Here is a 144179-nt window from a genome sequence, read left to right as displayed (position 1 = left end):
ACTGGACTACACAGCCTCCAGACACTACAGGATGGGGAGCTGGGAATGAGGCTGGATCCAACATTGCTTCTAAAGTATCTGTGGTAGAGGGGTGATCAATGCCTCAAATTGAAGCTGAAATTAATTTTTGAAATTAAAAAAAAACAAGATTTCAACCCATCCACATTTCCACGTTTTTTGTGTTATCAAATAAAACATTTATTACAACTCCTATCAACCTCTGTGTTATTCGCCTTGTTGGGGATTATAAATACCTCTAAAATTATTTGTATGCGTTAGACTGGAATTTTAAAAGCATTTTCTATACAAATGACCCTTCTACTTTTCATTAGAAAAAAATATATATTCTAAAATATCCATGGCTAAATGGATAACACATGTTTAGGGTATGTATCTAAAACAAAACCTAATCCAGTAGCCACGTAACCGCTGTGGTAAAGTATATGGAAAGGTTATAGAGGGGAAGTACATTGGGCCCCATGGCTTAAATACTGTGATAACACAATTGGGAAATGTAGTCCTACCATTTTAAAGGTCTGTGAAAAGACTTCATTTCCCAGAATGCCTCAACAAATAGGTAAAATGCTGATAGTTTAAATTAGCAGTTTTCAAACGTGTTTTTTTTTTTTAACTGTACCCCTTCTGTCTGGAGGTTTCAGCTCAAGCACCCCTTTATAATTTTCGCTCTACTGAATGGTACCACAGTTCCAATAAAACTAAAGGCAGAATAATCTGATTAACAGATGATCATTTTCCCCATTTATTTAATATACATGTCACAACGGTTTGGGACTGACAAACTGCTAGTTAATGATAGAATATCAAACAGTAATTCCTTACTTTTATTTTGACAGCATTTGAGAATTTGGGAATCTTGTCGGAAACAAGTATTTGCATTCTATCCTTACCTTGAAATAATCCCTGGTTCTGGTTCCTCTGAAAGTCTTGTTCATTGCAGTCGGGGTTCATGTTTCTGAGAGGTTGTTTAATGTCTGCATCTGCAGCGTTCATGCATTCCCGCACTGCTTTCAACTCGCTCTCTGATATTTCCAATCTCAGCTTCAGACTTTCATTCTCTTTCTCCTTTCCAGCCATTTCCATTTGGAATTCAGTGAATTTGCCGCCGACAACTTTTGTGATTTGGCACAAGACGGTGTCTACAGCCGCTTTCACTGCGTGCTCGATGGTAGAGGCGAGCTCGTCTTGAAAGAACGACACGGAGACGCTGACGTCCATCTTCACTGACTGTTAGCTTCAGACTCGAGTAGCAGGAATCCTCTTTGGTTTCTATTTATTTATTTTTTAAATGGAGAATTAACATTCATATAAAATCAGCACATCTCCTGCCACAAGAAAGAAAACAAACAGACTCGTCTTACTTTGCAAGGAGTAACTTTGGTCTTTCAGCATCATGTACAGCTTGAACTTCAAGCGCGTTTGTGTTCAGCTGACACGATCCACTCTGTCTGAGTTATAGAAATAAAACAGAAAGGGAACTCTTTGTTTCACAACTCAATGCAGGTAATAAACGAACAAAAATAATATAAATCACTAAGAAACATTTCACCCAACCTAATACTTTAAACAGCAGGTAATAAAATACTGTAAAACCAACAGCTGCTGCTCTCCTCTCTCTCTCTCTCAACCTCACAAAACAAAACAACGTTTCAATTTCCTGCAACAGAATGAACGCGTCACTAGTAGTAGGCGTGCCTGATTGGAACCGTCGCGTACTATTGGCCGCGGAATCGCTCTAATCCATGTTGCGAGACTGATTGGCTGATCTCCCTGTCCAAGGAGGGGCGGGATCGCGAGGAGAAGACCTGAAACTGGATCCCAGAGATCACCACGTGCTTCCTACTGCGTTATGTTTTCCTATGCAATGTTTTTAATGGGGATCCCAAATGGCGCCAGTTGTTTCGTGTTGCGTTTGCTCAGTGAGCTTTGCAGTCCAAATGCTGCAAGTGTGTGTGTGTGTGTGTGTGTGTGTGTGTGTGTGTGTGAGTGTGTGTGTGTGTGTGTGTATGTGTCTGTGTGTAATCTTTTCTATTTGGTTTGATTTATTAACGGATTGGAATGTTTGTTTTCTTTATTTATTTATTTCTTTTTATCTTACTTAGTTCAAGTGAAAGTCTCTGAGTTTAACAGCATTTTTTGAGATTAAACTATTGAAATCGATGGGCTATTTTCTGCTTACATCCACCAGTCTGGTTTAGTTGGACACTTTACCAGACCTTGCAGAATCGTACCTAAACAAACATCAAATAATAACACATTTAAAGACTTACTTTTCTTAGAGATGCTGTGTTGTTTAACAACAGGCTGGACAACGACATTCATTTTCTATTAATCATTTTTCTTAAAAGATGGGAAGTTGGCAAAGGGATCCAGAAAGAATTACAGCACCCCCCTAATGTAAACTCATTTTATATACTTCACTTGTTCTGGATTTTGGAACATGTGCAGCCAGTTTGCCCACCAAGTATTGACAGGGTCTGACAGGTTTCTGGAATTTTCATAATATAAATGTTGTAATTTGAATGATCAGCGCATGTCCAGATTACGTTTTTAAAACCTTACTATCATTTTTTATTTACCATTCTTTCACCTTGGGTTTCCAGAAGACTTGATTCCTGTTAGAGGAATGCGTCTGTGCTGAACATGTTGATAAACCTCATCAGTTTGTTTTAGCTGCTGTCTGCCCCCTTCTGAAATATTTTATTTGTATTGAGCCAAAGTTAAGAATGTTTGTTTCTGGCATAGATAAAAACACGAATATTACCTGCTGAGAAATCCTGCATGCTTAAAGATGCGTTCCTTGCTCGTGGTGCTAGATTTATCTATTGTTTTTAACATTATTTTTTTATTATTTATTTATTTCTTAGCAGACGCCCTTATGCAGGGCGACTTACAATTGTTACAAGATATCACATTATTTTTCCATACAATTACCCATTTACACAGTTGTGTTTTTACTGGAGCAATCTAGGTAAAGTACCTTGCTCAAGCGTACAGCAGCAGTGTCCCCCACCTGGGATTGAACCCACAACCCCCCGGTCAAGAGTCCAGAGCCCTAACCACTACTCCACACTTAAAGAACATGGCCAGTTCTTTTTCATAAAGCTTCAGTAGCAGGTTTGGAAGCTGTGCATTTATTTTATTTTAGTAATAGTTATGTTTTTTTTTTTTTTACACTCAATGTGTTCAGTGATCTTAAGAAATGTGTTTTAATTCTTTAGAAGACCTGCAATGGACAGAGCTGGATAACTGCAGACACTCCCCCTCTCCAGAACACCCACAGATGTGTGCCAGCTCTCCCCGGTGCCAGGGTCCGCACGAGGGTGCTGGCAGCTCCTCCTCATGGCTGTGTGGAAGACCAACGGCATCCCACAGAGGTAGAGTCATTACAGTGCATCACCACACTACATGTCATGTGGATGTTCTCCCTTTGTTAGATATCTACTGTCCACTGCCATACAGTGTATGAGATTAATAAACCCAGTCCTTTTCTTGCAGCACATTGCAAAGAAGGCTGCTTCTCACGCTGTCCTATAACTCTACATTTATGAACCATAGAGATTTTAACTTGCAATGGCTCTTTGGTTCTGAAGTCAATAGGGAAATATGTAAAACTTATTTTATTAAAACAGGAAGGAAAAGGAAGGCTGTTGTGGAAAGCGAGTTGACCAGCTACCTCCGAGAGACACATGAGAGATATTTCAAATTGCAAGAGGAAGATTTGGAATTAGCAAGGGATCGGCGCAGGAATGCAAGAGAAACACAAAGACAGAGAAGCGAAGCGGCACAACGCCACATTGTTGAGAGGGGTTTTGTCCAGTCTGGCAACATCACTGGGGCAAAACCTGGCTAAGAACTAAAATCCCTCTAACTACAAACACAATGTGGCACTATATTTAAATAGTTAGCTTGATTGTTTGTTAAATGCAACATTGCCAATTTTAAAGTTACTTGTAATAAAAGTGTTTTGTTCTGGCTATTTGTACTTGTTTCTATTTAAATTCCACTACAGTCCACTACTGTATACAAAACAATACACCTTCACACAATGTTGGTAATGTAGTTAACATCACATTGACAACAATAACAATTTTATTATAAAATATTCCCGCCTACTAGTTGACCATTGCAAAATGTGCAGACAGGGCTTGGTGTACAGTGGCTCTCAAAAGCATTCACCCCCCTTGGACTTTTACACATTTTATTGTGTTACAACATGGAATCAAAATGGATTTAATTAGGAGTTTTTGCCACTGATCAACACAAAAAAGTCCATAATGTCAAAGAGAAAAATAAAATCTACAAATTGTTCTAAATTAATTACAAATATAAAACAGAAAATAATTGATTGCATAAGTATTCACCCCCTTGAGTCAATATTTAGTAGAGGCACCTTTGGCAGCAATTACAGCCATGAGTCTATTTGGATAAGTCTCTACCTGCTTTGCACATCAGGACACTGCAATTTTTGCCCATTCTTCTTTGTAAAATGCAATTTACAAAGCAGATGCAATTACAATCTATTTCATAGATTACTAATCTGACGTAACAAAATCAGAATGGTCAACAACATGATGAATGGTCCGTCCAAGACGTTGTAGTTCTCATGTCCCATCCGTGAGTGTAGGTTTTTGATCTGAAGTGATTCGGAATAAACCTATTTATCAAGTAAGTTTATTCTTTTGTTTGCAGTAAATATTTCTGTATTTTATTCACATTTACTCCTGGTGTTTAGGTGTCCTCAAGTGGCTGAAATTCTGTGGATTCTCTTGTATCCTTCAAAACCATTTTATGGTGTCTTAAGGTGTGATAAGTGACTGCGAGTTCGCTGGTGCTCTTTCAAGCTATCTATCCGTCTGAAGCTCTTCCCACACTCAGTACAGTGATAAGGTTTCTCTCCTGTGTGAATGCGCTGGTGTGACTGAAGATTTCCTAAATTTGTGAATCTCTTCCCACACTCAGTGCAGTGATGAGGTTTCTCTCCTGTGTGAATGCGCTGGTGTCTTTTAAGATTTTGTAACTGCGTGAATCTCCTCCCACACTCAGTACACTGATAAGGTTTCTCTCCTGTGTGAATGCGCTGGTGTGACTGAAGATTTCCTAACTTTGTGAAACTCTTCCCACACTCAGAACACTGATGAGGTTTCTCTCCTCTGTGACTGTGCTGGTGTTTTTTAAGGTGTGATAAACGACTGAAACTCTTCCCACACTCAGAACACTGATGAGGTTTCTCTCCTCTGTGACTGTGCTGGTGTTTTTTAAGGTGTGATAAACGACTGAATATCTTCCTACACACTGTGCAGCGATGAGATTTCTCTCCTTTGAGATTTCCTTTAGCTGCATGAGAGAAAAAGAGAGGAGACAAAGTTTATTGTACTACATTCATACATATTCACTTCTGCAGGGCTTCCCGTCATGACCAACTCCTAGAGTGAACTCTGATGAGAATACAGTCAAACCCACTTAATAACACTCTGCAGCTGATGCATTGTTCACACACCCTAGTGTCTGTAAGTCGCCTTGGATAAAGGCGTCTGCAAAGTAAACAAATAATAATAATAATAATAATAATACACCAGTCACTGATTTCCACCCCCACATAATATCACTGAGGAATACACGTATAAGATCAGGTTTACATGTAAGTGCTGTATTGAAATGTTTCTTCTGGGTACACTTAGCAACCTGACTGGATTTGACATCACCCATTGATGAGACATGTGATCCCAGCACCACTATAAAGCTGAGGGAGCAGCACAGCTGCAAACAGTCTACCAGAAACAGGGAAAGGCAAAGATCTAACGGCATTCAAAACAGGCATGATAGTGGGTGCACATCTAGCAGGGTCACAGCAGCAAGGATAGTTATGTTGCAACTTGCAAGCCATTGACATAGTGGTCAGGTTAAATTGAGCTGGAATTACAAACAATGTAAATCTTCAGCACACTCCTACAGCTTAGTAACTCATTTCTGCACGGTTAACAGGCAGCTCAATGTTTCTTGTTTTGTATAATTACCTCTAAATCCCAGTTCACATTCAGGTGGACAATCATCACACAGGCTGGATCCCAGCTTGTTGTTCTCCTCAAGTGTACAGACATTATTTTCAGCAGGAACGTCCTCTGCGATGGGGACACATTCCTGTTCTATGAATTCCTCTTTAATAGGAACACATTCCAGTCGAGGGACCTCTTCATCTTTAACACATGTCAGCTCTGTAACCTGCTTTAGACTTGCACACCACTCCTGATCAAAGGACGCCTCTAGTGTGTAAACTGCTTCTATCCTTGGACCCTCCTGTGCTTTAGATATAGCACGGCTCTCTTTGGGATCTGCGTGAAAGAAAATTGCACAAAATTATAACTCTTACTTACTAGCCAGGTTCCTCTACAAAGCCAGCCTCTTGTCAGAATTCTACTGAGAGATGTGATTGGATCATTCTGGTGGAACAATTTATGAGGGTGTGTTTTTTTTTCATTTTAATTGTATTTCTTTTAAATGGATATAATGCACTGTGATGGGGTGCACACCCCTTGTGGATATTAATTTATTCATGTGTGTATTTCTATTTGTATTGTAGTATGATGATGATGATGATGATGATGATGATGTTGATGATGATGATGATGTTGATGTTTGTGTGCGGACGGATGAAAGCCGTCCGACATTATTGTTTATTATTTGAGACCGTCGAAAAAACAGTCTTATAAAATGTAGTGCTTGACAGTGGAAGTGGACAGCGAGCTACCAGGAAGACAAAGGCCAGCCCGGCAGGTGTCTGCTTGAGTTCACTGGGCTCCTGGCCAATTGAGAAACATCATGAATTATGACCTATAGAGACTTCTAGTTTTCCAGACACTACAGGATGGGGAGCTGGGAATGAGGCTGGATCCAACATTGCTTCTAAAGTATCTGTGGTAGCGGGGTGATCAATGCCTCAAATTGAAGCTGAAATTAATTTCTGAAATTTAAAAAAAAAACAACAAGATTTCACCCCACCCACATTTCCACATTTTATGTTTTTTGTGTTATCAAATAAAACATTTATTACAACTCCTATCAACCTCTGTGTTATTCGCCTTGTTGGGGATTATAAATACCTCTAAAATTATGCATTAGACTGGAATTTTAAAAGCATTTTTCTGTACAAATGACCCTTCTACTTTTCATTAGAAAAAAATACATATTCTAAAATATCCATGGCTAAATGGATAACACATGTTTAGGGTATGTATCTAAAACAAAACCTAATCCAGTAGCCACGTAACCGGTGTGGTAAAGTATATGGAAAGGTTATAGAGGGGAAGTACATTGGGCCCCATGGCTTAAATACTGTGATAACATAGTAGGAACGAAATGTAGTCCTACCATTTTAAAGGTCTGTGAAAAGACTTCATTTCCCAGAATGCCTCAACAAACAGGTAAAACGCTGATAGTTTAAGGTAGCAGTTTTCAAACGTGTTTTTTTTTTTTTTTACTGTACCCCTTCTGTCTGGAGGTTTCAGCTCAAGCACCCCTTTATAATTTTCGCTCTACTGAATGGTACCACAGTTCCAATAAAACTAAAGGCAGAATAATCTGATTAACAAATGATCATTTTTTCCCATTTATTTAATATACATGTCACAACGGTTTGGGACTGACAAACCGCTAGTTAATGATAGAATATCAAACAGTAATTCCTTACTTTTATTTTGACAGCATTTGAGAATTTGGTAATCTTGTCGGAAACAAGTATTTATTTTCTATTCTTACCTTGAAATAATCCCTGGTTCTCGTTCCTCTGAAAGTCTTGTTCATTGCAGTCGGGGTTCATGTTTCTGAGAGGTTGTTTAATGTCTGCATCTGCAGCGTTCATGCATTCCCGCACTGCTTTCAACTCGCTCTCTGATATTTCCAATCTCAGCTTCAGACTTTCATTCTCTTTCTCCTTTCCAGCCATTTCCATTCGGAATTCAGTGAATTTGCCGCCGACAACTTTTGTGATTTGGCACAAGACGGTGTCTACAGCCGCTTTCACTGCGTGCTCGATGGTAGAGGCGAGCTCGTCTTGAAAGAACGACACGGAGACGCTGACGTCCATCTTCACTGACTGTTAGCTTGAGACTCGAGTAGCGGGATCCTCTTTGACTTTAATTAAATATTTATTCACTATCATTAACAGATATAAAATCAGCACTTCAGGTGTGATAAAGAAAAACAACTGACTCGTTTAACTTTTCCAAGGAGTAACTTTCGCGCTCCACTATGTCTGAGTTCTTAAATAAAAAAAGAAAAAAAAAGAAAATTGACTCTTTGTTTCAGAACTCAATGCAGGTAATAAAGGAACACAACTATATAAATCATTAGGAACTATTTTAACCCAACCTAATAATTTAAAACAGCCCAGGTGATAAAATGCAATTCTCACGTGCGCCTCCTCCTCACCCCGCCAGCATAAACAAAGCAACGTTTCAATTTCCCGCAACGAAATGATGACGTCACTAGCAGTGGGCGTGCCTGGTTGGAATCGTCGCGTTCTATTGGCTGCAGAAACACTCCAAAAATCGTGCGAGACTGCATGGCTGGCTTCTATGGCGAAGCGAGGCGGGATCGCGATTGGAGGAGCATGTAATGTAACTGGATGACAGAGTCTGCCATGTCGGCTCCAGTACGTTGAGTTTCCTACGCAATGTCCAGTTTGCAATCGAAATGGCGCCAGTTTCTTCCCACTGCTTTGTACTCTGCGCTTGCTCAATGTGCTTTGTATTTCAAAGATGCTGCGAGTCCTTGGGTGCGTTCACCAGAGGCAGAGTTTGCTAAATCTGCGCAGATTCTGCAAAGGTTCTGAAAATTCATTGGCTACTTGCTCCGATTCTGTGCAGAATGACGAAAGTCTACGTGTCGTGAACGCACTCACTGTGTTTCGTTTGATTTGTTAACGGATTGGAGTGTTTGTGAAAGAGATGGGATGAGAAATATGTCAGCCACCGGCAAAACTGTAAACCTCAGCTAATCCAACACCCACTCGCCATATCACAGGTGTCGGGGTCCAGTATAAATCTGATATATATCGAGGGCCGCGAGAGGCGCATAGAAAAACAAATACTGTACGAGCACTCCCTCGTTTTATCGGGGGCGTCAGTGTCCAATATAAATCTTCCACACAACCCACTTTTTCTCATTTTTCGTATAAAAAGCAGCTCACTGTCTTAATTCGTACAGAGGAGGGTATTTGGTTCGCATCAGCTGAATTCTCCAATTCATTTCCTTTCTCCAAATGCACAAACCCGCTGCATTGAAAGAATCCATTCCCAACGTAGGAGGCTTGCTGCTAGGGAGCTGACGTCACTGCCCTGTGACTTTTGCTTGTGCGTTGCTGCCAACTTTGTCGGCTAAAATAAAACCCGCTTCAGCCAGTAGATATTTAATTTGCTTTGTGTTTTTGTGCAATACGTGTGTATATGAGAACAGTATGATATTTTGTTTTTGAATTGTGTTGTATATTTGTTTGTGATGTGCAGTACAAAATAAAACGAACAGTAATTACAAGTGAAATTGCCTATATATGCCTTTGTGTTTTGCAGTTAAGGCATGCACAGTTAGACTGTAAAAATGGGGTGCCAACTCCAGGACTGCGATATATCTGAACCCGCAGTATAGCGAGGGGCGATATAATGAGGGGTGGGTGTACTAGCATTACAAAAGAAAATAACGACACAATCCATGATTTTTTTCATTGTTCAACTGCTTTAAACCCGTGGTTTTCAGCCTTTTCATCTCAAGTACCAGGGACCACCAGGTGTACCTTTGTATCTTGAACAAAGAAGACTACGCGGTGATCAGATTCAAGCATTCAAAATCCTAAAAGGTATAGACAATGTCGACCCAGGGGACTTTTTTTGACCTGAAAAAAGAAACAAGGACCAGGGGTCACAAATGGAGATTAGATAAAGGGGCATTCAGAACAGAAAATATTAGGCACTTTTTTGCACAGAGAATTGTGAGGGTCTGGAACCAACTCCCCAGTAATGTTGTTGAAGCTGACACCCTGGGATCCTTCAAGAAGCTGCTTGATGAGATTCTGGGATCAATAAGCCACTAACAACCAAACAAGCAAGATGGGCTGAATGGCCTCCTCTCGTTTGTAAACTTTCTTATGTTCTAATGTTGTTATATAAAAAAAAAAAACAGTCGACTCTATTAACAAATCAAGCGCAATGCAATGACTCACACACTCGAAGCAGTTTTGGAGTACAAAGCAGGGAAACTAAACTGGCGCCATTTCGGATCCTCCACAGGACATTGCATTGGAAAACACAACGCCAGTAAGAGCCCACATGGAGAACCCCGGGATCCAGCTTCAAAACCTCCCTTGGGTTCGACAGGGAGGCCAGCAGCCAATCAGGCTGGGATTAGAGTTTCTACAGCCAATGGTTCCAACCAGACACGCCCACTGCTTGTGACGCTCCATTTCAGTACAGGAGATAGAAAAGGTTGTTTTGCTTATGCAGAAGAGAGGGCTGCAGCCCTACAGGTTTCACAGAATTGTATTATCTGCTGTTTAAAGTATTTTAGGTTGGGTACAAATGTTTCGCTGATTGATATTATTTGTTTTGTTCGTTTACTGCCTGCATTGAGTTCTGAAACAGAGTCCCCTTTGTGTTTTTATTTAAGCACTCAGACAGAGTGGAGCGTGTCAGCTGTACACACAGATGTTTAACTTGTCAATGTGATTTTTTACTGAGAAAACAAACGCGCTTTAAGTTCAAGCTATACATGATGGTAAAAGTTACTCCTTGCAAAGTAAGACGAGTCTCTTGTTTGTTTGTTTTCTTCATCACACTAGAAGTGATGATTTTATATGACTGTTAATTCTATTTAAATAAATATTAAATTAAACTCAAGGAGGATTCTGCTACGCGAGTCTCACACTGAAACCAGTGAAGATGGACGTCAGCGTCTCCGTGTCGTTCTTTCAAGACGAGCTCGCCTCTACCATCGAGCACGCAGTGAAAGCGGCTGTAGACACCGTCTTGTGCCAAATCACAAAAGTTGTCGGCGGCAAATTCACTGAATTCCAAATGGAAATGGCTGGAAAGGAGAAAGAGAATGAAAGTCTGAAGCTGAGATTGGAAATATCAGAGAGCGAGTTGAAAGCAGTGCGGGAATGCATGAACGCTGCAGATGCAGACATTAAACAACCTCTCAGAAACATGAACCCCGACTGCAATGAACAAGACTTTCAGAGGAACGAGAACCAGGGATTATTTCAAGGTAAGATAGTTTTGATGGTAATGCTTGGTCAATTTTATTGATGAGGTCTTAGTTAGAATTTCTCGATCTTTCTAAACAAGGGGTTTAGGGGAGCTTCCTAATAAAAGCTGAATCTCAAAACGATAATTGTGTGAATATAGTAATTGTTACAGCTGTGTATAATGGTATTTAAAACAGGATTCATTCATCCTCCTTTTTACATATCCGCCCGCACTCTGATTCCACCGCAGTCGGATATGCGATGGATTTCTGGATTACAGCATATTATGTTGATTCAATTTTAATTCAAACAAACACAAATCAATGTTTTCTGAGTGATTCACACACTAATTGGTACAAAAATAAAATGGTATAAAAAAAATCAAATTTAAAAACAACAAACTTTCATTATAAAAAAAATACAAAGGGTCATTTGGCAAAAAAAATAACTATTCATAGTATTTTTACTAAACTCGGTCACACACCACAGCCTAATACATGGATTAGATACAGCCTTCGTGATACAACAGCAAAAATAAGTGACGTCAGTGAAAGGAAAGTTTAAAAAAAGAGATTTTCAGGCAAACGGGCTGAAGATTTACTCATGGCTGGAGTTTAATAATGATAGTGGTCCCATGAGTTGTTTGCGCAATTGTAGTTTAACCGCTGTTACAAAACCTGTACAACCTCATACCTGCCGTGAGACACTCCCGATTTCGAGCACATTTCTCCCGACTCCCTGCGAGACTCGAGAACTATAATTAGGGCTGTAAATCTACGTTTAATTTATAACAAGCAGCAGCAAAAGCACGGCTTGAGAGGAATGAAGACTTCAATAGCAGAGCTGGAAACATGCAAAGTAATACCAGCTCTGTTGTGGTTTTGTGTTTGTTATCCACAGTTATAAAACACATCCACACCCTCCTGTGTACCCTTTTCCGTGTGTCCTACTGCTGTTTCTAACCGTATTCCCCTCTGCCTGGTTACTCCATTACCAGAAACTATATCCTGTTTCTAAAAATGCTTGCGTCGCATTAAAAACCAAGACCGTCTTTCTTAAAGGGATACACATCTGAAAGCAAATAGAAAGACAGACACATAAACTTTTTAAAAAATATACTTTAACAAATATTCCATTGAATACAATACACATAAAAATTACATAATATTCTGCATTGTTTATTTCACTGTAATTACATGTGATTTTATTTATATAATATAATATATATATATATATATATATATATATATATATATATATATATATATATATATACACACACACTTAAATAATCAATGAGAGCCTAACCAGTGTAAAATAATTCAACAGGTCAATTTAATCATACGTTTAAATGTAATTATAACAATATATTTTTTAATAGAAAATTACGAAATTCTATAATAAAATCTATACATTTCACATTATTTATATTTACATGACATCATGATTTTTCTTAAGTCCCAGTGAAGAAGCTAAATTATCAATCTGTCCCTCAAGTAACGGCTTTCTCTTGAGTGGAAGACGTCACGCGAGGACAGAAACGCTGGTCTAAGTTAAGACCCCCCAGAAAATCATTTTGTGAAACGGACTTGAGACTCGGTCATAACAAATTCAGCAAAAGCGACTTAAGCCCGTTTTTTGGTCTTAGACTTGTCAGCTTTGTGAATACGGCCCAAGGTCTTTTGTATTGTGGCTGAGGGGTCAACTAGCTATCAATTACCTAATTTACCCCTCAACCACATTCGGCACGGGTTTTATCATGTGCGTGGTCAACAGCCAGTTTATCAATAATCACTCGCTGTTGACCTCGCATTCTCACGATTTTATCTGGATGGGGCATTTTAACCCCATCCAGGCTGTCAACAATAATAACAAAATGGCGTGTTTTTACAAAATTTGAACTATGCATCACAACTGCTGCTGCACAGTCACTTACAATAGGACCTCGGTTGTACAGCTAATTAATCACCCTTCTCCCACAAATACTTTAGAAGCAATGTTGGATCCAACCTCATTCCCAGCTCTCCATCCTGTGGTGTCTGGAAAAGTCGAAGTCTCTAGAGGTCATCATTCATGATTTGTATCTATTGGCCAGGAGCCCAGTGAGCTCAAGCAGACACCTGCAGGGCTGGCCTTTGTCTTCCTGGTAGCTCGCTGTCCACTTCCACTGTCAAGCTCCTGGGTGTAAAGAGTGTATTCACTTAGTTGTGTTAGTAGAGGACACTCACTGTTGTCCTTAGCTTTAAGTAAAATAAAAAATAAAAACACCTCCTCATGTTTCAGTTTAATGACCCAATGACATCTCTCAGTAGAATTCTGACAAGGGGCTAGCTTTGTAGAGGAACCTGGCTAATTTGTAAGAGTTATAATTGTGTATAATTTTCTTTCACACAGATCCCAAAGAGCGCCATGCTATGTCTAAATCTGAAGCACAGGAGGGGCCAAGGATAGAAGCAGTTTACACACAAGAGGAGTCCTTTGACCAGGAGTGGTGTTCAAGTCTAAAGCAGGTTACAGAGCTGACATGTGTTAAAGATGAAGAGGTCCCTCGACTGGAATGTGTTCCTATTAAAGAGGAATTCATAGAACAGGAATGTGTCCCCATCGCAGAGGAAGTTCCTGCTGAAAATAATGTCTGTACACTTGAGGAGAACAACAAGTTGGGATCCAGCCTGTGTGATGATTGTCCACCTGAATGTGAACTGGGATTTAGAGGTAATTATACAAAACAAGACACATTAAGCTGACTATTAATCTTGCAAAAACTGGTTACTAAACTCTAGAAGTGTGCTGAAGATTCACCTTAATATAAGCTAGAGTGGCTGCCCAAACACTATGTCAATGGCTTTCAACATAACTATCCTTGCTGCTGTGACCCTGCTAGATGTGCACCCACTATCATGCCTGTTTTGAATGCTGTTAGGTCTTTGCCTTTCCCTGTTTCTGGTAGACTGTTTGCAGTTGTGCTGCTCCCACATCTTTATAGTGGTGCTGGGATCACATGTCTCATCAGTGGGTGATGCCAGATCCAGTCGGGTTGCTAAGTGTCACCAGAAGAAACATTTCAATACAGCACTTGCATGTAAACCTGATCTTATGCTATTATTCCTCAAATTGATATTAAGTGGGGTGGAAATCAATGACTGGCAAATGTGAGTGATATTAACTGCGAGTGTTGATAATCACTGATATTCTCAAGCATTTGTACTTATTGACACCCATTATATCCAATGTGATGATGATAAAAGGAGGCTGGTATTAACAGGAGTGATATTAAGCGGGTTTGAATGTATTCTCATCAGAGTTCACTCTAGGAGTTGGTCATGGTTATGAGGGGAAGCCCTGCAGAAGAGTGAATGTGTAAGAATGCTGTACAATAACCTTTGTCTTGTCTTTTTTTCTCTAGCTGCTAAAGGGAATCACAGAAGAGGGACACCATTTTCCTGTGCTGATTGTGGGAAAAGTTTCAATCATTTATCACGGCTTAAAATCCACCAGCGTGTTCACACAGGAGAGAAACCTTATCGCTGCACTGAGTGTGGGAGGAGTTTCACGCGATTAGAAAGTCTTAAATCACACCAGCGCATTCACACAGGAGAGAAACCTTATCACTGTACTGAGTGTGGGAAGAGTTTCACGCTGTTACAAAATCTTAAATCGCACCAGCGCATTCACACAGGAGAGAAACCTCATCACTGCACAGAGTGCGAGAAGAGTTTCACGCTGTTACAAAATCTTAAAACACACCAGCGTGTTCACACAGGAGAGAAACCTTATCACTGCACTGAGTGTGGGAAGAGATTCACATATTTAAGTTCCTTGAAAGTCCACCAGCGCTCTCACAAATAGATCTTATCAATGTTGTGAATGTCTGAAATGTTTCAGTCACTTATCAAACCTTAAACACCAGAAAATTCACACGAGTGACGCCCTGTCCCTTCTCTGAATGTCAGTTACTGGGTCTTGAAGTACACAAGATAATTAATAGAATCTTAGACACTTGGACACCTGAACACCAGGAGTAAATTTGACTAAAATACAAAGATATTTACTGTAAGCAAAATAATAAAGTTGCTTGATAAATAGAGTTACTGCTAATCCCTTCAGATCAACACTCTTGGATGGAAAATATGAGCGACCCCATCTTGCTGACCATTCTGGTTTTGTCACGTCACTTTAGTAATCTATGAAATGGATTGTAATTCCGTCTGCAAGTCACCAGCCGTCAAGTCAATGATAAGCTTTGGTCAATTCTGAATTTCTTACCTCAAACATAGTTTTGTTGTTGACAGACTGATAGCAATATAATGCCACCCCCCTCCCCCATAAACAGTTTCACAATGGAAATGGAAAAATTGATTTTTCTCAGTAACCTGAGAATGAATGCCAAAGGTGCTTACCTTAAAAATAGCCACTTTTGGAATTTCTATTCAAATAATTAATTTTGTTTTAATTGTTTTATTTTAGATTACATCTAGGGGACACACAACGGGACATCGTCTTAAATTGTAGTGTACAACTCACTGGAGAAGTCATCTCCATATTCTGCTTTACAAGGACAATTTTAAAGAATTACTCCAAAAACTGAAATATTCCTTTTATAATATGTTGTTTTCCTTGTGTGAAATGAATCCGAAATAAACAAAGAAAATAACTTATTGAAAAGCCTTGCACACAGTATACCAGGGGTACTCAATGACAGTCTAAACCTTGGGCGGGGGCCACAGGGCGCTCAAGATGTGAGTACTGGTGAGGGGGGGGGGGTGTTTAAATGCTCATGATAATCTGACTATCCAATCACACTTTACATACAGTAACAGAACCTTGCAACACTACAATCGCAACCAATCAACGAATACATGTCAGAAATAACTACTAACAATGATACAATGTCTGATCGCCATTAATACTGTAAAGCCATAAATATTTGCGACCAAAATATTTGACGAATCACACCCATAAAAACTATTTTGCTCCAGAAATGTTGGCTACCTGTTGCAATATACGAAGTATGTGTTGTTTTCCAATCTTGTATTTCTAAACACTACATTCGCAGATTCTCATAAGTTCAGTGTTCAGCACTGTATTTAAAGTTTCCAATTCCAATTTGAAATGTTATTATTTACAGTTGCATATGATTGGAATTGTGTGCCAATTACAAAAAAAGTAAATTGGTGATTAATTGCCTAATTGATGAAAATTTAATGCAGGTTATAGTAATACAAATATATGTTCTAAGATATGGATTTGAGTCAAGACTCTGGCAAAGTATACAGAACCTACACCAGACATTCAGGAGAGAGCCAGGGCACTGCCACAGGACACAAGACTCAGCAGAGTCAGGACAGCACAGGACACAAGACTCAGCAGAGTCAGGACAGCACAGGACACAAGACTCACTGACCTGTACTGTCCTCGGGACAGCGCACTGCATGCCTCGGGCCACAGAACACAGCAAATTGTGAAGAAGAAATGTGACTCATAATTCAGTCAGTTGAACCCTGAAGACCTATTCAAATAGCATACATTTAACAATGAAAACATGGTCTGAATTTCAGGGTATTTACATGTACATTTGGTCCTGCAAACGTTAAAGAATAAGCAGGGTTGCTAGAACGGTTTAAATAATGTATCTGTCATTTTCCTTTTCATTGTTAACATCCTGACAACTTTTTACACTGACAACTTTAAAGTCTGTTTCAAAGCTCTTTTCAAAATGTCTGCTCTAGTGCACTGATAGGGGAAGGATTATTGCCCACATTATCAAACAGGTAACACAGCAATAACAATCCATGATGTGGTACAGAACAGAAAAGCCACAGCACGTTTTGTTATGTTCTTTTCCTGCAGTAATTTAGAGGAGAGATCTCAAACCCCAGGGCACTAGAGCAGACATTTCTTGCTTCGTCGTTTAATGTTCCCGATGCATTTTTTCCTTGTACTGTGTCTCTGGCTAAACAGTAGCCTGCTGAATCTGACAAGCGGCATCGAGGACTGAAATTGACGTGGCGACTCGTTTTTAAAAGGTGATTGCATTTTAGTTTTTTTGAAAGAATGTTCTCACATAACGTGTTGATTCAGTTATGACATTTCTAAAATAAACGAAGTAAAAATGAGTACTATAGCTTACTTTGTTATTTTTCCTTCCAAAACTCACCAACTACACTGTCCGACAACTCGATAAAAAAACAGCACCTAGCAGACACTGCCTCTCTCATCGATCCTGAGTTCCTAGCAAGATCTCTCGATTTCCTGAAAATAATTGTGAAAGCTTATACAAAGCGAAAGTTGTTTAACGTAATATCAGCGTTTACAAAGACACCACACACCTGTTTTTAATAGGCTATAATATAAAGCCTATTCTTTATTGTATTGCATACATTTTGTCTTATTAATTGTATGCATTGTATTGCTTGTTTCTAATTTCTGTGATGTCTGTATGGTCTTTATAATTTTTTTGGAAACTAATTTTGGGGTACTATATTGCATGTAAAAAGGGCACAAGTGTTAGGCTAATATTGTCCATTTGTTACACTCTCGTTTTTATTTGCACCCTGCAGTTTCATGGTATTTTTTTACAGCTCAGCATGCCTCAATCATATTTATTCGATTGCACATATGCTATCAGTGTGTAGGCTATAGTGTGATCATTTTGAGAACCTGTCTTATTTGAAAGAACTGAAAGAGTTCCTTTGCTATACTGTACTGTACTGACTGTGCTGTGTGAAAGGACAGTGTGTCGTTCTGAGAGATGTCCTGCAGTGTTGATACCAAGCTTTTTGTATTTTGTGGACGGAATACCCTCCAGTTTTAAATAAGCATGGTCTAATCCGAAACATTTTAAAACAATATACCAGACATTTAATGTATGTAAATAGTATGTAAAATGTATTGCTTAAACATTTTTTTCTGGGACCAGTGAGGAGTGAATAGTCAGGTTGTTTTCCAAATGGTTTCATGTGGGTACATCTGGCATTAACATTTTCAAAAATCCAGTATTTCACAGAACATAGCTTGCAGCCACATAATATTTCTCAAGAACAGGCAAGGATAGCTCTCCTAGTTTAGAGAGTGAGAGTCTCCTTTTCTTTATTCTGAGCTGGGAACCTTCCAGAGAAAATCTACCCAACAGAGAGATTGGCAGCATTCTCCAGTTCAGCGTCTTCTACTATCAATTCTAATTATTATGCTGATTATTGGTAGCCTAAAACTTCGCTCCAATCTTCACATAATATAATGATTTACATGCAAATAAATATGTTCTCATCCAACTAACAGTATGATGTTCCAAGCAGGTAGGTCATTTATTTGCAAGTTCCCTCACAATCCAATTATTATATCACGATTTTAACGTCCATGTAACTGCTGTCAGCTACTTTTGTACACGTCCAACTACTGAAACTTACAGAAACACCATTACAATAGCACTTTCACCCCTTGCAGGAAATTAAAGGGCACATGAGGACCTTTTTATTTTATTGTGTTACGTGTTCCCACGTGTTGCTACAACTGTTTACGTAAGGTGTGTGTATTGTTTTAATTTTTTACATTTTGACCACTTTTTTAACTTTTAAATTGCATTCCCTGCCTCAAGATGGCTTCCCATGTACCCGCATGGACCTCTCAGAACTACATTTCCCATCATCCTCCTGCTCACATATGTAACGGAGATGGATTTACCAGTGGGCATTTTGATTTCAGATATGTTTTTAGTTAGGTAAACCCTAAATTGAATAATCGACTCTGGATTTTGTTTGTTGAAATCTAAAATTGCATTTGAACACCGTCCTACACACGGGACACCTCTGGTACACCTGCATCAAAGTGACCAGTCTGAAGACGTACCTTGATAAACAAAAGAAACTAAAACATGCCAGGGTACAATTAACCCTTTAGCCTCTGGGTGGTACAGAATTATACCTCACCATGTTTCATTTACAATGCCAGCTTGCTAAACAAAAGTAACTGATAACCGTACCTCTTTTGTTTAGCAAAATACAAAGAGTATACCTTGTAAATTATTATCAATTCCTGTATTTAGTTTTTTTGTAGCACGGGTTGAAGCGGGTGCTATAACTCTATTGTTCCCTAATGCCTGGCAGTTGAGAATCACAGAGAAAGTCCATTATCAAAAAAACTTCATTCAGACTGGTATCAAAGCGCTCTCCTGCAGATTTAAATGCAATCACACCTGTCAACTCTCCCGTATTCACCGGGAGTCTCCCGTATTTTGGTCAAAACTCTACTGTTTAACCCCGTCATGTCAGCAAACCTCCAATGTCTACAAGAGTCGTGTCCGGTGTGTGTTTACTGCAATCCCCGCCTGTACCGAGCAGGGTTTAGGACCCAGCGGAGCCCTGTGCAGGCATGCATTCAGCGCGAGTTAAATTCACATAGTTAGCCGCGCACCTGCAACCCCGCAACTCTACTGGGAAACAGTAATATATATATATATATATATATATATATATATATATATATATATATATATATATATATATATATATATATATATATATCACGGACTGCACCACACACCCCCGATTTTGTATTTTGAAAAGTTGACAGGTGTGTGTAATTGAAATTAAAACTTCATGTTTGTGCAGTTCAGTTTTCAAATTCCATTTTGAAGTTGTGGACCAGTGTGGAGTAGTGGTTAGGGCTCTGGACTCTTGACCGGAGAGTCATGGGTTTAATCCCAGGTGGGGGACACTGCTGCTGTACCCTTGAGCAAGGTACTTTACCTATATTGCTCCAGTATAAAAACAACTATGAATGGGTAATTGTATATAACAAATAATGTGATAACTTGTAATAATTGTAAGTCACCCTGGATAAGGGCGTCTGCTAAGAAATTAATAATAATGTGTCTAATAATGTGAATTAAATTCAGTTGTTTACGCTCTCTCTCTCTTCCATCGGCGCATAAATTATTGTTGTTGTTTTGTTAATCTGTCTCAAGTTTCCCCCTTCACCTCTAAACCGCCACTATAACTAAAACCATTCATATAAACAAACAGTCGACTCTATTAACAAATCAAGCGCAATGCAATGACTCACACAGTCGAAGCAGTTTTGGAGTACAAAGCAGAGAAACTAAACTGGCGCCATTTCGGATCCTCCACAGGACATTGCATTGGAAAACACAACGCCAGTAAGAGCCCACATGGAGAACCCCGGGATCCAGCTTCAAAACCTCCCTTGGGTTCGACAGGGAGGCCAGCAGCCAATCAGGCTGGGATTAGAGTTTCTACAGCCAATGGTTCCAACCAGACACGCCCACTGCTTGTGACGCTCCATTTCAGTACAGGAGATAGAAAAGGTTGTTTTGCTTATGCAGAAGAGAGGGCTGCAGCCCTACAGGTTTTACAGAATTGTATTATCTGCTGTTTAAAGTATTTTAGGTTGGGTACAAATGTTTCGCTGATTGATATTATTTGTTTTGTTCGTTTACTGCCTGCATTGAGTTCTGAAACAGAGTCCCCTTTCTTTTTTTATTTAAGCACTCAGACAGAGTGGAGCGTGTCAGCTGTACACACAGATGTTTAACTTGTCAATGTGATTTTTTTACTGAGAAAACAAACGCGCTTTAAGTTCAAGCTATACATGATGGTAAAAGTTACTCCTTGCAAAGTAAGACGAGTCTCTTGTTTGTTTGTTTTCTTTATCACACTAGAAGTGATGATTTTATATGACTGTTAATTCTATTTAAATAAATATTAAATTAAACTCAAGGAGGATTCTGCTACGCGAGTCTCAAACTGAAACCAGTGAAGATGGACGTCAGTGTCTCCGTGTCGTTCTTTCAAGACGAGCTCGCCTCTACCATCGAGCACGCAGTGAAAGCGGCTGTAGACACCGTCTTGTGCCAAATCACAAAAGTTGTCGGCAGAAAATTCACTGAATTCCAAATGGAAATGGCTGGAAAGGAGAAAGAGAATGAAAGTCTGAAGCTGAGATTGGAAATATCAGAGAGCGAGTTGAAAGCGGTGTGGGAATGCATCAACGCTGCAGATGCAGACATTAAACAACCTCTCAGAAACATGAACCCCGACTGCAATGAACAAGACTTTCAGAGGAATGAGAACCAGGGATTATTTCAAGGTAAGACTGTTTTGATGGTAATGCTTGGTCAATTCTATTGATAAGGTCTTAGTTAGAATTTCTCGATCTTTCTAAACAAGGGGTTTAGGGGAGCTTCCTAATAAAAGCTGAATCTCAAAACGATAATTGTGTGAATATAGTAATTGTTACAGCTGTGTATAATGGTATTTAAAACAGGATTCATTCATCCGACTTTTTACATATCCGCCCGCACTCTGATTCCACCGCAGTCGGATATGCGATGGATCTCTAGATTACAGCATATTATGTTGATTCAATTTTAATTCAAATCAATGTTTTCTGAGTGATTCACACACTAATTGGTACAAAAATAAAATGGTATACAAAAAATCAAATTTAAAAACAACAAACTTTCATTATAAAAAAAATACAAAGGGTCATTTGGCAAAAAAAATAACTATTCATAGTATTTTTACTAAACTCGGTCACACACCACAGCCTAATACATGGATTAGATACAGCCTTCGTGATACAACAGCAAAAATAAGTGACGTCAGTGAAAGGAAAGTTTAAAAAAAGAGATTTTCAGGCAAGCGGGCTGAAGATTTACTCATGGCTGGAGTTTAATAATGATAGTTGTCCCATGAGTTGTTTGCGCAATTGTAGTTTAACCGCTGTTACAAAACCTGTACAACCTCATACCTGCCGTGAGACACTCCCGATTTCGAGCATATTTCTCCCGACTCCCTGCGAGACTCGAGAACTATAATTAGGGCTGTAAATCTACGTTTAATTTATAACAAGCAGCAGCAAAAGCACGGCTTGAGAGGAATGAAGACTTCAATAGCAGAGCTGGAAACATGCAAAGTAATACCAGCTCTGTTGTGGTTTTGTGTTTGTTATCCACAGTTATAAAACACATCCACACCCTCCTGTGTACCCTTTTCCGTGTGTCCTACTGCTGTTTCTAACCGTTTTCCCCTCTGCCTGGTTACTCCATTACCAGAAACTATATCCTGTTTCTAAAAATGCTTGCGTCGCATTAAAAACCAAGACCGTCTTTCTTAAAGGGATACACATCTGAAAGCAAATAGAAAGACAGACACATAAACTTTTTAAAAAATATACTTTAACAAATATTCCATTGAATACAATACACATAAAAATTACATAATATTCTGCATTGTTTATTTCACTGTAATTACATGTGATTTTATTTATATAATATATATATATATATATATATATATATATATATATATATATATATATATATATATACACACACACTTAAATAATCAATGAGAGCCTAACCAGTGTAAAATAATTCAACAGGTCAATTTAATCATACGTTTAAATGTAATTATAACAATATATTTTTTAATATATACATTTCACATTATTTATATTTACATGACATCATGATTTTTCTTAAGTCCCAGTGAAGAAGCTAAATTATCAATCTGTCCCTCAGGTAACGGCTTTCTCTTGAGTGGAAGACGTCACGCGAGGACAGAAACGCTGGTCTAAGTTAAGACCCCCCAGAAAATCATTTTGTGAAACGGACTTGAGACTCGGTTATAACAAATTCAGCAAAAGCGACTTAAGCCCGTTTTTTGGTCTTAGACTTGTCAGCTTTGTGACTACGGCCCCAGGTCTTTTGTATTGTGGCTGAGGGGTCAACTAGCTATCAATTACCTAATTTACCCCTCAACCACATTCGGCACGGGTTTTATCATGTGCGTGGTCAACAGCCAGTTTATCAATAATCACTCGCTGTTGACCTCGCATTCTCACGATTTTATCTGGATGGGGCATTTTAACCCCATCCAGGCTGTCAACAATAATAACAAAATGACGTGTTTCTACAAAATTTGAACTATGCATCACAACTGCTGCTGCACAGTCACTTACAATAGGACCTCGGTTGTACGTCTAATTGATCACCCTTCTCCCACAAATACTTTAGAAGCAATGTTGGATCCAGCCTCATTCCCAGCTCTCCATCCTGTGGTGTCTGGAAAAGTAGAAGTCTCTAGAGGTCATCATTCATGATTTGTATCTATTGGCCAGGTGCCCAGTGAGCTCAAGCAGACACCTGCAGGGCTGGCCTTTGTCTTCCTGGTAGCTCGCTGTCCACTTCCACTGTCAAGCTCCTGGGTGTAAAGAGTGTATTCACTTGGTTGTGTTAGTAGAGGACGCTCACTGTTGTCCTTAGCTTTAAGTAAAATAAAAAATAAAAACACCTCCTCATGTTTCAGTTTAATGACCCAATGACATCTCTCAGTAGAATTCTGACAAGGGGCTGGCTTTGTAGAGGAACCTGGCTAATAAGTAAGAGTTATAATTGTGTATAATTTTCTTTCACACAGATCCCAAAGAGCGCCATGCTATGTCTAAATCTGAAGCACAGGAGGGGCCAAGGATAGAAGCAGTTTATACACTAGAGGAGTCATTTAACCAGGAGTGGTGTTCAAGTCTAAAGCAGGTTACAGAGCTGACATGTGTTAAAGATGAAGAGGTCCCTCGACTGGAATGTGTTCCTATTAAAGAGGAAATCATAGAACAGGAATGTGTCCCCATCGCAGAGGACGTTCCTGCTGAAAATAATGTCTGTACACTTGAGGAGAACAACAAGTTGGGATCCAGCCTGTGTGATGATTGTCCACCTGAATGTGAACTGGGATTTAGAGGTAATTATACAAAACAAGACACATTAAGCTGACTATTAATCTTGCAAAAACTGGTTACTAAACTCTAGAAGTGTGCTGAAGATTCACCTTAATATAAGCTAGAGTGGCTGTCCAAACACTATGTGAATGGCTTTCAACATAACTATCCTTGCTGCTGTGACCCTGCTAGATGTGCACCCACTATCATGTATGTTTTGAATGCTGTTAGATCTTTGCCTTTCCCTGTTTCTGGTAGACTGTTTGCAGTTGTGCTGCTCCAACATCTTTATAGTGGTGCTGGGATCACATGTCTCATCAGTGGGTGATGCCAGATCCAGTCGGGTTGCTAAGTGTCACCAGAAGAAACATTTCAATACAGCACTTGCATGTAAACCTGATCTTATGCTATTATTCCTCAAATTGATATTAAGTGGGGTGGAAATCCATGACTGGCAAATGTGAGTGATATTAACTGCGAGTGTTGATAATCACTGATATTCTCAAGCATTTGTACTTATTGACACCCATTATATCCAATGTGATGATGATAAAAGGAGGCTGGTATTAACAGGAGTGATATTAAGCGGGTTTGAATGTATTCTCATCAGAGTTCACTCTAGGAGTTGGTCATGGTTATGAGGGGAAGCCCTGCAGAAGAGTGAATGTGTAAGAATGCTGTACAATAACCTTTGTCTCGTCTCTTTTTCTCTAGCTGCTAAAGGGAATCACAGAAGAGGGACACCATTTTCCTGTGCTGATTGTGGGAAAAGTTTCAACCATTTATCACGGCTTAAAATCCACCAGCGTGTTCACACAGGAGAGAAACCTTATCGCTGCACTGAGTGTGGGAGGAGTTTCACGCGATTAGAAAGTCTTAAATCACACCAGCGCATTCACACAGGAGAGAAACCTCATCACTGCACTGAGTGTGGGAAGAGTTTCACGCTGTTACAAAATCTTAAATCACACCAGCGCATTCACACAGGAGAGAAACCTCATCACTGCACAGAGTGCGGGAAGAGTTTCATGCTGTTACAAAATCTTAAATCGCACCAGCGCATTCACACAGGAGAGAAACCTTATCACTGCACAGAGTGCGGGAAGAATTTCACACAGTTAGGAAGTCTTCAATTACATCAGCACCGTCACACAGGAGAGAAACCTTATCACTGTACTGAGTGTGGGAAGAGTTTCACGCTGTTACAAAATCTTAACAGACACCAGCGCATTCACACAGGAGAGAAACCTTATCACTGCACAGAGTGCGGGAAGAATTTCACACAGTTAGGAAGTCTTCAATTACATCAGCACCGTCACACAGGAGAGAAACCTTATCACTGTACTGAGTGTGGGAAGAGTTTCACGCTGTTACAAAATCTTAACAGACACCAGCGCATTCACACAGGAGAGAAACCTTATCACTGCACTGAGTGTGGGAGGAGTTTCACATATTCAAGTTCCTTGAAAGTCCACCAGCGCTCTCACAAATAGATCTTATCAATGTAGTGAATGTCTGAAATGTTTCAGTCACTTATCAAACCTTAAAAAACACCAGAAAATGCACACGAGTGACGCTCTGTCCCTTCTCTGAATGTCAGTTACTGTGTCTTGAAGGACACAAGATAATTAATAGAATCTTAGACACTTGGACACCTGAACACCAGGAGTAAATTTGACTAAAATACAAAGATATTTACTGTAAGCAAAATAATAAAGTTGCTTGATAAATAGAGTTACTGCTAATCCCTTCAGATCAACACTCTTGGATGGAAAATATGAGCGACCCCATCTTGCTGACCATTCTGGTTTTGTCACGTCACTTTAGTAATCTATGAAATGGATTGTAATTCCGTCTGCAAGTCACCAGCTGTCAAGTCAATCATAAGCTTTGGTCAATTCTGAATTTCTTACCTCAAACATAGTTTTGTTGTTGACAGACTGATAGCAATATAATGCCACCCCCCTCCCCCATATACAGTTTCACAATGGAAATGGAAAAATTGATTTTTCTTAGTAACCTGAGAATGAATGCCAAAGGTGCTTACCTTAAAAATAGCCACTTTTGGAATTTCTATTCAAATAATTAATTTTATTTTTATAATTATTATTATTATTTATTTCTTAGCAGACGCCCTTATCCAGGGCGACTTACAATCGCAAGCAAATACAAATACATTCAAGTGTTACAATATAAGTCATACAATAAGAACAAGAAATACAATAATTCTCAAGTGTGACAAACCACAATTCAATAATACAGCAGATAATAGTGAAAGTTACATCAGGATATGATTAAATAGTGATAGTTACATCAGGATATGATTAAGTACAAAATACTACAGGTTAAACACTTGGCAGATTACAATATTCTGAGGTACAGGATTAAATGCAGTAAAATAGGGGGCAGATAAGAGCAAAATAAAGCATATTTAAATGAAGGGTGATAGTGTCCCAGGATACAACAGAGGAGTTCTACAGGTGCTGTTTGAAGAGGTGAGTCTTAAGGAGGCGCCGGAATGTGGTCAGGGACTGGGCAGTCCTGACATCTGTAGGAAGGTCGTTCCACCACTGCGGAGCAAGGGTGGAGAAGGAGCGGGCTCGGGAGGCAGGGGAGCGTAGCGGAGGTAGAGCCAGTCTTCTAGTGCAGGCGGAGCGGAGAGGTCGAGTGGGGGTGTAGGGAGAGATGAGGGTCTGGAGGTAGCTGGGTGCAGTCTGATCAAGGCATCTGTAGGCTAGTACAAGGGTCTTGAACTGGATGCGAGCGGTGATCGGGAGCCAGTGGAGCGAGCGGAGTAGTGGAGTAGCGTGGGCGAAGCGAGGTAGAGAGAACACCAGGCGAGCAGCAGAGTTCTGGATGAGCTGGAGCGGACGGGTGGCGGACGCAGGGAGGCCAGCCAGGAGGGAGTTGCAGTAGTCTAGGCGGGAGAGTACCAGGGCCTGGACCAGGAGCTGGGTAGCATAGTTGGTGAGGAAGGGTCGGATTCTTCGGATGTTGCTCAGGAAGAATCTGCAAGTGCGTGCCAGAGTGGGGATGTGCTGGGAATAAGAGAGGCAGGGGTCCAGGGTGACTCCAAGGTTCTTAGCTGAGGAAGAGGGAGAGAGTGTGGTAGATTCCAGAGGAACAGAGATAGAGAGATCAGAGGAGGGGGAGGAGGAGGGAAAGAAAAGGAGGTCAGATTTAGAGAGGTTGAGTTTGAGGTGATGCGAGTGCATCCAGGAGGAAATAGCAGACAGACAGGTAGAGATACGGGAGGAGATGGTGGAGTCAGAGGTGGGGAAGGAGAGGAAAATCTGAGCATCATCAGCATAGAAATGGTATGAGAAACCATAGGATGCGATGAGGGGGCCCAGGGAGCGGGTGTAGAGAGAGAACAGGAGAGGACCCAAGACTGACCCTTGGGGGACTCCAGTTAAGAGAGGGTGAGGTGTGGAGGTTGCTCCACGCCAGGTTACCTGGTAAGTGCGGTTGGAGAGGTAGGAGGAGAACCAGGCCAGAGCAGTGCCAGAGATCCCCAGGTCAGCAAGAGATGATAGTAGAATAGAGTGATCAACAGTGTCAAAGGCAGCAGAGAGGTCGAGGAGAATTAGGACAGAGGAGAGAGAGGCAGCTCGGGCACACTTAAGTGAGTTGGTGACAGACAGAAGGGCGGTTTCAGTGGAGTGAGCAGAGCGGAAGCCAGATTGGAGAGGGTCAAGCAGAGAGTGGTTGGACAGGAAAGCAGAGAGCTGGCGGTGTACAGTCCGCTCGAGGGTTTTGGAGAGGAAGGGTAGGAGGGAGACAGGACGGTAGCTCTGGAGGGAGGTGGGGTCGAGGGTAGGTTTTTTGAGGAGGGGAGTGATAGAGGCTTTTTTGAAGGCAGAGGGGAAGATGCCAGAAAGTAGAGAGGTGTTGAGGAGGGAGGAGATGAAGGGGAGTAGAGCAGGAGCAGCAGCAGCTTGAAAGAGGTGAGTGGGGAGGGGGTCCAAGGCACACGTGGTGGGTTTGTGACCCTGGAGCAGGGAGGAGAGGTCAGAGTCTGAGAGGGGCAAGAAGGTGGAGAGGGAGGGCGAGTTAGTAGGGGATGTAGTGGGTGTAGGGGTTGGAGCAGGAGGGGGTGCGGGGGAGGGAGAGGTGTTAAAGAGTTTGCGGATATCTGAGATTTTAGAAGAGAAGGAGGAGGCAAAGTCGTCAGGGGAGATAGAGGAGGGAGGAGGAGGGGGGGAGGGTTTAGGAGGGAGGAGAAGGTAGAGAATAGTTTACGTGGGTTGTTAGTGGAGGCTTGGATTACAGATTGGAAATAAGCATATTTAGCAGAGGAGAGAGTAGAGGAGAAGGAGGAGAGAAGAGTGCGGTAAAGGTCTAGGGCAGCAGGGAGTTTGGTTCTCTTCCATTTCTTTTCAGCAGATCGCAGTGTGATTCTTGCTGTTTTATTTTAGATTACATCTAGGGGACACACAACGGGACATCGTCTTAAATTGTAGTGTACAACTCACTGGAGAAGTCATCTCCATATTCTGCTTTACAAGGACAATTTTAAAGAATTACTCCAAAAACTGAAATATTCCAAAGATACAAGTGTATTTGCTACAGGTGTGTACATTTCATTGTGTATTATTATTGATTGTAGAGAGCTGTATCTTGCTGCTTACACACATTGTGGATTGTGGTTATATGCACCCCCCCCCCCCCCTCCTTTGTGATGCTCCCCACAGGACTCACTGTATTGAACAATCCCCAGCATCTTCTCCCACACTTTGTACTTCAGAGAGCCCAGGTGCTCGGCTACATCTATCAGCGCTCCTGAAACACACTGTGGATCCTGCAGTGTGCACTCGGCTCTGCAATCATATTCAGGAGTTAGTGCTGCTCTGTGTTTGCATTCAATACAATACAAGAGAGGAAGACAAGCCACATCTTACATACCTTCTCTGTGTGTCTTTGTACTTCTGAAACAAACAAGGACATGAATTGAGACATTATTAAAACACAAATACCACTTTGATAGAAAACAGCAGCACCGCTGTCCAGCTTTACATTTTGAACTCAGTGTTTATCCATGAACATATTCTCTGGAGCACCAAACCAATGAGACCACTCTGCTGGTTTGTGGGGCTGGAGGAGGGGCATTTGCTGCCTGTTTTACCCATTTGTGGGGTAAACTTAAGAACAAACAGCAATACAAACCATGCTTGAAAAATGAATGTTAAAAATGAAGTTCAAATATGTGCTAACATAAATGCTTGTAAAGTCCCATTCATAGTGTAGTAGTGAGTGTGCATTCACAATAAGAACATGTCACACACAGTTAAACAATCACTACCTGCAGGAAGAAGATGTCTTCAGCTTTCATCTCCTCTTCTATCACTCTGATTGTGTCTGAAAGGGATGAGATTTCTCTTGTAAGTTTTTCAATCTTCTCTTTCATGATTCTTCCCTTTTGTATCCTTTCCCTCCTCAGTGCAGCTATCCTGGCCTTTTCTTCATCTCGTAGAAACTGGTGAAGTTTCTCAAACTCCTCCTTTATCTGCCTCTCTGTTTGCTGGGCTTGTTTCTATACAAGAAAAGGATCACTTTAGAGTTAGTTTGGGTGTCCAGTGAAAATGTATGTTGTGTATTGTTTCAATCACTAATCTAGTTCTCTTACCTTGATGTGCTCTGCTGTTTTATCACACTCGTTTTTAACTTTATTAAAAGGATCCCAGCTTGTCCCTCAAGGGCTTCAGCGCAGTCTTGAGTTCTCCCTGAAATGCAGTGAAACCCAGAGCTTGCACATCACTGTTAACACATGCCTGGCTAGTAGCAATATGAATGCAGTGTGTGAGAAATCCCCTCAGCACTGGGGTTGCCACTGGGGGCTCTCATAGCAATAAACCCCCCGCTCTGGAGATTTGTGACACATCAATAAAGATTGTGAATGACTGGCACATTCAAACGTGCTTCCGATATTGAATCCCAATCACAGACATATCAGCCTGAGTTCCAAAACATTTCAAATCCTGGAAGCAGTCAGAAGAGCTCCATTGGAAATGGGAGTTTTTGTGACACAAGCAGAGCCTCAATATGACAGCCTTATTAGGTCAGAGGTCAATGGCAGGGTCACTAAAACATTAGCATGTAGGATTTATACAACTGTAAACATTACGTCACTGTCTCTAATGGGTCCTGAGATATGAGGCTTACACAGTGGGGCTGAAACTTCACTATAATATAACTGACACGAAAGGGTTAATTTGACTCTGCACTCTCTCCCATTCCCTGCTCTTCTCAATTCCCTCAATTGTCACGCCCCTTGCCCTTTTATGGACGCTGACTCCACCAACCGATCACCCATTGGCTCATCGATATCTACTCCCTTTAACACACACACGCAAAACTGACATGCATCTCACATCAGCGGACAGCACAGGAAACATTGTGTAGAGTTTACAGATCGTTGTGTTTGCCCTGCCGCTATATAAAGGCGATCTAGGGAATCCCCCACGACTTGCGACAATATTACAACGAAGTAACAACCCTGCCAAGGAGGCTTCCATTTGCCGACCAACTCTGTATTAAAAAAGCGAAAAGCGAATACTGGGTTTACATTTTCACATGAATATTGTTTCCATACCTTATAATCCTGTGCAGCCTCCTGAACAGGACGGAGCTTGTGATTCTCATGTTTCTCTGCAGTTTGACACACAACCTCTTCATCATCCAAACAGAACAGCTTCAGTTTCTCATCATGCAGACTGCAGAGTATTCCAGTAGGTGCTGGAGGATTCTGACTGCGTTCCTTTAAGAAGGACTCCACAATATTCCTGAGCTTGAAATCCACAGGAAGCTCCTCCACTGAACTCCTCGTCCTGCACACGGGACACTCCCGAGCTCTCTTCTCTTTCCACCACTGATCCAGACATGCTTTACAGAAGCTGTGGTTACAATGAAGAGTTACAGGATCCTTGAGAATCTCACAGCACAGGAAAGATCTGCCTCCAGAGGAGAAGTGTTTGCTGCCATTTCTGCACAAAGCCGGTCCTGCCTTGCTCTCTGTCAGGACTCCTTTCAGAATATTACAATAGGATTGCTTCTCCAGCCCTTCCTGCTCATACCTCTATTTCAAGCTGCAGGTTCCTCAAGTGGGCGAGGTTGCACTGAGCTTGAATCAAGCTTCTTAACTCCTGCAGCTTTGCTTATGAGTTGATGAAGCAGACGCATTAATGCCTGAAAGTAGATTTCTGCAATTACAAACTCGATGTGATTATTATTATTGTGACAGACAGTACACTGCAATTACAAACTCGATGTGATTATTATTGTGACAGAGTACTGTAATGAACCTGCTCGTTCACGGATACTGGGTTAAATATGCCATAGCGAGCCTCTGCCTCCACCTTTGTTTAACCGGAGAGTCCGGTAGTTGGTATATTTATAGAATAAGGGAGAGTGTGTGAAGTGACGTCACAAAGACACCAGGAACAGCAACTCAGAGCAAACAATTTATTAAGATAGTTAATTAAAACAGGGCAGTTAACGATCTTAAACCATACCAATAAATTAGAACAACTGAGCTCGATTAATTATTCACTGCGGAATAGAAAACGCAGGGGGGCAGACACGCCCACTGCAACCCCCGTGGAGTAAGAAAATAACTCAAACACAATAATTCATTAGTGAACATGAATCACACTACAATACAAAAACAGCGATAAAATACATCAACTACAACAAGATAGCTCGAAGACAACTATAAACAGATCAATCAAACCATTAATAGTGACCCGATATAGACAATAACCATATAACACAGCAAACTGAAATACACAAAATAAACCTCCAGCAAGGATTGCAGTGAGCGTGTCTGCCCCCTGCAGATCCACACAGTGTTTAAATACAGGGTAACACTTTGGAATTTAAGAGTGGTTAAGATCAATAAAACACCCAGATCACAAAGTAGAAATACAACAATAGTATAGCCATTTAAAAGAGTCCTCCCCTGGTTTCTCATCAGAGTCAGTCCCCTTACAGACTCGTCACCCCAGTGCTCACACAGAGCACTCTGTCCCGGTCAGGCGGGCGGTGTTGCGCGCTAGTCCCCTTTTTAAAGTTCAGGCAATCCAATCGTGATCGCCCGCACCTGCCGACCGACTGCTTTACCTGAACAAAACTCGGGCGTGAGTTTGTGGAACCTATTTAATGTAAATGCACGCTATGCCTTTAAGAACACAAGTGACAATTGAGAACAGACCGGCAGCTTGTTAAGTGTTAATTGTCTCGCCTTCGTACTAAATATATTTAAACCAAATCGACCATTATGTTGGGAGAGGGGGTTTTGTGTGAACGGAGTGTGGAGGCAACAGGAGACGTTCGGATTATTGGGTGGTTTTGCCATGAGTGTTTGAAAACTCGCTTCCATGAGATTGCTTTGAGACGTTCTCTCTGTTTTTGCCTGTTGTGTTATTGGTGATCTTGAGAGCTACAGCTGAAGCATTCTGTAGCGATATTAGGGTTACCATATAACTCCAGATTAACCGGACGCGTTGAGACAGACCGGGATTTCAAAATTAACCCTAAATTGAAAGTAATTCACGTATAAATGAGCTCCACCTTTGCTGAGATTAATCCTGCTGTGGTGGAATTGCTTGGGCGCAGCAAACAATTCACACTGATCAGCTGCTTCTGATCAGATCTTAATGAACGAACAGCTAATCTATCGATAGAGCAACGAGATGATGATGCGATTGTATTTGCAGAATAATATGGGCGATTGAATTTTAACAAACAGGAAAAAATAGCGACTGGCTGCAATTCATTCTTAGTATAATACAATTATTTGACGCGCATGCGGGTATTTAAGCACCCTTATTAATTGTAGCTAAGGATGGTTCATTTACACCTTCATTTATTTCAATTTAGGGGCAAGTTTGAAATCCCGTTCTGTCTCACAGCGTCCGGTTAATCTGGAGCCACATGGTAACCCCAGATAAGTACCAAATTCAAATTATTACTAACAACTCTAGCCTCCACGCTCCGTATTAGGGAAGGTGTATTGCGTTTGTGCTTTCGTTTATCTGTTATCTATTGTTACAACCACGATGACGTGTGTGTTTTAAACTAGTAATTCGAAGGTGAGTGTTGTTTGATTGTGTATTTGATTAACAGATCACGGGCAGTCGTGATAGTCTATAGTTTAAAGTACCAGAGCTTGATCGCAGTTAATCACTTTACTAGAAGTGCACTTCATGTATTTTGCTTCGTGTTCTTTCTCTGTTGGGACAGGTTGTATTTGAGATTCGTTTTGTTCTTTCTTTATTTTATTTTCACTTGAATGTTTGGATTGTGTTAAGCACCTCTTTCGGTATTGATTTTTGTGTTGCCGTGTTATCACACCGCTACTAAGGGCCGGCCCTTTTAATTGTAATTTGACTATTGTTGCTGCTATGTAGCTATTGCTGTGACATTGTGATTACTGCTGTTTGAAATCATTTTTATACATTAATATCATTGCTGCTGTATTAAAACCATATTCTATTATTGCTGCTAACTCTAGACAATTGCTGTTACATTTTAAACTGTTTTAACTGGAATTGCCTTTGTTAATAAACTCTGTATACATTTATTTGGCTTCTAGGTTCTGTGTTTGGGAAGTGTTGCTGCTATTAAACTAAGTCCTTGCCTAATAGAAAAGAACCTTAATTAAGATTTTCCTTTTCTCCCTGTTAATATCGGGGAGTGGCGTAGCGGCTCCAATTTAAATGTATTCCTTCAGTGACAGATGTTAATATCGGTTACACGTTGATAGTGCTAATGGGCGATCAGCGAGGTCCATTACAGTACACTGCAATTACAAACTCGATGTGATGATTATTATTATTGTGACAGACAGTACACTGCAATTACAAACTCGATGTGGTGATTATTATTGTGACAGACAGTACACTGCAATTACAAACTCGATGTGATTATTATTATTGTGACCGACAGTACACTGCAATTACAAACTCGATGTGGTGATTATTATTGTGACAGACAGTACACTGCAATTACAGACTCGATGTGGTGATTATTATTGTGACAGACTGTACACTGCAAATACAAACTCGATGTGGTGATTATTATTGTGACAGACAGTACACTGCAATTACAAACTCGATGTGATGATTATTATTGTGACAGACAGTACACTGCAATTACAGACTCGATGTGATGATTATTATTGTGACAGACAGGACACTGCAATTACAAACTCGATGTGATTATTATTATTGTGACAGACAGTACACTGCAATTACAAACTCGATGTGATGATTATTATTGTGACAGACAGTACACTGCAATTACAGACTCGATGTGATGATTATTATTGTGACAGACAGGACACTGCAATTACAAACTCGATGTGATGATTATTATTGTGACAGACAGGACACTGCAATTACAAACTCGATGTGATGATTATTATTTTGACAGTACACTGCAATTGTAATAAGTGTGTTTTTTTAATATACAGGATTGGATGTCATTAGCGGCACGTTAATGGGTTTGTCTTCACGGTTTGGTTTGTTCTCCACTAGGATTATTTTTGCTCTGCTTGTCGCTGAATTGATCGGATGTGTAGCGGGGTGCCACGTTACGCACGCAGGCAGCAGGTCACTATAAACCAGCTCCACACGGCAGTGAATGCTGGCTCAGAAATGATCTCGACTGCGCCGCCCCTTCGGTTTGCAGGAGGAGCCCCAAAGCAGCAGATTCAGAATGATATCGACACGGTTAAACACTGAAGCTCCTTATGCAAACACGTTCAATACCTCGAGAATATAAAGGAAGGCTCCCCACACAGAGCCTGATCAATTCAATGAACACCCCGCAGCCAGGCATTACAATACAAAAACACACACGTGTTTATGAAGATCCGCAGCGTCAATACTGAGAACCCGAACACGAATAAAAGCGGACACGATCACAAATCAAAACAAGAGAACACGACGCTGCGTTAGATCAGGCAGCTGTAGTACAGCTGTGCTCCTCTAGGTGGAGTAGCTTCGCTCACCGATAGGAACACGGTGTATTTTTTTGTCATTTGGCGTGTGTTTGCTCCCCCCCTTCCCCGCCCCTTATTAAACACACCTGCTGTCTTTGTTAATCACGTGGCCAGGTGTTGCTCATCAGGACACGCCCTTCGCTTCAGATGAAAGGACTCTGCACGTGATATGGAGAAGGGGCAGTAAAGTGAAAGCACGAGCGAGCACGGAGCCCTTTCCAACTACAGCAGCGGTAGAGGAGAGTTTGAGAGGTCGAGAAAGGGAAGTGGGGTCGCTCCTTTTTTTCCTTTACCAAAGCAATGTGTTTTTCTTGAACTGTTTTACTGGAGTCCAGAGCAACAGTGAATGCAGCGGACAGAGATAAATTGAAAGACGGAGTTTTTGGGGGTGGATAAGAACATAATAAAGTTTACAAACGAGAGGAGGCCATTCAGCCCATCAACCAAACGAGCCATCTTCAGCACTGCCCGTACCACGAGCAGGTGAGAACGAGGTTACAACATTACTTGTATTCCTTCAACAAGTTTACTGTTAGTTACAGTTTATACTATAAATTACTTTATAACATGTCGTTTTAAGTCAGATACTTCAATATAGCAATCACTAATAAACTGCAATTCTGTTTTACTTCATTGATATACACAGAAGGCAAGAGGTTAATTTTTAATTAGCAGAAAATGTAATCTTGAATATTTAAACTTAGGACTGTTCATACATCTACTTAATGTTTTTATATTAGGTTTCTTATTTATTTAAATACTTTAGTTTTTTCTTACTATATTCAAATCTAGTTTGATTGCTTCTTGTATATTAATTGTGCTCCATAGATTCTGCTATTCTGCTCTCGCTGGATCAGAATGTTTTGAGACTCCGAGTCTAATTTTGCCTGATAAGGGAGGTTTGGAACTTTAATCAGGTCAGCCTGACCTTCAATGCAATGAACTCCTTCACACAGGCCTTACACAGATCTGCTAATAATATTTTCTACTGGTTTTATATTCTTTAAAACACTTTACAGTCATTACAATTTTTGTTGCAGTTTCACAAATGTTCAATTAGTTTCCCAAAGATCAGCTTGCTTCCAGTAGCTGTGACAGTCTTGGGTCAGTTTCTGCTCTCAGGTGTGGGTGATAGTCTTTACAAGCCTGATACCTGCAGAAACTTCAATCTTGTGAGCTGGGCTCCCATCTCTGCGTTCTCATTCCCATCGTCAGTGAGCAAACACATTTTAACTGAATCTGGGTCCATCAAAGAACCGCACACCCTTGACTTATAGCACAAAAAGGACGTGCCAGAACCATCTGTGACAGAAATCTTGCACCCTAACCTTAACCCTAACCCTTAACAATCTCACACCTTAACCCTTCACAATCTCACACCCGACTCGCTGTCTGTTCAGATTTCCCATTATTCATACCCGGATACATTTCAAACAGACTTTGAAAGATAGTTTATTTTTCTTCTCCTTTTTAGTCTGTGATAAGTTTCCCAAAGCCGTGTTATAATAATGATTAACTTCTCAACGTTTCCAGTAAACCTTATCTTGTTTATTTAGCATTTTATTACCTAGCCTAGCCTGTGATATCCCAGAACATGAACAATGCACTGCGAAATCTGGAGCCATTATCTTACACAGATAACATCATACGAGCACCTGCACTGTGCCTTGAGAAGGGTGCTGGGCATGACTTCTGATTAATGGATTCCCTTGAAAATGACTTGGAGCTGATTTTGATTCCAAATTTGTCCTAAGAGCTACATTTCAGCTGATCCTGAAATGAAAGTTGAGCTGTTGGATTCTGTTGTGCTTTCAGCAGCGATCTCACACCTCTGGGTCGTCCCTCACAAGCACAATCTGGACTATTTTTTTGTTTGCAAGGGCAGCAGTACAGTAGATTTCTGATTCAGGTTGATTCAGTTAAGACGCTGAACCGTGCTGTCACTGTGTCAACATGAAGACCCTGTAAATGAGCAGCTGCTTCTCAGAACAGTGAAGGGTTGTATTTCGAATCGTTCCAGCTAAAACACATTATTATTATTATTATTATTATTATTATTATTATTATTTATTTCTTAGCTGACGCCCTTATCCAGGGCGACTTACAATTGTTACAAGATACCACATTATTTTTACATACAATTACCCATTTATACAGTTGGGTTTTTTTACTGGAGCAATCTAGGTAAAGTACCTTGCTCAAGGGTACAGCAGCAGTGTACCCACCGGGGATTGAACCCACGACCCTCCGGTCAAGAGTCCAGAGCCCTAACCACTACTCCACACTGCTGCCCTAGTGACACCCAATCACAAAACTGATACAAACCAAGCGACAATAAGATTAGCTAAACAAGCTCTTCAATATACTAATCTCTGATCACTGTTAAATGCACAATTTGAAACTAGCATGTATGTATTTATTTTGTTAACTATACTAATCAATCATTTGTGCTTTTCTTGTACGATGTGAAAGTCTTTATGTCCTGGAAGATTCCTTCACATAAATATTGAAGTTTTCCTCACTGTTGTGAAAACCTGTTCACACCATTGCCTGATGTATGCTGTGTAACATTTTATGAGGTGAGTGTGAGAGTATGAGTCCAGGTCCGATGCGTGTCACAATGAAGGCATCTGAATAAGACTCCCTGTTCTCATGAGAGCCCCTAATAAAATGAATTGCTGTGCTGAAGCTGAACTCGTCATGGGTACGTGTTCCAGTGCTGCTCTCTTGTGAAAAGCTCTTTGCTTGGTCTTGTAACTCAGATCAAGGTGTCGTTAAGGAGAGGCTGCATAATAATTAACTCCACAGCGTTTCCAGGATCTCTTCTCCTGTTTGTCGCTTCTCATAAGGACACATGGATGGGATGCTCAACCAAAGAACACAGCCCATCCGTGTGCAACACAGAGCTGGTTATTAGGTAGACACTGGATAATATTATCACAGCATATGAGAGAGCGGCTAAACTGAGCTAATCAAATCCTAACGTTCCGCCTCCCCAAACAATTGGGCGTTCGTTAAGAATGTTTAGATTTGTTGTTAATTAGTTTGGATTAGTTGATCAAATGCTTACAGTACTAAAACACATGTTTTGTAAATTTTATATAATAGATTGCTCTGGATGTTTCAGCCAATCAGAGCACGTAATTCACCATCTGTATACGACAGTGAGCGAGTACCTCAGCCACTTAACAGTGTTCTCTTCATCAACCTTTCTCTCTTTTTCAGTGAAATTCACAACAGATTAAATAAAGACTGGTAATGATTAGAAAACAAATCTACAGGTATATTACAAGCATATTGAATAGCACTGTGAGTGAAACATCTTGAAGTGTGTGTGTTCTGTGTTCTGCGTTCTGTGTTCTTTTATCTGCCCCTTGGGAAGACTATTGTTACCTCCAGGTAACTTCCCTCGGGGCAATCAGTTTCCACTATGACCCTCCTTGAGACATGCCCGTTCATTTCATACTTGCATTGAGATCAAAGTGCAAATCTGGTTGTGTTTGTGTAACGTTGATGTGGTTCAGCAGTGTGAAGTGGCTGTGTCTGTGTTGAAGTGTACGTGTAGATCCATGGCTACAGCACCCGTGGACCATGATCATGGAGTTAGGGTTAGAAACCCCAACGCCACATTTCCTTGCTTCTGTGGTGATGAGTCCAACCGTAACTTCTGCATTAATGTAGTTTTTTGCTTTTTGAGGATTTTTTATTTTCATTATAAACTACAGTTCTTGTGTGGAGGTGTTCCATACATGACCGCTGCATTTCACCACATTGTATTAGACATGTTAATGAAAAGAGTGCAGACTCAGGAATCTCAGTAATCAGTTATCTGCAGGTTAAAGTCAGTGGTGAGGTAGTGCTGCTAATGGAGCCTCATGACTGCTGACTCGTGATTCTAATCTGCAGGTCCTTACAGAGAACAAGACAGGAGCGGCTTTGTGCAGAAATGGCAGCAAACACTTCTCCTCTGGAAGCAGATCTTTCCTGTGCTGTGTGCTGTGAGATTTTCAAGGATCCTGTAACTCTTCATTGTAACCACAGCTTCTGTAAAGCATGTCTGGACCAGTGCTGGAAAGAGAAGACAGCTCTGGAGTGTCCCGTGTGCAGGAGGAGGAGTTCAAAGGAGGATCTTCCACTCAATTTTGCTCTCGGGAATATTGTGGAGTCCTTCTTAAAGGAACGCAGTCAGAAACCTCCAGCATCTACTGGAGTACTCTGCAGTCTGCATGATGAAAAACTGAAACTGTTCTGTCTGGATGATAAAGAGACTGTCTGTCTTGTGTGTCAAACTTCAAAGAAACATGAGAATCACAAGCTCCGTGCTGTTCAGGAGGCTGCACAGGATTATAAGGTATGGAAACAATATTCATGTGAAAATGTAAACACAGTATTCTCTTTTCACAGCATATTATACAGAGTTATTATAAAGAGGCAGTTTAAACAACAAGATCCAACAAGTCTGAGCGAAAAACAAATCCTATTACAATATCATTGAGAGAGAGAGATCCTACATGCAGAGTGGGGAAAGTGCTGTACAGGAATGGGGAGGGGAGTGTGTCTGTGTGCAATAATTAATTCACACCTGAACCCTTATAAACCCTCACACAGCCCCTATCAGAGAATCTCCAGAGGGGGGGGGGGTTGTTGCTATGAGAGCCCCCATTGGCAACCCCAGTGCTGAGGGGATTTCTCACACACTGCAATCATATTGCTACAAGCCAGCCATGTGTTAACAGTGATGTGCAAGCTCTGGGTTTCATTGCATTTCAGGGAGAACTCAAGACTGCGCTGAAGCCCTTGCAGGACAAGCTGGAATCCTTTAATAAAGTTAAAAACGAGTGTGATAAAACAGCAAAGCACATCAAGGTAAGAGAACTAGATTAGTGATTGAAACAATACACAACATACATTTTCACTGGACACCCAAACTAACTCTAAAGTGATCCTTTTCTTTTATAGAAACAAGCCGAGCAAACAGAGAGGCTGATAAAGGAGGAGTTTGAGAAACTTCACCAGTTTCTACAAGATGAAGAAAAGGCCAGGATAGCTGCACTGAGGAGGGAAGAGGAACAAAAGGGAAGAATCATGAAAGAGAAGATTGAAAAACTTACAAGAGAAATCTCATCCCTTTCAGACACAATCAGAGTGATAGAAGAGGAGATGAAAGCTGAAGACATCTTCTTCCTGCAGGTAGTGATTGTTTAACTGTGTGTGACATGTTCTTATTGTGAATGCACACTCACTACTACACTATGAATGGGACTTTACAAGCATTTATGTTAGCACACATTTGAACTTCATTTTTAACATTCATTTTACAAGCATGGTTTGTATTGCTGTTTGTTCTTAAGTTTACCCCACAAATGGGTAAAACAGGCAGCAAATGCCCCTCCTCCAGCCCCACAAACCAGCAGGGGGGTCTCATTGGTTTGGTGCTCCAGAGAATATGTTCATGGATAAACACTGAGTTCAAAATGTAAAGCTGGACAGCGGTGCTGCTGTTTTCTATCAAAGTGGTATTTGTGTTTTAATAATGTCTCAATTCATGTCCTTGTTTGTTTCAGAAGTACAAAGACACACAGAGAAGGTATGTAAGATGTGGCCTGTCTTCCTCTCTTATATTGTATTGAATGCAAACACAGAGCAGCACTAACTCCTGAATATGATTGCAGAGCCGAGTGCACACTGCAGGATCCACAGTGTGTTTCAGGAGCGCTGATAGATGTAGCCGAGCACCTGGGCTCTCTGAAGTACAAAGTGTGGGAGAAGATGCTGGGGATTGTTCAATACAGTGAGTCCTGTGGGGCAGCATCACAAAGGGGGGGGGGGGGGGGGGGGGGGGGGGGGTGCATATAACCACAATCCACAATGTGTGTAAGCAGCAAGATACAGCTTGCTACAATCAATAATAATACACAATGAAATGTACACACCTGTAGCAAATACACTTGTATCCATCAGAGAGATCATCTCTCAGTTCAATATTAAACACTGTGAGCTGCTCATAGTATTGAGGTGAGCTGGAAGAGCATTCCAAGAGAGCAAAAGGCTTTCTGATCCCATGTTGGTCTGCATTGAAACTCCTTGTAAAGAAACCACTGCAGTAGAACACAGACTTCTCTGAGTTCAGCCCATTGTCTTGGAATGCTCCCAGAGCTCTAAGAATGTTAGTGCTGAGCAGTGTCCCAGTGTTCTGTTCTAGAGCTCTGTGATTTAGATTTAAATGGATCTCATTTAACACTAGAACCGCCAGCAGTAGTCATTTCGACAGGTACATTTTAAACAGCTGCTTTTAAAAGTCATGTTTGATATTGAATAATAATATTCCAGATGGTGTATTATAAAGAAAACTATGCAATTCTTAGCATGTAATTTATTAAAATGCTTGCAGGTAGATGTTCTCATTTCTATCCCTGTCTCTCGTTTCCTCTCTCAGCTCCAGTGACTCTGGATCCCAACACAGCACACCCTGTTCTGCTACTGACTGAGGATCTAACAAGTGTGAGAGACAGCGATGAGTGGCAGCAGCTTCCTGACAACCCAGAGCGGTTTGATTTCTGGCCTTGTGTGCTGGGCTCTGAGGGGTTCACTTCAGGGAAACACTGCTGGGACGTGGAACTGGGGGGCAATACTAACTGGGCTCTGGGTGTGACTAAAGAGTCCAGCCAGAGGAAAGGGAAATTCACCTGGAACCCAGAAGCAGGATACTGGGTTATATACCTGAAGGAGGGGGATCAGTACAGGGCATGTACCTCACCACGGACACGAGTCACTGTGGAGAAGAAACCCCAGAAGATCAGAGTTCAGCTGGACTGTGACGGGGGGGAGGTGGCATTCTTTGACTCCAGTGATATGAGAAAACCTCTCTACACTTTTAAACACAGATTTACTGAGAGAATGTTTCCATGGTTCTGTCCTGGCTCTGCCACCCTCAGAATGCCTCCTGTGAAGACAGTTATAAAAGTGGACTAGCCCAATGTGTTCAGCATAAACAATAGGGATGAATAATAATAATCTATTAATATTGAAAAGGAACGGAAACATTTTAAATAGAAAATGATGATCAAAGTGACAAATGTAGAGATGTTTAGAAAACTATTTAATATATTCTGACAGAACATGTTCACCCTCCTCCACCCCTCTCCCTCGTCACGTGACGCGGGTGTTTGGTTTGAGCTCCTCGAATCCATGTAGAAATACAATTACAAAAACTAGAACATGAACTGGTTAAAGAACAACACTGAATAAAGAATATGCATTCTGGAATAATATTCAATTAAACACAATGCTCTATTGATGTGTTATACCATCTACAGCTTTGCAAGCTCTGTAAATAATAACTCCCTCAATGCTGAATGAATGAATGAATAATGATTGCTGGGCTGGTCCGCGGCGTTGCTGAATCGATCAGGATATTGTATCATTTAATTGGTAAATGTATCGCTGTAATAACTTGGAAGCTGCACATTGTGATCGTGTGGATGTGTGTCTTTTGTGGCCGCTGTGAAACGGTCCCGCAAATCACTGCTCCAGGATCACAAAGGATCGGTTCACTGCCCTCCCTTTGATTTAATGAATGATTTTTTTTTTAATAATAAAAAGTATATATTTTAATTTGGACCTCGTGTGGGGTGTCTGTCCATCTCCGTGTGGATCTCGCTCACAGCAGCTGTGTGAAGGAATCCGAAAGCATTCGCATACGAAGTTAAGGGAGTACTGACAGGTCGCTGCCACCAGGGGGCGCAGTGCGGTTAGGAAAGTTAGTGAGGCTGCGCTTGGCGGTGACGCGCGTCTCCAGGTGTAGAGAAGCCACTCCGTGGCTCATCAGTGAATGTCTCACGGCTGTGTTGAAGGGTGAAGACAGCGACATTAAGAAGCAGAACAAGACATTGAGGGCCTGTACCCCACTTTGTGCGGCACGCATGAAATCCATTGGAATCGCTGTGAGAAGCGGACCAGGGTGAAGAGCGAGCATTTAAACAAGCCTTAAGGAAAGACAGAAGTCACAGGAGAAGAGTCATTATCTGAAGAAGCTCAATAATACAGTAAACTGTAACAGAATATTCCCTGTTAGGTAACGCAGTGTACCGACGCGAACGAGAAGGAATGAGCATCGCGAGGGTGTGACTGAACTCGAGTGTATCGATTGAGCGCAGCTTACATACAGAGCGATTGCAAAGCAGGAAGCGGAAGGGTTATTGCAGATACACGGCGCTGAACACGTGGTCTCGTGTTATGACGTGTTGTCAGTAAGTATCGCTTGTTAAGGACACGCATACCCTGTAGATAGCGACGCCCTTTCAGCCGTGCGGGTCTGCAGCTAGCATGTGCAATGAAGGACAAATACTTAAACAAAAACCTGCCTGCTTCTGCCTGAAAGAAACCAGAAAGACAATGAAAAATGAAAAAGCCTGGCCCCAGAACCACGAGGTTAATATTGGGTTTTTATTTGATATGTTATTTTAAAGCAATTTAGGTTTGTTTTTACAAGTAGCGCGAAATAATAACAACAGATCCACAAAATAGCATTAAAGAAAAAACTAATAGAAAAATAAAGACCAAAAAATATAACTGATCAAAAACAACTTGCAAAATTTAGACCGTGCAAAAATAATATTTAAAAAGAAAATGACTCAAATACCCCGAGGTGAAAATCCACAACAACACAAACACTACTTGGAATCCTCTTTCTTCTAAAAAGTCACTTACAAAATATCCCGTTAAAAACACAGTTTAGATTAAAAAAACAAACTGTTTAAAACTTGAGAAAAGATATTTTTTAAAAAAATAACTTAAAAGCAGCGCAGCAGTCCCGAATTGAGGCTGAATCAGCCCCTAGACCAGTCCCAAAACAAACCAGAAAAACGTCTTTCAATTTCTCTCTGTCCGCTGCATTCACTGTTGCACTGGACTCCAGTAAAAACAGTTCAAGAAAAACACATTGCTTTAGTAAAGGAAAAAAAGGAGCGACCCCACTTCCCTTTCTCGCCCTCTCAAACTCTCCTCTGCCGCTGCTGTAGTTGGAAAGGGCTCCGTGCTCGCTCGTGCTTTCACTTTAGTGCCCCTTCTCCATATCACGTGCAGAGTCCTTTCATCTGAACCGAAGCTCCTGATGAGCAACACCTGGCCACGTGATTAACAGACAGCAGGTGTGTTTAATAAGGGGCGGGGGGAGGGGGGAGCAAACACACGCTAAATGACAAAAAAATACACCGTGTTCCTATCGGTGAGCCAAGCTACTCCACCTAGTGGAGCACAGCGGTACTACAGCTGCCTGATCTAACGCAGCGTCGTGTTCTCTTGTTTTGATTTGTGATCGTGTCCGCTTTTATTCGTGTTCGGGTTCTCAGTATTGACGCTGCGGATCTTCATAAACACGTGTGTGTTTTTGTATTGTAATGCCTGGCTGCGGGGTGTTCATTGAATTGATCAGGCTCTGTGTGGGGAGCCTTCCTTTATATTCTCGAGGTATTGAACGTGTTTGCATAAGGAGCTTCAGTGTTTAACCGTGTCGATATCATTCTGAATCTGCTGCTTCGGGGCTCCTCCTGCAAACCGAAGGGGCGGCGCAGTCGAGATCATTTCTGAGCCAGCATTCACTGGCGTGTGGAGCTGGTTTATAGTGACCTGCTGCCTGCGTGCGTAACGTGGCATCCCGCTACACATCCGATCAATTCAGCGACAAGCAGAGCAAAAATAATCCTAGTGGAGAACAAATCAAACCGTGAAGACAAACCCATTAACGTGCCGCTAATGACATCCAATCCTGTATATTAAAAATACACACTTATTACAATTGCAGTGTACTGTCAAAATAATAATCATCACATCGAGTTTGTAATTGCAGTGTACTGTCTGTCACAATAATAATCATCACATCGAGTTTGTAATTGCAGTGTACTGTCTGTCACAATAATAATCATCACATCGAGTTTGTAAGTGTACTGTAATGGACCTCGCTGATTGCCCATTAGCATTATCAACGCACACCTGAGTTTTGTTCAGGTAAAGCAGTCGGTCGGCAGGTGCCGGCGATCACGATTGGATTGCCTGAACTTTAAAAAGGGGACTAGCGCGCAACACCGCCCGCCTGACCGGGACAGAGTGCTCTGTGTGAGCACTGGGGTGACGAGTCTGTAAGGGGACTGACTCTGATGAGAAACCAGGGGAGGACTCTTTTAAATGGCTATACTATTGTTGGATTTCTACTTTGTGATCTGGGTGTTTTATTGATCTTAACCACACTTAAATTCCAAAGTGTTACCCTGTATTTAAACACTGTGTGGATCTGCAGGGGGCAGACACGCTCACTGCAATCCTTGCTGGAGGTTTATTTTGTGTATTTCAGTTTGCTGTGTTATATGGTTATTGTCTATATCGGGTCACTATTAATGGTTTGATTGATCTGTTTATAGTTGTCTTCGAGCTATCTTGTTGTAGTTGATGTATTTTATCGCTGTTTTTGTATTGTAGTGTGATTCATGTTCACTAATGAATTATTGTGTTTGAGTTATTTTCTTACTCCACGGGGGTTGCAGTGGGCGTGTCTGCCCCCCTGCGTTTTCTATTCCGCAGTGAATAATTAATCGAGCTCAGTTGGGTCTAATTTATTGGTATGGTTTAAGATCGTTAACTGCTCTGTTTTAATTAACTATCTTAATAAATTGTTTGCTCTGAGTTGCTGTTCCTGGTGTCTTTGTGACGTCACTTCACACACTCTCCCTTATTCTATAAATATACCAACTACCGGACTCTCCGGTTAAACAAAGGTGGAGGCAGAGGCTCGCTATGGCATATTTAACCCAGTATCCGTGAACGAGCAGGTTCATTACAGTACTCTCTGTCACAATAATAATCACATCGAGTTTGTAATTGCAGTGTACTGTCTGTCAGAATAATAATCATCACATCGAGTTTGTATTGTAGAAATCTACTTTGAGGCATTAATGCGTCTGCTTCATCAACTCATAAGCAAAGCTGCAGGAGTTAAAAAGCTTGACTCAAGCTCAGTGCAACCTCGCCCACTTGAGGAACCTGCAGCTTGAAATACAGGTATGAGCAGGAAGTACAGGAGAAGCAATCCTATTTTAATACACTGAAAGGAGTCCTTACAGAGAGCAAGGCAGGAGCGGCTTTGTGTAGAAAGGGCAGCAAAGATTTCTGCTCTGGAGGCAGATCTTTCCTGTGCTGTGTGCTGTGAGATTTTCAAGGATCCTGTATCTCTTCATTGTAACCACAGCTTCTGTAAAGGATGTCTGGATCTGTGCTGGAAAGAGAAGAGAGTTCGGGAGTGTCCTGTGTGCAGGGGGAGGAGTTCAAAGGAGAATATTCAACCTAATTTCGCTCTCAGGAATATTGTGGAGTCCTTCTTAAAGGAACGCAGTCAGAATCCTCCAGCACCTGCTGGAATACTCTGCAGTCTGCATGATGAGAAACTGAAGCTGTTCTGTGTGGATGATAAAGAGGCTGTCTGTCTTGTGTGTCAAACTTCAAAGAAACATGAGAATCACAAGCTCCGTGCTGTTCAGGAGGCTGCACGGGATTGTAAGGTATGGAAACAATATTCATGTGAAAATGTAAACACAGTATTCTCTTTTCACAGCATATTATACAGAGTTATTATAATGAGGCAGTTTAAACAACAAGATCCAACAAGTCTGAGCGAAGAACAAATCCTATTACAATATCATTGAAACTGAGAGAGAGCGAGAGATCCTGGGTGCAGAGTGGGGGTGGTGCTGTACAGGAATGGGGAGGGGAGCGTGTCTGTGTGCAATAATGAATTCACACCTGAACCCTTATAAACCCTCACACAGCCCCTATCAGAGACAGGCAGGACAGGAATGGGGAGGGGAATCACTCAGTCAATGTGAACACTTTATTCCTTGACTTTCACTCTCCACTGCTGACTATATAAGCAAGCATTGTGTTTCCTATTGAATTGCCTCCTCACACTGTCTGCTTATAGACAGTGATGATTCTATTACAGCACCAAGGTCTTTCTACTGGCACGCCTGTTAAGATCCAAGCCCTTCTGAAAGATATATTACATCACACACTCTTTCAGAGTCCATCCTTGCACTGACTTCTTCAGAGAAGTCTAAGGGCGTTGTCAGTTAAGCATTCTCTACTGTGACATAACTGGGGTCATGTGACTTTTGATTTCCACATGATAAATAACTGATTCTTCAAGATATTAGATTCATGCACGATACACTGTCTCTCCTCTTTTACCCCTGTGTAGGGACCTTAGAATAGACACCCCCCCTAAAGTATTTTTGCTTAGGTTATTATACTGAGTAGTCCTGTGGAGGAAAGTAACCTGAAACTCTTATCTTATAATATAAGGTAGTTATGACGGCCTCCAGCCACTAGGGAGCAACAGCAGGTGCACTGGAGGTTGGGTTAGTACATTAAACCTGATAGTGCAGTGTAGCTGAGTGAATAAGTGTGATACTGCCTGTAAAACAAATATCATTGTTATCTGTTTCAGAAATTAAAGCTGGATAATTGAACAGCAGTGGTACTCTGCTTTGTGTCTTAGTTTTAAGCATTGGGAAGAAACTCACAGCAGAGTGTCATTCAAGTAAACATCCAGATCAGCTATATATAACAAACTTGCCCCGCCCATCAAGTGTGTTACACCTGTCTCTCCTCTCTTACCCATGTCTCCCCTCTCTTACACCCTCTCTCTCCTCTGAGGCTGATAGGTCTGTGGCTGCCCGCTTCTCCCTCATCTCTATTCTTAAATATCGGAAGCACGTTTGAATTTGCCAGTCAGTCACAATCTATATTGATGTGTCACAAATCTCCAGAGCGGGGGGTTTGTTGCTATGAGAGCCCACAGTGGCAACCCCAGTGCTGAGGAGATTTCTCACACACTGCATTCATATTGCTACTAGCCAGGCATGTGTTAACAGTGATGTGCAAGCTCTGGGTTTCATTGCATTTCAGGGAGAACTCAAGACTGCGCTGAAGCCCTTGCAGGACAAGCTGAAAACCTTTAATAAAGTTAAAAACGAATGTGATGAAACAGCAGAGCACATCAAGGTAAGAGAACTAGATTAGTGATTGAAACAATACACAACATACATTTTCACTGGACACCCACACTAACTCTAAAGTGATCCTTTTCTTGTATAGAAACAAGCCCAGCAAACAGAGAGGCAGATAAAGGAGGAGTTTGAGAGACTTCACCAGTTTCTACGAGATGAAGAAAAGGCCAGGATAGCTGCACTGAGGAGGGAAAGGATACAAAAGGGAAGAATCATGAAAGAGAAGATTGAAAAACTTACAAGAGAAATCTCATCCCTTTCAGACATAATCAGAGTGATAGAAGAGGAGATGGAAGCTGAAGACATCTTCTTCCTGCAGGTAGTGATTGTTTAACTGTGTGTGACATGTTCTTATTGTGAATGCACACTCACTACTACACTATGAATGGGACTTTACAAGCATTTATGTTAGCACACATTTGAACTTCATTTTTAACATTCATTTTTCAAGCATGGTTTGTATTGCTGTTTGTTCTTAAGTTTACCCCACAAATGGGTAAAACAGGCAGCAAATGCCCCTCCTCCAGCCCCACAAACCAGCAGAGGGGTCTCATTGGTTTGGTGCTCCAGAGAATATGTTCATGGATAAACACTGAGTTCAAAATGTAAAGCTGGACAGCGGTGCTGCTGTTTTCTATCAAAGTGGTATTTGTGTTTTAATAATGTCTCAATTCATGTCCTTGTTTGTTTCAGAAGTACAAAGACACACAGAGAAGGTATGTAAGATGTGGCCTGTCTTCCTCTCTTGTATTGTATTGAATGCAAACACAGAGCAGCACTAACTCCTGAATATGATTGCAGAGCCGAGTGCACACTGCAGGATCCACAGTGTGTTTCAGGAGCGCTGATAGATGTAGCCGAGCACCTGGGCTCTCTGAAGTACAAAGTGTGGGAGAAGATGCTGGGGATTGTTCAATACAGTGAGTCCTGTGGGGCAGCATCACAAAGGACGGGGGGGGGGGGGGGGGTGCATATAACCACAATCCACAATGTGTGTAAGCAGCAAGATACAGCTCTCTACAATCAATAATACACAATGAAATGCACACACCTGTAGCAAATACACTTGTATCCATCAGAGAGATCATCTCTCAGTTCAATATTAAACACTGTGAGCTGCTCATAGTATTGAGGTGGCCTGGAAGAGCATTCCAAGAGAGCAAAAGGCTTTCTGATCCCATGTTGGTCTGCATTGAAACTCCTTGTAAAGAAACCACTGCAGTAGAACACAGACTTCTCCGAATTCAGCCCATTGTCTTGGAATGCTCCCAGAGCTCTAAGAATGTTAGTGCTGAGCAGTGTTCTGTTCTAGAGCTCTGTAATAGAACTCTGTGAGCAGCTACAATTCTCACTGACCAGAGTTCCGGAGCCAGAGTTCTACTCAAATCACCCAGCCTGACATCAGCTCAGCATTTATATACTGTAAACTCTCTCAGCCAATCAGGGCTGGGTTTGCACACGGATGGGCTGTGTTCTTTGGTTGAGCATTCCATCCATGTGTCCTTATGTGAAGCTACATAAACAGGAGAAGAGTTCCTGGAAACGCTGTGAAGTTAATCATTATGCAGCCTCTCCTTCCTGCCACGTTGATCTGAGTTACAATGCAGACACATGGCAAATGAAATCCTGAGCTGGGAATGAGGCTGGATCCAACACTGCTTGTAAAGTATTTGCGGTAGAGGGGTGATCGACGCCTCAAATTGAAACTGAAATACATTTTTTTAATTTAAAAACATAAAAGAACATTTCGCCCCCATCCACATTTCCATGTTTTATAGGTTTGTGTTGTTTAATAAAACACACAACTCCTCTCAACTCCTGTGGTATTTGCCTCGAATCAGGGATTGTATCAAAGTATTCTCTGTATGTGTTAGACTGGAATTAGTGTTAGCAACAACACTCATAATAAACACTTTAAAGGTGTATTAAGATACATTCTAGTCAATACCTCACCAATACAATTGACTAAAAAGATATTGAAAGAGTTGCAATGACCAAACAATACCATCAAAAAGATCAACCTTACCTTGAAATAATCCCTGGTTCTCGTTCCTCTGAAAGTCTTGTTCATTGCAGTCGGGGTTCATGTTTCTGAGAGGTTGTTTAATGTCTGCATCTGCAGCGTGTTGCCTTTAGTTAAATAACTAACCAATCATACCAAGTTTTAATAACATGTTCTAAATACTCCATGTATAATGACTTGGTTATTTTGATTGGGTGTTTGATTTTAAATGTCATTTGAATTTTCATTTGTAAAATGATTTAAAAACTCCCTTAAACAGTAACTTTGAAAGATAGGCCGGTAGCTTTGGAGCCATTCCTACATTCTTCTCATTCAAACAGTTTTTAACCAATCACACCTTACCGTGTTATAAGAACATGTTCCTAATACTTTATACACAATGATATTTTAATTGGGAGATATACAATCTATATGGATTTACTAGACTCTTGTCTCGTAGATATTCTACCAGCCAAACTCAAGAGTTTTACAATCTTAAGATATTTCAAGGTTCTTGTGATTTGCATTTTTATTTGTAAAATCATTTTTAAAAAGGTAACAACTCACTTAAAAACAGTAACTTTGAAATCCAATAGGTATCTTTGCAGACATTCATGCATTATTCACACATACTAAGTCAGAACATTTTCAGCCTATCACAGCATTAATAAAATGATCTAAATACAGTATGCAACATAACTTGGGATACATACATTTTTACAAGTTTGCAATACAACAAATTGCTAAAGCAAATGATAATGTTTCAACAATATCTGCATTTTAAAATGCTGCAGTTGCTCAGGAATAACACACACAACACAGCCGTGCGTATCGCTCCGTGCAAAACAAGTCAATCAATGATAAGACTTCATAACTACACTAAACACAGACACGATCACTTCCAGACAGCGAGTGCTAACAAAACACAAAACACTCATCATAATCAGGGCAGCAGTGTGGAGTAGTGGTCAGGGCTCTGGACTCTTGACCGGAGGGTTGTGGGTTCAATCCCAGGTGAGGGACACTGCTGCTGTACCCTTGAGCAAGGTACTTTACCTAGATTGCTCCAGTAAAAACCCGAATGTATAAATGGGTAATTGTACGTATAAAATAACGTGATATCTTGTAACTATTGAAAGTTGCCCTGGATAAGGGCGTCTGCTAAGAAATAAATAATAATAAATAATAATTAATTACGTCTGCTTCCTAAATGGGTCCTTTCTGTAACCACGTCAAAGGAACAGATTACATCATCACATCCCCAGTTATACCTCGAGTCACGCCCCCTGCGATAGCTAGTCCAGTCACGTCTCCTCCAATCCACGACTGACACATCACGTACCACTTTAGGGCGAGGACTTTGGGCATTGTGGCTCCGCCCCCTTCCTGGCGGGCTGGCTTCCGACTGACCCTGGAATGAACTGCCAGACCAACCAGTACGAGGCGCTCTGTTCCTGTTACACAGCGCCCTCACAGGTCGGGAGGGAGATTGTCAACTAGGATTCATTCGCTCTCTGTCACAGATGGAAATGTTTTAATTATGTTGCATGTCTAGGGTTTAATTGGTCCACCACAGACGCACATATTCCAAGTTAAAATAAAGTTCTTATTTCAGCAGGATCGGAGGTTCTTACTTGGGTGTGAATGTATATTTTTTACTTCAAACACGTGAGACATTGTATTTATCTTGCTCTTAATTGTATTATTACTTGTACTGTGATACTTAATGTATTTGCTTTCGATTGTAAGTCGCCCTGGATAAGGGCGTCTGCTAAGAAATAAATAATAATAATAATAATAATAATATTAGAATGGCTCAGTTTAACAATATCTTTTATGTCTTGGGTTCCACTAAATGCTTGATAGTGCTGATTAACAAACCTACTTGAGAAAATAAAGTTATTCAGAAGCTAAATACCTTGAAGAAAAACTACTAGATATAAGCAATACTTCAGAAACACCTACATCAAGCATCACCTACACATACTTATTTTAAAACCATCTTTAATAAAACATATTAACAACATTCAACAGCAAACGATCATACAAATTCAATATATCATATAGTTGCAGTTACCCGTGCAAGACTTTTGAAGAAATAAAGCAGTCCTATGAATAAGAAGAATACCAATCCTGCGATGGTCGTTGCTCCGCGGTCCAGCCTGGAGGGATGCAGAGAGAAGCCCAGCGTTTACACCTTGCTTCCAGAGAAAATCTACCCAACAGAGAGATTGGCAGCATTCTCCAGTTCAGCGTCTTCTACTATCAATTCTAATTATTATGCTGATTATTGGTAGCCTAAAACTTCGCTCCAATCTTCACATAATATAATGATTTACATGCAAATAAATATGTTCCCATCCAACTAACAGTATGATGTTCCAAGCAGGTAGGTAATTTATTTGCAAGTTCCCTCACAATCCAATTATTATATCACGATTTTAACGTCCATGTATCTGCTGTCAGCTACTTTTGTACACGTCCAACTACTGAAACTTACAGAAACACCATTACAATAGCACTTTCACCCCTTGCAGGAAATTAAAGGGCACATGAGGACCTTTTTATTTTATTGTGTTACGTGTTCCCACGTGTTGCTACAACTGTTTACGTAAGGTGTGTGTATTGTTTTAATTTTTTACATTTTGACCACTTTTTTAACTTTTAAATTGCATTCCCTGCCTCAAGATGGCTTCCCATGTACCCGCATGGACTTCTCAGAACTACATTTCCCATCATCCTCCTGCTCACATATGTAACGGAGATGGATTTACCAGTGGGCATTTTGATTTCAGATATGTTTTTAGTTAGGTAAACCCTAAATTGAATAATCGACTCTGGATTTTGTTTGTTGAAATCTAAAATTACATTTGAACACCGTCCTACACACGGGACACCTCTGGTACACCTGCATCAAAGTGACCAGTCTGAAGACGTACCTTGATAAACAAAAGAAACTAAAACATGCCAGGGTACAATTAACCCTTTAGCCTCTGGGTGGTACAGAATTATACCTCACCATGTTTCATTTACAATGCCAGCTTGCTAAACAAAAGTAACTGATAACCGTACCTCTTTTGTTTAGCAAAATACAAAGAGTATACCTTGTAAATTATTATCAATTCCTGTATTTAGTTTTTTTGTAGCACGGGTTGAAGCGGGTGCTATAACTCTATTGTTCCCTAATGCCTGGCAGTTGAGAATCACAGCGAAAGTCCATTATCAAAAAAACTTCATTCAGACTGGTATCAAAGCGCTCTCCTGCAGATTTAAATGCAATCACACCTGTCAACTCTCCCGTATTCACCGGGAGTCTCCCGTATTTTGGTCAAAACTCTACTGTTTAACCCCGTCATGTCAGCAAACCTCCAATGTCTACAAGAGTCGTGTCCGGTGTGTGTTTACTGCAATCCCCGCCTGTACCGAGCAGGGTTTAGGACCCAGCGATGCCCTGTGCAGGCATTCAGCGCGAGTTACATTCACATAGTTAGCCGCGCACCTGCAACCCCGCAACTCTACTGGGAAACAGTAATATATATATATATATATATATATATATATATATATATATATATATATATATATATATATATATATATATATATATATCACGGACTGCACCACACACCCCCGATTTTGTATTTTGAAAAGTTGACAGGTGTGTGTAATTGAAATTAAAACTTCATTTGTGTGCAGTTCAGTTTTCAAATTCCATTTTGAAGTTGTGGACCAGTGTGGAGTAGTGGTTAGGGCTCTGGACTCTTGACCGGAGAGTCATGGGTTCAATCCCAGGTGGGGGACACTGCTGCTGTACCCTTGAGCAAGGTACTTTACCTATATTGCTCCAGTATAAAAACAACTATGAATGGGTAATTGTATATAACAAATAATATGATATCTTGTAATAATTGTAAGTCACCCTGGATAAGGGCGTCTGCTAAGAAATTAATAATGATGTGTCTAATAATGTGAATTAAATTCAGTTGTTTACGCTCTCTCTCTCTTCCATCGGCGCATAAATTATTGTTGTTTTGTTAATCTGTCTCAAGTCTCCCCCTTCACCTCTAAACCGCCACTATAACTAAAACCATTCATATGAAAAAACAGTCGACTCTATTAACAAATCAAGCGCAATGCAATGACTCACACACTCGAAGCGGTTTTGGAGTACAAAGCAGAGAAACTAAACTGGCGCCATTTCGGATCCTCCACAGGACATTGCATTGGAAAACACAACGCCAGTAAGAGCCCACATGGAGAACCCCGGGATCCAGCTTCAAAACCTCCCTTGGGTTCGACAGGGAGGCCAGCAGCCAATCAGGCTGGGATTAGAGTTTCTACAGCCAATGGTTCCAACCAGACACGCCCACTGCTTGTGACGCTCCATTTCAGTACAGGAGATAGAAAAGGTTGTTTTGCTTATGCAGAAGAGAGGGCTGCAGCCCTACAGGTTTCACAGAATTGTATTATCTGCTGTTTAAAGTATTTTAGGTTGGGTACAAATGAAGATGGACGTCAGCGTCTCCGTGTCGTTCTTTCAAGACGAGCTCGCCTCTACCATCGAGCACGCAGTGAAAGCGGCTGTAGACACCGTCTTGTGCCAAATCACAAAAGTTGTCGGCGGCAAATTCACTGAATTCCGAATGGAAATGGCTGGAAAGGAGAAAGAGAATGAAAGTCTGAAGCTGAGATTGGAAATATCAGAGAGCGAGTTGAAAGCAGTGCGGGAATGCATGAACGCTGCAGATGCAGACATTAAACAACCTCTCAGAAACATGAACCCCGACTGCAATGAACAAGACTTTCAGAGGAACGAGAACCAGGGATTATTTCACGGTAAGGTTGATCTTTTTGATGATGTTGCTTGGTCAATTTTATTGATGAGGTCTTAGTTAGAATTTCTCGCCAGACATTTTAAAGTGCTTATTATGAGTGCTGTTAATAACTCGACTCCACTGTCCTAATATTAGGTACTCTAATTAATTATAAGAGTATAGAAAATTACTAGGCTATGTTTGTATATCTCACCTAGCCTAATTAAGATTTAAATGGGTATTCTGTGAACTGCAAGAAAGGATTAGTCTATAAATCTTAACCAGTTTAATTAGGAGTCTTAAATGGCTCTCCTGGTGGTTAAATGATATCTTCTATAGAGTAAACTGTGGCTAGTAAATTAAACAAACCTATAGTCCCTCTGAGACTTTACCAAACCATATTGCAGAGGTTTAGGATAGTGATTTGTGAGCTTTGATATCAATATAAAGCAGCACATTGGGTTTTCATGTTTGATTTGACTGCTGCCTGCAGATATATTTTTAGACACAACACACTGCCACAATAAAACAGGGCAATACCCAGGGCAAGAAGTTAAGGTCTTGAAGGGCAAGGCAACGTTGCCTTCATTGGGCATTCAGGGGGCAAAAAAGACCAAATATAAATCCAACCCAAGGGCACTAAGGCGATTTCATACTCATTCATAAAACAACAAAAAAGAAATACTGTAATCTGTCACGTGTCCGCCCATCACATATCCTCCATGATCAAGCTCTTCAGCAACGTTAGTTTATTATTGAGCAGAGAAGATAAGTTCAGAGATTGGAGATCCTACCAAAGTGCTCCGTGTGCTGCCATTGCTGGTAGTGTCAGGTGAGCTGTTGAGTGTGTTGACGATATGTAAATAAATCCTGTTTGCCTGCGGGGGGGGGGGGGGGCGTATCAACTTCAACCTCCGTCTCGCTCTCCTGCCTCTCACTCAGCAGTGAATGCACGCACCCACACGGCAGACGGCTACTCTTTCACAAGCATTAATACCCTGCATCTTTCTAAACAAGGGATTTAGGGGAGCTCCCTAATAAAAATAGAAATTTTAATTCAAACAAACACAAATCAATGTTTTCTGAGTGATTCACACACTAAATGGGCAGCAGTGTGGAGTAGTGGTTAGGGCTCTGGACTCTTGACCGGAGGGTCGTGGGTTCAATCCCCGGTGGGGGACACTGCTGCTGTACCCTTGAGCAAGGTACTTTACCTAGATTGCTCCAGTAAAAACCCAACTGTATCAATGGGTAATTGTATGTAAAAATAATGTGATATCTTGTAACAATTGTAAGTCGCCCTGGATAAGGGCGTCTGCTAAGAAATAATAATAATAATAATAATTGTTACAAAAATAAAATATAGGTAATTGTAAAAATAAAATGGTATACAAAAAAATTTAATTTAAAAACACCATCAACTTTCATTATGAAAAAACACAAAGGGTAATTTGGGAAAAAATAAATATTCAGGGTATTTTTACTAAACTCGGTCACACACCACTGACTAAAACAAGTATCATGCTGGTGTTGAACCAGCACACGTAGCAATTGTTTCTTTAATTTCTTCTTTTACCTCCTCTCTGTGCTCCCGTTCTCCTCTCCTGCACACCCCAACCCCCGTTCAGCCAACTGGCTATCAGTTACCTAATTTACCCCTCGACCACATTCTGCACAGGCTTTCTCATACGCGTGGTCGACACCAAGTCTGTCAATAATCACTCGCTGTCGACCACACATTCTCACGATTTTATCTGGATGGGGCATTTTAACCCCATCCAGGCTGTCAACAATAATAACAAAATGGCGTGTTTTTACAAAATTTGAACTATGCATCACAACTGCTGCTGCACAGTCACTTACAATAGGACCTCGGTTGTACAGCTAATCGATCACCCTTCTCCCACAAATACTTTAGAAGCAATGTTGGATCCAACCTCATTCCCAGCTCCCCATCCTGTGGTGTCTGGAAAAGTAGAAGTCTCTAGAGGTCATCATTCATGTTTTGTATCTATTGGCCAGGAGCCCAGTGAGCTCAAGCAGACACCTGCAGGGCTGGTCTTTGTCTTCCTGGTAGCTCGCTGTCCACTTCCACTGTCAAGCTCCTGGGTGTAAAGAGTGTATTCACTTGGTTGTGTTAGTAGAGGATACTCACTGTTGTCCTTAGCTTTAAGTAAAATAAAAAATAAAAACACCTCCTCATGTTTCAGTTTAATGACCCAATGACATCTCTCAGTAGAATTCTGACAAGGGGCTGGCTTTGTAGAGGAACCTGGCTAATAAGTAAGAGTTATAATTGTGTACAATTTTCTTTCACACAGATCCCACAGAGAGCCATGCTGTGCCTAAATCTGAAGCACAGGAGGGTCAAGGATAGAAGTAGTTCACACACAAGAGTCCTTTGACCAGGTGTGGTATGCAAGTCTAAAGCAGGTTACAGAGCTGACATGTGTTAAAGATGAAGAGGTCCCTCGACTGGAATGTGTTCCTATTAAAGAGGAATTCATAGAACAGGAATGTATCCCCATCACAGAGGAAGTTCCTACTGAAAATAATGTCTGTACACTTGAGGAGAACAACCAGCTGGGATCCAGCCTGTGTGATGATTGTCCACCTGAATGTGAACTGGGATTTAGAGGTAATTATACAAAACAAGCAACATTGAGCTGATTATAATCTTGCAAAAACTGGTTACTAAACTCTAGAAGCGTGCTGAAGATTCACCTCCATTTAAGCTAGGGAGGCTGCCCAGTCACTATGTCAGTGGCTTGCAACATAACTGTCCTTGCTGCTGTGACCCTGCTAGATGTGCACCCACTATCATGTCTGTTTTGAATGCTGTTAGATCTTTGCCTTTCCCTGTTTCTGGTAGACTGTTTGCAGTTGTGCTGCTCCCACAGCTTTATAGTGGTGCTGGGATCACATGTCTCATCAGTGGGTGATGCCAAATCCAGTCAGGTTGCTAAGTGTCACCAGAAGAAACATTTCAATACAGCACTTGCATGTAAACCTGATCTTAACTTGTATTCCTCATTGATATTAAGTGGGGTGTAAATCAGTGACTCGTACATGTGAGTGATAATAACTGGAGTGTGTTAATAATCAAAGTGATATTCTCAAGCATTTGTATTTAATGACACCCACTGTATTCAGCCTCGCTGGTATTAACAGGAGTGATATTAAGTGGGTTTGACTGTATTCTCATCAGAGTTCACCCTAGGAGTTGGTCATGAGGGGAAGCCCTGCAGAAGAGTGAATGTGTAAGAATGCTGTACAATAACCTTTCTCTTTTTTTTTCTCTAGCTGCTGAAGGAAATCACGCAGGAGGGACTCAATTTCCCTGTGCTGATTGTGGGAGGAGATTCAGTTGTTTTTCACATCTAAAAATCCACCAGCGTGTTCACACAGGAGAGAAACCTTATCACTGTACTGAGTGTGGGAGGAGTTTCACGCTGTTACAAAATCTTAAAAGACACCATCGCAGTCACACAGGAGAGAAACCTTATCACTGCACTGAGTGTGGGAGGAGTTTCACGTTGTTACAAAATCTTAAAATACATCATCGCAGTCACACAGGAGAGAAACCTTATCACTGCAGTGAGTGTGGGAAGAGATTCACACAGTTAGGACATCTTCAATCACACCAGCGCATTCACACAGGAGAGAAACCTTATCACTGTGTTGAGTGTGGGAGGAGATTCACACATTTAAGTTCCTTGAAAATCCACCAGCAGACTCACAAAAAAATAATCTTATCTATGTAGTGAATGTCTGAAGAGTTTCAGTCACTTATCAAACCTTAACCCTTTGCGGTCCTCTGTCGGACCTGGTCCGACATTGCAATTTTCCGTTCCCGGTCCAATGACATCATCAAAATGACGCCAAAAACAGGTCTCTAATCGTTTTTTCTCCGGAAAAAGCCGAGAAAACCATTCAATGGCCGAGTGAGATCGATAGGAGCCAAGAGAAGCCGAAAAAAATTGGCGTATCTCAGAATACAGGCACCACATAGATAACAAGGACATAAACAAACAAGATAGCTGCTTCTGCATCCAGCGCTCAGAGAATATCACAGACATTTGCATGGCTTTATTTAGGTGTTATAGTAATAAAATAATGACTTGGATTGCATTATTGAGGAGTTTGGTGATAAAACGAGTGATCAGGAGATGATTTATCGGTATGCACTACTATGAAGAGGTATGTGAAAAATACAGTGAACAAGGGGTGGGGCGGGGCTGGAGATGCAGTACTGAGTGTCCTGTTGATATGCAGTGCCTTTTAAACCTGTTTTACTGTGAAAAAAATACTTTTAAACAGAGCATCTAAAATAAACTGCGCGTGTAAAAATAATTTGGACCTGATGCTCCTGAGACGCACTGAATAAATGGACCACAAAGGGTTAAGAGACGCCAGAAAATTCACACGAGAGTGAAGCCCTATCCCTGCTCTGAATGTGGGAGGAAGTTCAATCAGTTACAGGCTCTTGAGGGACACAAGAGAATCCACAGAATTTCAGACACTTCAGGACACCTAAACACAAGGAGTAAATCTGACTAAAATACAGAAATAATTACTGAAAACAAAAGAATAAACTTGCTCCTAATCATTTCAGATCAAAAACGTACTCTCACGGATGAAAACTACGACATCTTGTTTGGACCATTCAACATCGTGTTGACTTTTCTGATATCGTTACGTCACTTTAGTAATCTGAAATAGATTGTAATTGCGTCTGCAGGATTCCACTTTTGTCTCCTGCATTGCTGACTCTTAGTTTGAACGTTAGGATTATTGTATGCAACTCTCCACTAGTGACCAATTCTCCAGCTCTTTCAAGTCCACGCTAAGCTTTGATCACCTCAAACATAGTTTTGTTGTTGTCAGGCTCTGTCTGCATTATAGCACCCCCTGTGGCAGGGCAGAAGAGCCCTGAGTGTGATTAGTGGGGCGGGGCAAAACTATGCTGATGAAATGAATTATTATTTAAAAGAAACGTATTTGTTTGGTGTTTATTTAAATGGGTGATGTTATTGGTGCTGTATGTAAACGTGTTTTGTGTTTATTTAACCCTTTACGGTCCATTGTCGGACCTGGTCCGACATCATTATAGAAATGCAAAAAACAGGTTTCTAGTCGTTTTTTCTCCGGAAAAAAGCCGAGAAAACCATTCAATGGCCTAGTGGGAGCGACAGGAGCCGAGACAAGACGAAAAAAAAGGCATATCTCATGAATAGTCATACATGGCCCTGGTATCAGATAATGGGGCGGTCATAAGTAAACAAGCTGGCTGTTTACTGCGCACAGAGAACACGGACATTTGCAGAGCTTTTTTGAGATGTTATAGTTATAAAATAATGACTTGGATCGCATTATTGAGGAGTTTGGTGATAAAATGAGTGATCCAGAGATGATCGATCGGTATGTACGACTATTATTATTATTATTATTTATTTCTTACATAGGTGAACGCTATAGCGAACGAAAGGGTGGGGCGGGGCTGGAGATGCCTAGTGAGTGCTTTGTTGATATGCAGGGCCTTTTAAACCCGTTTGACTGTGAAAAAAAATACTTTTAAACAGCGTGTCTAAAATTAACTGTGCGTGTGAAAATAAATTGCACCTGACACGCCTGACGCGCGCTTAATAAATGGACTGCAAAGGGTTAAAAACGTGAGGTTTGTGTTTTTTTTGTTTGGCAGCGTGGATGGGGTTATCGACCCGTCCCTCTAATCTCGTGCAGAATGCGACCATCTCCAAATGGATTCCAAAGTATTAATTTGGAGATGGTCACGCAGATAGAAACCTGCAGCATTTGCTGAACGAGATGGGTGTGCAAAGAGAGAGAGAGAGAAAGAGCGAGCGAAACAGAAAGTAAAAGTAATCCTTGCTGATCGTGCTGGAAGGACCGGCACGGTGCTTGTTTGGTGGAGGGATCTTTGGTTTGTTTTGTGAGATTTGCTTTGTTACACCTGTTTATTTTGCTCTGTGTTTGTTGTTTTTGTATAACCTTTTGACTTATTCTTGTGTTAATAAATACATCAACCCGCAGTCCTGTCTCTGTCAGCTTCCTCGTCTGGGTACGTCTCCACTCTGATGTCCTGTCACACCCCTCCCCCAATATACGGTTTTACAATGGAAATCAAAAAACTGATTTTCATCGGGAACCTCAGACTGCATGCCAAAGGTGCATACCTTGAAAACGGCCCCTCTTGGAATTTGTATTCAAATAATTAGTTTTGTTTTATTTTAGATCGCATCTAAGGGACACCATCTTAACGTGTAGTGTACAATGCACTGGACAATTCATCCCCATATTGTGCTTTACAAAAATAATTTTAAGGAATTTCTCCAAAAACTGAAGTGTGCCCTTCGTACCCTAGTAAAACATACCAAAGCATAGTGGAAGCATGGTAAAGTATAGGAAAGCAATGTAAAGAATAATGAGGTATAGTAAAGCATATTAATAAACATGGTAAGCCATGGTAAATGATGGCTGATGCATGGTATTACCATGGGGAAGGCATGGGAAAAGTGCAAAATCACCATGGTAAACTTGAATAAGGGTATGTTGTTTTCTTTGTATGAAATAAATCCAAATTAAGAGAGAAAAAAACTTCTTGAAAAAGCTTGCACACAATATACCCTCCTTTTTAAATGTTGTGAGATAAACTATATAACCAGATTAATAAATATAACAAGGAGCTGAACTGAGTGTGGTGGTGTTGCTGAAATACATTTTAGATTGAAATCCTGTTATCTCAGCGTGCGGTTTGGAAGATACAGGGTAGGTAACTCCTGCAAATAACTAGGTGCTAATCCATTCAGGGCCTTGTAAGTTAACAGCAAAGTCTTAAAATCAATTCTGCACGGAGCCAGTGTGAAGTGGTCAGAAAAGGGGTAATCTGTTCACTCTTTTTCTGGTTTTAGTCAGAATTCTAGCGACGGTGTTCTGAACAAGTTGCAAGCAGGATACCACGCGTTTTGCGACACCTGAAAAAAGTGCATTACATTTATTTAGCCTACATATCTGGCAGCTTTCTAACCTGTACAGTCCTCACACAATACACGCTTCTCCACTTTCCCTGAGCATTTACCACACACTGCACACTGAATGCTGTTTTGACCTTGACAGATCTGATGGAAGACAACGTGTGGAGACGTCGTGGTGAGCGTTATGCTGCCTGTTGCGTTGGTCAAGCCAACCAGTGGGGTGGTGGAAGTGTGGGGAGGAATCTCCTTGAACCGCGATACATTGACAAAGTCCTTGAGGCAACAGTTTTTCCGTTCCTGTAAGCCAATCTGGAAGTGTTGATTTTCCAGCAGGACAATGCAAGGCCACACAGTGCTAGGATTACAATTGCACGACTTCAAGAAAGGTCTTGCCATGGCCAGCTTTTTCTCCTGACCTGGGTCCAATAGAAGATCTGTGGGACCAAATCGCCAGCGCCATCCACAGGAGACGACCGCAACCAACCAACCTTCACCAGCTGGCTGCAGCTGCACAGGAAGAGTGTCAGAACATCCCACAGCAGTCTATCCAGAGGCTGATCAGGTCTATGCGTCAACGCTGCCAGGATTGAGTTAATGCTCAGGGAGGTCATACCCGATGCTAACTTTGTAATGTTTTCATTTTGACAGTGTGTCACGTTTCATACTGAAAACTTATCATGATTCTTTGATCTGTGATTTTGTTCAAATTTTCTGTGATTTTGTTTGATATCTATGTTTAAAATATTTTGTTGCGTTTTCATTGTGCATTAGTATATATTCTATGCAAAAAAAACTTTGCATCAGTTAGGGTTGATATTAAAATGGCAGAAGTAGGGAAATGCAATGTTCAGGTTTTTAACCCTAAATGCATTCCCTCCCACCCCCTTACAAGCAACCACAGACAGCCATCATCAGTTTAAACAAACAACACAACTCTCTGCAGATAACACAAGAGACGTCCATCTGCACTGCATAAGGATGGATATTTACAGAACACGTGTGTGCTATCTGCCAACACTGTCCTAAAACACTGGAGAATACAGAACATGCTGGTATTACAGCACAACGTATTCTGACTAACTGTGACGACTGTATGCGTTAAACTGTATTCTGTTGCTCATCCAGTATGACATTGAAAAGCTCTTGGTTGATCCATTCCATTCCATTCGCCCATGTAAACGCAGTTTCATAGCAGTGTAACTCATACACTTTCATTTTTGAATTGACAATATCATTGTGTTATACATCTGTCACATGGGTGTCCTGTTCTTAAAGTGCTCCCATTCCCCCTATACATGTTACTATGAATGCTAATGCCAGCCCGTCACCCCTTCCTCCATTGCAAAAGACTGTATTATGCAATTGAATATCTGTAATTCCATACAACAGAAAGGTATGCTAGGACATTGATTCATATTACAGCACTACTGGTAGTCCTTCTACCTGCTATGGGGTGCCATGTGTAAAAAAAAAAAAAAGCATTTATGTTTTAACATGTCTTTTTTTCCAGATTTAACTTAAATCTTGTATTTTTTTCCCCAGATTTATAAATGTTGTGAATATATATATTTTATTTAAATGTGTACATTCAGATATAATTTATAAATCTAGCTACAACATTTAACAGCCGTGTGGAGTAGTGGTCAGGGCTATGGACTCATGACCGGAGGGTTGTGGGTTCAATCCCCAGTGGGGGACACTGCTGCTGTACCCTTGAGCAAGGTACTTTACCTAAAATTGCTCCAGTAAAAACCCAACTGTATAAATGGGTAATTGTATGTCAAAATAATATGTAAAAAAAATAATGTAATTGTATGTAAAAATAATGTGATATCTTGTAACAATTGTAAGTCGCCCTGGATAAGGACGTCTGTTAAGAAATAAATAATAATAATAAGAGATTTTTACCTGAGAACACGACACAATTCCTTTCTAAAAAGAAACTTTCGTCTGGCTATTTGTGTTTAATTTTCTTCACCCTATCCCAATTTAAAAACCACAATCCTAAACCTAGAACCTTTTTTAAATAAACATAACTGTATGTGTAACAATAAATGTGAATGCTTAAGACATGCAGACAAATAAAAAAAAAAAAATAATAATAACGTGAAATCTTGTAACAATTATGTCGTCCTGGATAAGGGTGTCTGCTAAGAAATAAATAAATAAATAAATAAATAAATAAATAATATTCATGTTTTTAACTCTCAGTGTAGGCCTACGTTTTGCCACCTCTAAACTGTAGTAAAGTTACAGCTATACTCATATTAAAATGTAAAAATACGACCTTGTCATACTAATATGATGGATGCAGCATGTCATCAGATTATATTACTGAAACATTTTAATTTCGATTAAAGACTGACAACATTTTGACGTGTAAAATCATTTAATAGCCTATTATAAATAAATCCCCGCGATCACACATAAACTACATCAGATTGACAACAATGTTATAGAAACATAAAGACAGGGATTTAAAATATTTTACCATAGAAACAGTCGTCGATCACACATTTTAAAGTTCATACGAAATGACAGTGGCACGAACACGCACCAACTTACAGTCTAGTAGTAAATAAAACGGCCAGATATAAATTTTAAAAAGCCATGCAGTGAGCCTCCCCTTTAATCAAACTGTAGCCCCCGCATTACTTTTTGTCTACTTTTGTCTTACTGCGCTTGCGCGATCAACTTATTTCCCCGTCAATTTATTTCCCACGACACCTGTACCGAAGTTCCTTATCTAGGCAATACAATTCTGCAGCTTGCAGAGTTTCCACGGGCGTGTCCGATCTGATCCTTCCATACCTGCGGTTCCGTGCTCTTCACTGTCATGACGAGGCGGGGCTTATGGAACGAATGAGAAACGGATTCTGAATCAGCGGTTTTATTTGAGCCGTTGCTAGGAAACGGGATAATTGGTCTGTCTGTGTTTTTAATTTACAATAGTCACTTGCCATTTATTATTATTATTATTATTATTATTATTATTATTATTATTATTATTATTATTATTATTATTATTATATTCGTGTTTTAATTTACAGTAGCCTGCCTTACTATTATTATTATTATTATTATTATTATTATTATTATTATTATTATTATTTTCAGTCATGTGGTTTCTCTCGCTCACTCTCGTGCTCTGCACCAGCATTGCCGGTAAGAAACCCCTTATGTTTGAACTCTATGGGTGATAAAATGTATATGTATATATATATATATATATATATATATATATATATATATATATATATATATATATATATTGATGTAGTGCTTTATATGTAAGTTAGAAAATAAACCCTTTTTATGATTAATTGTTTATTTAAGTACTGCGTTTCGGCTGTGCAGATGTTTGATATGATGTGCTTGAATAAAACGTTTGAGTTGTATCCGATAGTTTGTCTTTCATTTTAATATTGATGTTGTTTAAAATGTAACCGTCATAATGACTGCCGGCGGCGGTTTTAGTGTTAATTTGTTAATTTGTTATTTTTTGTGGCACATATGTAGAAATAATATTGTCTGGCATTAGGTTCATGTACTCGAGTACGCTTAACGCTCAACTACCCGAGCACTAAATTACTTGAAATTCCCACCCCTAATATCGATAGATAGATAGATACGTATTATATATATATATATATATATATATATATATATATATATATATATATATATATATATATATATATATATATATATTCATGTATTTATAATATATTTTGATGTTTGTTTTTAGGCACAGAGGCCCAGGGCTTTTTCGCCCCTCTAAGTAAGTATCTAACAAAAAAAAGCGTTTTGTGAATCTCTTTGCACGATAAAGTTTCCCCCCCATGTTTTCCTGATGGTTATACTCTGGATTAGAGTGCCATATGCTTAACCAGATCACTGTGCTTTACAATGCTGCCCTATGCTTTACCAGACCTCTCTGTGCTTTACAATGCTTCCCTATGCTTTACCAGACCTCTCTGTGCTTCACAATGCTTCCCTATGCTTTACCAGACCTCTCTGTGCTTTACAATGCTTCCCTATGCTTTACCAGACCTCTCTGTGCTTTACAATGCTTCCCTATGCTTTACCACACCTCTCTGTGCTTTACAATGCTTCCCTATGCTTTACCAGACCTCTCTGTGCTTTACAATGCTTCCCTATGCTTTACCAGACCTCTCTGTGCTTTACAATGCTTCCCTATGCTTTACCACACCTCTCTGTGCTTTACAATGCTTCCCTATGCTTTACCACACCTCTCTGTGCTTTACAATGCTTCCCTATGCTTTACCAGACCTCTCTGTGCTTTACAATGCTTCCCTATGCTTTACCACACCTCTCTGTGCTTTACAATGCTTCCCTATGCTTTACCAGACCTCTCTGTTCTTTACAATGCTTCCCTATGCTTTACCACACCTCTCTGTGCTTTACAATGCTTCCCTATGCTTTACCAGACCTCTCTGTGCTTTACAATGCTTCCCTATGCTTTACCATGCCTCTCTGTGCTTTACAATGCTTCCCTATGCTTTACCAGACCTCTCTGTACTTTACAATGCTTCCCTATGCTTTACCAGACCTCTCTGTACTTTACAATGCTTCCCTATGCTTTACCAGACCTCTCTGTGCTTTACAATGCTTCCCTATGCTTTACCAGACCTCTCTGTGCTTTACAATGCTTCCCTATGCTTTACCAGACCTCTCTGTGCTTTACAATGCTTCCCTATGCTTTACCAGACCTCTCTGTGCTTTACAATGCTTCCCTATGCTTTACCAGACCTCTGTGTGCTTTACAATGCTTCCCTATGCTTCACCATACCTCTCTGTGCTTTACAATGCTTCCCTATGCTTTACCAGACCTCTCTGTGCTTTACAATGCTTCCCTATGCTTTACCAGACCTCTCTGTGCTTTACAATTTGTGAAGAAACAATGTATACAATTAGTTTAAATTAATGTTTAAAAACTCTTTCAGCAGCATTTATCTTGTACTGAGGCGATGCTATTGATATGTGGGCAAACAGTGGGTATTTTTAGGTATTGCAGCGGCTTTAATGAAAACTAACATCTCCTTCTCTCTGCTCTCCTCTCCTTCTCCCCCTCTCCTCTCTCTCCTCTCTCAGAGTGTGTCAATCAAGATTCAGCAGTGTCCTGTGGAATAGATTTTAAAGATGAGGCGGACTGTTTAAAAAGGGGGTGCTGCCATGGAACCCCAAAATGCACCACGAGCCGGAAAGGAGGTAAGGAAATAGAGGAGAGAAGAGAGGACTATTAAAAAAAATACAATGACAGGGAGAGTATGTGTTCACACCAGCTATAAAATACACTTCACTTGGTGAACTACAATGAGCTATGACTACATCTCCAAGCTTGCCTCATCACCTGTGGCAATGGTGAGGGATGCTGGGAGCTGTAGTTCTTTATGCTGTGGGCTTGTATCACAAACAATACAGACCTCTGTAACGATATATCTGTGAGGTGCCTGCCTTCCTGCATGCTGTATGTAACATTGCTGCTAGGTAATTCACTTCCATTGGCTGTAGTGTATAGTAAACAGCGCAGGAGTTTAAGGTGCTTTGTTTTGCATTGTTGGGATGATGATAAAAGGCAGGCGGATTTTCTAGAAGTTTTACTAAGTAATTCTCCAGTGAAGCTGCTGGGCACAGGCGGTTTCCAGGGGGATGGGGTAAAAGCTGGAACGAGACGGAACGGCACGGAATGGCATTACAACATAAGAAAGTTTACAAACGAGAGGAGGCCATTCAGCCCATCTTGCTCGTTTGGTTGTTAGTAGCTTATTGATCCCAGAATCTCATCAAGCAGCTTCTTGAAGGATCCCAGGGTGTCAGCTTCAATAACATTACTGGGGAGTTGGTTCCAGACCCTCACAATTCTCTGTGTAAAAAAAATGCCTCCTATTGTAATGAATTGCATTAAAAAGCAGCGTAGAAAGTTACACACACACGAGGAGAATATTCTAGCAATCAGAAGTTGTTATTAAGCCGTTCCAGCCCAGAACCGTTTTTTTATCACTAAAGAGCTCCTGGAACAGTCAGTTCTGAAGCTGTAAAGACGATGAAAATTATACACATAATACAAATAGGTGAAAGTAACATAACACTGTTGGAAAAACCCACCGAACTCACCTTTATATTCCCATTCCATGCAATAAACAGCTGTACAAATAAACCTGCCTGGAACAATGCAAATTATACATATAATATAACTAAGTGCAAACACTGTTGAAAAAATCGACCAAATCACTCTTCCCCCAGAGCACTAGAGCGGACATTTTGAAAAGAGCTTTGACACAGGCTTTAAAGTTAGAAGTCTAACATTGTCAGGATGTTAACAATGAAAATAAAAATTACAGGTACGTTATTTAAACAGGTGTAGCAACACGTGGGGATGTGTGAAGCTATTTTTTCAGAACCCCGCTATTTAAGATTGAGAAGCATCAGACATAGTGATGCATGGAAGAACTCTACAAAGGCACCTGATCACAGAAGAGCTGTTTGCAAGAAAACTGCAAACTGCTTTTAAAGTAAATTCATTCATGCAAACCGTCTAAAATGTGCCACGAAATATGAACAGGAATCCAAAGCATTCTTCAACAAAATTCTCTGGTCCAATAAGACTAAAATATAACTTTTGCCCAAAGTATTTTGGAAAAAAAAGGGAAGTCTTCAATGAAGAAAACCTTGTATCTACAGTTAAACATGGAGGTGGTTTGATCATGGGTGTTTTAGCAGTTCAGGGACTGGAGACATTCATGTGATTGATGATGAGAAAGTTTACAAACGAGAGGAGGCCCCATTCGGCCCATCTTGCTCGTTTGGTTGTTAGTAGCTTATTGATCCCAGAATCTCATCAAGCAGCTTCTTGAAGGATCCCAGGGTGTCAGCTTCAACAACATGATCAAACAAATGTAGCCATTATTATTTGTTTATTTAGCAGATGCCTTTATCCAAGGCGACTTACAAAGACGAGGGTGTGAACTATGCATCAGCTGCAGAGTCACTTACAACAATGTCTCACCTGAAAGACAGAGCTTAAGGAGGTTAGGTGACTTGCTAAGGGTCACACAAGTCAGTGAGTGAGCTAGGATTTGAACTGGGGACCTACTGGTTACAAGCCAGAAATGTCTTCATCTAGACAATGTGGGGAAGCTATAAAAAAGGCCAACAAGATGCTCGGATATATTGTGAGAAGTGTTGAATTTAAATCAAGGGAAGTAATGTTAAAACTTTACAATGCATTAGTAAGACCTCACCTAGAATATTGTTTTCAGTTCTGGTCACCTCATTACAAAAAGGATATTGCTGCTCTAGAAAGAGTGCAAAGAAGAGCAACCAGAATTATCCCGGGTTTAAAAGGCATGTCGTATGCAGACAGGCTAAAAGAATTGAATCTATTCAGTCTTGAACAAAGAAGACTACGCAGTGATCTGATTCAAGCATTCAAAATCCTAAAAGGTATAGACAATGTCGACCCAGCGGACTTTTTGGATCTGAAAAAAGAAACAAGGACCAGGGGTCACAAATGGAGATTAGTTAAAGGGGCATTCAGAACAGAAAATAGGAGGCACTTTTTTACACAGAGAATTGTGAGGGTCTGGAACCAACTCCCCAGTAATGTTGTTGAAGCTGACACCCTGGGATCCTTCAAGAAGCTGCTTGATGAGATTCTGGGATGAATAAGCTACTAACAACCAAGCGAGCAAAATGGGCTGAATGACCTCCTCTCGTTTGTAAACTTTCTTATGTTCTTATGTTCTTAAGCCCTTTTCTTTAACCACTGGACCACACAGCCTCCAGCCATGTACAGTAAGAACCCCGCCCCGTTTCCAGGCTCAATGTTACTTTTTTTTTTACCTCAGCGCGATGAGTCAACTTTTTCTTCAGTTTCGGGACAGTTGCTTTTATGAATTGATGCGGCTTCGTTTTGTAACCATTCATCAGTTGTCATGGGCGCAAAGAGTTCAGAAGCGATGTCTTCAGTGTCTTCCATGACAGCAGGTATTCTGACAGATATTTCGTGCCCCCCCCCCCCCCCTCTTTCAGAGTGTTGGTATCCTCTTCGCTCCACTTCGGTGCCCTGCACTGGTCCGGGGGTGAAGGTGGACAAGGATCAGTGCAAAGCCCTGCATTGCTGCTTTTCTGATGCCCCCTGCTTCAGAGGAGAGCCTGACTGTGAGTACACTACCCCCTCCCCCTCTCCCTGCATCACTGAGGCTCCCTGCTTCAGAGGAGAGCCTGACTGTGAGTACACTACCCCCTCCCCCTCCCCTCCCCCTGCATCAGAGGAGAGCCTGACTGTGAGTCCACTACCCCCTCCCCCTCCCCCTCCAGCTGCATCACTGAGGCCCCCTGCTTCAGAGGAGAGCCTGACTGTGAGTACACTACCCCTCCCCCTCTCCCTGCATCACTGATGCCCCCTGCTTCAGAGGAGAGCCTGACTGTGAGTACACTACCCCCTCCCCCCCTCCCCCTGCATCACTGAGGCCCCCTGCTTCAGAGGAGAGCCTAACTGTGAGTACACTACCCCCTCCCCTCCCCCTGCATCACTGAGGCCCCCTGCTTCAGAGGAGAGCCTGACTGTGAGTACACTACCCCCTCCCCCTCCCCCTCCCCCTGCATCACTGAGGCCCCCTGCTTCAGAGGAGAGCCTGACTGTGAGTACACTACCCCCTCCCCTCCCCCTGCATCACTGAGGCCCCCTGCTTCAGAGGAGAGCCTGACTGTGAGTACACTACCCCCTCCCCCCCTCCCCCTCCAGCTGCATCACTGAGGCTCCCTGCTTCAGAGGAGAGCCTGACTGTGAGTACACTACCCCCTCCTAATCACGCCCCCATCACACCCCTCCCCTTGCATCACTGATGCCCCCTACTTCAGAGGAGAGCCTGACTGTGAGTCCACTACCCCCCCCCTCCCCCTCCAGCTGCATCACTGAGGCCCCCTGCTTCAGAGGAGAGCCTGACTGTGAGTACACTACCCCCTCCCCCTCCCCCTCTCCCTGCATCACTGAGGCCCCCTGCTTCAGAGGAGAGCCTAACTGTGAGTACACTACCCCCTCCCCCTCTCCCTGCATCACTGAGGCCCCCTGCTTCAGAGGAGAGCCTGACTGTGAGTACACTACCCCCTCCCCCTCCCCCTCCAGCTGCATCACTGAGGCCCCCTGCTTCAGAGGAGAGCCTGACTGTGAGTACACTACCCCCTCCCCCTCCCCCTCTCCCTGCATCACTGAGGCCCCCTGCTTCAGAGGAGAGCCTGACTGTGAGTACACTACCCCCTCCCCCCCTCCCCCTGCATCACTGAGGCCCCCTGCTTCAGAGGAGAGCCTAACTGTGAGTACACTACCCCCTCCCCTCCCCCTGCATCACTGAGGCCCCCTGCTTCAGAGGAGAGCCTAACTGTGAGTACACTACCCCCTCCCCTCCCCCTGCATCACTGAGGCCGCCTGATTCAAAGGAGAGCCTGACTGTGAGTACACTACCCCCTCCTCCTGCATCACTGAGGCTCCCTGCTTTAGAGGGGAGACCAAGAGTGAATACACCCCCCTCCCCCCTCCTCCTCCTCTCTCCTCTCTCCTCTCACAGTCTCTCTTTTCAGCCACTCAGCAGATTATTAACTGCTCCATCGTGGGCGGCTCTGTCCTGCTGCTCCTGCTGGTCATCTTCATACTGATCAAGATCAGGTGAGAGGGGAAAGGGGAGAGAGAGAGGGAGAGAAAGAGGGAGAGAGGGGGGAGAGAGAGAGAGAGAGAGAGTGTGGTTTATCTGTGACAGGTGGATATGTTGAGGGATGGATGGATAGATAGAGAGACGGATGGAGAGGTTGCTGTTCTCTCTGCAGGAGGGGAAGAGCGAAGCAGCTTGCTGATCAGGAGAAAAAACAGAACACTCAGGAGAAGGAAGTGAGCGATTACATCATGAATCTACTGAACGAGGAGAGTGAGCCAGGTACAGAGAGCGAGAGAGGAGAGGAGAGAGGGGGAGAGGGGAGAAGAGGAGAGGGAAGAACTTTAGAGCAATGTTGAGATCTTTGTTGATGTTGTTGTTCATTATCATGTTTCAGTGAGTGAGAGTGAGGGTCGATTGCAGAGTACCAGTGACTTAGTCCAGATCAAGTGGACTAAAATGCGGTTTAGCAAATCCTGCAGATCTGTATTAAGTTAGTCCTGATTGCAGCGTACCAAACAGCTAATCCTGAAAACTGGTTTAGATGACCTGAACAAGTTAGACCGATAAGGAGGACTAACCCATACAAATGCAGATGGAAATTCACAATTTAAAGTGTAAAGACAAACATTTTGCTGTACATCGTCACTGTGATTAAAAAAACGACACTGAAGATATTGAACCGGCAAACAAGTCAGAAATATGAAAAGGTATGAAAAAAACAAACAATAAATATATTAATGATAAAATGATAAAAGCTTTTTTTTATTACATTAGGCGTGATTCGGGCAAACACATTTAAGTAAAAGTACACCTATATTCATAATATAATTGTAGCCATGTGTTGTTTATATTTAATGCACATTTTCAGGTTAAATTGAATACATCAAACTTGCATGCTTTTTTATTGTTTAAATACAGAGTCTCTTATTGTGCAGCACTTTATTCAAATTTTTAATGAAAAAAATGAAACCACTCTCTTCAGAACACTTTGTTCCTCAACCATAATGAATTAGACAAATAGGAAAAGGGTGCCTCATTGCTCTAGTAGTTTAATCTACTGTATACATTCGCTGTCTATCTCAGAAAATGAATAATTGCTTAATGTAGTGTAGCAACAATATATTAAGGTATGTTATATCATTACATCGTGCAGTTGTCAGTTTTATTAAGGAGAGTTCTGTGACTTGGCTAGCAAACCTTACTGAACCAAATGTTCAAAAGGCTTCACTTTTCACTTCACTAGTTTTAAGAGAATAATGGCTGCGTCTTTGTGTTAAAATGTGCTGTACAAACGTAGGATGAGCAAGCGTACTAAGTTCGTCTTATAAGAACAAAAGAAAGTTTACAAACGAGAGGAGGCCATTCGGCCCATCTTGCTCGTTTGGTTGTTAGTAGCTTATTGATCCCAGAATCTCATCAAGCAGCTTCTTGAAGGATCCCAGGGTGTCAGCTTCAACAACATTACTGGGGAGTTGGTTCCAGACCCTCACAATTCTCTGTGTAAAAAAGTGCCTCCTATTTTCTGTTCTGAATGCATCTTTATCTAATCTCCACTTGTGACCCCTGGTCCTTGTTTCTTTTTTCAGGTCGAAGAAGTCCCCTGGGTCGATATTTTGTCTATACATTTTAGGATTTTGAATGTTTTAATCAGATCACTGTGTAGTCTTCTTTGTTCGAGACTGAATAGATTCAATTATTTTAGCCTGTCTGCATACGACATAACTTATAAACCCGGGATAATTCTGGTCGCTCTTCTTTGTCCTCTTTCTAGAACAGCAATATCCTTTTTGTAACGAGGTGACCAGAACTGAACACAATATTCTAGATGAGGTCTTACTAGTGCATTGTAAAGTTTTAACATTACTTCCCTTGATTTAAATTCAACACTTCTCACAATATATCCGAGCATCTTCTTAGCCTTTTTTCATAGCTTCCCCACATTGTCTAAATGAGGACATTTCTGAGTCAACATAAACTCCTAATCATAGATTCCTTCTTCAGTTTCAGTATCTCCCATATGATATTTATAATGCACATTTTTATTGCCTGCGTGCAGTACCTTACACTTTTCTCTATTAAATGTCATTTGCCATGTGTCTGCCCTGTTCTGAATGCTGTCTAGATCATTTTGAATGACCTTTGCTGCTGCATCAGTGTTTGCCAGTTCATCTGAACAGGATAATCTCCTGTCCGAGTTGGTACACTGCAATCAGGATCTCGTTTAGTCTGATTTAGCGGATGATCCACCTGTGGTGATTATCTTCTGGTACGCTGCAATTGGGATTAACAAGTGTACTAACCTTAGTCTAAGCAAGTGGACTAAACCTGCTTAATCTGCTACTTAGACGTAGCAAGTGGACTAACTTTGGCATGCTGCAATCGACCCTGTGTGTGTGTGTGTCTGTGTCACCCTCTCTCATTTGTTTTTCAGAAGAAGAAGAAGTATATTGAAGGTGTGCATTGTTTGGGATCAGCCAATCACAGCGCAAGAGCGCCCTCTACCAGACAGATCTACACACAGCCTCAACCCACCCCCAGATTATGAGATTATTAATAATAAACTGTGCCAAACAAGATCCTTCTGGAGTCTCATCCCAATGGGACATGCTCTTCTCTTATTTATCATGTTGAAATGTAGATATTGAAGCAGGATAGCATCAGAAATGAGACTCAGAGGCTGGAAAGCTGCAGGGAAGTGTTAATGTACAGGTTTATTAACAGAACAAAACCAGGCACAAACACTGCACAGGGGCCAACATAACATAAAATAAAACATCCACTGTCAGACTGCTGCACAGTGCCTTCATGTGCATGCCTTCCAAGCTGCTCCAAACAAAGGGATTTTCTCTCCCTTTATGTACATGTGGCCATTCCCCAGTTGGCACTCAGTTACTTAATCAGGGAATGGCCACACCTGTGATAGTTGGCAGGGATAGATTCACACCCCACTCTTTCAAGGGAATTTAACAATGGCCAACAAACCACTCAAGAGATGTTCAAAATGTCTTATATATATGTAGAAAGAAGAACAATCAGAATTATCCCGGGTTTAAAAGGCATGTCGTATGCAGACAGGCTAAAATAATTTAATCTATTCAGTCTTGAACAAAGAAGACTACGCTGCGATCTGATTCAAACATTCAAAATACTAAAAGGTATGGACAAGGACCAGGGGTCACAAATGGAGATTAGATAAAGGGGCATTCAGAACACAAAATAGGAGGCACTTTTTTTACACAGAGAATTGTGAGGGTCTGGAACCAACTCCCCAGTCATGTTGTTGAAGCTGACACCCTGGGATCCTTCAAGAAGCTGCTTGATGAGATTCTGGGATCAATAAGCTACTAACAACCAAACGAGCAAGATGGGCTGAATGGGGCCTCCTCTCGTTTGTAAACTTTCTCATGGTCTTCTTATATTCTTATTTATGAGTTAAACAAGATCAGGTAAACAAAAAATAAGCACAGAAACAGCAGAAAATGAAGACCTACCACAACTGATTTCCTGTGACACAACGTTCAGTCTTGGAGAGTTCTGTGTTTCACTTTTCGTAATGAGGAATACATTTTTGGAAGATGATACAATTTTTCCAGTTGCTTTCATGGTTCATGCAAGAAATCGAAAAGCCCAGTGATGGATTTTATCAAAGAGGTTACACCACTTTAACCCTCGACGCTGCCAAAAACATACCAGTGGTGACTGGCCAGGAGCGAGGTCTAACGAGCGCTTTTAGAAAATGTGATTTAACCCCTGAAATACGCCGGTTACTTATTCCGTTTGCATTGATTAGATAACACGCCAACTCGCTATCTGTGCCATTTTTGACATGTTTTTTTGCACCTTGAAATCAGTGCTGGGCTGAGTAAAAAACAAAGGAATATTGTTTAGAAACTGCCCCTCTAGAGATATCTAAAGAGAAATTAGCAGCCCAGTGTGATTTAACCCCTTAAATACACTGTTACTTATTCAACTATAATACATACATTGGCAATGCGAATGTTCAATATCAAAACAACGTCTGACTGGTATCAACGTGCTCTCCTAGGCTGTAGATTCAAATCGAAACCTCGTTTTGAGCGGGTCAGTTAAATTCAGTTTTGAAATCGATATGTCGCGATGTAGTGTGACTGAAAAAGCCAATGGAATTAAATTACGATAAACTGTGTTCACCTCTCTCTCTCTCTCTCTCTCTCTCTCTCTCTCTCTCTCTCTCTCTCTCCCCCTCTCAATTCAATTCAATTCAATGGTGCTTTATTGGCATGACATACAGTAGCAGGTGTTGCCAAAGCAATTATACAATACAGACATGTATATATACAATGCATCATGAATACATATATATAAACAAACTGATTTATAAAGTACAGTAAAAAAAAACAAAAAACAAAAAAAAAACATATCACTACTAACAATAAACATGTATCAGGACAATAAGCATTTACATAATACATACATGCCTACATACACAACAACATACATACTGTATATACATAAGTGTGTGTGTGTCTCTGTGCAGAGCTCTCATTGTGTGTCCCTCAGTCTGTGACACGCACACACATACTGGGCTGCTAGTTGGGCTGTGCTTCTCTCCTCTCCCAGGAGGATTGGGACTTTTTCAGGGTTGGTCATGTTTGGGAAGTTTGGGAGGGAATTTGCAAATTTTTTAAAATAAGTTTGTCTATTTTCCGAGTATTTTTTACATTGAAGAAGGAAGTCTCTCTCTCTCTCTCTCTCTCTCTCTCTCTCTCTCTCTCTCTCTCTCTCTCTCTCTCTCTCTCTGACTAAAACATACATACATACATACATAAACAAACAGTCCAACGCATTATAATAAATAAAACAAAATATTCGCAGCAGCTTTGAAATACAAAACTCTTGAGCAAAAGCAGACAGACGAAACTAGCGCCATTTCAGATCAACCTAGGACACTGCATGCAAAATCACAACGCATTCGACAGGGAGGCCAGCCAATCAGCCTCGCAAGCTGGGTTTAGGGCGTCTCTGCAGCCAATAATACGCGACGGTTCCAACCAGCCACGCCCACTATTAGTGACGCTTCCATTTCATTACAGGAAGTAGCAGCGCTTGCTTTGTTTATGCTTGGAGAGATGGTTGGGAGTCGCTGCAGATTTTACAGCATTTAGGGTTGGGTTAAATGATTTTGTTTTTGTTGTTCATTTATTATCTGCTTTGAGTTCTGAAACAAAGAGGCTCTTTCTGCTGTATTTAAGAACTAAGAGAGATGTTTAACTTGTCATGGAAAACAAACGCGCTGTAAGTTTTATTAAGGACACGATTTTGTCACAGAGGTCACGGAAATCGTGAAAATAGTTTAATTAATATAAAAACACATTTTGGTATGTGGTACTGTAAACTCTCGGTTGTGATCTTCACATACATACAGCACTTGTTATGTATTATTTTTTTTAACAAAAACAGTGGGCTTGCATCTTTAGAAAATATGAATTAATAATTGTATTTCTTGAAACTTTTTTTTTTTCATACAGTGTAGTGCACCCAAGTAGTCCGTTGAATATAAATACTCAACTAAATATTGCTAAACAAAACACAACATTTTGCGTGCTATTTAAAAGCTCTTGTGTGTTTATGTACCTAAACCTACATTATTTGGTGGCCCTTTCGTGACCTTTCCTTGAATTCTTGTTGTTTTTCGCACGTGAAATGTACAAAAAATCACTGCCAAAATTGTATCCTTATTGATGATAAAAGACAAAAATTACTCCTTGCAAAGTCAAACGGGTCAGTTTGTTTTCTTTCTTTATCACATCAGAAGTGCTGATTTTATATGAATGAAAATTCTCCGGTAATAAAAATAAATTAAAAGCAAAAGAGGAGTCTCAATCTGAAACCAGTGAAGATGGACGTCAGTGTCTCCGTGTCGTTCTTTCAAGACGAGCTCGCCTCTACCATCGAGCACGCAGTGAAAGCGGCTGTAGACACCGTCTTGTGCCAAATCACAAAAGTTGTCGGCGGCAAATTCACTGAATTCCGAATGGAAATGGCTGGAAAGGAGAAAGAGAATGAAAGTCTGAAGCTGAGATTGGAAATATCAGAGAGCGAGTTGAAAGCAGTGCGGGAATGCATGAACGCTGCAGATGCAGACATTAAACAACCTCTCAGAAACATGAACCCCGACTGCAATGAACAAGACTTTCAGAGGAACGAGAACCAGGGGTTATTTCAAGGTAAGATTGTTTTATTTTATTTTTTATGGTATTGTATGATCATTCCAAGTCTTTAAATAACTTCTTAGTTAGTTTTTTTGGCGAGGTCTTGGTTAGAATGTTCTCTTCACACACTTTTAAAGCGCTTATTATGAGTCCCGTTAATAACTCAACTCCATGTCCTAATAGCACACCAGTCTATTGATTCTCCACAGTTTAAAGTACTGGTCTGTGTTTGTAAAACCCACCTAGCCTAATTAAGTTTTAAATGGATATTCTACAAACTATAAGAAAGTACTAGGGTCTTTCCATGACAAATCACACCCCAAAAGTTGGATTTTAAACCCCACCGTCTCTGATTTACACCAAACTTGGTTCTTAGGGTTGTTTCAGGCAAACAAGCTCAAAATGAAATTTTTAGACTGATCAGGTCAAGGGGTCAAAATGTGCTTAGTGTTAACCAACCTATTGCTCAAAAACAGTTTGTGGGAGGAGTCATTTTATTGGAAATTGCATGGCAAATTCAAAAAATACATTTGAAAGGAAACAAAAGGAAGTTACGCTATAGCAAAGTTTTGACCTTTGACCTTGGGTGACCCCCCCCCCAAAAATATATATATAAAAAATATATATTTTTACCAAGAGAAGTTCAAGGTCTGTGCTTCATCTGTGCAACATTTCAGGAAGGTAATATTTTTGGTTTGCTTTGAAAATGTCAAAGCCTGCCCTCTCCCCATTTCTAAAAAGCATGAATAATCTTCAGGTAACAAACATTGAATCTGAATCAGATAACACAAGTCAATGAATAACACATCATCAGTGAGGTGAAAAAAAATCAACACCTTTTTATTCCAGGTGGACAATCATTTCAATTAGACCATGTATACCAAAGGACTGCCTCAGCTTCTCAATGGTTGCAGATGATGTAGGTGTCATCACTTCGTAGACGTCAATCCATTTTGAATGAGCGTCAGTGATGAGCAAAAACATGGTACCGAAGAGAGGTCCACGTAGTTAATGTGTTGACCATGGCCATGCCTCTGGGTGATAGTTGAGTCATTTCGGCTGTCTGTATGTATTCCACACGTCATTTTCTGGGGTAAATTACACTACTAATGCTAATTAAGATTAAAATAAAAGCACTTCTCTCTAAATTACTAAAAATATTTATTGAAAGAACAAAACATCACCAGGGTTTTCAATTAGTTTTGAGGTATGCAGCTTACAAGGTGGTAGGGATTAAGTGGTGCATTTGGCACAATTTTGGATGGTTTAAGAACATAAGAATATAAGAAAGTTTACAAACGAGAGGAGGCCATTCGACCCATCTTGCTCGTTTGGTTGTTAGTAGCTTATTGATCCCGGAATCTCATCAAGCAGTTTCTTGACGGATCCCAGGGTGTCGGCTTCAACAACATTACTGGGGAGTTGGTTCCAGACCCTCACAATTCTCTGTGTAAAAAAGTGCCTCCTATTTTCTGTTCTGAATGCCCCTTTATCTAATCTCCATTCGAGACCCCTGGTCCTTGTTTCTTTTTTCAGGTCGAAAAAGTCCCCTGGGTCGACATTGTCTTTTAGGATTTTGAATGTTTGAATCAGATCGCCACGTAGTCTTCTTTGTTCATTTATTTCAGCCTTTCTGCATACTACATGCCTTTTAGCATGTGCTAAAGTAGTAGTGGTCTGCTTGTAGTGTCTGATAAAGTACTCCATTAGTGCAATGAAGGAGTTTTATTTCAGCACTGCTCACAGCAACAAGATCAACAAGACAAGCAATGAACTTTTGGAGCATCAGGGCCCCTACAAGACAAGACTGGAATGTTCAGCAGGTCACCTGACCTTCAATGCAATGAACTTCATCACACAGATCTGCTAATAATATTTTCTACTGGTTTTATATTCTTTAAAACACATTACAGTCATTACAATATTTGTTGCAGTTTCACAAATGTTCAATTTGTATCCCAAAGATCAGCCTGCTTCCAGTAGCTGTGACAGTCTTGGGTCAGTTTCTGCTCTCAGTGAGTCTGTCAAAGCCACCACAGGTGTGGGTGACAGTCTTTCAAAGCCTGATACCTGAAAAACACTTCAATCTTGTTAGCTGGGCTCCCATCTCTGCATTCTCATTCCCATCATCAGTGGGAAGACTTCAGATAAATGAAGCTGTTTCTAGCAAAGAGCCATCCATCTCTCCCGCAGATACCTTTCACTCAAAAAAAGGTGCTCGTACCTTGTGCAAGGGAAGACGGGTTTTAGGGTCACACTGTGACATCAGACTAATTAATGACTCCCTAATGCAGTGTATTCCACAGGCTTTCTTCCCCTCTTTCAATAAAGACCCCCTCTATAGATCTGCATTCCAGTTTCACTCACCTCTCTCAGTGATACTAGAAGGTGGGGTTTCCTCCTGCAGGATCCGCTCATTGGCCTGGTCACACCCCAGCTCAGTCACTTCCTCCTTGATCTCAACAGTCCTGTCTGCAGAAACAACCCATCGAACAGGAAGCTCTGGGCTGATATGAGCTGCTTCCATCTCAGAAACTTCCTTTGAGTGAGGCTGATCTGTTCTCACTGAAGAAAATGAGACAAGACTTTCAGTCTGTCATTGTCACTGTAAGTGTTATAATTTTGTACAATTCTTTCACACAGATCCCAAAGAGAACCGTGCTATACCTAAATCTGAAGCACAGGAGGGTCCAAGGATAGAATCAGTTTACACACAAGAGGAGTCCTTTGACCAGGAGTGGTGTGCAAGTCTAAAGCAGGTTACAGAGCTGACATGTGTTAAAGATGAAGAGGTCCCTCGACTGGAATGTGTTCCTATTAAAGAGGAATTCTTAGAACAGGAATGTGTCCCCATCGCAGAGGAAGTTCCTACTGAAAATAATGTCTGTACACTTGAGGAGAACAACACGGTGGGATCCAGTCTGTGTGATGATTGTCCTCCTGAATGTGAACTGGGATTTAGAGGTAATCGCAATGTGATGGTAATAAAAGGAGGCTGGTATTAACAGGAGTGATATTAAGCAGGTTTGACTGTATTCTCATCAGAGTTCACTCTAGGAGTTGGTCATGGTTGAGCCCCGTGTTTTTTATATGTAACATATAAAATGAAATGCAAATATAAAAAGAAATAACATTCATTATAAAACAAATATAGAGTGACATTTTTAAATTGAGAGGCAAATACTTGCAATCGTAGTTGTCAAGGCTCAGCCGTCACCATAACAGTTAAACAACACTGCAAGGAATTTGAGCGTGAGGGGATGTATGCCGTGGACGGTGACAAAATGTGCAACTATTGGCTGGAATAGGAGTCCAAAGATACCACTGTTAAGCATCATTAGCTGTTTGTTGCTTTGGGGGAAAATATGACTTGTTTGCTTGTGCAGTATTTTGTATTAATATGCTAATTCTTTGTTTTATTTCAAATCGTGCAAGCTTTGCACTGGAGCAAATGCTGTTTTGGTTTTGAATGGATTTGAATGAATGACTCTGCGTTGCTGAGTGTTTAAATACTGAGAAACCCCAAGCTTGTATACTGGAGCCCTGCTTCAGTGCAATGGGATTGAAATACAGTTCCTATAGTTTTTTGTATTATTATTATTATTATTTATTTCTTAGCAGACGCCCTTATCCAGGGCGACTTACAATCGCAAGCAAATACAAATACTGTAATGGGTAGATTGCTGTATGTGCAATTATTATGACAGCCCCACAATAGTAGGGCAGTGTTTGTGTGTGTATATATATGTACTGGGGCAGTAGTGTGGAGTAGTGGTTAGAGCTCTGGACTCTTGCCCGGAGGGTCGTGGGTTCAATCCCCACCAGGGGACACTGCTGTTGTACCCTTGAGCAAGGTACTTTACCTAGATTGCTCCAGTAAAAAAACCCAACTGTATAAATGGGTAATTGTATGTAAAAGTAATGTGATATTTTGTAACAATTGTAAGTCGCCCCTTGGTAAGGGCGTCTGCTAATAAATAAATTATTATTATTATTATTTTATCTTATTGTATTTTTATATAGTGCATGGGCAGTATTTACTGTAAGTAGGCAGTTGATTAAAACATGATGTATACTAGACTATTATTGATATACATCCATTTGAGTTGTTTTATTAATGTGTATCTGTAATAAAATGACATTTGTAAAAAATAAAATGAAAAATTATAAAAAATAAAAATTTCACGGGGCTCTAGTCATGGTTATGAGGTGAAGCCCTGCAGAAGAGTGAATGTGTAAGAATGCTGTACAATAACCTTGGTCTCATATCTTTTTTTTTCTCTAGCTGCTAAAGGGAATCTCACAAGAGGGACTCCATTTCCCTGTGCTGATTGTGGGAAGAGATTCAGTCGTTTATCACAGCTTAAAATCCACCAGCGTGTTCACACAGGAGAGAAACCTCATCACTGTACTGAGTGTGGGAGGAGTTTCACGCAGTTACAAAATCTTAAAATCCACCAGCGTGTTCACACAGGAGAGAAACCTCATCACTGCATTGATTGTGGGAAGAGTTTCACGCGATTAGAAAGTCTTCAATCACACCAGCGCAGTCACACAGGAGAGAAACCTTATCACTGTACTGAGTGTGGGAAGAGATTCAGCCGTTTATCAAACGTTAAAAGACACCAGAGCAGTCATACAAGAGAAAAACCTTATCACTGTGCTGAATGTTGGAAGAGTTTTACATATTCAGGTTCCTTGAAAATCCACCAGCGGACTCACAAAAAAGAAAAATCTTATCAATGTAGTGAATGACTGAAGAGTTTCCATCAGTTATCAAACCTTAAAAGACACCATGCAGTTCACACGAGAGTGAAGCCCTATCCCTCCACTGAATGAGGGAGGAAGTTGAGTCAGTTACTGGGTCTTGAAGAACACAAGAGAATTCACAGAATTTCAGCCACTTGAGGACACCTAAACACCAGGAGTAAATGTGAATAAAATATAGAAATATTTACTGCAAACAAAAGAATAAACTTGCTTGATAAATAGGTATTCCTAATCACTTCAGATCAAAAACGTTTACTCACAGATGGAAAGTATGAACTACTCCCTCTTGTTTGGACCATCTGAATCATTCTGATTTTGTTACGTCACATTAGTAATCTATGAAATAGATTGTATTTGCATCTACAAGAGTCCACTTTCGTCTCCTGCATTGCTGAGTCTCTCAGTTTGAACATTAGGATTATTATATGTAACTCACCACTAATGACCAAGTCTCCAGCTCTTTCAAGTCCATGCTAAGCTTTGGTCAATACTGATTTTCATACCTCAAACACAGTTGTGTTGTTGACAGCCTCTGATTGCAATAAAATGCCCCCAATATGCAGTTTCACAATCACAATCGAAAAACTGACTTATCAGTAACCTGAGAATGAATGACGCAGGTGCATACCCTGTTCAGAATTGTTATCCAAGTAGTTAATTGTGTTTTAAGTGTTTTATTTTAGGTCACACCTGGGGGACTCACAAAGGGACACCTGAAGTAGTAGTGTAACTCTCACTGGACAAATCATCTCCATATTGTGCCTTACAAAAATAATTTTAAAGAATTCCTCAAAAAACTGAAATATTCCCTTCATATGTTGTGTTTTCCTTGTAAGTCACAAATCGAAAATAAACAGAGAAAAAACTTATTGGAATAAACCTTGCGCACAATATACCCTCCTTTTTAAATGTAGGAAAGGCTGTGTTGCACTATTCCCTTCCTGCAGTCTTCTAATTAAAATGCTGCAAGAGAAACTCTAATTATCCAGATTAATAAATATAACAAGGAGCTGAATCGAGTGTGGTGTTGAAATGTATTTTTATATTTAAATCAATGTTGATTGCATGCATTCAGATGAAAAATTATATTTATTTGGGGGGGGGGGGGGGGCTTAAAATGGTTGATGATTGCACTGTGGAAGCCTGACACACATGAAGTCTGGCAACAGGGAGAGAGCTTCTGAAGATAGGTTAGGATGGAGGAGGATGTGTTTCATTGCCTTGCTGTCTGAACTGATATAAGTTACAAATAGAAACAATCCCAGTGGTGTATATACAGTTATGGGTAATGGAGATTCTCCAGGTGTACATGTTTGCCAGTCCATGTTGGAGCCTGGCAGGTTCCATATGCGTGCTTCTGTTTGTCTCGTTGCTCTACAGTAATACATGAATGATAAGTTAGGCTACAGCGGTTTATTTGTTCTTTTTAAACTCCTTTCCATTTCACACCTGCTGCGTTCTGCTGTACCACACTTGATTTAGTCTCTTTGCTCATGTTTGCTTCGCATTCGTGTTGTTTTCTGGGCACATTTCTGGAACATTAGATGAGTGCAAAAGGTTGACTGAATTAGTTTACATAAAATAAAATGCTAATATTTAAGAAATTGTCTGTTTTTTTTCATTAAAGCACCGTTTTCATGCAATTTTTTATTGTAATCAACACTTGTACTGCATTCAATATCAATATAAGTGTGACAGGTTTGTGTTGACGTCAGACCCGGAAGAGAATAGACACAGACAGACAGACAGATGCACGCAGAAAGAACTGGGGTATGAAAGCGCTGCGGCGTGTTTTAATGATAAATAAACAAAAGGTTTTAACAAAACAAAACACTCAAAATAAACGGCACGATGGCCAAATCAGACAAAGACAAAATCAAACACAGACCTGCAACAAGTATCGCGCTGAACTATTTCAGCACAAGTAGCAACTGTTTGCTTTAGTTTTTGATTCTCAGCTCCGTCTCGTCCCAGTTCTTTCTCCCTGAACACTCTTTCCTAGATCAGACAAAGCTGCTGGTTTTTATATTGATGTGGCCGTCCTCAAACTGGCAATCAGTCAGCCAGTGTGAAGACAGCCACATTCTACAGGAGTATTTTCTAGTAGGGAAGGTTTTTAACTCCTTCCTTGTCAAACAATCCATCAATAAATAATAACTACTCACAATAAGTAACACATTTGTATATGTTTATAAGGGTGATTACCTCTGCTTTATTTATTTATCTGTAACTTGGAAGTGCAAAATGAATTTAGTGTCTGCAACATATTGTATTTTGAAATACAGAATAATGTTATCCCATTGATAATGTTCTACCTGCTGCATGTTATAATTATGCTTAAAGCACGTCTGTGTTTTGAAGTTAGGGGTACCTTATTTAAAACTGACATAGCCTTTGCTTTGGCATTCTTTGAACACCAGGTGCTATCAATTATCATGTAAATGAGGAGGCTGTGTGGTCCAGTGGTTAAAGAAAAGGGCTTGTAACTGGGGTTCAAATCCCACCTCAGCCACTGGCTCATTGTGTGACCCTGAGCAAGTCACTTAACCTCCTTGTGCTCCGTCTTTCGGGTGAGACGTAGTTGTAAGTGACTCTGCAGCTGATGCATAGTTCACACACCCTAGTCTCTGTAAGTCGCCTTGGATAAAGGTGTCTGCTAAATAGACTACTACTACTATGACTACTACTACGACTACTACTACTACTACTACTAATAATAATAATAATAAATAAATATAAATGATTTTGTGTCACTGTTACCTTGTAACACAGTCAATTATTGGGGTGCCAGGTAGAGTCAGAATAGACTGCATTACCAACACCATCTAAACTCTGTATAGAGTCAGCCAAGGTATGTGGGGACAAACAAACAGCAGAGTGATATACTGCCCAGTAATGTTTAATTCCAATACCAATTCTGAAGTAGACGGCTCAATGATTAATGCTCCCCCCAAATCAAATAGAAAACAAAACCATAATAATAAATCCAAGAAAACAAACAGACATCAAGTAGGTCTGGGCTGCTAATTAGGGCAATTAACCAGCAGCAATTAAGCAATCAAGGTAAACAATGCAGTATTATAAACACCGTGGTTGTGCATGTAACATGTACCGTTTCATACAATTCAACTATTTACACGTTCGAAACCTGGGTGAAAGGAAGATTTCTCTTTCTGCAGAATAGAGTTAAGATTCTTCCCCATCAATCAACACCCCTGCCGATGAGATCAGATCTAGCCCCAAAATAAGAGCAAAAGTCAGCTTGTTTCTAGATCATACAGTGCGGTATTGTTTGTATTTACATGCTGTGTGTGTGACAGGTGGACCAGTTTAACACTGCAGCCTGTAAGGTTTGTGGATTAAGGTAACCATGCAATTAACTACTTTGTTACAGTATAAGGATTATTATTTATTTCTTAGCAGTTACCCTCATCCAACTAGACCATTATCCAAGGCAACTTACAATTGTTACAAGATATCACATTATTTTTACATACAATTCCCCATTTATACAGTTCAGTTTTTACTGGAGCAATCTAGGTAAAGTACCTTGCTCAAGGGTACAGCAGCAGTGTCCCCCACCTGGGATTGAACCCACGACCCTCCAGTCAAGAGTCGAGCCCTAACCACTACTCCACACTGCTGCGCTCACACATAAGTGGTTTCTTATCAGCAATGCTAGTGCAGAGCACGAGAGTGAGCGAGAGAAACCACATGACTGAAAATAATAATAATAATAATAATAATAATAATAATAATAATAATAATAATAATAATGTGACCATATGGTTCCGTGTTCACCGAGACAGTTCAGGCTTTTCAACTCGCAACCCAATGCATTCTGGTAAGCGCAGCCCTGCTTCCCTTAAAAGGTAAGAATGGTACCTGAGACAGGTAAAAACGGACCAGAATGCACTGGGTTGCGAGTTGAAAAGCCTAAACTACCCCCAAACTGTCCAGATGAACACGGAGCCATATGGTTACCTTATTAATAAATCAAACTAAATACAACGACCCGCACACTCGCAGCAGCTTTGGAATACAAAGCTCATTGAGCTCACGCAGCACAAAACAGAGAGACGAAACTGGCGCCATTTCGGATTCACAGCATGACATTGCACTGGAAAACACAACACAGGAGGATCCCACATGGCGATCTCCGGGATCCAGTTTCATAACCTCCCTCTTCTCAACGCGATCCCGCCCCCTTGGGAAGCCAGCCAATCAATCTCGCAAGATGGGATCTAAGAGAGTTTCTGCAGCCAATAATACGCGACGATTCGAACCAGGCACGCCTACTACTAGTGACGCAATCGTTTCGTTGCAGGAAATTGAAACGTTTGCTTTGTTTGTGTTGTGGAGAGAGGCGAGTGCAGCTGCTGTTGATTTTACAGCATTTTAACCACTTGCTGTTTAAAGTATTGCTTTGGGTTAAAATGTTTCCTAATGTTTTGTGTTCGTTTATTACCTGCGTTGAGTTCTGAAACAGAGTCAATTTTCTGTGTTATTTAAGAACTCAGACAGAGTCGAGCGTGAAACTTACTCCTTGCAAAAGTCAGACGAGTCTCTTGTTTGTTTGTTTTCATTCTTTATCACACTAGAAGTGCTGATTTTATATTAATGGGAATTCCCCAGTAAATAAATATTAAATTAAAGTCAAAGTGGATTCTGCTACTCGAGTCTCAAGCTAACAGTCAGTGAAGATGGTCGTCAGCGTCTCCGTGTCGTTCTTTCAAGACGAGCTCGCCTCTACCATCGAGCACGCAGTGAAAGCGGCTGTAGACACCGTCTTGTGCCAAATCACAAAAGTTGTCGGCGGCAAATTCACTGAATTCCGAATGGAAATGGCTGGAAAGGAGAAAGAGAATGAAAGTCTGAAGCTGAGATTGGAAATATCAGAGAGCGAGTTGAAAGCAGTGCGGGAATGCATGAACGCTGCAGATGCAGACATTAAACAACCTCTCAGAAACATGAACCCCGACTGCAATGAACAAGACTTTCAGAGGAACGAGAACCAGGGGTCATTTCAAGGTAAGATTGATCTTCTTGATGGTATTGTTTGGTCATTCCAACTCTTTAAATAACTTTTTAGTCAATTTTAAAATGTTCTCTTAAGACACGTTTAAAGCGCTTATTATGAGTCCTGTTAATAACTCAACTCCACTGTCCTAATAGGACACCAATCTAATTAAAGTCTGTAAGAAAGCACTGGTTATGTTTGTATATCTCACCTAGACTAATTAAGATCGAAATGGGTATTCTACGAATTGTAAGGAAGTACTAGTCTATATTGGTAAAACTTGACCAGTCTCATTAGGAGACTTCAATGGCTGTCCTTCTGGTATAGTGATATTTTGTAAAGAGTAAACTGTGGCTAGTAAAATAAACAAACATATAGTCCCATTGAAACTTTAACAAACCGTATTACAGAGGGCTAGGATAATGATTTGTGACTGTTGATATCAATGTACAACAGCAGCTTGGGGTTTCATGTTTGGTTAGAATGCTTGCCTGCAAATATATTTTTAGATATATGGTTGATTTTTAAGTCTGGGCGACTTTGTCATATATTTGTGGGTTTCTAATGCTGATGGACACAACACTGTGAGCTGAGCCTAAAAATAATTGGATATAAATAACTGGGGCAGCAGTGTGGAGTAGTGGTTAGGGCTCTGGACTCTTGACCGGAGGGTCGTGGGTTCAATCCCTGGTGGGTGACACTGCTGCTGTACCCTTGAGCAAGGTACTTTACCTAGATTGCTCCAGTAAAAACCCAACTGTATAAATGGGGAATTGTATGTAAAAATAATGTGATATCTTGTAACAATTGTAAGTCGCCCTGGATAAGGGCGTCAGCTAAGAAATAAATAATAATAATAAAAATAATAATAATATACCAAATTGGGAGAAAATAATGAAATAATCGTGTTAATTGAATCTACACGCCTGCGTGTTCTGTGTCTGCCTCATCATTATCCAGTGATGGCCCACACATGTAACACATCACCCTGTTACAAGGTGTGGTACTTAAGTTAAAGCATACAAAACCAAACTCCTTGGGGGGGGGGCTAATTAAGATCTATAGAGTCCTGTTCTAACTGTCAGTTGGCGAACTGCTTGCTGACAAAATCCAAACAATAAAGTTGCAAAAACACAGATTGAAGTTCACTGATTCAGTAATACAGTCTCTTTGTCAGGACTCGCCTCTAAATAGGTCCTCACCCTCGCACAGCCACACAGGCTTGTTTACTCAGGACTTTTATACCGACCATCTCACAGTAAATCACACACAGCTGTCTCAGGTTAGCTGATCACTTAAACTATCAGCTCTGTACCTGTTTAAGGCATTCTGGGAAATTGTGCATTTTCAAAGACTTTAAAAATGGTATGACTGCGTTTTTCCCCAACCATTTTATCACAGCATTTAAGCCCCGGTGTGCAGACCTTGAGGTTTTCAACCAGGGGTACTTCTAAGGGTCATAGGTGATACGCAGGATGACTCGGAAATGCAAAAATGAAAATAATTCTTTAATTGATTTTTTAAATTGAATTATACATTATCACTAAAACACTGTGCATAAATATTTCAATTTTATTTAGCATTCAAAGGTCACAGGCTGACTATTTCAAGTGTATCATCCACCTACACACAAGCGTGATTTGATCGTGTGGATTTCTTCTCTGATTAGGCGTGGCTGCATTTTAGTGACAGAAATAGTGGCTGGTGGAATTTGTTTTCAGAGTACATATAGATTAAAAATGGATACATTTCTTACTTGCAAAAGAAAAATGAAGGAAGAAAACACAAGAGTACAGAAAGTGCAAAGCGACAGGAAGTTATAGAGTCCCTTTGGATCATTTTTATGTTATCTTTATTAAAAAAAAAAGTTTATCATTGTTATTATATTTTCATCTTTATTGATGTTGTAAACATTTTAAATGGCACACATGCTGAGATGGGAAGTACATGGTAAAAAGAAACATTTACAGTGGATTATTTATAATAACTTTGCTGAATCCAAAGGCTTCTTATTAAAAGTGTTAAGAATTACTGTTTTGATATCCAATCCTTAACCAGCAGCTTGTCAGTTCCGAACTGTTGTATATTAAATAATTAAATATGTTATATATTAAATAAATGGGGGGAAAAAATTGTAACGTGTTAATCAGATTATTCTGCCTTTAGTTCTGTTGCAGCTGTGGTACCATTAAGTAGAGTGACAATTATAAAGGGGTTCTTGAGCTGAAACCTCCAGACAAAACCACTGACTTAAACTGTCAGCTCTTTACCTGTTGTTGAGGCATTCTGGGATGTGAAGTCTTTCCACAGGCATTTAAATGATAGGACTGCATTTTTCTTCCATCCATTTTATTACAGTGTTTAAGTCCCAAACATGTAGCTTATATCGCACACCGACTTTTATAAAATTACCAGTATTTCCATTTTTGGGTGCTACCTCTGGGATCAGACTCCCACATATCCCAATGTTGATCACGATTGATGCGAGTAGAGGTGCAAAACCATAATAACAGATCGTAGATCAAATTTCTATTCTTTATTATTTATTATTTTCAAAGAACAAAGTTAAAAACACAGTGTTGTTTCAACCAAATGGATTTCATCATTCAGCCATGGGGAACAGACTTTGAGTTATGTGGAGCCCAATATACTTCCCCTCTATATACACCCCAGGGAATTATGCACAGGAAAAATACAAAATTATGCACAGGAAAAATACAAAATTATGCAACATTAAATCCTTTGTATTATTTGTTTACAAATTGATTACATATAACACTATTTTAACCTTCTTTAAAAATATGTACAGGTATTTTGTATTTATATAGCACACAGCACATTTGTATCACAGAATCAACTGCTTTATCATTCCTTGAACAAAAAAAGTGACCCATCAGGTGTAAATTTTAAAACTAAATGCAGTTGTTAAATAAGGAAAATAAGGACTTTTAAGCAAAATTACCCTGCTGTGAATTAGATGCTCACAAGTGCAAAAAAAAAACTATTAAATAAAAGTACTGTGCAATGTAACAAAAAAATATGTGCGGTTATATTGGGTACTTCTCATACTACCATAGCACAGCAGGTAAAGATTAAATAAAGCATCAAAGACTAATCAAAATGATGTTATGTTGACGTGAAGTCTTTTTACATTGCAAGATTGAAGTAACGGAAAACCGGCTCTTTTAGTTTGTCGTCCGAAAGAGAACGCCTTCGATCAGAGAGAACAAGGTTGTACAGCGAGTTGCTGCGCTCAGCATCAGCTGTGTTTGTTACAGCATGCATGTATCTAAAAGCTAATGTTTTTATATTCGGGAGTCGGTCGGATGTTGCTGATCAAAACATGGCGATGTCAGTTCCCCCTGACTGTTCAGTGCGATGGATCGCGTTGAGCTCCACTTACCCGGTATACAAAGCAAACTCCTCTTGTGGAATGTCACTGAAGCCAGGAATTGAAGCGTAATCCTCATTGACATGAGACATTACAGGAACTCTTCTGGGGTTGAAAATCCGTACGCATTTCAAGAACTTAATTGCGGGCTGCCCACTCACTCTCAGTATCACTGATGGACCATTTAACGGTTTTAAGGGTTATTATGAGGCAATGCTTAATCATACGTTTTATGCGTAAAATTACGCGGGCGTGTAATTGCGTGATTCCCCGTGGTCTATCTATAGCTTTTCCATATACTTCACAACACCAGTTATACACCGCCTAGTGGAGGCATTGAGGCATTGATCACCCCTCTACCACAAATAATTTAGTAGCAATGTTGGATCCAGCCTCATTCCAGCTCTGGCTATATCCATTTAAAAATAAATAACTAAAAAATAAAAAAAAACACCAGAATGACCCAATGACATCTCTCAATATAATTCTTACAAGGGGCTGGCTTTGAAGAGGAGCCTGGCTGGTAAGTAAGAATTACAATTTTGTACAATTTCTTTCACACAGATCCCACAGGGAGCCATGCTGTCCCTAAATCTGAAGCACAGGAGGGGCCAAGGATAGAAGCAGTTTACACACAAGAGGAGTCCTTTGATCGGGGGTGGTGTGCAAGTCTAAAGCAGGTTACAGAGCTGACATGTGTTAAAGATGAAGAGGTCCCTCGACTGGAATGTGTTCCTATTAAAGAGGAATTCATAGAACAGGAATGTGTCCCCATCGCAGAGGAAGTTCCTACTGAAAATAATGTCTGTACATTTGAGGAGAACAACCAGCTGGGATCCAGCCTGTGTGATGATTGTCCACCTGAACGTGAACTGGGATTTAGAGGTAATTATACTTTAGTCATGCTAGCTCAATTTAACCTAACCACTAAATCAGTGGCTTCCAAGTTGCAACATAACTGTTCTTGCTACTGTGGCATCTGCTAGATGTGCACCCACTAATATTCCACTTCCAAATGTTTTTAGATCTTTGCCTTTCCCTGGTTCTGGTAGACTGTTTGCAGTTGTGCTGCTCCCACGGCTTTATCGTAGAAACATTTCAATACAGCACTTGCATATAAACCTGATCTTATACTATTATTATTCAAAGCGATATTAAGTGTGGTGGAAATCAGTGACTGGTACATGTGAGTGATATTAACCGGAGTGTGTTAATAATCAAAGGGATATTCTCAGGCACTCATTGATACCCATTATATTCTGCCTGGCACATTTCAATGTGGTGGTAATAAAAGGAGGCTACCATTAACAGGAGTGATTAAGGGGATTTTGACTCTATTCTCTAAATATGCAGTTCACTCTAGGAGTTGTTCATGATTATGAGGGGAAGCCCTGCATAAGAATGAATGTGTAAGAATGCTGTACAGTAACCTTGGTCTCTTTCTATCTTTAGCTTCCACAGTAGATGAAGGAGAACACGACTCCACTTCATCACCCCACAGCAAAAATTCTTCCAGCGGCAAACTGCAGAGCAGGAAAGACAGAGAGATGACCCAAGAAGAACACATAAAGAAATTGAGAACTTGCTCAGTTAAAATTCATTATTTACAAGACAGACCACCACTTACTCTGCATAATACAGAGACTGCACATTCTGTGTGTGTGAACAACTCTGAAACCCGGGGCAACTTGAAGACCTTGCCTTTTTCTGCTAAAGCTGGGAAGAGTTCCCGTCAATTAGGCTCTCCTAAAACTCCCAAGGGAAGTCACACAGAAGAGACTTCATTTCCCTGTGCTGATTGTGGGAAGAGATTCAATTGTTTATCACATCTGAAAACACACCAGCGTGTTCACACAGGAGAGAAACCTCATCACTGCACTCAGTGTGGGAAGAGATTCACACAGTTAGGACATCTTCAATCACACCAGCGCATTCACACAGGAGAGAAACCTTATAACTGCAATTACTGTGAGAAGAGCTTCAGTGAATTAGGAAGTCTTAAAAAACACCAACGAATTCACACAGGAGAGAAGCCATATCACTGTTATGACTGTGAGAAAAGTTTCACTCAGTTACAACATTTAAAAGCACACCAACGAATTCACACTGGAGAGAAACCCTACCACTGTAATGAATGTGAGAAGAGTTTCAGTCTGTTAGAAAATTTAAAAAAACACCAACGAATTCACACAGGAGAGAAACCATACCACTGTAATGAATGCGAGAAGAGTTTCAGTCAGTTACAAAATCTTAAAAAACACCAACGAATTCACACAGGAGAGAAGCCATATCACTGTAATGACTGTGAGAAGAGTTTCAATCAGTTACAACATTTAAAAACACACAAGCTGATTCACACAGGAGAGAAACCACACCACTGTAATGAATGTGAGAAGAGTTTCAGTCAGTTACAAAATCTCAAAAAACACCAACGAATTCACGCAGCAGTGAAACCCTGAATGCTGGGAAAGGTTTAATCTGGTGGAACACATTAAAAACCAGAACACATTAGCAAGACAAAAAACCCTGTCACTGAAGAGATTAATGTGATTAATATATATATATAATATGTGTAATGCATTTAAAGTTAAAAATCCTTTAACAAACAAGCCTCTCTTATAAAAAAAAAAAACACATTCCTTCACAAAGACACCACAGAAGTGTTTATTGCACAGTCTGCGTTTACACTTTGAAACAGACAAGAGGATAACATCCCGGTCAGACATCAGAGCTTAAAAACCAACGCAGTGTGAGATACTGTTTCACACCCTCGCTGGTAAGAGAGAGAGGCATGCTGAGATGTTTAACTCGTGGGAGGTGTTGCTTTCAGATATCCCACTGACTGAGACTGCAATCATTAATTCAGCAATAAACATCTATTGATGGGGACCGTGCCAGGACTTGCATGTCTTTGTTTCATATGATTGTCTGTCACGTGTCCTCCCATCTGCTGGTAATAAAAGCCATGCACCTTCCACAGAGGAGGGTGAATCTTGGGGTTCCAGACGCATACAAAACACAGCATGGCAAAACATTACCAATAGAAACAAAATGAATAGACTTGAATAAAATGTATTTAAACAAATACAATTACACACTGGAGCATACCAGTACTTTACATAAAAGTTTATGGAACCCAAACCAAAAAGAAAAAACAATATCGTAGGTACACGATAGAGAGTTAGGGGTGTAGTGTTTTGGATTGTCAAGCAGAAACTAGTGTAGCTCTTGCTGTAGCTTTGCCGTTTTGGGGATAGCCATGGGATCAACTCATCTTCCTCACCGAAGCCCTGCCTGGATCAGATGACCGCGAGTGTTTAGTTGTCTTGCTGATTGAAGAGAAAGAGATGCATAATTAAGAAATTAATATATACATTATACATCATTGCAAAAAACTACGTTAACACAGTAGTTTGGGTTGATTTCATCACCACAAAAGCAAGGAAATGTGGCGTTAGGGTTTTTAACCCTACATAGTAAATCAAGCAAAATAGCAAAACACTGCTGATGGTTTGTATTTACATAGTTTTTTAAATCTGTGATGCAGGTAAACAAAAAAAATGAAGTGTCTCTTAAGGTGGGTTCACACTAGACAACATAAGTGACTTCATGTGATGCAGTAGCCCTTTATTTCAGTTTAAACAGGTTTTAACAGACTAGACAAAATTATGCGTATAACCCCGCCCCCCGCGACGAGCATTCCGCTGAACAGTTTCCAAATGTTGGCAAGTATGAATGAGCAATATGTTAAATCCTTGCTCTCCCTTCGTGCGGCTGACACATCTGAAGATCACTATCTTATACAAAGATAAGAACGCTTCTATGTCTGTTTTTACTGTCATGATGGTCGTGTATGTGTTGAGTTGGGGGGGATACGTCTATTATATGATACTGGTTTTTTTTTTGTTTATGACTCCTCTCATCTGTATGATGCATGAGAGGAGTCACACACCTCGGAGACGAGTGTCCAGTGAACAGTTTCCAAATGTTGGCAAGTATGTGTTTTGTATTTTAGTTGTTTTCACAGACTAGTAAAATTGGATGCTCTGCTGCGCTTCTGAAAATATTGTCAAACAACACTTATCAAGCCATTAAAATGTACATTGTTAAAACTGCAAATACATCAACAAAAACAAAACACGCATCAAAGCCATTTGATATGCATTCTGGGAGCTGTAGTTCAAACTGGAGAGCGTGTCTATGTGATTGCATTGTTTCAAGGATCCCTGGAACTACAGATTCCACAGTGGCCTGACGACCCTTGAGCAACTTTGCTGACCCAATCAGCAAACAGTTTGTGTAACAAGGGGCGGGATTCCATGCGGAGAGGATTTCAAAAAGTCCCGGATGCTAGCCTGCAACAACAATAATGAGAAGAAAGGAAAACAAATAAAATTGCAGGTAACAGGCAAGAATAAAGCTGGTACAGACGAGTAGGAAAGGTGGACAAAACAGGCAAGTATACAGATAGTACAGGTAAGCTGGTAAATGGAAAACAGAAGGCCAACAAGTAACACAAAGGAGAAATGGGTGGAGTGTCCGGTGAGCCTCAAATAAACCCACACGACACTGAAAAAGGAAAATTAAATGATCACAGATGGTAACAATAAAACAACAGTTTGGATGACAATGGATGGTTCCTGAAAGTTAGGTCAGCAGAGCAGCGATGGAACTGAAAACCAGTGGATATTTGAATGTGCCAATGGGGACAGAGGATGAACATAGGGTGGTTGCAAGGAACTGTGGGAAATGAAGTTTTCACCTGGCCAGGCTACTGACCTAAGGGACAGGTGGGTGAGACTTACACCTACATTATGTACTATGGGAATTGCTAAAAACTTACCAAGAAAATGTTATAGATGTGACATTTAGTTTTATAAACACAATTTTGAATCACTGTAAAGTAGTTTACATTATCCAAAGACAATGTAATATTAGTAACGTGGTATTACATACTCAAAATGTGACATATTAACACATGTGTAACTAAAACATGTATCCTACCATTGATACCTACAATGTACAGAAATCAGACTACTGAAAATAGTTTTTTTAACAGTAATTTTAAATGGCTGTAAAGAAAAGGCAGAAATTGAACAAAAATAATAGAACATGCATAAACATATACACCCTTTTAGTGGAAGATATATTTTGATCTACTTTCTTTCATGACCATAGTCACTTTATCATGGAATTGTCCTAAAGCAGAATATGGGGATGATTTGTTCAGTGAGTTGCACACTACAATTTAAGACAGTGTCCCTTTGTGTGTCCCCTAGATGTGACCTGAAATAAAACACTTAAAACAAAATTCATTATTTGAATTAAAACTCCAAAAGGGGCATTTTCAAGATATGCACCTTTGGCATTCATTCTCAGGTTAGTGAGGAAAATCAGTTTTTCGATTTCCATTGATAAACTGTATATTGGGAGGTTTTATCTCGCAGTCAGTGCCTATCAACAACAAAACTATGTTTGAGGTATGAATTTCAGAATTGACCAAAGCTTAGCATTGACTTGAAGGAGATGGAGACGTTGGGGGTCATTTCCGTTCAGGGCTAGTTTTATTATAAATGCAGATGCAACCCAGACTGGCTTATGACCAGTTCTGCAAACTCAGTTCAGTTCTAGAAAAGCAATTTTCAACAGGACGATTTGAAGTCGTAAGCCTGCGACTCTGCATAGTAAATCGGCATTTGAATGACCTCAGCAAGTAAAACACGCCCACTCGCCGAGGGATGCGCTGGAGAAGTTTGAAACACAAACAATGGCTCAGACGGGTTGTTCTAATAAAAGAGAACTTCAGAGGAAGAGACACACTCATTGCAAAGCAGAAAAAAAGAAGGCATGACAAACAATAGTTAATAAAGTTAATGCTGTGACAAAGGCTTCAAAAAACACTGCAGACATCACAAAAGGGTATGTTAAAGCCTGTGCTAAAGACAAATGATCAAACAAAAAAAATAACTATGAGGGGCACTGGAGGGGGGGGCCTCCCACACACACTGAAGAACGGGGGTCTGTAATTATTAATCCACTTCTGATCGGGGAAGTCGGTGGCCATGATAGTTTGGGACTCAATGAAGTGGAGTCTAATGTTCCTCAGCCAGTAACATTTGCAGGTTACATTAGCACTTCAGCCGAAACCCAGCTGGCAGTGTTGCTTGCAGGGGACATAGGAAAAACGATATTTACTTGCCCTCTTAACCAAAGTAGCCATTACCAGGCTGATGCAGTTATACATTGAAGACTAGCAGATACCAATATTGCTGCAACGATTATTCAAATTCAGCAATTAAATCGTGAATTTTGCCATCAATCGATGAATACTTTGATCATCGATTCATCTACCCCCCGTCCCTCATCGCAGATAGAGCGTGCTTAAGCCTTGTTTGCTCAGCCGCTGTGTGGGTGATTATTTAACAGTGAGCAAGCAGAAGCAAGCAGCGATGCGAGCCCCTCTCTCCAATACACACACCCCGACAGTTTTTAAGCAAGAGAGTAAATGCTGAAAAGCTGATTACTGAAGTGTCTAGATATTCCCAGAGCTAAAAGTTCTTGAAAAAAAAAGACAAAATATAAAATAGTGAATGCAGAGACAGTAGGATTAGTATTCGTTTATTTATTTATGGCAAGTGCTTCCCGTAAATTACAGTATAAACAGATATACAGACTCTCAACTCGGGCTAGACTCCCCGTGTCGTCTGTTTTCTTGGTTTTATTTAATCTGCCACTTTCTGTTATTTTTTTACACTAGGATCTCTTCCTCCTCCATCATGTTATTTTACTCCCCCACACCAAACATGCATAAGAAAATTGCATTCTGTGTGTGCTGCCTGCGTTCAGTTTGTAAAAAAAAAAGTCAGTCTGCCCCGCCCCACCCCACCCAGCCCAAAGTATACTGACAAATGTTATTAATACACGTCAAAACAACCAGCACTATTGGTGTGTCAGTACGAGACAAAATGAGTTAAAATGTATTCAAATTAGGGGGGGCTCCCGAGTGGCGCATCCAGTAAAAGCACTCGCTAGCGTGCAGGATGCGCTCTATAGCCTGGACGTCGCTGGTTCGAGTCCAGGCTATTCCACAGCCGACCGTGGACGGGAGCTCCCAGGGGGCGGCGCTCAATTGGCCGAGCGTCGCCCGTGGGGAGGGAGGGTTAGGTCGGCCAGGGTGTTCTCGGCTCACCGTGCAGCAGCGACCCCTGTAGTCTGGCCGGGCACCTGCGGGCTTGCCTGTAAGCTGCCCAGAGCTGCGTTGTCCTCCAACGCTGTAGCTCTGAGGCTGCTGCACGGCGAGTTCGCAGTGTGTAAAGAAGCGGGCGGCTGACGGCACACGCTTCGGAGGACAGCGTGTGTTCATCTTCGCCCCTCCCGAGTCAGCGCTTGGTAGCGGTGAGCTGAGCCTAAAAAATAATTGGGCATTTCAAATTGGGGAGAAAATAATAAAAACTAATTGGCAACGACTAAATTTATATATAAAAAAATATGTATTCAAATTAGGTTGGGGTTTTTCAAAATACAATAACAGTTACAGTGTATATATGTAAAGATAGAGAGATAGAGAGATAGAGAAATAGATAGAACCATGTTTGATGCTTTTTTTTTACTGTAAAGGTTATGTATTTAATCACACACTGATCAACGTAACATATGATCCATATATATCCAGAGATGATAAATAACAAAAGCAATTTAAGTATAAACATTACGATTAAATACCAATAAAAAACGCACAAATATTTTTTTTTGTTTTTACTCTGAATAGTGAAATGAAACCGTCACCTGACTCGTTTAAGACTACGTGGTGGGTTGGTGGGTGGGTGGGGGGTGGTCTTTGTCCGAGAGCGTTTGTTTTCAGTAGCAGGCTCTATAACCTCAAGGAAGAGGGCAAGCCTAACCCCAGAACATGTTGCTATGCTGGTGTTCTTGCATTCAAATACAGTGGACTTTGTATTGCCACGTGACTGACTTCAAGAGACCAAATATAATTCATAAAAAGTCTAAGATTTGAAAACAAAACAGGTCATTTGTTTTCTATTCTGATTCAAACATTCAGAATCCTAAAAGGTATAGACAATGTCAACCCAAGGGACTTCTTTGACCTGAAAAAAGAAACAAGGACCAGGGGTCACAAATGGAGATTAGATAAAGGGGCATTCAGAACAGAAAATAGGAGGCACTTTTTTTACACAGAGAACTGTGAGGGTCTGGAACCAACTCCCCAGTAATGTTGTTGAAGCCGACACCCTGGGATCCTTCAAGAAGCTGCTTGATGAGATTCTGGGATCAATAAGCTGAATGGCCTCCTCTCGTTTGTAAACTTTGTTATGTTCTTATTTGTTTAAAGTACATCCTGCTGTGAAATGTAATACTGTATAGAGAAGTTAGACAATTTGTGTTTTGTTTTACAAGTAAAGAAAATGCCCCTCCCCTCCCCTCCCATGTCATTCCATTGTTAGAAAAAAACGTATCGAAAAGCAATAATTGACATAGTTTTTTGTCTTATGAAGTGGTCAACAATAAATAGTTTCTGCTTGTAAAGTTACAGTTAATTTGTGGTATGTTTAATAGTCTCAGTGCATTATTTAGCTGCCATCATTTGGCAATTTTTTTTTTTAGAAGGATACTATGCTGAGTATTCTTTATTTAATACTTTATTTCAGATACTTTAGAAATTGTAGAGTATTTTTTGCTCCTGAAATAGTAAAGCAAAGCAGGTGCAATCATCTCCAGACATGTATTGTACTGGGTACATAAAAACATCTGTTAAAAGTGGTTAAACTTGCTAGCTATTGAGTGATGTGTTTGTATTGATCAGATTAATCGAAGCAACAGTCGACAGATTAATCGATTACATTAATAACCGTTTCATACAGCACTAGATACAAGAAACATCTCCAGGTGGTATTTGGAATGAGCTGGTTTAGTAAAAGGTCAAGGCAGCAGTACCTTGATATGCACTGGTATGACACAGCTCCTGGCAGTCGCACTGAGTAGACCATTAACTCTGAACACAGAACTCTGATCGTTAACTCTAAGACATGTTCATCTGACTGGTCAAGAAAAGTCACTCTGGTCCTACATACTCTCTTGCAGGGTACCCCCTTCTCCTTCTTTCCTCAAGCATTCTAAACTGTAGAAGATGTCATGTCATGTTTGTTTCACAATTCCAAACAGCTCTATACATGCTTAAGTTTGTGTTTAAGTACAGATTGGGTCAAAATCACAAATGCTGTCATTAATTACAAACTTAACACAATAGTGTTACCCTCATTAATGTATTTCACACAAACCTGGCCATTCATAATTAAAAAAAAAAAAAAAACGGCTCACTGCAACAACTGCTACTCATTTAGAACAACTCAAAGCACACCTGAATACACGGTGAGATGCGATCATTCTACGGATTGAAAATTGCAGGTAAACTGGTAGGTGGGTCAAAAAGAGCAGGGAACGCTCTGAAACCTCCACAACGTTCTGACAAAACCTTGCTGACGCAAGGCTAGTTTTTCAGTGCAACTCCGATATTGAAAACCGGACACAGCTGGGACTCTGTCCTTGCACCCAATAAAAATTGTGCAAGCCCTGTTAGCTGGGGAATTCCTTATAATAATCCTAATGTTCAAACTAAGAGAAAAGTGGAATATTGCATACGCAATATCTGCTCCTACAGCAGGTCCCCCAGTTCTCAATACTAGTGATTCATGCAATCCTTCTACAATAAATACAGTACCAGTGTTGTTCAAACTGTAAACAACTTCTCAGGCTCTCCCTTTTGATACAGTATCTGAACTGAAGAAAAGCTGCGTTGGCACTTTATAACACAGACGTCTTATTCAACATTCATTTCATAACTAAATAAATATTAGGCCTATTACGTGGTTATCTTTCCTAATGTATTTACTTTTTTGCTGCGAGAGGAGCTGCAGCTTTTTCTGGGAGATGAGACACTTCAGCCCCGCTCCTGCAGCCGAGCTTGGGGCGAGCCCGTCCCCTCTTCCCCCTCGCCCGACCCGCTCTCTCCTTCTCGCAGTTGGTTTGCTTGTCTGTCGCTTCGAACTGAACTCCTTACCACCGTTTAGCCAGGCTATTTATAGTTTAAAAAACGCCAATTGAGTGGGAATGTTACCTTTTCTTTTTGTAAAAAATAGTGTTGATTACATGCTGCTTTATTCACTATATGTGCATTATAGAGAGGGAGTTATTTTATTTTGTATTTTAGTCAGATGTGTGTTGTGTCCCGCAGCGCCCTCCTCCCCCTCCCCCTCGTTTATAACGCTTATATTGTGTGTCCCCCGAGACCTGCGTTATAGCGAGGGAGCACTGTATTACATATACTAATGTGACAACAAAATTTGAATGGTCAACAAGATGATGAACGGTCCAAACAAGATGCAGTAGTTCATATGTCCCATCCATGAATGTAGGTTTTTGATCTGAAATGTACTCCTGGTGTTTAGGTCTCTTCAAGAGTCTAAAACTCTAAATTATCTTGTGTCCTTCAAGACCCAGTCATTTTTTCCCCTCATTCAGTACAGGGATAGGGCTTCACTCTCGTGTGAATTTTTTTGGTGTCTTTTAAGGTTTGATAACTGACAGAATCTCTTCAAACATTCACTACATTGATAAGATTTCTCTTTGTGAGTCCGCTGGTGCATTTTCAAGGAACTTAAATATGTGAAACTCTTCTCGCATTGAGTACAGTGATAAGGCTTCTCTCCTGTGTGACTGCACTGGTGTCTTTTAAGATTCTGTAACAGCGTGAAACTCCTCGCACACTCTGTGCAGTGATAAGGTTTCTCTCCTGTGTGAATGCGCTGGTGTGATTGAAGATGTCCTAACTGTGTGAATCTCTTCCCACACACAGAGCAGTGATAAGGTTTCTCTCCTGTGTGAACGCGCTGGTGTCTTTTAAGATTTTGTAACAGCGTGAAACTCCTCCCACACTCAGAGCAGCGATAAGGTTTCTCTCCTGTGTGAACATGCTGGTGTCTTTTAAGATACTGTAACTGCGTGAAACTCTTCCCACACTCAGAGCAGTGATAAGGTTTCTCTCCTTTGTGATTTCCTTTAGCAGCCAGAGAAAAAACTAAAAAAAGAGAAGAGACAAAGGTTATTGTACAGCATTCTTACACATTCACTCTTCTGCAGGGCTTCCCCTCATAACCATGACCAACTCCTAGAGTGAACTCTGAGGAGAATACAGTCAAACCCGCTTAATATCACTCCTGTTCATACCAGCCTCCTTTTATTACCATCACATTGAGATTTGCCAGGCAGAATATAATGGGTGCCAATAAGGACAAATGCTTGAGAATATCACTTTGATTATTAACCCTCTAAACCCCAGAACGCCCGTCCTGTAGATTACTGGAACGCCCGTGTTTTTGTTCAGGCGCTGCAATAATCATTATCGCATCAACACGCTCAGATCAGTCTTCCGTATACACAGAAGGGATTCACTTATGACCTGGAAGTGACGTGTGTTCACGTTTGAACTTTTGAAGCTGTCCATGTTTGAAGCACACCAAAACAAAGATGGATGCGCCCGAGATGAGATGGTTTCAGAAATTCATTCTGATGAAGAAAGTGATCCGAAATCATTCTCGTCTGCCTCAGACATGGATATAGATGAGATACAAGCTTAAAAAAAAAAAAAAAAAGTGAAATATCGCTGGTATACCAAACTTTTAATAAAACTGTACGATGCAATGTTTATAAGCAATTGAATCATATGCTAGAAACAATGCAAAAATAAATAGCAAGGCAGTTAGTATTGGGTATTGAATATCTGTAATCTGTTTGATTTGATTGTGGCTGGATTGATTTACCAGAAGTAGGGGGTTGTGTTGGTTGTAAATAACGCTGTTACATACAAGCTTTGCCTTTTTTCATTATACTGTATGCATTTGTTTTATACTGACTTGTTGGAGCCTTGGTATGTTTGTATTTGCTGAAGTAAATATAATATGCAGGTGTTTTGTTGTACTTTGTTGGATAGAAAAATATTTTTATGTTTTGTATGTATATTTCTGTTTGTTTCAGGGAAATTCAATTTCAATAATATTACAAAGCTGTGGGAGCAGCACAACTGCAAACAGTCTACCAGAAACAGGGAAAGGCAAAGATCTAACAGCATTCAAAACAGACATGATAGTGGGTACACATCTAGCAGATGCCACAGTAGCAAGGACAGTTATGTTGCAACTTGCAAGCCACTGACATAGTGGTTAGGTTCAATTAAGCTGGAATTACCAAAAGAAATCTTCACCACACTTCTACAGTCTAGTAACTAACAGGCAGCTCAATGTTTCTTGTTTTGTATAATTACCTCTAAATCCCAGTTCACATTCAGGTGGACAATCATCACACAGGCTGGATCCCAGCTGGTTGTTCTCCTCAAGTGTACAGACATTATTTTCAGCAGGAACTTCCTCTGCGATGGGGACACATTCCTGTTCAAAGAATTCCTCTTTAATAGTAACACACTCCAGTTGAGGAACCTCTTCATCTTTAAAAGATGTCGGCTCTGTAACCTGCTTTAGACTTGCACACCACTCCTGGTCAAAGGGCTCCTCTTGTGTGTAAACTGCTTCTATTCTTGGCGCTTCAGGTTTAGGTAAAGCACAACTCTCTTTGGGATCTGTGAGAAAGAAAATTGTACAACATTATAAAACTCTTACTTACTAGCCAGGTTCCTCTACAAAGCCAGCCCCTTGTCAGAATTTGCCCTCACTGCAGCAAACCCCACAATAGCTAGGGACAATATGTCTTCTAATAACACAACCAAATGAATTCACACCCAGGAGCTTGACAGTGGAAGTGGACAGCGAGCTACCAGGAAGACAAAGGCCAGCCCTGCAGGTGTCTGCTTGAGCTCACTGGGCTCCTGGCCAATAGAAATGATGGCCTCTAGACACTACAGGATGGGGAGCTGGGAATGAGGCTGGATCCAACATTGCTTCTGAAGTATCTGTGGTAGAGGGGTGATCAATGCCTCAAATTGAAGCTGAAATTATTTTTGGAAATTAAAAAAAATAAAGAACATTTCATCCCATTATTTCCATGTTTTATATTTTGTGTTATTAAATACAATATTTATTACAACTCCTATCAACCTGCTGTGTTATTTGCCTTGACTTAGGGATTGTATCAAAGTAAACCTCTCATTTATTTGTATGTGTTAGACTGGAATTTTAAAAGCATTTTCTGTACAACTGACCCTTACACTTTTCATTACAAAAAATATTCTAAAATCTAAATGGATGACGCTTTTTCAGGGTATGCATCTAAAATTCAAATTAAAGTCTCTTTTAAAATACCGTAACAAAACTAAAGATGGTGGGCAATATACCTCAAAAAATATATCATGATATTTTAGATGTTCAGGACGATATCCGATATATATCACAATATATTTAATATTCTGATCAAGGTTGTTTTTTTTTTTTTTGCAATAGTACGTTACAATATATTAGAAATGCTTTTAAAATCTGCTTTTATCGAATACTACAGGCCCACAACGCTGTTAATACTGCACGTTTAAATCATTTCCAAAACATAACATGCTTTCCTTTCCAAGATTTTGATGTATTAAGGCCATGGATTGTACGTACATACACTAGGTACGTTTATTAACATGCAACAGAAACGTTGAGCAAGTCAATAAAATTGCCGGCTTGCATTATGAGTGCAGTGCCTGAAAATTGATTTTTTTTCAAAAATGGATTTGCACGACCAACACATGTGTGATAAGTAATATTTTTGTTGTCATTTTTGGCTTTTTAAAACTGATTATGGTATTTTATGGCATACGATTGTATTTATAAAAGGAAACATGGACTCTTTAACTTGATAAATATGACTCTCACCTCAAGATGCTAAACCACAAAAAAAGGTGTCAGTAACTGTCATTACAAAAATAAAGTAGTAGTAATTATATTTAAAACTAATTATATTTAATTAAATACAGTAGTAGTAATTTATATTATATATATATATATATATATATATATATATATATATATATATATATATATACACAGCTCTGGAAAAAGTTAAGAGACCACTGCAAAATTATCAGTTTCTCTGGTTTTACTATTTATAGGTATGTGTTTGGGTAAAATGAACATTTTTGTTTTATTCTATAAACTACTGACAACATTTCTCCCAAATTCCAAATAAAAATATTGTCATTTAGAGCATTTATTTGCAGAAAATGACAACTGGTCAAAATAACAAAAAAGATGCAGTGTTGTCAGACCTCGAATAATGCAAAGAAAATAAGTTCATATTCATTTTTAAACAACACAATACTAATGTTTTAACTTGGGAAGAGTTCAGAAATCAATATTTGGTGGAATAACCCTGATTTTCAAGCACAGCTTTCATGCGTCTTGGCATGCTCTCCACCAGTCTTTCACATTGATGTTGGGTGACTTTATGCCACTCTTGGCGCAAAAATTCAAGGAGCTCGACTTTGTTTGATGGCTTGTGACCATCCATCTTCCTCTTGATCACATTCCAGAGGTTTTCAATGGGGTTCAGGTCTGGAGATTGGGCTGGCCATGACAGGGTCTTGATCTGGTGGTCCTCCATCCACACCTTGATTGACCTGGCTGTGTGGCATGGAGCATTGTCCTGCTGGAAAAACCAATCCTCAGAGTTGAGGAACATTGTCAGAGCAGAAGGAAGCAAGTTTTCTTCCAGGACAACCTTGTACTTGGCTTGATTCATGCGTCCTCCACAAAGACAAATCTGCCCGATTCCAGCCTTGCTGAAGCACCCCCAGATGAGTCCAATTTTCAGCTTTGCCCAACACCTGGTCGTCTAATGGTTAGACGGAGACCTGGAGAGGCCTACAAGCCACAGTGTCTCGCACCCACTGTGAAATGTGGTGGAGGATCGGTGATGATCTGGGGGTGCTTCAGCAAGGCTGGAATCGGGCAGCTTTGGCATGAATCAAGCCAAGTACAAGGTTGTCCTGGAAAAAAACTTGCTTCCTTCTGCTCTGACAATGTTCCCCAACTCTGAGGATTGGTTTTTCCAGCAGGACAATGCTCCATGCCACACAGCCAGGTCAATCAAGGTGTGGATGGAGGACCACCAGATCAAGACCCTGTCATGGCCAGCCCAATCTCCAGACCTGAACCCCATTGAAAACCTCTGGAATGTGATCAAGAGGAAGATGGATGGTCACAAGCCATCAAACAAAGCCGAGCTGCTTGAATTTTTGCGCCAGGAGTGGCATAAAGTCACCCAACATCAATGTGAAAGACTGGTGGAGAGCATGCCAAGACGCATGAAAGCTGTGCTTGAAAATCAGGGTTATTCCACCAAATATTGATTAATGAACTCTTCCCAAGTTAAAACATTAGTATTGTGTTGTTTAAAAATGAATATGAACTTATTTTCTTTGCATTATTCGAGGTCTGACAACACTGCATCTTTTTTGTTATTTTGACCAGTTGTCATTTTCTGCAAATAAATGCTCTAAATGACAATATTGTTATTTGGAATTTGGGAGAAATGTTGTCAGTAGTTTATAGAATAAAACAAAAATGTTCATTTTACCCAAACACATACCTATAAATAGTAAAACCAGAGAAACTGATAATTTTGCAGTGGTCTCTTAATTTTTTCCAGAGCTGTATATATAATTATACACACACATAGGAGGCTGTGTGGTCCAGTGGTTAAAGAAAAGGGCTTGTAACCAGGAGGTCCCCGGTTCAAATCCCACCTCATCCACTGACTCACTGTGTGACCCTGAGCAAGTCACTTCACCTCCTTGTGCTCCGTCTTTCGGGTGAGACGTAATTGTAAGTGACTCTGCAGCTGATGCATAGTTCACACACCCTAGTCTCTGTAAGTCGCCTTGGATAAAGGCGTCTGCTAAATAAACAAATAATAACATATATTACACACACACACATGTGTGTGTGCAATATATATAATATATATATATATATATATTACACACACACACACACAATTGCAACTCGCTTAACACAACTGTTTTAATACACAGCTATTTCTTGCCTGCTGTTGTGAAACTGCTCACTCCAAACACACTGTTCAATAACTCCTAACATATCTTACGGGGCGCCACGAGACAGCGCGCTGCTTATTGAACCCAGGGCTGTATAGAACCGACTCCTGACAAAGAGACTGTATTATTGAATCACTGATCTTGAATCTGTGTTTTTGTAACTTTATTATTGTGCATGTTTGTATTTTGTCAGCAAGCACGTTATCCAACTGACAGTTAGAAGGGGACTCTATATCGTTTAGTTAGCGCTCCCAGAAGGAGTTAGGTTTTGTTTGTTGGATTTTAAGTATCAAACTTAAGACACAAAGTGCAGTGTTTGACAAATACACATACAGGTATTGCTGTGTTTAAAAATACTAGAGTATTGTTGCGGTGGGTTGTGTCCATCGGCATCAGGAACCCAAAAAGACAAGACAAAGTCGCCCAGACTTAAAAATCAACCATTTATCTAAAAATATATTTGTAGGCAAACAGTTTAATTAAACATGAAAACCCAATTTGCTGCTGTAGATTGATATCAAAGGTCACAAATCATTAACCCTAACACTCTGCAATATGGTTTGTTAAAGTCTCAATGGGACTATAGGTTTGTTAAATTTACTAAACTGTTTACTTGGAATGACCAAGCTATACCATCAAAAAGATCAATCTTACCTTGAAATAATCCCTGGATCTCGTTCCTCTGAAAGTCTTGTTCATTGCAGTCGGGGTTCATGTTTCTGAGAGGTTGTTTAATGTCTGCATCTGCAGCGTTCATGCATTCCCGCACTGCTTTCAACTCGCTCTCTGATATTTCCAATCTCAGCTTCAGACTTTCATTCTCTTTCTCCTTTCCAGCCATTTCCATTTGGAATTCAGTGAATTTGCCGCCGACAACTTTTGTGATTTGGCACAAGACGGTGTCTACAGCCGCTTTCACTGCGTGCTCGATGGTAGAGGCGAGCTCGTCTTGAAAGAACGACACGGAGACGCTGACGTCCATCTTCACTGACTGTTAGCTTGAGACTCGAGTAGCAGTTTTTTTTTTTACTTGAGAATTAACATTTATATAAAACCAGCACTTCTTTTTGCGTGATAACGAAAGAAAACAAACAGCAGACTCGTTTTACTTTTGCAAGGAGTAACGTTCACGCTCCAGTCTGTCTGAATTCTTAAATAAAACAGAAAATGGTCTGAGTTTCACAAGTCATTGCAGGTAATAAACGAACAAAAATATAGAAATCATTAACCCAACGTAATACTTTAAACAGCAGGTGATTAAATGTTGTAAAATCAGAAGTCGAGGTACTCGTCTCTCCTCTCTCTCCCCAGCATAAACAAAGCAAGCGTTTCAATTTCCTGTAACGAAGTGAAAGCGTCACTTCTAGTAGGCGTGCCCGATTGGAATCGTCACGTATTATTGGCTGCAGGAACACTCTAAACCCAACCTTGCGAGCCTGATTGGCTGACCTCACTGTCGAATAAGGGCGGGATCGCGTTGTGAAGAGGAGGTCATGAATCTGGATGCTGGGATAGCCATGTTGGCTGCTACTGTGTTGTGGATCCGAAATGGCGCCAGTTTCGTCTCTCTGGTTTGTGCTGCGCCTGCTCAATGAGCTTTGCATTCCAGTGCCCCTGAATTTATCTAATCTCCATTTGTGACCCCTGGTCCTTGTTTCTTTTATCAGGTCAAAAAAGCCCCCCGGGTCGACATTGTCTATACCTTTTAGGATTTTGAATGTTTGAATCAGATCACCGCGTAGTCTTCTTTGTTCAAGGCTGAATAGATTCAATTCTTTTAGCCTGTCTGCATACGACATGACTTTATACCTGCCCACATTATACCTGCCATTATACCCTCCCACACAGTGGAGTGTAGCCTCCTCAAATTTTTGCCTAGCCTCCTTCAGCTCCCTCACTGTGGAGGGCCTGGCGCTGCCACTGTCTACAGGAACGCACTTTGATGCTGTTGTAAAACCATAGCTGCAGTGTAGATAGGGTGTTCAAACTAGGGCTACCAGACGTCCCGGGGAAACTGGGATTGGCCCAGTTGTCAGTTTAAATATTTTGTCCCAGCCAGAAACAGTAAATGTGTTAATCGTCCCGGTTTTGCTATTGTATTCACATACGTTGTTGCTTGAAGTACAAAACTGTAGCATTGTGCTCAGCAAGATAACAGCAAATTTTATTAGGTTGTGTTAACAGCATTCAAAAATGAAATAGTCAAGCTTTTGGATTATAGTTTAAATCATTAATATGCTGTTTAACTTCTCGGACCATGTCTAGTTTATTTTTATTTTATGTTGGTAGTGCCACCAGCCTTCAGTCCCACTTGTGCTTTGATAAAAAGCCATTTTGATAAAACTGATTTTCTCTCTCTTTCTCTCTCTCTCATGCTTAAATGGTAATAGCTGGTCTAATGTTTTTAAAGTGACTTTTTCTATGTAATGTATGTTTTGGTCTGATGACAGTAGAATAGAAAGCAATGCATTGTTATGATCTGCAGTATTTTACTTTTGGTTAATTGTGATTGTTATTTGTTATTATATAGCATTATTTTAACTGCTTCAGAGTTGCTATTTGAAGAAAACAATGTCCTTTTTTCACTCTGGAAATCCGGTAACACTAGTTATTTATTTCTTAGCAGATGCCCTTATCCAGGGCGACTTACAATTGTTACAAGATATCACATTATACATTATTCAGATATCACATTATTTTTACATACAATTCCCCATTTATACAGCTGGGTTTTTACTGGAGCAATCTAGGTAAAGTACCTTGCTCAAGGGTACAGCAGCAGTGTCCCCCACCTGGGATTGAACCCACGACCCTCCGGTCAAGAGTCCAGAGCCCTGACCACTACTCCACACTACTGCCCTGAAATTTAAACGTAATTTTAGATTTCAACAAACAAAATCCAAAATAGATTATTTAGTTTAGTTTTTACTTGACTTAAACAACCATATCTGCAATCAAAATGCCCACATATTGTGTTAAGGCTTGTGTTCAGAAATAGCGACCAAGACACAGTAACTGCAGCTAAGCGCCTTGGCACCGTTTTAATTGTGCACTTTTCTCTCTCTCTCTCAACATTCACTCCTTTGTTCTTTTATAGGGTGTGACCAGTGGTAATTGGCAACCAATCATTCCACACCTTTCAATAAAACAATCGCACCATACCAATTTAACAATTACATTCACCTGTGGCTGTGCATAGGCAACCACAAAACACACATTTCATAGTGTGCAGGACCTCTGCCACACTATATATCAAAACAATTATTAAGGGGCTCCCAAGTGGCACATCCAGTAAAGGCGCTACCCGTGGAGTGCAGGATGCGCCCTATAGCCTGGAGATCGCTGGTTTGAATCCAGGCTATGTCACTGCCGACCGTGACCAGGGGTTCCTAGAGGGCGGCGCACAATTGGCAGAGTAGGGAGGACTTGGGTCGACAGGGGAATCCACGGTTCACCGTGGCCGATAGGTGATTACATTTACTAGATGTACACCATGATCAAGGACAGGGAGAATAGTAGTAGTCACCAATTTTGATCTGCAAGACTGAGAAAAGATCTTCCCATTTCTAAAAAGGAAGTCTAATTTAAGTCTTACCTTTTCAAATCAGTTTGTCAATATGATGATTAGATGTCAGATGCTCATTAATCCATATGTCTAAGTAACAACAGTCCAAGATGGATTTGTATGCTGCTTTCTATTAGAACAGAATAACATAGCTTGCGTCTTAGATACATTAAGTAACAATCTATCATGAGATTTTTTTTCTGTAAGACGTCAAATGCAGTCTGCAGATCCCTTTTGACCTCCAGTATGGAGTGTCCTGCCGAATATAGACTAGAATCATCAGCACAGAGATGCATGTTAGTGTTAGTATCATCCAAGTTAGTTTCTAGATCATTAGACATAGAGAGTATAAAGGACTGAGCCAAGGACAGAACCCTGAGGTACCCCCATAATCAGAGGTTCAGAATTGGAAGTAATACCATCAGCTTTAATATCTTGTGTCCGATCTGTTAAACAGTTCTTAAACCAATCCACTGCTCTATTGCTTAATCCCAGTTGGAGTAGTTGTTTTACTCAATATTAAATGGTCTTCGGAATCAAATGCTTTGTTCAAATCCAAGAGGAGAGCACCAACACATGTACCAGCATCGAAGGCTATCGATATATCATTAATCACTTTAAGATGTTTGCACACTATGTTTCTGTTCTAAAAAGATACTTTATTTACAAGGTTTACCTAAGAACTTCATTATTCTTAGGTAACAGTATTAGGTAAACACTGACTTGATAAAGGCAACTGGTAGTTTCTGGTGGTTTGTGCATATGTACCATTAAATAATTGCACACAATTGATTTTTTTTGTTTTTTGCAACTTTTAAAAAGCTAGTATAAGGATATCAACACCATAAATAAAAACTACTGTAGGATGTTTAATATTATTTACTCAAAGAAAGGAGGAATTACAAAGAGTACTCTGTCCAGGATAGCAAGCATTTGGGGGTGATGCATTTGTGCTTTATCTGTATTTAGTAGAGCTGAATAAGCTGGTGGCATTGCTTTAGTGAAATCATTTTGTAATGAATGAAGAGGGGTTAGTTGATCAGAAACTGTGTGGTGTTGCAAAGTCAATTCCTGCGTCTCTCATCTGTCAGTGGATACCCACCACCCCCTTTTACAGGCTGTAACAAGGGTCTGAATTTAAGCACCAGCATATTCAGATACCATCTCAGTATGCTTTGTTTAAAACATGAAGATCTCTTGCTGAGACCTTCATGTTTTAAACAAAGCATACTGAGATGGTATGCTTTGTTCTTTGTCTTCAATTTCCACTTCTCAAAAACTAGTTTATATAATTTCTGTACATTATATTATGGTCTCAATAAGCTACTAACAAACAAACGAGCAAGATGGGCTGATTGGCCTCCTCTTGTTTGTAAACTTTCTTATGTCTCATTAAACAGTATTTCTACATCCTGAATGAAATGAAATCAGGAATCTCCTGGTGGTTTTTAAGGCGTGCCTTTAGATTAAACCTTTGCCCATATTCAGCACAGTAGGTAGTGTTTCACTACTGTGTGAATTAGCTGGTGTGATTTAAGTCTGTCTAATCGAGTGAAGCTTTTCCCACATTCATTACACTGGTGTGGCTTCTCTCCTGTGTGAATTCGCTGGTGTTGTTGAAGGGTTACTAATTGAGAGAACCTCTTCCCACATTCATTACACTGGTGTGGTTTCTCTCCTGTGTGAACTCGCTGGTGTTGTTTAAGGTTTCCTAACTGAGTGAAGCTCTTTCCACATTCAGTGCAGTGGTGAGGTTTCTCTCCTGTGTGAGTTCGCTGGTGTACTTTAAGTTTTCCTAATCCACTGAAGCTCTTCTCACATTCGTTACAGTGGTGTGATTTCTCTGCTCGGTGAGTTTGCTGGTGTCTTTTTTTTAACCTTGCTGTCACACAGGGTGGTTGCTGTTGTGATGAAGGATGCATCTGGATAGCCTCCAGCTGGGAGATGTGATGTTTCCTCTGAATGGAACCCAGCTCAGCCCCATCCTCTCCATTAGTATACAAGTCATGAGATGTCTCTCCTTCATTTAATAAAGCCTCACGCTTGACTGCTTCTGGTTTAACAGGGACAGGTTCAAGTACAGGACTCTCCTCTTTAATGGGGACAGGTTCCAGTTCAGAAAGCTTTATATCTGTACCTGAAAAAAAAAAAAAAAAAAAAATTTCACATGTGATACTGTGGCAATGTGCCCCGCCCCTGTGTGCATTTCTGTGTTATATGTTGCGTGTGGTGTGTTAATGTTGGTGTGTAGATGTGGCTGCACGCGATATAAATGGATGTGTGCAGCACGAGTGTTTAAAATGTATAATTGTATTTAGGCACGGGGATTGCACTTCACTTCACATGCATTTAAAGTATTTAATAATATGTGAGCACGGGGTTGCACAGATTTAGTTGACGTGCTGGGATTCAAGTGAATAATTAATTGGTAATTGAATCCCGGCACAACAGTATATATAGATGCACGTTTCACTCACTCGGGTCTGTGTGTAGGTGAGTGGAGAACGGGTGTGGAGAGAAAGGAAAGTAAAGTAAGAAATAATTGCTATTGCGTGCTGGTAGGACCAGCACGATACTTGTTCGTTTATTTTTGCTCACCGTGTTTGTGTGTCTGTCTGTCCATCGTTTGTTAAGTGTGAGTCGGTTTTGTTTGTCTATTTATTTTGGCGCAAGTGCCGTGTCCTGTCTTCTGTTTCGTTCAACCTTTTTATTTTCTGTGTGTTAATAAAACACTGAGCGCCGCAGCGTCTCAGATTCACTGCAACTACTGTCTGTCTGTGTACTCCTTTCTGGTCTGACATAACCACTAAAGCCAGCTTTTCACAGATACCAATTGTGGTACACCATATAAACATTAGTGCTGACCACAAAGAAAATGTTTTTTTTCTGTTTTTTGTTGCATTCTAACCTGGTGTGCTCACTGTAACCTGCTCAAGAAAGAATCCAAAAGATCAGTTCAGACATGTACCTATATCATATAGTTATTAAATCCAGGGCAGCAGTGTGGAGTAGTGGTTAGGGCTCTGGACTCTTGACCGGAGGGTTGTGGGTTCAATCCCCGATGGGGGATACTGCTGCTGTACCCTTGAGCAAGGTACTTTACCTAGATTACTCCAGTAAAAACCCAACTGTATAAATGGGTAATTGTATGTAAAAAAATCTTGTAACAATTGCAAGTCGCCCTGGATAAGGGCATCAGCTAAGAAATAAATAATAATAAAATATTAATAATCATCATCAGTCTCAGAGCTTTGGTGGGCCCCTGGCTGTACCTTTTACAATATACATAAGAATATAAGAAAGTTTACAAACAAATGAATGATAGAAAATGAATTTCATTGCCCCTGGTCTGCTTCATCTCAATATCAGGAGATGTGTGCTGATAGTGAAATACACACCATGTGACTCCATGTTCAAGTAACAGAAAGTCAAGCTGTTTTTTCACACAGCACAGTTTGCACTAAAATAATTAGACCTTTTTTTAGTATCCTGGTGTACTGTGTAATGTATCATATTCCCACCACCAGTACAAATCCTTGCTAAAAAAGCCATTTGTTATTTAGCGGATTTACTATTTAGAGAGAATACGGATTCATACTGTTAAATAAATCCTGCAATTCTAAGACAATAAATAAATTAAACTTACTTTAAACATTATATAAAACATTATTTGAATGTATGTGATTTTGGGTCTGGTATGATTCTGCAAGGTCCAGTAAGGTTTCACAGTAAACTAGGAGTGAATTACTACAGGCCACACTTAGAGCACAACAGGAATTCTGTCAGATCAGAATAAGTTTCTGTTAACCTATACTTGTGGAAGTTTCCCAGTCCTGTGTTTCTAAACATTACAGCCCCAGTTCCTCATAAGTTTACTTTTCAGCACTGCATTTAAAGTTTCCATCTCCAATTTCAAATGCTATTGTTTATAGCTGCACGTGACTGTTATTGAATGCTCGTTTATGTAAAAGTAAATTGATGATCAATTGCCTAATTAATGAAAATTAAATTCAGTTACAGAAATAAAAGCACCTGTTCAAAGATATGGATTTGAGTCAGGACTCTGGCAGAGTCTGCATGACCTACACCAGACGAGAGAGAGAGAGAGCCAGGGCACTGCCACAGGACACAAGACTCAGCACAGTCAGGACAGCACAGGACACAAGACTCAGCACAGTCAGGACAGCACAGGACACAAGACTCAGCACAGCCAGGACAGCACAGGACACAAGACTCAGCACAGCCAGGACAGCACAGGACACAAGACTCAGCACAGTCAGAACAGCCCAGGACACGAGACTCAGCACAGTCAGGACAGCACAGGACACGAGACTCAGCACAGTCAGGACAGCACAGGACACAAGACTCAGCACAGCCAGGACAGCATAGGACACGAGACTCAGCACAGCCAGGACAGCATAGGACACGAGACTCAGCACAGTCAGGACAGCACAGGACACAAGACTCAGCACAGCTAAAAATTGCCCATTATATCATTGTGAAGAAGAACCATGCAGATCTGCCTGTGATTGTTTGTTTATGACATTTTCACAGCAACTAGAAAGGTACAGTCCAAAACTAAATGCCTAATATCAGTTGCTGTACAATATTGAGCTGATGTGTGCTGTCTTAGCACGGGTATCTACCTGGAGAAATTATTTTAAGAAATATTTAGATAAATGTTTTATGTAACTTTGTGTCTAATAATTCAGTCAGTTGTACCCTGAAGACCTATTCAAATAATAGATATTTAAGATAATGAAAAACTTGTCTGTACATTTTTTAAGCAAGAAAACATGTTTCAGGATATTGACGTGTACTTTTGATCCTGCAAACCTTAAAACCTGTTAGTCTGATCATAAAAACAATCCAGTTTCATGTGTTCAATAGTTCCAGTTTGAACAATTTTAGAGAAAGAAATGCTGTTTCCATGTAAACTGGGTCATCAATAGCACTGTCATATAGTAACGGTGTTTCAAGCAGGTTTCAGAGAAGGGAGAACTAAAATTAGTGTTGGGGATTGTACACAGCTTTCTTCTGAAGTCCAGTGAAGAATCCAAACAGAAACGAATGACTCCCTAACACAGTGTATTCCACAGGCTTTCTTCCCCTCTTTCATTAAAGCCCCCCTCTATAGATCTGCATTCCAGTTTCACTCACCTCTCTCAGTGAAGCTAGAAGGTGGCGTTTCCTCCTGCAGGATCCGCTCATTGGCCTGGTCACACCCCAGCTCAGTCACTTCCTCCTTGATCTCAACAGTCCTGTCTGCAGAAACAACCCATCGAACAGGAAGCTCTGGACTGATGTGAGCTGCTTCCATCTCAGAAACTTCCCTTGAGTGAGGCTGATCCGTTCTCACTGAAGAAAAGGAGACAAGACTTTTAGTTTGTTGTGGCAGGGCAAAAGTGTGGGGAATGTAAGGCAGGGACAGAATTAACCCCATCCCTGCCAACCTTACTTTCCCACAATCTGTCATTTCAGATTGCATATAAATTGCTTTCATTTGAATTTGCACACAAATCACAACTTTAGTAAACTATATTATGTATTAAGCCAATAGTATTTAAAATCACACATCAAGCCTTATTTGGAATGTTCTTGATATCTACTGCACCTTTGTAATATGAATTCCTCTGTGTCCTGCAACAGACTGAAGCAACTTGCAAAAGACTACTCCACCCCTAAACGGAGGCTGTGTGGTCCAGTGGATAAAGAAAAGGGCTTGTAACCAGAAGGTCCCCGGTTCAAATCCCACTTCAGCCACTAACTCATTGTGTGACCCTGAGCAAGTCACTTAACCTCCTTGTGCTCCGTCTTTCGGGTGAGACGTAGTTGTAAGTGACTCTGCAGCTGATGCATAGATCACACACCCTAGTCTCTGTAAGTCGCCTTGGATAAAGGCGTCTGCTAAATAAACAAATAATAATAAACATGGGCAGCAGTGTGGAGTAGTGGTTAGGGCTCTTGACTCTTGACCGGAGGGTTGTGGGTTCAATCCCCAGTGGGGGACACTGCTGTTGTACCCTTGAGCAAGGTACTTTACCTAGATTGCTCCAGTAAAAACCCAACTGTATAAATGGGTAATTGTAATTGTTTAGCTAGTTCACAAAGGTAGCTATTCACAACACGCCCACTCTTAGCATCTGACCAATCACACATCACTTATTTGCATATTAGAGGCCCGAGGTGCGAGTTTGTGTGTAGTTTGATTTGATAGCAGAGAGCAACAAAATTCTGATATACTTACAAACACATTGATATTGTATTCATCCATTATTATGTTCTATTAAAGAATATTTATGTATTGCTACATTTTTGGAGTAGTGGTTAGGGCTCTGGACTCTTGACCGGAGGGTCGTGGGTTCAATCCCCAGTGGGGGACACTGCTGTTGTACCCTTGAGCAAGGTACTTTACCTAGATTGCTCCAGTAAAAACCCAACTGTATAAATGGGTAATTGTATGTAAAAATAATGTGATATCTGTATAATGTGAAATAATGTATAATGTGATATCTTGTAACAATTGTAAGTCGCCCTGGATAAGGGCGTCTGCTAAGAAATAAATAATAATAATAATAATAATAATAATAATAATAATAACATGGGGACTCTTCTATTATGTAACGTTAGATAAACCTTTAATATCAGACAAATATCTACATGCATGATAAGTTATTATGGAACATATCAACAGGGTTGAATAGCCCCAGCTAACCCTACAGTTAACCTATATTAATACAGTAACTAATTTTACTTCCTAAAGTCAAATGAAACCTGCTGAATAATGATACCTTAACATATTAAATTACATACAGCTTTGTAGATTTCTATATATTTAACGAAAATAAACTGAGAAATCTAAAAATGTGTAAATCCAACATGAAATATTGTACTACTATGGCTTCCGGCAGACTTTCGCGATATAATTTTGTAGTTTATTTGATTACATGACGTTAAATAACATATCTAAATTATGTTCTTATAGTTGTTAAAAAAAAAAAAGTCTCAATCCTAAAATTCTAGGTGATGCGACACTGTTGGCCATACCTGTAGCTAAAAAAAAATTGGAAAAAATCTACTTGGGATTGTTTTTGTTGAAATGTAAAAATACGTTTGAACACCCTGCCTGCACTGCATACATCTGGAACAACCGCATCAAAAATACGACTGTAATTAAAATGAAAGCTTCATTCCGTTTTCAAATTGATATGTAATGCAGTGTAGTTTATTTACCTCTTCTCTGCCTCTCTCTGCAGTAGATGTACGTTTTTTTTGTCCCCTCGTTCTTTTGTCTATCTCAAGACTTCTGCTTCATCTCTAAACCGCCACTTTAACTAAAAACCATTCAGATTTTAAAAAAAGAAACATCCGTTAATAAATCAAGCATAATACAATGACTCGCAGCACGACCAACAACTTTTGAATACAAAACTCATCGAGTACGAGCGCCACAAAGCAGGGAGACGAAAGTAAAACACAACGCCAGTAGGAGCCAACATGGCGAACTCTGGTATCCAGTTTCATAACCGCTTCTTCTCAACGCGATCCCGCCCTTTCTCTCGACACGGAGGTCAGCCAATCAGCCTCGCAAACTGGGTTTAGAGAGTTTCTCCAGCCAATAATACGTGGCGGTTCAAACCAGGCACGCCCACTGATAGTGACGCTCCATTTCATTACAGAAAATAGAACATCTTATTTTGAAGACAGAAGGGACAGAAAAACGAATGGAGAAAGAGAAATGTATATTACTATTTTAAAAAAAAAAAAAACATAGGGAAATGGGAGAAGATATAAGGGAAAAAACACTATATATAAAAGGCAGAGGGCGCTTATCGTCTCCATTTAGATGGCATGCGCCAACAACCACTGAAAAGAAGTTTGCTTTGTTTTTCTGGGATTTTACAGCATTTTATGAACTGCTGTGAAACTAGTTTGGGCAACAACTGTTTCCTAGTGATTTATAAGACATTGTGTTCGTTTATTACTTGCACTGAGTTCTGAAACAAAGAGCCCCTTTTCTGTTTTATTTAAACTTTAGAGGCTGTGTGGTCTAGTGGTTAAAGAAAAGGGCTTGTAAGCAGGAGGATCCCGGTTCAAATCCCACCTCAGCCACTGACTCATTGTGTGACCCTGAGCAAGTCACTTAACCTCCTTGTGCTTCGTCTTTCGGGTGAGACGTAATTGTAAGTGACTCTGCAGCTGATGCATAGTTCACACACCCTAGTCTCTGTAAGTCGCCTTGGATAAAAGCGTCTGTTAAATAAACAAATAATAATAAAAAAAGATCTCTGACAGACTGGAGTGGGTCAGCTGGACACACAGAGATGTTTAACTTGTCCAAGACCGTAGCCAGCCATGAGACATCGAGGCACGTGCCTCGGTTAAAATCATACTAATAACTATTTAATTTAGGGACTTTTACACGTCGCTTTGCTGCAAATAAAAATGCATTTAATCCCTTTTTGCATTTGAAGTAAGTGGGATACTTGATGGTTTATTTCAGACAGTGTGTGATTGACACTGGTAGTTGTGGGGTTGTGTCGAGTTCATAGGGCTGCGGCTTGCAAGGAGTCTCGCAGCTGGCCAATCACATTAATAGAAGCCAAATGCATATTCATGAGTATAAATCAGAACACAGCCAAACAGCCAATCAAATCGACTGGTCAAGCGAAAAGCTCGAGCTGTAAGCCTCGTTGGTTATGATGTGCTCGCGCAGCTTAACTCTCCGTTTTGTCAATCCTCTTAAGCTAATGGTATTGCTGAATGTGATTTTATAATTAATATCATACAAAACGTTATGTATGCAAGCTCTCTTGTCTTCTCTCGGTGTGTGATTACGCTGTGACTTGCGCAGCGTAATCCACGTTGAACTCTTGAAGGAGGAGGAATCTCTTGAGGTTTCTCAAGCTGCTGTTGCAAATAAAGTTGGCGTGTCAATGGCGGATTAACGTATGGGCCCTCAGGACCGGGGCCACTTAGGGGCCCCCCAGTAAAACTCACTGTAACCAGTGGCTCAAAATATAGCAGTAAATAAATACAGCAAAAATGTAGCAATACATAAATATTCTTTAATAGAACATAATAAAGGATGAATACAATATCAATGTGTTTGTAAGTATATCAGAATTGTGTTGCTCTCTGCTATCAAATCAACTACAGTACAATGGTTTTCCACAAACTACACACAAACTCGCACCTCGGGCCTCTAATATGCAAATAAGTGATGTGTGATTGGTCAGATGCTAAGAGTGGGCGTGTTGTGAATGGCTACCTTTGTGAACTAGCTAAACAATAGTTACTTGATAAGTTTCTTTAGTTTTGAAAAGATATTTGATTTGAGTGCATGGAGTCATGGATGTAAACACACACTGATTATTAGCAAGTCTACCTATTTGTTATAATGAAACAAAATCTATTTAGCGTGTCAATATTTAATCATAATATTTCCATCATTTATTTGTAAAATCATTGCATGCTGTTATTTGTCTTGAGTTGGGAGTGATTCTACCTCATCTGAGGTTACACAGAACTCATCCAGCGTTCAACAGAAAGGGGAAGCAGTACACAAACGTGTCCAGACAACACCACCAATCCAAAACACACATGAGCAAACAGACTAAATCAAGTGTGGTGCTGCAGATGTGAAATGGAAAGGAGTTTAAAAAGAACAAATAAACCGCTGTAGCCTAACTTATCATTCATGTATTACTGTAGAGCAACGAGACAAACAGAAGCACGCATATGGAACCTGCCAGACTCCAACATGGACTGGCAAACATTTACACCTGGAGAATCCCCATTACCCATAACTGTATATACACCATCGGGATTGTTTCTATTTGTAACTTATATCAGTTCAGGCAGCAAGGCAATGAATCAAATCCTCTTCCATCCTAACCTGTCTTCAGAAGCTCTCTCCCCATGGCCAAACATCTGTGACAGGCTTCCACAGTGCGATCAGCAACAGCTGTACCCCCAAACAGCATCATTTTCATTTGAGGGCATGCAAGCAACATTTATTTAAAAAAAAAAATGCATTTCAACAACACCACACTCAATGCGGATTCTTGTTATATTTATTAATCTGGTTACTTACGGCCTCATTCACTAAACAGCTGCCCCTTTACTGTGTGCTTTGTACACCTGCTGTATTCACTAACCAGTGGCAGGAAACCTAGTGTGTGGAAAAAAGAGCGTGGAAAGCGCAAGTCATTTAAATATTTAAATAAGGGGACATTGCATGAAGACAGTGGGATTCTGTTTTGCTCAACTTATAACGCGTCTTTTGATCATTTAAGAAAAGGTACTATTGACAAGCATCTCGACAACGCAGTACACGAAAACAAGAAGATAACATTTGAAGTTCAGGCACTCCAGAACATACCCTTACAACGGTTGTGGAGCCGTGCCTAACAGTGACACACTCAGATGAGTGTGTCTCCCTAAAGCGTATGCAGCACACAAAGAATATTTAAATGGAAAAATGAATGATTGAGTCTGTTTGTGTTGTATGATGATCAAGGCAACTGCGTTTTGCATATTATTTTCATCCCACAGAGCTTTACAACTGCTAATTCAGAGGAACTTACTGCTTACTTGGTAGATACACTGCATCTTGACTCTAACCACACAACAGAAGTAGGTCAGGATATCAGGAAGACACTTGTGGAGAATGGCATTGATTTCAGTTGTGTGTCTGCCTTTGTAATAATAGACAATGTAACAGAGAAACACTAGCTGTTTATATATATATATATATATATATATATATATATATATGCTTATACAATACAATTGTCATATACAATGCTTTTTTTATTATTATTTTTTTAAGGTTTGTGTTAGAATAACTCAGACTAATCGTAGTAATTTAGACTAATCATACGAAGAGTTTTAATTTAATGTGTTTTGATGATTTCTGTGATTTGTATAACCTGAATAATGATATTATATGAAGTATGATGTTAACAAAGTATTAGATTTACAATGTTGAACTAACACACTGGAATGTGGCCAAGGAGCAGCAGCCCTGTTTTTAGAGAAGTGCATGAGTCAGCGACATGAGAATAGGACACTGTCTCAAATGATAAAGATATAGAGAATATTTTGAGACAGCGATAGTTCCTCTTTTCTCCCCAGTTACTTAGCTAATATTACCAAATATGTATTCTTGTATTAGGGGAATCAACTTTGTGGGACCTGATAGACACTCTCCCTAGCAACTAAAAAATCAACCAATCAGAAAAGTCAGTAGACAACAGTATCAAGGATACCACAAGGTTGGTTTGAGCTGACTAAGGAAGATAAGAATTACCACAAGTCATGAACTCTGTACAAAAACTGATTATATAAGGAACTGTTTGACTTAGTGTATTTTGAGCCTTCTTTGCGGTTGCTTGCAGAGTCTGTGTTACTCTGTTGAATGCAAACAAATAAAGTGTGAATTTGCTCCAACTTGTCTCTGTCTCAATCGTTCCCTTGGCACGGGACCGGTGCCTGCTCGGTTGTATGCAGAAAATTCCACCACAGGTTGCTATAAGCTCCAGTGGCATATATGATGTTATATCATTTACTAATAATTTGACGGTATCTGTGGTTTCATAAAAAAATAATTTCTGTTTTTATATAAAGAAAAACACAAAAGCTTTGGTTTTGTCATTCCAGGTTTCCATTTAAGGTTTATTCTGTGTTTAATATTCTGGGATTAAAAGGCAGCAAAATAGTCTATGGGAATTACACGGTCATTGTAATTAATGTGTTGACATACGTTTTAAAGGCTTACAAAACTCAAATGTTGCCGAATATCTCATTCAAGGTTGTTTTAAAAAGTCTATTTTGTCTGCTTGTTGCTTTTTTTGCAGCCAACACAATCCATTTTAAACAATTCGTTTCCAGCAAAACTTTGTTTCATTTTCAATAGCGACTCGAGTTCCAATGGTCTTGTAGTCTTCATAGATCCCTGACTGTCTGAGGATGGACGTGGCAGGTGTCTATGCAACACTTTCAGCTATGTTGATATATTTATAGTCATTATGTACTTGCGATATTTAAGTAGGCTATGCTTAAAATAGCTTTAAAACACACAGAAGAAACTAAATATCTAATAAATGAATGTACACAGAGTGCGAGCTGAGGTGCAGTCGTAAATACAAGCAATGAAACGTCATCTAATGTTAAAAAAAATGATGTTTCGTCAAACACCTTTAGAAACGTAAATAGAGAACTTTTAATTAACTGAGCGAGTGCTTTGCTGTCTTCTGATTAATATTACAAAATGAATCAGAGGGAGATCAAGTTGAACAAACAAACATTTTATTTGATTTGCAGAGTTAAACATAAATGTTTCATTAACAATCACTTTCTCTGATTTGACTGTCTCGCTGGACGCTGCGATTTGGACAAGACCCCCTCGCCCTCCTCCTATGTTTCATTGCTTGCTGATTCAGCAACAAAATAGGCTTTCATAATTCCCCACAACTTCTTCTTCTGCTAATACATTTAGGTCCTGGTCTGTAAACGTTAGATTCCTCACTCGGTCCTGCTTGGCCGCTGTCATTGTGACAAACTCAGAACCTTACTTATTATTATTATTATTATTATTTATTTCTTAGCAGACGCCCTTATCCAGGGCGACTTACAATCGTAAGCAAATACATTTCAAGTGTTACAATACAAGTAATACAATAAGAGCAAGAAATACAATAACTTTTGTTCAAGTAAAGTACAAGTGTGACAAACCAAAATTCAATAATACAGCAGATAATAGTGATAGTTACATCAGAATGTGATTAAATACAAAGTACTACAGGTTAAACACTTGGCAGATTACAGTATTCTGAAGTACAGGATTAAATGCAGTAAAATAGGGGGCAGATAAGAGCAAAATAAAGCACATTTAAGTGAAGGGTGATAGTGTCCCAGGATACAACAGAGGAGTTCTACAGGTGCTCTTTGAAGAGGTGAGTCTTAAGGAGGCGCCGGAATGTGTTCAGGGACCCTTTCTTTCCAGCGACCATATATATATATATATATATATATATATATATATATATATATATATATATATATATATATATATATATATATATATATTGTGAGGTGGCAGAGAGGGGGTTAAAACCTCTCTGCAGAAAAAACATGTGCGGAATGCACATTTGTCTGGTTTAATTGTTTTGTTTGTTTGTGTTAATTGTTTAATTGTTTTATTGATTGAACATTACCTGCACCTGGCTACTATTGAAAATTGGAGCCAGGTGCAGGGTTTAAAAGGAGAGCAGTCAGTCTGCTCTGGGCGGCTGCTGAAGAGGGCAGAGGCCCGACTGTGCTGGTGTGTGGGTACAGCCGTAATTTAAAAAAAAAGAAAAAGGTAGAGTGAATCCTTTTTGTTGTGTGTGCTGTTTTGTTTGTTTTTGATGCAGGTAAACAGCTTAGCTGTCCTGTTTAGTTTAGGTTCCTGTTTTGTTTTAGTTAGTGCTCAAAGAGAGCTAGGTGTTTGTTTTGTTTATTTTTGTTTTTTGTGTTTATTAAAAATTGCGCAACCGCGCTTAAAAAAAATCAATTTCTGTGTGTTGGGTAAGTGTTTTTAAAGGGGCAACGAACTGTGGTGAGTGCGATTTTATTACAAAATATATATATATATATATATATATATATATATATATATATACTATAACACATTGGGGGAGGGGTTGTATTACAGTCAGAGCCTGTCAACAAGAAAATTAGGTTTGAGGTGTGAAGCTCAGAATTGACCAAAGCTTAGCATTGACTTGAAAGAGCTGGAGACTTGGTCACTGGTGAGGAGTTACATATAATAATCCTAATATTAAAACTAAGCGACTCGGCAATGCAGGAGACAAAAGTGGAATCTTGTAGATGCAATTACAATCTATTTCATAAATTACTAATGTGACGTAACAAAATCAGAATGGTCTACAAGATGATGAATGGTCCAAACAAGATGGAGAAGTGACTCAGAAATGTCTTCATCTAGACAATGTCGGGAAGCTATACAAAAGGCCAACAAGATGCTCGGATATATATATATATATATATATATATATATATATATATATATATATATATATATATATATATAGTGAAAAGTGTTGAATTTAAAATCAAGGAAAGTAATGTTAAAACTTTACAACGTATTAGTAAGACCTCATCTAGAATATTGTGCTCAGTTCTGGTCACCTTGCTACAAAAAGGATATTGCTGCTCTAGAAAAAGAGTGTAAAGAAGAGCAACCAGAATTATCCTGGGTTTAAAAGGCATGTCGTATGCAGACAGGCTAAAAGAATTGAATCTATTCAGTCTTGAACAAAGAAGACTACGCGGCAATCTGATTCAAACATTCAAAATCCTAAAAGGTATAGACAATGTCGACCCAGGGGATTTTTTCAACCTGAAACAAGGACCAGGGGTCACAAATGGAGATTAGATAAAGGGGCATTCAGAACAGAAAATATGAGGCACTTTTTTACACAGAATTGTGAGGGTCTGGAACCAACTCCCCAGTAATGTTGTTGAAGCTGACACCGTGGGATCCTTCAAGAAGCTGCTTGATGAGATTCTGGGATCAATAAGCTACTAAAAACCAAACGAGCAAGATGTTCCGAATGGCCTCCTCTCGTTTGTAAACTTTCTTATGTTCCATCCGTGAGTACATGTTTTTGCTCAGAAGTGATTAGGATTTATCAAGCAAGTTTATTCTTTTGTATTGCTGTATTTGTCAAATTTACTCCTCGTGTTCAGGTGTCCTCAAGTGGCTGAAATTCTGTGAATTCTCTTGTGTCCTGCAAGAGCCTGTAACTGACTGAACTTCTTCCCACATTCAGTGCAGGGATAGGGCTTCACTCTCGTGTGAATTTGATGGTGTCTTTTCAGGTTTGATAACTGACGGAAACTCTTCAGACATTCACTACATTGATAAGATTTCTCTTTTATGTGAGTCCGCTGGTGGATTTTAAAGGAACTTAAATATGTGAAACTCTTCTCGCATTCAGCACAGTGATAAGGTTTCTCTCCTGTGTGAACGCGCTGGTGGATTTGAAGACTTCCTATTCGCGTGAAGCTCTTCCCACACTCAGTGCAGTGATGAGGTTTATCTCCTGTGTGAATGCGCTGGTGACTTTTAAGGTGCGAGAAACGGCTGAATCTCTTCCCACACTCAGCGCAGTGATAAGGTTTCTCTCCTGTGTGAACGCGCTGGTGTGATTCAAAATGTCTTAACCGCATGAAACTCTTCCCACACTCAGTGCAGCGATGAGGTTTCTCTCCTGCGTGGTTTTTCTGGTGCACTTTAAGGTTTTCTAACCGACTGAATCTCTTCCCACACTCAGAGCAGCGATAAGGTTTCTCTCCTGTGTGACTGCGCTGGTGGATTTTAAGCCGTGATAAAAAACTGAAAGTCTTCCCACAATCAAGACAAGGAAATGGTGTCCCTCTCGTGTGATTCCCATTAGCAGCTTGGGGGGAAAAAAAAAGAAGAGGCAAAGGTTATTGTACAGCATTCTTACACATTCACTCTTCTGCAGGGCTTCCCCTCATAACCATGACCAACTCCTAGGAGTGAACTCTGATGAGAATACAGTGAAACCTGCTTAATATCACTCCTGTTCATACCAGCCTCCTTTTATTATCATCACATTGAAATTTGCCAGGCAGAATATAATGGGTGTCAATAAAGACAAATGCTTGAGAATATCAGTTTGATTATCAATACATTATTAATCCAGTTAATATCACTCACATTTACCAGTGACTGATTTCCACCCCACTTAGAAGTACCAGGGTTCCAAAAAATATAGCGTTGTATGTCCCCACGTAGCGTTGCTACAACCGTTTAAAAAATGTACCTGTAATGTTTTTTTTCATTGTTAACATCCTGACAATTTTTTACACTTATTTTAAAATCTGTTTCAAAAGTGCTTTTCAAAATATCCGCTCTGGTGGACTGGGGTTGGAAATCTGTCCTCTAAATCACCGTGCTCAGGCTTATCTGTTCCGTACCACATCACGGATCGTTGTTGCTGTGTTACCTGTTTGACAATGTGGGCGATAATCCTGATGCTATCAGTGCATTAGAGCAGACATCTTGAAAACAGACTTTACAATTATAAACATAAAAAGTTGTCAGTATGTTTACAATGAAATTAAAATGAAATTGGGCAGCAGTGTGGAGTAGTGGTTAGGGCTCTGGACTCTTGACCGGAGGGTCGTGGGTTCAATCCCTGGTAGGGGACACTGCTGCAGTACCCTTGAGCAAGGTACTTTACCTAGATTGCTCCAGTAAAAACCCAACTGTATAAATGGGTAATTGTATGTAAAAATAATGTGATATCTTGTAACAATTGTAAGTCGCCCTGGACAAGGGCGTCAGCTAAGAAATAAATAAATAAAAAAAATGACAGGCAACAGTTGAAGCAACACATGGAGACGTTGTAACGTTAGATATTTTTTCAGAACCCCACTACTTACTCTTTAATAAACCAAAAGAGTAAGATCATGTTAAATGCCCGTTCAGTGCTAGGGGGCGTACGTCCTAAAATAAATCTCACTGTAGCGCCGGCTGTGAGCATCCGATCATTTCAAATTTTATTTTCTATTTTTTTTTTTTTTTTTTTTTTACAGAGTGTTAAAGGGTTTAAGCTCTCAAAATATGTGAATGGTGTATTGGTCACGTCACCTCCTCTCGTTTGTAAACCTTCTTATGTTCTTATTCAATGTCGGATGCGAAAGTCAAACAAGCAAACAAAAAGGTCTGTATTATATTTTTTTATATTGCTTTGATTGGTGCAACTTTTGATGGATACAACATTTAGGGGATCTAAGGACCTATGTTTAGCAAACTAAATCTTACTTTCAATAGTTATTTTCAGAACTGATCGATCGCTATTGAGAACATAAGAACATGGGACTTCCGGTGGCTTCCACCCAAGATGGCGGCTTAGTTTGAGAGCTCCCACACTCATCGCCCAATTTATTAAAAAAATATACTTATTATTTCAGTGAAGGGCACGCTTTGCTACTAGCATTACACAATGGAGACACCAGAGAAAAGGGATTCGTCAGCCATGGACCCGAATACCCCTTCCCCAACTATGAAAGCCAAGAGTAAAAAAGACAGAAAGCAGCTACTTACCTTTGAGGGCACAGCACGGAACGCGACTGAGCCCAGCCGCGAGGATCCACGGGGTCAGACGCTGCCCTGGCTAACAGAGTCCCAGCTTCATTCGCTAAGAGATTTTATTGTGGAATGCATCAGGGAGTGTTTAAAAAGCGAAATCACTGCTGTGATTAAAACGGTTTGTACCGAAATTAAGTCCATCCAGTCTCGGCTGCAGCAAACCGAGGAGAAGATTTCCGTTACTTTCTCCACTGTTGACAAGCAGAATAAGCGCGTAGATATTCTCCAGGCTGCCCAGCGCCAAAACCGGGCTAGCATTGAAGAATCTGAAACGGAGATTGCCTTGCTTAAATCTCGACTGGCTAAGTTAGAGGATAGAAACCGTCGATCGAATTTGTGGATCGTGGGCTTGCCAGAGGGTACCGAGGGGGGGGGGGGGAGGGAGGGGGGGGGGGGACCCTATTGACTTCCTGCAAAAATCCCTACCAATGTGGCTGCCATCTTTGACCGGGCCTACTGAAATTGAGAGGGCCCATCGCATCTATGATGGATCTAGCGCTCGCAGAGACAGGCCTCGCACCTTCATTTTTAAAATACTTCGCTATACTGATCGGCAGCTCATTCTCAGGGCTGCCAGAAATGTAGCTACACCACCCCGGCCAGACGGAAGCTCTCTGCTTTTCTTCCCTGATTACTCCACCTTTACTGCCCAGCGAAGAAAATGATTCGCCCCGGTTCAGAAATCTCTCAGGCAGCTTGGAGTCCAGAACTTCTTGTTATACCCGGCAAAACTGAAGATCATTCACAACGGCCAACCCAGTATGTTTGACTCGGCGAAGGAAGCAGAAAGATTCGTCTTGGGATTATCTAATACTCAATCTATGGACTAAATCTGCTGCATTATTTCAAACAACAGAAATGTGTGGTTTTTTTTTCTTTTCGCTTTTGGAAAACACTGCTGCTCTAATATGGTTAACTGAACCCTACAGCACGGGATCTGCTTAATCGGGACTGTATGTAAGTTACATCCACATGGCAGTGTATGTTGGGGTGTAATTGTTTTTGTATTACAGTACATCTATCTATATATTGGGATGGGGTTAGTTATGCACTGTTATTTAATTTAATTGTATTGCAATACAGACACCCTGATTTTCTTTTCTACGTTGTATTAACCTATTATATATTTCTACCTTCCTGAAGTGCATTATGTTTTGGGTTTTTGGGTGTGGGTTTTGCATCTTGGTTCGAAACCACGGAAGCTAATATTTTTTGTTCTGGCAATGAGGGTCACGGCGGCGCTATGAGCTGCTGCTTCTCTTAGCTAGTCAGTTTTGTAAAAATAGTTCTGTGTTTGTTTTTGTATATCAGATTACATTTATTAGGCAATCGCTTGGGAGCACATTGTTATACCAGTGCAGGGCTATTTAAAACATTTTTTAATTTCGTTTTATTTGATCTGTCCGATGCTAATTCCAGGATATGTTTACTTCTTTCATTGCTGTCTGTAAATTATGCAATCTCTGTTGTACACGCTCAGTACACATGGGAGGAGTGGACCTGTACTGCCTATTTTAAACCTCCATAATGGCTAATTATAATTGTATGTCCTGGAACGTGCGTGGTCTTAACTCACCCATTAAAAGAGCCAAATGTTTTGATTTTTTACATCGTAAAAACGTTACAATTGCATTAATTCAGGAGACCCATCTCAAACCTGCTGATGTCAATAGATTTCAAAATAAACACCATAAAGTAATTGCTCACTCCTGCGCCTTGAATAAAACAAAAGGGGTACTGATTGTGGTTAACAGAAAGATAAATATTACCATTAATAGTTCAAGCAATGATACTGAAGGCCGTTTCTGTCAAGTAATAGCAACACTTAACAGTGTTAAACTGTGCTTAGCATCAGTTTATGCACCCAATGTTTTCGATCCTTGATTTTTTGAGAACATCAGGATTAAGCTATCAGCACTCCCAGATTGTGCACTTGTTGGGGGGGATTTTAATTTGACTTTCAACCCAGCTCTCGATACTTCATCACAGGGCACTGCCCTGTCTCTTACCCCTGCCTCTAAATTCTTTCAAAACTTTGCGCAAGACTTAAATGTACATGATGCTTGGCGTCTGAGAAACAATGGTGTTAAAGATTTCACATTCTTTTCGCATAGACACAAAATATACTCTCATATCGACTACTTTTATATCTCCCCAATTATTATGCATAATATTATTTCCACAGATATATTGCCAATTCTTATTTCTGATCATGCTGCGGTTTTGTATTCATTTGACTTGGTCCCAGGAATTAAGCGTGCTAAACGCTGGCGTTTTAACTCATTCTTAAAACACCTCACAGAGAGTTTGAGAGATTTCCTAGAAATCAATCGTAATACTGCAACCAACCCACATTCATTATGGGAGGTTACTAAATGCTTTATTAGTGGCTGCTGTACAGCCTTTTCTTCTAACTTGAATAAAACACGAAACAAAGACATCCTCCAGCTAGAAACAACTATTTCACAGTTAGAAAAAGAACAGAAGTGTAACTTCTTAAAAAGTAAAGCAAAACAGTTAGCCACCTTAAAGACTGAATTCAAAAATCTTACTAGTAACAGAGCAGAATTTCTGGTACACAAGACAGCTCTATTATGAGCACGCAGAGCGACCTAGCAGATTACTTGCATGGCGATTAAAACAATCCGAACACTTGGCTTCTATTGAGGCAACCAGGGACAGTAATAATGTTGTACTTTCTAAACCAGAGCAGATTAGCAAAGTCTTTCAAGATTTTTATTCTCATCTTTACACCTCTGAAGCTGGTGCAGACTTGGCAAAAATTGAGGATTTTTTAAATCCATTGGAATTGCCTCAATTAACTGTTGAACAGACGGAGCTCCTTTAACGTTGCAAGAATTAGAGGCAGCAGCTCGATCCATGCAGAAGCGAAAGTCCCCTGGGTTGGATGGCATTCCACCTGAGTTATTGCTGGCAGTATGGGATCAAGTTGGTTCATTAATACTCCATTCTATAAATTTTTCACTGCAAACTGGCTCTTTCCATAGAGATCAGAAATCGGCTTTGATTTCATTGCTTGTTAAAAAAGGAGAAGACCCTTTAGACTGTGCCAGCTACAGGCCCCTTTCACTTTTAAATTCAGATCGAAAATTGTTTGCTAAAGCTCTTTCTAGGCGGTTGGAAAAATATATGTGTAACCTAATACATCATGATCAGACCGGGTTTTTAAAGAGCCGCCTTGCTTCAGACAACATATGGCATCCTTTTCATATTATAGACCAAGCCCCCCATCAACCCGCCTCTTGTGCTGTATTTTCTCTGGATGCCGAGAAGGCATTTGATCGCCTGGAATGGAACTATCTGTGGGCAGTTCTAGAACGCTTTGGCTTCGGCCATTCTTTTATCAATATGATCCGCACTTTATACAGCAATCCTACTGCATGTGTGCAGACCGGGTCAATGTTATCCCCTCAGTTTGCACTCAGCAGAGGTACCCAACAGGGCTGCCCATTGTCACCATTATTATTTGTCCTTTCCTTAGAACCATTGGCGCAAGCTATTAGACAAAGTAACAATATAGCTCCCATTACTGTACAGAGCTCCAAACACCACATATCACTCTATGCTGATGACATTGTATTGTTTCTATCTGATATTTCTGATTCAGTCCCTAACACACTGCATTTAATTGATCATTTTGGTAAACTCTCTGGATATAAAATAAACTGGTCTAACCCTTTGCAGTCCATTTATTAAGCGCGCGTCAGGCGCGTCAGATCCAATTTATTTTCACACGCGCAGTTAATTTTAGACGCGCTGTTTAAAATGTATTTTTTTTCCAGTCAAACGGGTTTAAATGGCCCTGCATATCAACAAAGCACTCACTAGGCTTCTCCAGCCCCACCCCACCCTTTCGTTCGCTATCGCTTTCATCTATGTAAGAAATAAATAATAATAATAATAATAGTCGTACATGCCGATCGATCAACCGGATCATTCGTTTTATCACCAAACTCCTCAATAATGCGATCCAAGTCATTATTTTATTACTATAACATCTGAAAAAAGCTCTGCAAATGTCCATCATAGTCTCTGTGCGCTGACGCACTCAGCCAGCTTGTTTACTATGAACGCCCCGTTATCTGATACCTGATACCATGTATGACTATTCATGAGATACACCTTTTTTTTTTTTTTTTTTTCGACTTGTCTCGGCTCCTGTCGCTCCCACTCGGCAATTGAATGGTTTTCTCGGCTTTTTCCGGAGAAAAAACGACTAGAAACCCGTTTATTGCGTTGCTATAATGATGTCGGACCCAGTCCGACAAAGGACCTGAGAGGAATAATTGCAATGTCGGACCCAGTCCGACAATGGACCGGAAAGGGCTAAGTCTGTTTATATGCCTTTGAATCGTATCACCACAACAACTCCTCTTCCCCCTCATATCTCTATTCGGCCGCAGCTCACAGGCTTTACATATTTGGGCATTAAGATATCCCCAGCAGATTCGTATAGAAAATATGCTTTAAAGTTCTAAATAAAATCAAAACAGATCTGACTAGATGGTCTCCATCACAGGTTTCATTTCATGGTAGGATTTCTGTTATAAAAATGAATATACTGCCTCGTATTAATTTCCTATTTTCTATGATCCCCATTTCATTACCACAAAAGTACCTTGAACAAATAAATTCTATTGTAACTGGTTTTATTTGGAAGGGTAGGCGACCCAGGATTCGGTTGACTACCTTGCAGCGCCCTAAAACAATGGGCGGCCTGGCAGTACCCAATTTTAAATATTACTACTGAGCTTTTCAGCTAAGGGTATTTAAAACGTGGCTGGATTCAGGGTCTACAGCTTCTTGGCGACCAATTGAGGAAGCCTTAGTTAAGCCAATCAAACTCCAGGATCTTCTATTTTCTGCCCCTATGGATAGGGCTATTTCTCTTCGATTGGGTCCAATCATTGCAAACTCATTAGTTATTTGGAAGAAAGTTAACCGATTTCTTGGCAGCCCCCCAAAACTTCATAAGCTTTCACCTATACGGAACAATCCCTTTTTACTGACAGGCTCTCAGCCTTCTACTTATCCACCCTGGTCCTCCAGACATACTCATATTCTTAGTGATATCTTTGATGATAATGGCCTTCGCACGTTCCAGGACCTCAAGGATAATCACTCGCTCCCTGGTTTTACCTATTTCATGTACCTCAGACTCCGCTCAGCCCTTCGTGCCTATGGGGTGCCATTGGACTCTATGTTACCTAGCCACCCTGTGACTAATATATTTGCTTCAAGTGTCACTTCAAGAGGCTTAGTTTCTTCTTTATATCACTTTTTAATAGCTCCCTTCCAGTTACCTTAATATGGGATAGAGAGCTTGAAAAACTGGGCGGTAGTCCTGATTGGGAAGCAGTGTGGGACAATGTCTTTTCGTCCTCAAAAAATCTAGCACACCAGCTAATTCACTTTAAACTAGCACACAGAATATGCGCTACACCACACCGACGATTCCAGATGAAGATCGTTTCAGATCCTCTCTGCCATAAATGCACTCAGGGTTGTGGCCGGAACGTATCTGCATATGTTCTGGGAATGTCCTGAAATCGAATGCTTATGGAAGTATGTGGCCACTGTGCTTTCTGACGTGATGGGTGTGAAAGTGCCACTGAGTCCCCGACTGCTCCTTCTCAGCGATGACTCCCAAATGAATATTAGCCTTCAGACACGACGGCTCTTGTTGGCTGGACTAACAGCAGCTAAAAAGTCAATCCTGCGAGGTTGGGTGGAGACAGAGGTACCCTTAGATCGTGTCTGGTTGCACTCATTTGCAGATATTGTGTTGGTGGAGAGAAGTACAGCTAGATTACATCATGCCAGTGCAAAAACTGTAACGGCATGGACAGATGCCTTTTCTTATCTCAGAAGTTTATTTTAATTAGGCCCTAGGCCCTAGGCCCTCCCCCCCCCCTTTTTTTTTTTTTTTTACTTGTTTTAGAGCTCCCAATTGTTAGTTTGTATTCATTTGTACTATGCCCAACTATTTTACTTTTTTGTTATGGAAAACAAATAAAAAACTGTTCAAAAAAAAAAAAAAAGAACATAAGAAAGTTTCCAAACGAGAGGAGGCCATTCAGCCCATCTTGCTCGTTTGGTTGTTAGTAGCTTATAGATCCAAGAATCTCATCAAGCAGCTTCTTGAAAGATCCCAGGGTGTCAGCTTCAACAACATTACTGGGGAGTTGGTTCCAGACCCTCACAATTCTCTGTGTAAAAAAGTGCCTCCTATTTTCTGTTCTGAATGCCCCTTTATCTAATCTCCATTTGTGACCCCTGGTCCTTGTTTCTTTTTTCAGGTCAAAGAAGTCCCCCGGGTTGAAATTGTCTATACCTTTTAGGATTTTGAATGCTTGAATCAGATCACCGCGTAGTCTTCTTTGTTCAAGACTGAATAGATTCAATTCTTTTAGCCTGTCTGCATACGACAAGCCTTTTAAACCCGGGATAATTCTAGTTGCTCTTCTTTGCACTCTTTCTAGAGCAGCAATATCCTTTTTGTAACGAGGTGACCAGAACTGAACACAATATTCTAGGTGAGGTCTTACTAATGCATTGTAAAGTTTTAAATTCAACACTTCTCACAATATATCCAAGCATCTTGTTGGCCTTTTTTTATGGCTTCCCCACATTGTCTAGATGAAGACATTTCTGAGTCATCATAAACTCAGATTACATACAGATTACTGTATACTGTCTCTGTTGTACCATCGCATATGCGGTAGTAACGCAATGCTTGGGCACGCTGTGTTGGACCAATTGCTTCCGACATGTTAGGATACTTGTGGGAGGGTTTAGTCTCTCAAAATGTGTGAATGGTGGATTGATCATGTCAATCAAAATGGTGAATGATTGATGCCTAAACTGGCCTATAGGACTTCTCCGCGTTGTTCAGTCTGGAATCCAATAAGTCAAATAAACAAACAAACTGAAGAGTTTTATATTTCGGATCGTGGTTTGATTTGAGCAAATCCTGATGGCTACAACATTTAGCAGACCCACAGGAGATATTCGTCAAATTTTATTTTCAACAGTTATTTTCAGAACTAATCAGTCGTTATTGATTGCTGTATACTGTCCCAGACTATGCTGCACAATCCGCAGTAAATAATAATAATAATAATAATAATAATAATAATAATAATAATATAAAATATGTTGGTGCCTTAAAGGCTGCGAGTGAGAGTAATCGCTTACAAAATTTTAGGACGTGTGTAGGGGGTTCAGTCTTTCGAAACTATATTTTGAATTTAGTTTTTGTCTACATTTATCGACCCGACGATGTTCTGTTTTAAATGTTTATTATTTATTAATACTAATATTGACACAGCCATGACAGACGCATACCAACTCCTACTTTTTTTATCTCCACAGATAGTTAACATATCAGCAATGCCAGACGCATGCAATTTGTCTAATTAGCATGTTAGGAAATTAATTTGAGGGCTTTAAAAGTGGCACAGAAATTGCGATTTCATTCCCCCCCCCCCCATTTAATCTGCAATATCTGAATCAGTGGAGTATTGAACAACATTGAAAATTCAGATTGTGCTGAAAAAAAACAATATATAGGTTTATAATTATTATTATTATTATTATTATTATTATTATTATTTATTTCTTAGCAGACGCCCTTATCCAGGGCGACTTACAATCGTACGTTTCCTTTAGAGACGTGTGAGAAATTTGACTTTTAAAGAATTCGATTGAAAATTCAAGAAAAGCTCCAGCACTGGGGGTGGAAAAGCGCTTGGCAGCGACAGGGTTAAAAAGTATCTTCTGGTGACACTTAGCAACTCGACTGGATTTGGCATCACCCATTGATGAGTCATGTGATCCCAGCACCACTATAAAGCTGTGGGAGCAGCACAACTGCAAACAGTCTACCAGAAACAGGGAAATGCAAAGATCTAACTGCATTCAGAACAGGCAAGATAGTGGGTGCACATCTAGCAGGGTCACAGCAGCAAGGATAGTTATGTTGCAAGCCATTGACATAGTGGCTGGGCAGCCTCCCTAGCTTAAATTCAGGTAGAATGGCCAAAAATATGAATCTTCAGCACACTTCTAGAGTTTAGTAACCAGTTTCTACAAAAATAATAGACAGCTCAATGTTTCTTGTTTTGTATAATTACCTCTAAATCCCAGTTCACATTCAGGTGGACAATCATCACACAGGCTGGATCCCAGCTGGTTGTTCTCCTCAGGTGTACAGACATTATTTTCAGCAGGAACTTCCTCTGCGATGGGGACACATTCCTGTTCTGTGAATTCCTCTTTAATAGGAACACATTCCAGTCGAGGGACCTCTTCATCTTTAACACATGTCAGCTCTGTAACCTGCTTTAGACTTGCACACCACTCCCGGTGAAAGGACTCCTCTTGTGTGTGAACTGCTTCTATCCTTGGCCCCTCCTGTGCTTCAGATTTAGGCACAGCATGGCTCTCTGTGGGATCTGTGTGAAAGAAAATTGTACAAAATTATAACTTACTTATTAGCCAGGTTCCTCTACAAAGCCAGCCCCTTGTCAGAATTCTACTGAGAGATGTCATTGGGTCATTAAACTGAAACATGAGGAGGTGTTTTTATTTTTTATTTTACTTAAAGCTAAGGAATACAGTGAGTATCCTCTACTAACACAACCAAGTGAATACACTCTTTACACCCAGGAGCTTGACAGTGGAAGTGGACAGCGAGCTACCAGGAAGACAAAGACCAGCCCTGCAGGTGTCTGCTTGAGCTCACTGGGCTCCTGGCCAATAGATACAAATCATGAATGATGACCTCTAGAGACTTCTACTTTTTTAGACACTACAGGATGGTGAGCTGGGGATGAGGCTGGATCCAACATTGTGTCTAAAGTATCTGTGGTAGAGGGGTGATCAATGCCTCAAATTGAAGCTGATTTTCTTTTTTTTTTTTTTAATTAAAAAAATAAAATAAATAATTTCACCCCACCCACATTTCCGTGTTTTATATTTCTGTTTTCTTAAGAGATGTTAGTTTCTGAGCCGTCATCATCAGCTAGATGTTAGTTTCTGAGCTGAGCTGACCCGAGCAAAGAAATTACTTCATACAGCACAGATAGCTTACGTAATTTCCTTGACCACATTTGGTCTTATTTCCCTAGCATGAGACAAAGCACATTCAGAGTTACATTTGCATTTTTTCTTCACTTTTCCAATGTCAGCAGAAACCCAGATAACAAGAAGTTACATTTGCAAACAATGATATCAGTTTTGCTCAATTCTCACAGGCAGCAAAGCGCTCTACCCACACATCACAAGGTCGAACAACAAGACTGGTGATTGCAAACGGCTGATGTGCACCAGCTATGCACAGCTTACTTTTAAGAGTTTATTAACCCTGCGTTGATTTCAGATATTACATTAAACACAGGAAAATCACACTATGTTTACAGACAGTTTTAATGATGTCTTTACCATTTAAATGGGAAGCATAACTAACAGTAGTATAATGGAAAAGGATCAAAGGCTGATGAAACAGTAAGAGCTTCTGCAATTTAACTGGAACAATGTGTACCCTGTCCCACACAAGGTGCGTGGTTATCAGAAAAAGCCTACGTGTTGCATTAGTATAGTGTATTATTATGCGTTCTGCAACACTTCCCTAAAGTTATAGCATGTTAACAAAAGTAAATGGTTTTAGAACTAGTTTCAATCGGTTTGATTATGGTTTGTATATGGCCTCAAAACAGCTTATTAAGCAGAAACAATTTATGTGAAAACAATAGTGTTCTCTGTCCCAAGGTGACAGCTGCACTCTGAGATATTATTATTTATTTGTTTATTTAGCAGACGCCTTTATCCAAGGCGACTTACAGAGACTAGGGTGTGTGAACTATGCATCACCTGCAGAGTCACTTACAACAACGTCTCACCCGAAAGACGGAGCACAAGGAGGTGAAGTGACTTGCTCAGGGTCACACAATGAGTCAGTGGCTGAGGTGGGATTTGAACCCGGGGACCTCCTGGTTACAAGCCCTTTTCTTTAATCACTGGACCACACAGCCTCCTATATGAAAAGCCAGTCACTCCCTACAAGGCCAGGGCAATATATAGGCAAAAATCCTTACACATGCTTGTCAAGGTTAAGCCACCTAATACTAGATTTGTGCCGGCTACTTAATATAAAAAAATAACAATTATTATTTTCGGGTATAATCATTCAGTACATTGTTGGCTGTGTTATTGTACTCTCAAGGCGATATATAGTACATAATACTTATACAACACACATGCACCCAAAAAAAAAGTGTATTCCTTTTGTTGCAATATCATAAAATATGTACCCAGGTGCTTGTCAGAGATATTGGGAGTTCATGTGAGGCTGTACGCCTTTAAGAAGAAAGCCATGATGGGATAGCAACTGAAATTGTCAGCTGATATACAAATGCTTAAGTGCAGAGAGGTGCTGTATGTTATTAATACCAGGTGAATATGGTAACCCCAGTTTCATGCAACAGTTGTGACGGTGACCAAGCGTGTGCGAGTACTCTTGTGTAAAAAATTGTTAAAAATGAACAGTTGCATTTCATGAAACTTAGAACAAGAACAGCGAAAACATAAACACACACTTATGGTTTGTGTGTTGCACACGTGCATCAATAAAACACCCTGAAAACGTAATTATTTTAATGAAGGGCTGTAATGCAGCAAAAACCTCAATAATTAAACAAAAAAGGAAGTGAAAAAGGCTACCATACCAAGCTGATTTTTTTGGGGGAACTCCAACAAACCTGTGTCATCTTTCACCAGATAATATCATAGGGTGCTGTAACTGAAATACAATGATTCTTAGTTGTAAATCTCCCTCCCGACCTGTGAGGGCGCTAAGCAGCGAGAACAGAGTTCCTTGGACGGGCTGGCCTGACAGTTCTTTCCCAGGGTTCAAGGAAGTTAGCCAGCCAGGAAGGGGGCGAGACTCCATTGCAAGAACGCATTGACCTGGAAGGGAAACGACGTGGCGGCCGCAGATTGGAGAGGCGGCTGCACTCGTTTACCAAGGGGTCATGTGTGACGGCATAAAAGGGGACGGAGAATCGTAATCTGTTCCTTCGCGCTGTTTTGTATTTATAAACTGAGAAGGACTGTGAGAGACCCCGTTCCAAAAGGTAAAAAGTACAGTGAGTGTTTTGTCTGTTTGGTCTTGCATGTTACCAGACAGCTAACACAGTTCCAGAGCTGTCGCCAACGGCCAGCACTAAGCCGGAACATCACTTCACCAATACTCACTAAATAAAAACATACATGGCTAAAAATCGATGGCACAGGGTATGTATCTAAAATTCAAATTATTATTATTATTATTTGTTTATTTAGCAGACGCCTTTATCCAAGGCGACTTACAGAGACTAGGGTGTGTGAACTATGCATCAGCTGCAGAGTCACTTACAACTACGTCTCACCCGAAAGACGGAGCACAAGGAGGTTAAGTGACTTGCTCAGGGTCAAACAATGAGTCAGTGGCTGAGGTGGGATTTGAACCGGGGACCTCCTGATTACAAGCCCTTTTCTTGAGACGTAATTGTAAGAGACTCTGCAGCTGATGCATAGTTCACACATCCTAGTCTCTGTAAGTTGCCTTGGATAAAGACGTCTGCTAAATAAACAAATAATTAAAAAAAAAATCAATTCAGACTCCTAGACGCCCCCGGTTGAAAACCCTGGATTTAAAGTACCTCTCAGCTAACCTGAGACAGCTGTGTGTGATTTACTGTGAGAAGGCCGGTATAAAAGCCCTGAGTAAACAAGCCTGTGTGGCTGAGCGAGGGTGAGGACCTGTTTAGAGGCGAGTCCTGACAAAGAGACTGTATTACTGAAATCAGTGAACTTGAATCTGTGTTTTTGTAACTTTATTATTGTGAATGTTTGGATTTTGTCAGCAAGCAGATTAGCTATCTGACAGCCAATTAGTCTCACTGGCACTATAGGCTTGTTCAATTTACCAAACAGTTTACCCTTTACAAGACCAGAAGGATAGCCATTTCAGTCTCTTTATTAGACTGGGCAAGGTTTACCAATATAAAATAGTACTTTCTTGTAGTTTGTAGAATACTCTTTTAAATCATAATTAGACTAGGTGGTATTACAAACATAGACTAGTACTTTCTTACACTCTAAAGAATTAATTAGATTGGTCTGCTATTAGGACAGTAGACTTTAAAAGTGTATGAAGAGAAATTAAAACAAACAATACTGACTAATAAGTTATAAAGAGTTGGAATGACCAAGCAATACCATGAAAAAAATCAATCTTACCTTGAAATAATCCCTGGTTCTCGTTCCTCTGAAAGTCTTGTTCATTGCAGTCGGGGTTCATGTTTCTGAGAGGTTGTTTAATGTCTGCATCTGCAGCGTTCATGCATTCCCGCACCGCTTTCAACTCGCTCTCTGATATTTCCAATCTCAGCTTCAGACTTTCATTCTCTTTCTCCTTTCCAGCCATTTCCATTCGGAATTCAGTGAATTTGCCGCCGACAACTTTTGTGATTTGGCACAAGACGGTGTCTACAGCCGCTTTCACTGCGTGCTCGATGGTAGAGGCGAGCTCGTCTTGAAAGAACGACACGGAGACGCTGACGTCCATCTTCACTGGTTTCAGTTTGAGACTCCTCTTTTTTATTTATTTTTATTCATATAAAATCCGCACTTCTGATGTGATAAAGAAAGAAATCAAACAGCAGACTCGTTTGACTTTGCAAGCAGTAATTTTCGTCTTTGAGAATCCTGCCGAGCTCTGCTATCGCGTTTGTTTTCTCAGTATAAAAATGACTTGGCAAGTTCAACTTCCTTATCTGTTCTTAAATTAAACAGAAGAGGAACTATTTGTCTCAGAACTCCATGTAGGTAATAAACGTATAAAAATAATAATTAGGAAGCATTTTAACCCAGCCTAATACTTTAAACAGCAGATGATAAACTCACGAGCAGCTGTAATATTATCTCTCTCTTCCCAGAATAAGCAAACGCTTCTATTTCATGAAATGAAATGGAGCGTCACTAGCAGTGGGCGTGGCTGGTCGGAACCGTCGCGTATTATTGGCTGTAGAAACTCTACTAACCCAGCTTGCGAATTCGATTGGCGGGATCGCGTTGAGAAGAGGAGGTTATGAAACTGGGTACCGGAGTTCGCCATGTGGGATCCCAGTGCGTTGTGTTTTACTGTGCAGTATCCTCTGGTGGCTCTGCAGTGGCGCCAGTTTCGCCTCTCTGCTTTGTATTTTGAATATGCTGCTCGCCACTTGTGTTTTGTTAGATGTATTAACGGATACGGCTGTTTTGTTTTCTTTTTTTTAATGGTTTTAATTGAAGTGGCGGTGAGTTGGCGAGAGAGAGATGCTTCTCCTAATTTAAAGGGCAGCAGTGTGGAGTAGTGGTTAGGGCTCTAGACTCTTGCCCGGAGGGTCATGGGTTCAATCCTAGGTAGGGGACACTGCTGCTGTACCCTTGTGCAAGGTACTTTACCTAGATTGCTCCAGTAAAAACCCAACTGCATAAATGGGTAATTGTATGTAAAAGTAATGTGTAAAAAAAACTAATGTAATTGTATGTAAAAATAATGAGATATCTTGTAACAATTGTAAGTCGCCCTGGATAAGGGCGTCTGCTAAGAAATTAATAATAATAACATTGGTATTTTAGTCATACTGCAGTACAGTACAGAACACATCAATTTCAAAACGCACTTTGAATACTGAAGTTCAGATTACACGTACATCTACAGGAGAGATGTTTGATGCGGTCGTGCCATCGTTATCAAGGCACTGGCCTCGGCTAAATCATAATGATTTATTTAGCCTCTCTTACACGTTGCTTTGTCGCAAAATAAAATGCATTTCATTCCTCGTTGCATGCATGCATTCATTCCCACGTCCCGCTGGTATCGATACTAACCTCTGAGCTTCAAAATCTTTACTGTAATTGCAGACTAAAAGACTACGAAACGACTTATTAGCGACTTTTTTGTAACAAGATGAGGAACATTAATACTGTGGATTAGAAAGAAGTACGTATCATTTTAATAACAAGGAAGTACACATTCCCTTGGTAGTCCGCAGTTTAGCGAACCCATCTTAATATTCAAATTCCAAACCGCTAGTGGAAGCGGCTTGAGGTGCAAGCTGCAGTTTAGCGGAACCAATTGATGCACTTTTTACAATTCTATAGAAGAGACGCCACGTTTTCAATATTATTAGATCATTTTAGGTAGGAGTTTGGAGGGTATTGCCCTCGATCGACGCATATTGTAGCGATCTCGATTGACGCAGACAGGCGCATCACACAGGGCGAGGCAGTCCGCACACATCGGGAACCTGAGACCCAAGAATTGAGCTGCGAGTCTCTGTATAGCACCCATTTATCTGAGTGGCAGGTAGTGTGTATAGGCAGCTGCTTTGGTTGATTATTATTATTATTATTTATTTCTTAGGTGACGCCCTTATCCAGGGCGACTTACAATTGTTACAACATATCACATTATTTTTACATACCCATTTATACAGTTGGGTTTTTAATTGGAGCAATCTAGGTAAAGTACCTTGCTCAAGGGTACAGCAGCAGCGTCCCCCACCTGGGATTGAACCCAATGCCCTCCAGTCAGGAGTCCAGAGCCCTAACCACTACTCCACACTGCTGCCCGTGTGATGTGTTTAGTACTGTCTGTATTTCAATTTAATATCAGCATTTAAATGATATCTAGAGGTTTTATTTCTGACAAACGTCATATTTTTAGTAGAATGTGAAACGAGCCGATTAACTAAGACTTCTTTCTATTCCAGCGAGTAACGTGCAAAATAAAATTAATTCCTGTGCATTTAAAGTAGTGCTCTTGTAATAATGCGAGCACAGCATTACTCATGACTTCATTATTTTATTTGACCAGTTGAGCCGCGGGTGATGCCTTTGATTTGTGAAACGGGTAGTTTAGTGTTGTAGCTTCAACCTCCAAGAAGCGAGCATCACTGTGGGATGTACAGGTAGAAGAATATTTGAGCTTTTTTTGTCAGCATCACGTTTTCATAATTAAATGAAGAAACGGAGATAGTTTAATGACGCTAATGACGACATTAAAGGCAGGCAGAGCGCTCACGAAATACAAGCCGAAAAAAAAAAATTATGCAATTAGCCAGCGTGTGCAATTTCAGTAACATTTTTATTATACACCTGATAATTGCATACAATTGTGAAGTTTTTTTTTTTTTTTTTTTTTTTAAGAAGTAGTATGTTGTTCCTTATTCTGGTTAAATTAAAATCTATGTTCCTTATTCTGTGTAAATTAAAATCTGTGTTCCTTATTTTGGGTAAATGCACACAACCGTGAGGCACGCAGCATTTTGCAATGAACAGGAATCTACTGCATGTTCATTTTCATAAAGAATGCGCTTCAATGTAACAGGAGTATGCAATTATCATGTATGCAATTAATAAGAATGAACTTTACTTGTATCATTCTTAAACCTCTAAAATGAACCTACAGTAATATTATATCGGCACACCACGGCTAAATTGTAAACAAATAAAATCTCTAAGTGTAGTTTTTTTTTCTTTATTTACCAGAATTTATATTCACTGACTGCCACAACACTTAAACACGGCTCTTACAATTAAATACATTTCCTCTGCAGCAAGTATTAGTCCCCCACCTGTCCCCCTCCCTCAAATCCTATGCAGCACAGGCTCTGTGGGTCTAGGTGCCCTAATACTGCTGCGCATGAAGTTATGAGTTAAAGTAAATCTCAAGTCTGGAGAAATTATATATATATATATATATATATATATATATATATATATATATATATATATATATATATATATATATATATATATATATTCAGTGGTTGCAGCTGCCAGCTGGCATGATGTCACATCACATCCGCTATCTCAGTAAAGGAATTGGACTTGCACATTAGGACTAAATCTTAGGGAACAAAATGTTTTCAGACAGAAAAGAAATCCTCCAAAATTAAAAATGTACCTTTAAAAAAAAAACTCTGCCCATTTCTTACGCCCAGATTGTCCTGAGCAGAGACGTAAAACCTCTAGATCGGGAGGGAACACCTCTGATCTGGCAGCACTGTAAGTGGGGTAAGTTAAGGTTTATTTTAGACAGTGCGTGACTGACATTGGTATTTGAGTTGAGGGTTGTGTTGAGTTCACAGGGCTGTGGCTTGCAAGGAGTCTCACAGCTGGCCAATGGGCTCTGGACTCTTGACCGGAGGGTCGTGGGTTCAATCCCAGGTGGAGGACACTGCTGCTGTACCCTTGAGCAAGGTACTTCACCTAGATTGCTCCAGTAAAAACCCAACTATATAAATGGGTAATTGTATGTAAACATAATGTGATATCTTGTGACAATTGTAAGATATTCTGGATAAGGGTGTCTGCTAAGAAATTAATAATAATAATAATAATAATAATAATAATAA

The 144179-nt window shown here is 40.3% G+C and overlaps 10 protein-coding genes and 1 long non-coding RNA gene across 12 annotated transcripts in view; 5 read left to right on the top strand and 6 right to left on the bottom strand.

The window, feature by feature from the left end:
- LOC131724891 (zinc finger protein 391-like) overlaps positions 1-1413 on the bottom strand; it is a 4506-nt gene extending 3093 nt beyond the window's left edge. Inside the window, exon 1 of the mRNA XM_059017884.1 lies at positions 1380-1413. Coding sequence (XP_058873867.1) covers positions 1380-1413 — 34 coding nt within the window. The remainder of the gene's footprint in view (positions 1-1379) is intronic.
- A 1363-nt stretch (positions 1414-2776) lies between these two features.
- LOC131724997 (uncharacterized) lies at positions 2777-4002 on the top strand. Its single transcript, XR_009320379.1, has 3 exons — positions 2777-3135; positions 3240-3395; positions 3651-4002. It is a non-coding gene; the product is annotated as an uncharacterized LOC131724997 (long non-coding RNA).
- A 200-nt stretch (positions 4003-4202) lies between these two features.
- Positions 4203-9084, bottom strand: LOC131724986 (putative zinc finger protein 286B). The gene is made up of 3 exons (XM_059018214.1): positions 7774-9084; positions 6036-6350; positions 4203-5355 (listed from the first exon to the last, which is right to left on the bottom strand). The coding sequence occupies exons 1-3, from the start codon at positions 8099-8101 to the stop codon at positions 4808-4810; spliced, it is 1191 nt and encodes a 396-aa protein (XP_058874197.1). The 5' UTR covers positions 8102-9084; the 3' UTR covers positions 4203-4807.
- A 1267-nt stretch (positions 9085-10351) lies between these two features.
- Positions 10352-25723, top strand: LOC117967228 (zinc finger protein 436-like). The gene is made up of 5 exons (XM_059017883.1): positions 10352-11274; positions 13649-13969; positions 14661-15101; positions 23692-24012; positions 24704-25723. The coding sequence occupies exons 1-5, from the start codon at positions 10947-10949 to the stop codon at positions 25480-25482; spliced, it is 2190 nt and encodes a 729-aa protein (XP_058873866.1). The 5' UTR covers positions 10352-10946; the 3' UTR covers positions 25483-25723.
- A 368-nt stretch (positions 25724-26091) lies between these two features.
- On the bottom strand, positions 26092-32063 carry LOC131724995 (uncharacterized). Its single transcript, XM_059018231.1, has 6 exons — positions 30582-32063; positions 29616-29712; positions 29292-29522; positions 28895-28917; positions 28691-28809; positions 26092-27074 (listed from the first exon to the last, which is right to left on the bottom strand). Exons 3-6 carry the CDS (start codon positions 29394-29396, stop codon positions 26464-26466), a joined length of 858 nt encoding a protein of 285 aa, XP_058874214.1. The 5' UTR covers positions 29397-29522; positions 29616-29712; positions 30582-32063; the 3' UTR covers positions 26092-26463.
- A 466-nt stretch (positions 32064-32529) lies between these two features.
- On the top strand, positions 32530-43706 carry LOC117407700 (E3 ubiquitin-protein ligase TRIM35-like). The gene is made up of 8 exons (XM_059018208.1): positions 32530-33078; positions 35120-35474; positions 38898-39342; positions 39762-39857; positions 39951-40181; positions 40556-40578; positions 40664-40782; positions 41428-43706. The coding sequence occupies exons 3-8, from the start codon at positions 38938-38940 to the stop codon at positions 41961-41963; spliced, it is 1410 nt and encodes a 469-aa protein (XP_058874191.1). The 5' UTR covers positions 32530-33078; positions 35120-35474; positions 38898-38937; the 3' UTR covers positions 41964-43706.
- Positions 43707-44187: 481 nt separating this feature from the next.
- On the top strand, positions 44188-49076 carry LOC117407698 (E3 ubiquitin-protein ligase TRIM35-like). Its single transcript, XM_059017882.1, has 6 exons — positions 44188-44217; positions 46094-46540; positions 47946-48041; positions 48135-48365; positions 48740-48762; positions 48848-49076. Exons 1-6 carry the CDS (start codon positions 44188-44190, stop codon positions 49074-49076), a joined length of 1056 nt encoding a protein of 351 aa, XP_058873865.1.
- Positions 49077-57285: 8209 nt separating this feature from the next.
- Positions 57286-96294, top strand: LOC131724994 (zinc finger protein 271-like). Its single transcript, XM_059018230.1, has 2 exons — positions 57286-57500; positions 92353-96294. The coding sequence occupies exon 2, from the start codon at positions 92448-92450 to the stop codon at positions 93357-93359; it is 912 nt and encodes a 303-aa protein (XP_058874213.1). The 5' UTR covers positions 57286-57500; positions 92353-92447; the 3' UTR covers positions 93360-96294.
- Positions 96295-97772: 1478 nt separating this feature from the next.
- On the bottom strand, positions 97773-108339 carry LOC117407563 (zinc finger protein 892-like). Of its 2 annotated transcripts, none has more exons than XM_059018213.1 (3): positions 107609-108339; positions 103235-103546; positions 97773-102546 (listed from the first exon to the last, which is right to left on the bottom strand). In XM_059018213.1, exons 1-3 carry the CDS (start codon positions 107934-107936, stop codon positions 102476-102478), a joined length of 711 nt encoding a protein of 236 aa, XP_058874196.1. In that variant the 5' UTR covers positions 107937-108339; the 3' UTR covers positions 97773-102475. The 2 variants fall into 2 exon arrangements, with proteins under 2 accessions (XP_058874196.1, XP_058874195.1); XM_059018212.1 differs by having other exon boundaries at positions 97773-101992; positions 107609-108312.
- Positions 108340-109555: 1216 nt separating this feature from the next.
- On the bottom strand, positions 109556-115922 carry LOC131724996 (zinc finger protein 22-like). Its single transcript, XM_059018232.1, has 2 exons — positions 115680-115922; positions 109556-112656 (listed from the first exon to the last, which is right to left on the bottom strand). Exons 1-2 carry the CDS (start codon positions 115837-115839, stop codon positions 112004-112006), a joined length of 813 nt encoding a protein of 270 aa, XP_058874215.1. The 5' UTR covers positions 115840-115922; the 3' UTR covers positions 109556-112003.
- An 8669-nt stretch (positions 115923-124591) lies between these two features.
- On the bottom strand, positions 124592-140690 carry LOC117407597 (zinc finger protein 300-like). The gene is made up of 3 exons (XM_059018210.1): positions 140014-140690; positions 135867-136187; positions 124592-125989 (listed from the first exon to the last, which is right to left on the bottom strand). Exons 1-3 carry the CDS (start codon positions 140339-140341, stop codon positions 125283-125285), a joined length of 1356 nt encoding a protein of 451 aa, XP_058874193.1. The 5' UTR covers positions 140342-140690; the 3' UTR covers positions 124592-125282.
- Positions 140691-144179: the final 3489 nt, after the last annotated feature.

The sequence above is a fragment of the Acipenser ruthenus genome, chromosome 58, assembly GCF_902713425.1.
Source record: "Acipenser ruthenus chromosome 58, fAciRut3.2 maternal haplotype, whole genome shotgun sequence".
NCBI classification, from domain to species: Eukaryota; Metazoa; Chordata; class Actinopteri; order Acipenseriformes; family Acipenseridae; genus Acipenser; species Acipenser ruthenus.
This window is presented reverse-complemented; position numbering and strand designations above follow the sequence as displayed.

Coding starts and splice junctions, on each gene's coding strand:
- LOC131724994 (XM_059018230.1), top strand. CDS start 92,448: ATGACCCAAGAAGAACACATAAAGAAATTGAGAACTTGCTCAGTTAAA.
- LOC131724986 (XM_059018214.1), bottom strand. CDS start 8,101: ATGGACGTCAGCGTCTCCGTGTCGTTCTTTCAAGACGAGCTCGCCTCT. Junction 6,351..7,773: donor GAACCAGGGATTATTTCAAG/GTAAGAATAGAA, acceptor TCTTTCACGCAG/ATCCCAAAGAGAGCCGTGCT. Junction 5,356..6,035: donor ATGTGAACTGGGATTTAGAG/GTAATTATACAA, acceptor TCTCTCATGCAG/CTAAAGGAAATCTCAAAGGA.
- LOC117967228 (XM_059017883.1), top strand. CDS start 10,947: ATGGACGTCAGCGTCTCCGTGTCGTTCTTTCAAGACGAGCTCGCCTCT. Junction 15,102..23,691: donor CCACCAGCGCTCTCACAAAT/AGATCTTATCAA, acceptor TCTTTCACACAG/ATCCCAAAGAGCGCCATGCT. Junction 24,013..24,703: donor ATGTGAACTGGGATTTAGAG/GTAATTATACAA, acceptor CTTTTTCTCTAG/CTGCTAAAGGGAATCACAGA.
- LOC131724995 (XM_059018231.1), bottom strand. CDS start 29,396: ATGAAAGAGAAGATTGAAAAACTTACAAGAGAAATCTCATCCCTTTCA. Junction 28,810..28,894: donor TACAAAGACACACAGAGAAG/GTATGTAAGATG, acceptor ATATGATTGCAG/AGCCGAGTGCACACTGCAGG. Junction 27,075..28,690: donor GCTGGGGATTGTTCAATACA/GTGAGTCCTGTG, acceptor CCTCTTCCTCAG/CTAAGAACCTTGGAGTCACC.
- LOC117407698 (XM_059017882.1), top strand. CDS start 44,188: ATGACAAAAAAATACACCGTGTTCCTATCG. Junction 48,042..48,134: donor AAACAGCAGAGCACATCAAG/GTAAGAGAACTA, acceptor TTTCTTGTATAG/AAACAAGCCCAGCAAACAGA. Junction 48,763..48,847: donor TACAAAGACACACAGAGAAG/GTATGTAAGATG, acceptor ATATGATTGCAG/AGCCGAGTGCACACTGCAGG.
- LOC117407563 (XM_059018212.1), bottom strand. CDS start 107,936: ATGGACGTCAGCGTCTCCGTGTCGTTCTTTCAAGACGAGCTCGCCTCT. Junction 103,547..107,608: donor GATCCAGGGATTATTTCAAG/GTAAGATTGATC, acceptor TCTTTCTCACAG/ATCCCAAAGAGAGTTGTGCT. Junction 101,993..103,234: donor ATGTGAACTGGGATTTAGAG/GTAATTATACAA, acceptor CTCTTTTTTTAG/TTTTTTCTCTGGCTGCTAAA.
- LOC117407700 (XM_059018208.1), top strand. CDS start 38,938: ATGGCAGCAAACACTTCTCCTCTGGAAGCAGATCTTTCCTGTGCTGTG. Junction 39,343..39,761: donor AGGCTGCACAGGATTATAAG/GTATGGAAACAA, acceptor ATTGCATTTCAG/GGAGAACTCAAGACTGCGCT. Junction 40,783..41,427: donor GCTGGGGATTGTTCAATACA/GTGAGTCCTGTG, acceptor TTCCTCTCTCAG/CTCCAGTGACTCTGGATCCC.
- LOC117407597 (XM_059018210.1), bottom strand. CDS start 140,341: ATGGACGTCAGCGTCTCCGTGTCGTTCTTTCAAGACGAGCTCGCCTCT. Junction 136,188..140,013: donor GAACCAGGGATTATTTCAAG/GTAAGATTGATT, acceptor TCTTTCACACAG/ATCCCACAGAGAGCCATGCT. Junction 125,990..135,866: donor ATGTGAACTGGGATTTAGAG/GTAATTATACAA, acceptor TTTCCCCCCAAG/CTGCTAATGGGAATCACACG.
- LOC131724996 (XM_059018232.1), bottom strand. CDS start 115,839: ATGGAAGCAGCTCACATCAGTCCAGAGCTTCCTGTTCGATGGGTTGTT. Junction 112,657..115,679: donor TTCTAGCTTCACTGAGAGAG/GTGAGTGAAACT, acceptor TTTTTTTTTCAG/GTACAGATATAAAGCTTTCT.